Source organism: Macaca fascicularis, chromosome 6, assembly GCF_037993035.2.
Source record: "Macaca fascicularis isolate 582-1 chromosome 6, T2T-MFA8v1.1".
NCBI classification, from domain to species: Eukaryota; Metazoa; Chordata; class Mammalia; order Primates; family Cercopithecidae; genus Macaca; species Macaca fascicularis.
The window spans coordinates 156739120-156871577 of record NC_088380.1 but is presented as its reverse complement, the minus strand read 5'-3'; the positions used below and the strand labels follow the sequence as shown (position 1 = coordinate 156871577).

The following is a 132458-nucleotide window of genomic DNA, read 5'->3' as shown; positions in this document are numbered from 1 at the left end:
AAGGGTTAACTGACTCATTCAAGACCATAAAGGAAAAAGAATTGGATTTCTTTATGTCCTTCTCTGAGGACAGATCCTTTTGTTATAGCTGGGAAACATTAATGACTGAATTACTCTCCAAATGTAACAGATGATTATTTTATTTTATTTATTTATTTTTAGGTGAAGTCTTGCTCTGTCATCCAGGCTGGAGTGCAATGGCCTGATCTCGGCTCACTGCAACCTGACTCCTGGGTTCAAGCAATTCTCTGCCGCAGCCTCCTGAGTAGCTAGGATTACAGGCCTCTGCCACCATGCCCGGCTAATTTTTGTATTTTTAGTAGAGACGGGGTTTCACCATCTTGGCCAGGCTGGTCTTGAACTCCTGACCTCATGATCCACCTGCCTCAGCCTCCCAAAGTTCTGAGATTACAGGCATGAGCCACCACGCCCAGCCTAACAGATGATATTTTATTTTATTTATACATTTTTTTGAGACAGAGTCGCACTCTGTCATCCAGCCTGGAGTGCAGTGGCGTGATCTCAGCTCACTGCAACCTCTGCCTCGCAGATTCAAGCAATTTTCATGCCCCAGCCTCCTGAGTAGCTGGGACTACAGGTGTTCACTACCAAACCCAGCTGATTTTTGCTTTTTTAGTAGAGACAGGGTTTCACCATGTTGGCCAGGCTGGTCTCGAACTCCTGACCTCAGGTGATCCGCCCACCTCAGCCTCCCAAAATGCTAGGATTATAGGTGTGAGCCACTGAGCCTGGCCAACAGATGGTATTTTAAAACTCACTGGAGCCTAAATGTGTTTTAGTCAGAACCCTCCTTGCACTTAAATAATTTAAATACAGAGTAATGTAGTATTAGAGTAACAATTTATTAGCAGATAAAATAAATGAAACCTCTAAATCTCAACACACATACAGGATCTTACATAATAAACAGCATAAAACATAACCTTCTAGAAGAAAAGTATCTGCTATTAACCAACTCCCCCTTCTTTCCAGTAGGCTGCAATACATTCATAACTCATCCTCATCCCATAAGAGGGTTAAGCAATGATTTACATGGAATTACATCAAGGCACTTGCTTTAATTAAAAAATACAGGATAAAACATGTTCCTAAAAGTCATCAACCTTGAATAATTAAAGAAAAAACAGGCAGTATACTTTTTTGGTGAATAGACAAGACTGAGAATTTAAGTTCATTCACCTGTCACCCTGATATTGTCTTGGTTTGTATACAAAGTTGCAAAGAAGACAAAAAAAAGTAGTCTATTACATAGATCGGTATGTTCATATACACTCATTTCTGAGAAACAGAAGCCATGGCAACAACAGGACTCAAATCATAATTTTCCAACTGATTTGTGTTGAAAAGGCAAGGGCTGTTTGATCCCATGTATCTTATTATTTTAGGGATGGCGCATGAGACAAGGGAAAAGAACATCTCCAAAATAAGTTGATTAAAGTTTCAGTTGAAAGACCTTTTTGGCTTAAGCTGCTTATCTACAGACTTACAAACATAGTATCTACAATAAAGGCGTTTTAGTGTCCTTCATTATTCTAGTTTTTACACTTCAGTCCATTCTTTTCCAATTTTATAACACTAAGATAAAAAATACACACCAGAGAATCCACTATTTACTATAATGCTTATTTTACTTTTTGTGTTTAACATGTTTACTTTAAAATTTCAGTTGCAAAACTTTTTTTTAAGTCTTTATCAGGATAAAAATTACCTTATAAAAATAAATCTCCCCACCTCCAACATCTAAATTCTGCATCCCTGAAAGTTACTAAAAGTTTTTAAACCTTAAAAATTTACCTTTAACATATTTCAACAGTATTTTAATACATGGACTATAGTAACAAACCAGCTGGTATATTATTTTATCCTTTTCCATTATAATTTTCATTCTTGTAATTAGCACCCAAGTTAATGATTCCATTCAGGATTATCTAAACTGTTTTTACAAAAAAAAAAAAAACAACAAAAAAAACCCCCACAAATTAGGAGCCTAACAGCTTTCTATTTTTTTAATTTAAAAAACTGATTCTTTAAAATTTTTTTTTTTTTTTATTTTAGGCTCAAGGAAATTTCACTGCCAGTGAAATTTCACTCTTAATGCCACTCAATGATCTAACAGCTTCCTAAATCCAACTTCATTCTTTTTGCAGTTTAAGCCCAGTTTCAAATAAGGCATCACTAGAATGGATAAAGAAAACACTGAGATGGGGGAGAGACACATTAAAAAGCAGAAAAACTAAGCGAAATCTAAATCCTGTCAATTGGATGTTTACCATTTCCAGTGAAATCTTTCCCTGAATAGACCAGGGACATCACTGCCTCCTGCTCAGATCTCAGTCAAAGCTTCAACATGCTCCACAAAGCACCTCCCTAAGTACCCCAGTGTGTTCCCTGGGAGAGTTACTACACAGTCCATCTACTGGATTTAGTACCATAGTCCCAGCACTTGGCCCAGGGTCCTAGACTGCTGGCTGGGTCCTCAGAGGTATCTGAAGTAATGTCTACATTGATACAAAGAAACCTATGGCTCATCTGTAACAATACATAGAGAAACACAATTCATTAAGAACAATAAGGATCACAGAACTCCAAATGGATCGTTACAACTTCAAGACTCAATTTAAGTTACCAAGAAATGCACTGTAGCCCTTTTCTCACTTTTATATTCAGATCAGGGCTAACCCTAACATGTTCTTAAATGACCAATTACTAAGGAAATACCACAGCAGATAATTGCTGTTCTTGTTAAAACGTACTAGCAATTAGCATTAAAATAGTCTAATGAACTCATCTAACACCTGGACACATTTTTAAAGTTCATCATTTACCATATGTAAATTTGACAACAATTTTGACTTGCAATGTCTGCTGTTGTTTAAAAGCAAAGTCAGACTATCTAAATCTTGTTTTCTTTTGGTCCTACTTAAAAAAGAAATTAGACATCTATCAGTTTTATTCTATCAGAGGCACAGATAGTACTACAGTCACTCAGTTTAGAAGAAAGACACCATGCTCCAGAGTAGGTCAACCCAGGCTACCATGAGCTCCTCAGCCCTTTCAGCTTTGGTGAATCTGTGACCCTGTGACGCTCCCCTTCTAGAAAGAGAAATTTGTTCTATAAAGAGACCTTGTTCTCAGAGGTATGGCTCCTAATCCTTGTCTCCCTATTATTGTGTGGGGGCTAACCGGGGATTGGATCCTATTCAACTGGGTTCCTCTCTTTTCTGCCTCCACTGGTCAGATAATAGTCTTTTCAATGGTCTATTCTCTTCACTCCTCTACAATGTTTTCCTTAGTCTACCTGTGCACTGGCACACTCCAACCCTCTGGGTGTAACAACTTTAAAAATATATAAGGCTGTAAGAGTTCTAACCATCAAGAGTATACCACACTACATTTCAATTAAATGGTAACCATTTTATGATATTCAGAATTTTGTATATGTCAGTAATCACTGAGAAAATGCTTCATTTAGACTCTAAAGTTTAGAGTAAGCAAGATATTTTTGTATCAATATAGTGTTTAAAATAATGCCTCATGAACTAAAGTCCTAGCCTTTGGTCAAGAGAGCAAATGAAAACATTTTTTGTTTGAGACGGAGTCTCGCTCTGTCACCCAGGCTGGAGTGCAGTGACACAGTCTCGGCTTACTGCAACCTCTGCCTCCCGGGTTCAAGTGATTCTCCTGCCTCAGCCTACTGAGTAGCTGGGACTACAGGCACGTGCCACCACGCCCCGCTAATTTTTTGTATTTTTAGTAGAGACGGGGTTTCCCAGTGTTAGCCAAGATGGTCTCGAACTCCTGACTTCAGGTGATCCACCCACCTCAGCCTCCCAGCGTACTGGGATCACAGGCATGAGTCACTGTGCCTGGCCAAAAACGGTTTTTTTATTGGCAAATTAGGCTTTGGTTCCAGGTTTGATTCCTCTGAATATCAGCAACCAAAACATTTTTAACAATATCCAAATACAGGCAACCTCAACCCAAGTAGAGAGGATGAAATGTAAATTCTAGTGACATCTTAAATGTTTCTACAAATGGCTACCAAAAGCAGAATCTCTTGTTTGTCTGGATGGATGGGACAAGTACAAACCAGAACATAATTCAAGGATTCGCTAACTGCATACATAACGTTCCAGAACTGTTTACATCCACATATGGACAGAAATTGCTGGTAAAGGTCAAATCCTGTTATCCCTGCTTCTGAGGGATTTTCCAAAGTCTGGCTGGAATTATATTTTTTGCTGTGTTGGTGTTGGCTAATTAAAACGTCTTAAGCATGTATTCATTACTCTGTTACAGGGTATTAGACACCTTTAATAGTCTCAACTTAAGCCTGCCTTGGGAGAAGGGCAAGAGAGATTAAAAACAAGTAACTTGGCCAACTGCAGTGGCTCACACCTGTAATCCCAACACTCTGGGAGGCTGAGGCTGAAGGATTGCTTGAGCCTGAAGTTTGAGACCAGCCAGGGCAATACAGTGAGACCCCATCTCTAGAAAAAATTTAAAAAATTAGCAGTGTGTGGTGATTCATACCTATGGTTAAGATACTCAGGAGGCCAAAGTGGAAGGATCACTTGAGCCCAGGAGTTGGAAGCTTCAGTGAGCTATGATCACACTGCACTCTGGCCTGGATGACTGTCTCTTAAAAAAGAAAAAAGGAAAAAAATAAAGACTGACCAAGATACTGTGATTTTACTGCTATTATTCATAAGGTTGGATAGAAAGGGCAAATACTAGCTAAAAACAAACAAGCACAAATACAAGCAGCAATTAACATTTCTGGAATTCCAGACCCCAGTTCTAAAAGGATGTCAAAATTCAGGAAGTCTACATTTAATTATAACGTGAATCACCTATAAGACAGAAATCTAGACTTTCTACTGAGCGACTGCTTTGCTGTGATAATGGAAAGGTATTTTCCATGTCACCAAATGGGAGAGCTCTACCAACAGAAAAGCAACACTGGCAGCTTATGGAGCTAACAATAAAGCTAAGTTATATATATCTATATAGGATAATAGAGATATAAAATATATATGCATTTTAAATATACATATTAAACATGTACATACTTAATATTTATGTCTAAAAGCATCCCACTCCAACAGATGCCCTACACATAGGATTTGCTTCTCATAAATATTTAAAATTGTTTAGAATCTGGGAACAGATTGAAAAATGATTTTGTGCTTTTGCAGTTTGCTTTTTTTTTTTTTTTAAAAAGAGGGCTGTTTCATAAATTAGTTCCCTATTCCTAACTTTGGAGAGCCTGGTTTTTTCTTACCTTTCAAGGTCCAAATATAAAACTATAAACTTTCAATGTTGGACATTCTTGCTTTTTGAAAGGAAATTATTCAATTCATGACCTGTAGGCCAGCTATCATGAATAATACACCCATGGCACTTGGGTTTCATGAATGTGATCCTTCTAAATCCTCCTGCATAATAGCTTTAGGTGACTTGAAGAGTTAAAAGCTGTCATTGTCATCAATATTTACTGTACATCGAACTCATTTAAAATGCTGTTAGAAATTGCTGACTGACAAGATTGTCACTGACAAAATTACCAGTTTAGGAAAGATTCTGTGGGAAACAAACTAGAATAATTGAAAGCTAAAACAGAGCTTAATGGTAGAGAAATTCTCAGAAACAAGGACGGACAGTGATCACAGAAAAGACAAGGAGGGACTCCTATTGTTTTTCTGATTTTGAAGAGCTCTTTGTGCTTACCTATTTATCCTAAACAGAAAGGCATGATTAAAAATGTCCAGTGTATTACAAAGGGTATTTTGTCTAATGTCAGGCTGGCTCTCAGGATGTTACAAACCTGCCCAGGTGTTAGACTTCTGATGAGACTGTGCCTTAAGGACACGAATGGCACTTTCCTACTAAAAACTACTGCCATCTGGGGAGCAAAGACTGGGAATAGAGAACTACAAGAACAAACCTGTCTAGTTATGACTTTGTGATCCAGAAGCCTCTTGACCTATTGGTACTAGAGCAGGTGCAACATTCTTTTCCTCTTTCTCCACTGAGCCACATAAAGAAGTCTACAGCACTTCCAATGCAAATCCCAACTTCACCGCTTCATCTCTTGGAGAATGAAGAATCCAAATGTATAACCCCTAAAACAGGACAGTAATTAAGTTTTGGAGCTACTTTACAGTTCAATTCAATACATACTTATTGCATTCCAAGAACACTTCATATCTGCAAGAAAACCTGAAACCACATTTTCTTCTTTTTGACTCTGTCCAGCTACAAGCTCTGCCGCAGTGTGTATATACAAATGCCATTAGCTTCAAAGAAGGAATAATATCTAGCCACTTGGTTAAAATTTCAAGTGTGCAAAATTTTCCACTGTGGAACTGGGAAATGTTGGACATTTGAAATCTTAACCTATTGGCTAGACATTCTTCTATCTACTTTCTCAATTAAACACTACTAAGATTCAGACCATTGGGAACATATATTCCTTTCTGATTTTTAGATACTTCTGCAAAAGCCATCGCTTCATACACACTATAGAAGAGAAGGTTTTCTTCTTCCTTTTTGCAATATTCTCCCTTGGTTAGGGAATCCCTCACAGACGGATTGCACTGAGCCAGCAGAACCTGGATTCCAATGGCTTCATAATCTCTGCGAACTTCTTTTAGTGTGTGGATCCCTGCTGTATCTAAAAATTGAATTGCACTGCAGTCAATCACTATAGTATGCAGCTCCAAGGGATCATGGGAAAGTTGCACTGACATTTCATCCTGGATTCCACCAGGAGTCACTACTTCCTCTTTGATCTTTCTCTTTGCTGCCTTCTTCCAAGCCACCTTTATTAAGATTGGGTTGACAGTTTGTTTGTATAAAGCAGATTTAAAACATTCTTTGTTTATGTAATAGAGAGGGGCTACAAAGCGGAAAATCTTGATGCCTGGCTTAGTCTGAAGGTTCTTATAAGCAGACACGGATTCAAAGACCTCAGACTCTTCCACCAAGCCAAGCAATGAACTCTTTGGCTTCTGAGTGCGGAGGATGACACAAAACATAGAAAAACAAACCCCAACAAGTAGGCCTATTTCAGTACTTAGCAGTGCAGAGGAGAGCATAGTAACGAACCAGATAACTGTATCCATTCTACTAATATTCCACATTTTGGGTAGATCCCTAAATTTACGAAGGGCTCCCCGTAGATTTACAATTGTGATCACAGCAAGGACACTTTTTTGAAGGGAATAGAATAAAGGAGCTATTACTAGGAGGACCAACAAAAGAACCAGGGCTGTTACCACACCAGAAAGCTGAGTTTGGCAGCCTGTTGATTCTTTAACTAATGTCTTTGCAAGAGCTGCACTAGTAGTAAAACAGTGGAAGAAGGAAGGGATGATATTACAAAAGCCAATGGCATACATTTCCTGGTTTGCTCTGACCGTGTAACCATGTTTCTTGGCAAACATCTCAGAAAGTGATACAGTGATAGCAAAACCAATGATGGAAATAGCTATTGCATCTACAGCCACACTAGGAATTAGGTTCCATTCTGGTACTTTGGGTGGCATAAACCCAGTGGGAATATGTCCAGCAATACTAGAATTATAATTCTCATGTAGTTTTCCAAAATGAGAGGCTAATGTGGCTGCCACAACAACAACAAGTTCAATAGGAATCGGTGCCTTAAGCTTGGACTTGAAGTGTTCATTGAGTTCTTTGGTTGGCAAAAGAACCAAAAGGCACAAAAGGCTGGTGATAAGATCACAGAGATTGGTCTTATGGATGTTTCTGAAGACATGTATCCAGGTAGTGATGAGTGAGCCCACACCATTACTCCGAGGAAGGTTGAGCCCAAGGAGATACTTGGCCTGAGATGTAAGAATAGTGAAGGAGGCACCAGTGACAAATCCACTCAGCAAGGCATCTGAGAGGTAGACAGAAACAAAACCCACTTGAAAGAGGCCCATCGCTACCTGGAAGGAAGGATATAGAAATGTTAAATATAAATGGAAAAGAACTTTTAAAGTTTGTATTATCCTGATATTTCTTGCATGCAGACATATCATCAGAGCATCACAGAATGTCAGTGCTAGAATAAACACAATCATACATCAATCTTCTCATTTTACAAATACGAAAATTATGTTTAAAGGGCTAAGCAACTTGCCCAAGGTCACACTGTTACTTATTAGCCCAGGTGAGACAGGAACTTTAGATTTCTTTCTTTTCATACAATGTTTCTTAAACTTGAAAAGGTTCAGACCTCTTTTATTTTTATTTTTCATTTTTCCCATCACAAAGAACAGACTTCTTTTAAAAGAAAAACATTCTCAAGGATCCACAAGAAAACTTCAAATTGGAAAAAATTCTTCTAGTTAAGAAACCATGTATTTTCCTTAAATTATAAATCACTACTGTAAAAGTGAAGTCTTACTGCTTTCTTAGCCCCTTGGCTAAGAGCAAGTGTACAAGTGAAGTTTTAATTGGTAAAACAAAAAACCAGATTTACATCAAAATAGAATCACACTTTAGAAATTATTGTAGAATTATCTTTAACCTCATACTAAGAAACCATTCTCACGCAGTATATATGTACTTATGCCACACTGTCTCCCATATTAATAAAAATTCTAAAATTTTACTTCTTTATATTCTCCTCCATCTAATAAGTTTTCAGAATTGTTATGCCTTCCTCCTTCTTGGTAAGACATACTAACAAAAAGGCAAAAGTTGGCTGGGCGTGATGGCTCAGCATTGGGGGAGGCAGTGTTGAGAGGATCACTTGAGCCCAGGAGTTTGAGACCAACCTAGGTTGGTCATAGAGAGACCCTGTCTCTTTATAAATAAATGAGTAAATAATAAATAAGTAGACTCTGAGAAGCACAGCTCTTCTTCACACCATCTTCACTCTCCCTCCCCACTCACCTGATCTCCAACTAAAGTGAGCTACTCTTCCCCTCCTCTTGTTGGTTTGAAATGCCTGCATTAGAGAAGGTTTAATCCTGGCACTGACTCCTGGATGCCAAAGCCAGATTAGTGGATTCTATGGGAGACTCAAGAATTTGATTTCTTATCCTTTCTCCTGGCTGATAATATGAAACTGTGGTCCCCAACTTTTTTCCTCCCTCCCCAACATTCCAAGACAACCACTACCTTTAGTAAGAGTCACTCAATAGATCAGTAATTCTAATGGAAGGTAAGAGACATTTAGAATTTGAGGCTGGGTGTGGTGGCTCACACCTATAATCCCAGCACTTTGGGAGGCCAAGACAGGAGGATTGCTTGAGCTCAGGAGTTTGAAACTAGCCTGGGCAACATGGCAAAACCCTATCTCTCCAAAAAAAAAAAAAAAAAAAAAAAAAAAAAAAATTAGCCAGGCATGGTAGCATGTGCCTGTAGTCCTAGCTACTCAGGAGGTTGAGGTAGAAGGATTGCTTGAGCCAGGGAGGCGGAGGGTGCAGTGAACTAAGATAGTGCCACTGCACTCCAGCCTGGGTGACAAAGTGAGACCCTGTCTCCAGAAAAAAAAAAAAAAGTGAAAAACTCCTGCACTCTCAAACCCCATTTTGTTACCTACTTGCCTCACTGCTAATGCTGACTCTGCCAATAACCAGCCACAAATAATCTCAAGCAAAGCCAAGATTTTCTGACATGTAAAATTAAGGAGTTGTACTGGGTGGTGGAGGTCCAGTGAACCAGCCTTATGTTACCTGTGGAGTCAAGGTTAAGGTTTGAATTTTGCCTCTACCCTTCATACATCCTGAACTCTCAATAAATGGTAGCTTTAATTATTGTGATTCCTACGATCCCTTACAGATATGAGATTTCATGTACTAGACTACTTTTCTAGAAATAACCAATTGTTTCATTGCTCCTTACCTGATAAACTCCAGCCATAAATGTTACAGAGCTGCCAACCATAATTGCATAGCAACTTTTGTCACATATCCTCTCTGATGTGTGATTTAATAACATGCTCCCATTTGAAACCATTCCTAAGGAAGGAGCACTATGGGCATTGTCATAGCCAGCTTTCTGTAGCTCTCGGTCAACTGTCTCACCAATCATAAGGCACAGTACTCCAAAAATGCCCACAGAGATGTGACGGGAGGTACCCAAGAGGAAATAAATGATGCTGGCAAAAAAAGATGTGTACAGACCATAGACAGGTTCTTGGCCAGCCAGCAGGGAATAAGCAATGGACTGGGGCACCAATAATATGCCCACAATCAAGCCCGACATCACATCCCCTAAAATGTTTTTCTTTAGGTCGTATTTTGGGAGCCACTGCAAAATAGGAAGGAAACCTAAAATCATATTTTTGGCTTTGGCTGGACTGCACTGGCAATTCTTCTGCAGCTTTTTAATAACAAACTCCTTGAAGTTTGTATCTGATTTCTCTTGACACTCAATAAGGATCCTATGATAAGGTCTGCATTGATCATTGGTCTCAAATTGCTTGAAGTCAGTACTTGATTCCCTTTGAAGCTCCAGATGGATCCCAGATGGAGAACTGTCATTTCCTTCAGTTGAGTCTCTGGGTGAAAGGTCATGTTGCTCTTTACTTTCCGAAGACATTTCTGGAGATAGATGGTTCAGCTTCCTACACCAGAGAAAATGCCAGTGTAAATACCAGTGTTCATCAATAAAGTAATTCTCAGTGCTCACATAGACTAACAATTCTACTTGTCATTGCATGAGAGTTCAGAGGAATTCCGTTTTGGAATAGGTATCTTATGTCCCTTTTCTTTAATTGAGCCTCATTTGTCTTGGTTAGGGGGAAAAAAAAGACCAGAACCAGACCATAAATAGCCAAGTCAAAGCAAGTAACTGGCTGGGTACAGGACTTCCCAAGAGTATAAACCATTAAGGATTCTTCTCCATATATGCCTGGCTCCCCCTGACAGTTTTTCCTCCGGAAAAGATGTAAGGGCAGCCTGTCTCCTTTCCATACATATGCTACCAGTGGTCTTCTTCCCAGGTTTTTCACCTCCCAGGCAGACTGCAAAATAGGATCTGGTCTTAACCCCTACCTTAACCTTAACCCTGACCTACCAGTCCCTGAAACAAGGAAGATGGTCCTTTTTTATCTTTTGGTCCCTTTGTAAACAACCTGCTAAATGTTGAAAATAAATAGAAGAAAAAGTAGTTTGCAAGGTAAAGATAAATGTTTTTGGCAATAAAAAGAAACTAAGGCAGAATGCATTTGCATCTTTGAACAGTACTCCCTTGCTTGGTAGGAAAGAGGAGAGAAGTCGATATGAGGGTGCTGAATGTAAAGGGCATGAATAGGGTCAATGGGCCAAGTGTCTCATACATGCTGTAGAAGGTTTTGGTCTATTCCACTATGTTCTAGTATGGAGTCATCTGCCCTGTGGGCAGGGCCCACATTCATGCAAGATTCACTGTACTATTCTAAGTACACACTCTGAAACACAGGTTGAATAGAGAAATAATGTTGCCCTGCACTTCCACTGGGAGGCAATACAGGTGATCCTCCATCTCTGTGTCCTAGACTATAAAACTAATGCCATAAGATCTACCACTAGGAACTACAGGAAAACAAGGGAGGTAAGAATAGCCAAAAAGAGAGAAAGGACAACAACAAATAATAAGTCTAATAACCAGAGTAAGAGAAGAAAATGAACCAGGCTCTCAAAGGAGTAGAGCATAAATTGTTTACCAACTACTTCATGAATTAGTGCCTTTACATACACTGTTTACTTAGCTTAGAATGGCCATCTACCTCTTCGCCTGTCATGATCCTAATAATTTTTTTAAAACCCAGTTACAATGCTACCTTTTCTGAAAGCACTAACCCATCTCCCCTAGCCCAAACGAAATACTACACCCTCTGTGTCCCATAGCATGTTGCACCTCCATCATAGTACTAACCACACCCTTGTATTAGTGGAGTAGGAATCTCTCTAGCTCCTGGAGGAAAGACATGTTGTTCATCAGTGTAATCTGAATGTAATGTAGTAACACTGAGATAGCAGGCTTACAAAACATTTGAATGAATGAATGAACAAATGAACAAACATTTGTGACTGTGGCCAGATAGAGACAATTCTTTTTTTTTGAGATAGAGTTTCACTCTGTCGCCCAGGCTGGAGTGCAGTGGTGCTATCTTGGCTCACTGCCACCTCCGCCTCCTGGGTTCAAGCAATTCTCCTATCTCAGCATCCTGAGTAGCTGGGATTACAAGTACAAGCCACCACCCCTGGCTAATTTTTGCATTTTTAGTAGAGACAGGGTTTCACCATATTGGTCAGGCTAGTCTCAAACTCCTAACCTCAGGTGATCCACCGCCTCAGCCTCCCAAAGTGCTGGGAATACAGGCACGAGCCACTGTGCCCAGCTGAGACAATATATTTTAGATGAAGGACTCAGGAAGTTTCTTGTTTTGGAACTGACAGAAAAATGGGCCCTTGTGAGGTTCTATAAACCTAATGTTACAAACTGCCAAAATCCAGGACCTATGACTTATTCAAGAACACAAGATATGTAAAAGTAACCCATATTCATTTTGTTTAGGTTTAACAAGAGTAAATATTTTAATGGTCTTCTGAAGTAGATAAGGAAAGAAAGAATAGACTAAGGTGACCACTGGCCCCGAGAAAATCAATCAGGTTGATGGATACACCCAGCAGCTCTTTGCTCCACAATGCAACCAGTCTGCGACTTTCCTGTCATTTCCTGCTTTCTTGAGCTAGCTTGAGTGCACCAATGTCCTGTTTTGGAGAGCTCTTGGTGATTTCTGGGTCAAAAGGTTTACAAACTTAAGATATGCAAAAGACACATAAGAAAAAACTAATGGAATCCAAACCTTGCCCTATATGGCTGCTATCTGGGAAGAATATAGATAAAAATTAATACTAGAAAGTAAAACAAAGAAATGGAAACTGTAAGAGAAAAATCAAACAAGGAATGCTAAAAGTGAAAAACACAGTAACAGAGATGATGAATACCTCTGATAGGATCATTAGTAGACCTGAAAGCTAAAGAAAGAATCAATGAACTCAAAGACAGGTAAATAGAAATTACCTAAACTAAAACGCAGAAACAGTTTAAATAACAAAACAAAACAAAACAAAAAACCCCCAATATCAACAATGTAACATAACATCCAAGAGCTGTGGGACACATCAAAGTATCAAACATATGCATAATTAGTATACCAAAAGAGAGAGAATGGGCAGAAGAAATATTTCAAGATACAATGGCCAAGAAATTTCCAAAATTAATGAGAGACATCAAAATATAGATCCAAGTCACCTGAGGTCAGGAAGTTGACAACAGCCTGACCAACATGGTGAAACCCGGCCTCCACTAAAAATACAAAATTAGCCCGGCGTGGTGGCACACACCTGTAATCCCAGCTACTCGGGAGGCTGAGGCAGGAGAATCGTTGGAACCCAGGAACTGGAGGTTGCAGTGAGCCAAGATCATGCCATTGCACTCCAGTCTGGGCAACAAGAGGAAAACTCCTTCTTAAGAAAAAAAAAAAAAAGAAAAGAAAAAAAAAAAGGCCGGGTGCGGTGTCTCACGCCTGTAATCCCAACACTTTCGGAGCCCAAGGCAGGCGGATCACAAGGTCAAGAGATCAAGACCTTCCTGGCCAACATTGTGAAACCCTGTCTCTACTAAAAAAATACAAAAATGAGCTGGGCATGGTGGCGTGTGCCTGTTGTCCCAGCTACTCGGGAGGCTGAGGCAGGAGAATTGCCTGAACCAGGGAGGCAGAGGTTGCAGTGAGCCAAGATGGCACCACTGCACTCTAGCATGGCAACAAAGCAAGACTCCGTCTCAAAAAAAAAATTTATTTATATATATATATATATGTATGTGTATATATATATAATATATAACAAATATAATATATAATCTATCTCCAAGAATTTCAGAGAATTCCAAGAAGAGTAAATACAAAAACAAAAAGAAAACAAAAACCCTCACCTACACATATGACATTCAAGCTGCTGAAAACAAAGATAAAGAGAAAATCCTGAAGACAAAGAAAAAACATATATTACTTATACAGAAACAAAAATAAGAATTATAGCAGACTTCTTATTGGAAATCATGGAGGCCAGAACATGATGGAGTGGTATCTTTATATCACAGAAATATGTATCTTTTTTAGAAATAGGGTCTTAACCTGTCGCCCAGGCTGAAGTGCAGTGGCATGCAATTATGGCTCACTGTGGCCTTGAACTCCTGGGCTCAAGTGATTGTCCCACCTCAGCCTCCTGAGTAGCGAAGATTACAGGTGTGCACCACCACGCCTGGCTAATTTTTAAACTTTTTTTGTGGAGACATGGTCTTGCTACTGAGCTCCCCAGGCTGGTCCCCAAACTCTTAGCCTCAAGTGATCCTCCCACCCTGACCTCCCAAAGTGCTAGGATTACAGGTGTGAGCCACCCCGTCTGACCCCAGAAATATAACTTTTAACACAGAATTCTTTACCTAGAAAAAATATTTTAAAAGATAAGAGGCCAGGCTGATGGTGTGTGCCTGTGGCCCCAGCTACTTGGGAGGCTGAGATAGGAGGACTGCTTGAGCCTAAGAGGTTGAGGCTGCAATGAGCCATGGTCACACCACTGCACTTTAGCCTGGGTGACAGAGAGAGACTCTGTCATACGAAATAAAATAAAATAAAATAAAATATGAAAAAGAAATAAAAACTTTCTCAGATAAACACTGAGAGGATTTAAGGCCAGCCAACCAGCACCATATATATGTGGGCGGAAGGGGAGAGAGAAAGGAGGGGAGACAGGGAGAGAGACAGAGAGGGAGTGGGAAGGAGAAGAGGAGAGAGGGAGAAAGAGAGAAACAGGCAGAGAGACACACAGAGAGAGAGAGACAGTTTCAGGAAGGTTCTTCAGCCAAAAAGAATACACCAATCAGAAATTCAGTTCTACATAACGAAGTCCAGGAAATGGAACAAATGAAGATAAGGTAAAATTCATTTTTTCAATTAAAAAATTTTTAATTGCTCTAAAAGATAACTGTTTAAACCAAAAATGGGAATGTACTTTACAGCATATGCAAAATAAATGTGTGACAACAATCACACAGAATGAGAGGGGGAATTAGGAATTTTAAAGTTTTTTAAAAATTTTCTGATTATTATTTTTTAAATAGAGATGAGGTCTCACTATATATTGCCCAGGCTGGTCTCAAACTCCTGGGCTCAAGTGATCCTCCTACTTTGGTCTCCCAAAGTGCTGGGATTACAGACATGAGCCACCATGCCCAGCAAACTATAAGGTCTTACACTAGATATGAAATGGTATCTTATTTGAACATAGGCTCTGATTAAAGATGTACATTTAAACCTAAGAGTAACCACTACATTTTTTAAAAAGGTATAAATAATAATAGTGGAGATAAAATAGAATCATAAAAAACTCTCAACTCAAGAGAAAGTAAAGGAAGATAATACAAAAAAAAACAGATGGAACAAATGGAAAATAGCTAGTAAGATGGTAGAGTTTAATCCAAACATATCATATTAAATATGAATCGTCTAAACATGCTAATTAAAAGTGGAGACTGTCAGACAGGATTAAAAAATAAGACCCAAGTATATGCTGTCTACTTGAAACCCACTTTAAATATAAAGACATACATAGGTTAAAAGTGAAAGGACTGGCTCAATTTAGTAATTTATTCAGCCTATAAATGACAGAGCAAGGTAATAAATATGCATATTTTGGGATCCCAAGAATAGATCCTTTTTTAATATGGTACTATTCCTACCACCTATCTAATTAGCTTCTCTAATTTCAGATATTTCTGAACACCTTAAAATTCAGCTACTCTACACATTTCGGTTTCACCTAGCTGCTAAGCAAAGTGATCCAGTAATAATATCGACAATCTTGATCCCAACTCTCTGTCTCTCTACATTCATGGCCATGGTCCCTTCCCATCTCTAGCTCTTAGAAACTTACGTATTCACTCAGAAACAGTCAACAAGTAGAACTAATTCAGCCACCAGTCTGAACCCACAAAGTTCCATAATCATGCTTTGTTTTACCTCTGTATGTATGCTACAAACTCACTGCTAAATAAAACTAGAAGCTGCTGACTACTATGATTATGGCATCTAAGCAGGGGAGAAATCTGAAAGAGTTTAAGAATAGTTTGTTTAGACAGTTTTTAAGGGAGGAATGTATCTTAACCTGGGCTCTGAAGTCTAGGTCAGGTTTGTAAGGATGAGAGAAGACTTGGAATATGGGTGAGGGAGAAGAAAACACAAACAGCAATAGTTCTAATGTTGGAGGAACAGAATCAGAAATGAGAATGTTATGTTTAAAATGGAGAATGGGGAAGCGTCCAAGATGGCCGAATAGGAACAGCTCCAGTCTACAGCTCCCAGCTTGAGCGACGCAGAAGACGGGTGATTTCTGCATTTCCAACTGAGCTTTGAAGAGGGTAGTGGTTCTCCCAGCATGGAGTCTGAAATCTGAGAACAGACAGACTGCCTCCTCAAGTGGGTCTCTGACCCCCAAGTAGCCCAACTGGGGGGCACCTCACAGTAGTGGCTGACTGACACCTCACATGGCCGGGTGCCCCTTTGAGACGAAGCTTCCAGAGGAACGATTAGGCAGCAACATTTGCTGTTCTGCAATATTTGCTGTTCTGCAGCCTCTGCTGGTGACACCCAGGCAAACAGGGTCTTGAGTGACCTCCAGCAAACTTCAACAGACCTGCAGCTGAGGGTCCTGACTGTTAGAAGGAAAACTAACAAACAGAAAGGACATCCACACCAAAACCCCATCTGTACGTCACCATCATCAAAGACCAAAGGTAGATAAAACCACAAAGATGGGGAGAAACTAGAGCAGAAAAGCTGAAAATTCTAAAAATCAGAGCGCTTCTTCTCCTCCAAAGGAATGCAGCTCCTCGCCAGCAACACAGCAAAGATGGACGGAGAATGACTTTGATGAGTGGAGAGAAGAAAGCTTCAGACAATCAAACTTCTGCGAACTAAAGGAAGATGTTCAAACCCATCGCAAAGAAGCTAAAAACCTTGAAAAAAGATTAGACGAATGGCTAACTAGAATAACCAGTGTAGAGAAGTCCTTAAATGACCTGATAGAGATGAAAACCATGGCACAAGAACTACGTGACGCATGCACAAGCTTCAGTAGCCAATTCGATCAACTGGAAGAAAAGGTATCAGTGACTGAAGATCAAATGAGTGAAATGAAGCAAGAAGAGAAGTTTAGAGAAAAAAGAGTAAAAAGAAACGAACAAAGCCTCTAAGAAATATGTGAAAAGACCAAATCTACGTCTGATTGGTGTTCCTGAAAGTGACAGGGAGAATGGAACCAAGTTGGAAAACACTTGGCACGATATTATCCAGGAGAACTTCCCCAACCTAGCAAGGCAGACCAACATTCAAATTCAGGAAATACAGAGAACGCCACAAAGATACTCCTCAAGAAGAGCAATTCCAAGACACCTGATTGTCAGATTCACCAAAGTTGAAATGAAGGAAAAAATGTTAAGGGCAGCCAGAGAGAATGGTCAGGTTACCCACAAAGGGAAGCCCATCAGACTAACAGCAGATCTCTTGGCAGAAATGCTACAAGCCAGAAGACAGTGGGGGCCAATATTCAACATTCTTAAAGAAAAGAATTTTCAACCCAGAATTTCATATCCAGCCAAACTAAGCTTCATCAGTGAAGGAGAAATAAAATCCTTTACAGACAAGCAAATGCTGAGAGATTGTGTCACCACCAGGCCTACCTTACAAGAGCTCCTGAAGGAAGCACTAAACATGGAAAGGAACAACCGGTACCAGCCACTGCAAAAACATGCCAAATTGTAAAGACCATCGATACTAGGAAGAAACTGCATCAACTAACGAGCAAAACAACCAGCTAACATCATAATGATAGGATCAAGTTCACACATAACAATATTAACCTTAAATGTAAATGGGCTAAATGTTCCAATTAAAAGACACAGACTGGCAAACTGGATAAACAGTCAAGACCCATCAGTGTGCTGTATTCAGGAGACCCATCTCACATGCAGAGACACACATAGACTCAAAACAAAAGGATGGAGGAAGATCTACCAAGCAAGTGGAAAACAAACAAACAAAAAAAGCAGGGGTTGCCATCCTAGTCTCTGATAAAACAGACTTTAAACCAACAAAGATCAAAAGAGTTAAAGAAGGCCATTACATAATGGTAAAGGGATCAATTCAACAAGAGCTAACTATCCTAAATATATATGCACCCAATACAGGAGCAACCAGATTCATAAAGCAAATCCTTAGAGACCTACAAAAAGACTTAGATTCCCACACAATAATAATGGGAGAATTTAACACCCCACTGTCAACATTAGACAGATCAAAGAGATAGAAAGTTAACAAGGATATCTAGGAATTCAACTCAGCTCTGCACCAGGCGGACCTAATAGACTCTACAGAACTCTCCACCCCAAAGCAACAGAATATACATTCTTCTCAGCACCACATCGCACTTATTCCAAAATTGACCACATAGTTGGAAGTAAAGCACTCCTCAGCAAATGTAAAAGAACAGAAATTATAACAAACTGTCTCTCAGACCACAGTGCAATCAAACTAGAACTCAGGATTAAGAAACTCACTCAAGGCCGGGCGCGGTGGCTCAAGCCTGTAATCCCAGCACTTTGGGAGGCCAAGGCGGGTGGATCACGAGGTCAGGAGATCGAGACTATCCTGGCTAACATGGTGAAACCCCATCTCTACTAAAAATACAAAAAACTAGCCGGGCGTGGTGGCGGGCGCCTGTAGTCTCAGCTAATTGGGAGGCTGAGGCGGGAGAATGGCGTGAACCCGGGAGGCGGAGCTTGCAGTAAGCCGAGATCACGCCACTGCACTCTAGCCTGGGAGACACAGCAAGACTCCGTCTCAAAAAAAAAAAAAGAAACTCACTCAAAACCGCTCAACTACATGGAAAACTGAACAACCTGCTTCTGAATGACTACTGAGTACATAACGAAATGAAGGCAGAAATAAAGATGTTCTTTGAAACCAATGAGAACAAAGACATAACATACCAGAATCTCTGGGACACATTTAAAGCAGTGTGTAGAGGGAAATTTATAGCACTAAATGCCCACGATAGAAAGCAGGAAAGATCTAAAACTGACACCCTAACATCACAATTAAAAGAACTGAAGAAGCAAGAGCAAACACATTCAAAAGCTAGCAGAAGGCAAGAAATAACTAAGATCAGAGCAGAACTGAAGGAGATAGAGACACAAAAAAAGCCTTCAAAAAAATCAATGAATCTAGGAGCTGGTTTCTTGAAAAGATCAACAAAATTGATAGACTGCTAGCAAGACTAATAAAGAAGAAAAGAGAGAAGAATCAAATAGATGCAATAAAAAATGATAAAGGGGTTATCACCACTGATCCCACAGAAATACAAACTACCATCAGAGAATACTATAAACACCACTACACAAATAAACTAGAAAATCTAGAAGAAATGGATAAATTCCTGGACACATACACCCTCCCAAGACTAAGACAGGAAGAGGTTGAATCCCTAAATAGACCAATAACAGGCTCTGAAATTGAGGCAATAATTAATAGCCTACCAACCAAAAAACTCCAGGACCAGATGGATTCACAGCCGAATTCTACCAGAGGTACAAGGAGGAGTTGGTACCATTCCTTCTGAAACTATTCCAATCAATAGAAAAAGACGGAATCCTCCCTAACTCATTTTATGAGGCCAACATCATCCTGATACCAAAGCCTGGCAAAGACACAACAAAAAAAGAGAATTTTAGACGAATATCCCTGATGAACATCGATACAAAAATCCTCAATAAAATACTGCCAAACCGAACCCAGCAGCACATCAAAAAGCTTATCCACCATGATCAAGTGGGCTTCAGCCCTGGGATGCAAGGCTGGTTCAACATACACAAATCAATAAACGTAATCCATCATATAAACAGAACCAAAGACAAAACCCACATGATTCTCAATAGATGCAGAAAAGGCCTTCGACAAAATTCAACAGCCTTCACGCTAAAAACTATCAATAAATTAGGTATTGATGGGACGTATCTCAAAATAATAAGAGCTATTTATGACAAACCCACAGCCAATATCATACTGAATGGGCAAAAACTGGAAGTATTCCCTTTGAAAACTGGCACAAGACAGGGATGCCCTCTCTCACTACTCCTATTCAACACAGTGTTGGAAGTTCTGGCCAGGGCAATCAGGCAGGAGAAAGAAATAAAGGGTATTCAATTAGGAAAAGAAGAAGTCAAATTGTCCCTGTTTGCAGATGACATGATTGTATATTTAGAAAACCCCATCATCTCAGCTTAAAATCTCCTTAAGCTGATAAGCAACTTCAGCAAAGTCTCAGGATGCAAAATCAATGTGCAAAAATCACAAGCATTCCTATACACCAATAACAGACAAACAGAGAGCCAATCATGAGTGAACTCCCATTCACAACTGCTTCAAAGAGAATAAAATACCTAGGAATTCAACTTACAAGGGATGTGAAGGACCGCTTCAAGGAGAACTACAAACCACTGCTCAACGAAATAAAAGAGGACACAAACAAATGGAAGAACATTCCATGCTCATGGCTAGGAAGAATCAATATCGTGAAAATGCCCATACTGCCCAAGGTAATTTATAGATTCAATGCCATCCCCATCAAGCTACCAATGATTTTCTTCATAGAATTGGAAAAAACTACTTTAAAGTTCATATGGAACCAAAAAAGAGCCCGCATTGCCAAGACAATCCTAAGCCAAAAGAACCAAAGCTGGAGGCATCATGCTACCTGACTTCAAACTATATTACAAGGCTACAGTAACCAAAACAGCATGGTACTGGTACCAAAACAGAGATATAGACCAATGGAACAGAACAGAGCCCTCAGAAATAACACCACACATCTACAACCATCTGATCTTTGACAAACCTGACAAAAACAAGAAATGGGGAAAGGATTCTCTATTTAATAAATGGTGCTGGGAAAACTGGCTAGCCATATGTAGAAAGCTGAAACTGAATCCCTTCCTTATACCTTATACAAAAATTAATTCAAGATGGATTAAAGACTTAAATGTTAGACCTAAAACCATAAAAACCCTAGAAGAAAACCTAGGCAATACCATTCAGGACACAGGCATGGGCAATGACTTCATGACTAAAACACCAAAAGCAATGGCAACAAAAGCCAAAATTGAGAAATGGGATCTAATTAAACTAAAGAGCTTCTGCACAGCAAAAGAAACTACCATCAGAGTGAACAGGCAACCTACAGAATGGGAGAAAAGTTTTGCAATCTACCCATCTGCCAAAGGGCTAATACCCAGAACCTACAAAGAATGCAAACAAATTTACAAGAAAAAATCAAACAACCCCATCAAAAAGTGGGCGAAGGATATGAACAGACACTTCTCAAAAGAAGACATTTATGCAGCCAACAGACACATGAAAAAATGCTCATCATCACTGGCATCAGAAAAATGCAAATCAAAACCACAATGAGATACCATCTCACACCAGTTAGAATGGCGATCATTAAAAAGTCAGGCAACACAACAGGTGCTGGAGAGGATGTGGAGAAATAAGAACACTTTTACACTGTTGGTGGGACTGTAAACTAGTTCAACCATTGTGGAAGACAGTGTGGCAATTCTCAAGGATCTAGAACTAGAAACACCATTTGACCCAGCCATCCCATTACTGGGTATATACCCAAAGAATTATAAATCACGCTGCTATAAAGACACATGCACACGTATGTTTATTGCAGCACTATTCACAATAGCAAAGACTTGGAACCAATTCAAATGCCCACCAGTGATAGACTGGATTAAGAAAATGTGGCACATATACACCATGGAATACTATGCAGCCATAAAAAGGATGAGTTCATGTCCTTTGTAGGGACATGGATGAAACTGGAAACCATCATTCTTAGCAAACTATTGCAAGGACAGAAAACCAAACACCGCATGTTCTCACTCACAGTTGGGAATTGAACAATGAGAACACTGGGACACAGGAAGGGGAACATCACACACCAGGGCCTGTCATGGGCTGGTGGGATGGGGGAGGGATAGCATTAGGAGATATACCTAATGTAAAACGAGTTAATGGGTGCAGCACACCAACATGGCACATGTATACATATGTAACAAACCTGCACATTGTGCACATGTACCCTAGAACTTAAATTAAAAAACAAACAAATAAACAAAAAAAAAACAGAGAACGGTTATGGGAGATTTGTGGGAGAGGAGACTACAAACGTACCTGAGGGGGATTCTGGAGGGCCCTTTATGCTGGGTTAAGAAAGTTAGACTTAAACTGCATGAAATACATAGCCCCTGAAAGTTTTTGAGAAAGTCACTTTTTTTTTTTTTTTTTTTGAGACGGAGTCTCGCTCTGTCGCCCAGGCTGGAGTGCAGTGGCCGGATCTCAGCTCACTGCAAGCTCCGCCTCCCGGGTTAACGCCATTCTCCTGCCTCAGCCTCCCGAGTAGCTGGGACTACAGGCATCTGCCACCTCGCCCGGCTAGTTTTTTGTATTTTTTTTAGTAGAGACGGGGTTTCACCAGGTTAGCCAGGATGGTCTTGATCTCCTGACCTCGTGATCCGCCCATCTCGGCCTCCCAAAGTGCTGGGATTACAGGCTTGAGCCACCGCGCCCAGCCGAAAGTCACTTACTCTATCACTCATTTGGCAAGTAATTATATATCTTCTGGTCTGATGTTATATTATTTCATTCTCTTTGCACTAAAGCAATTAGTATTTTACCTGTCTTTTACGGATAAAAAATTGTTGAAAGTGGTTTTAGACAAACAAAACTAGGCCAGGCACAGTGGCTCACACCTGTAATCCCAGCACTTCGGGAGGCTGAGATGGGTAGATTGCTTGAGGCCAGGAGTTTGAGATCGGCCTGAGCAACATGATGAAAACCCATTTCTACTGAAAATAGAAAAGTCAGCCAGGCGTGGTGGCGCATGCCTGTAATCCCAGCTACTCAGCAGGCTGAGGCAGGAGAATCGCTTGAACCTAGGAGGTGGAGGCTGAAGTGAGCTAAGATCACGCCACTGCACTCCAGCCTGGGTGACAGAATGAGACCCTGTCTCAGAAAAAAAAAAGAAAAAGAAAACTAAACTATAAACAGGTATAACCAAGACAGATTCTCCATGTATATAGTACCATCTGATCCTCTAACTCACTGTTGTCAGACAAGTCCAGGGAAGATCACAGCACTATGAAGGCCCAGGGAGGCCAAGGAGCAAAGCCTTCTGTATTCCTCTCCATTTCATTCACTGATGCCTACAACCAGGATGGCACAGGCTACTTTCCAGGCCCTTGCCCTAGACTAAGAAATTAATACTGTGAGAGGACTGATCCTTTGGAGGAAAAGGATCCATGGGAGGAAAAGATAAGATGACTACTCATCAGAGGAAAACTCAGATCCATCTGTGTTAAATGGGCCTGCAACCCATACTTACTGCATGAATGTCCTTAAGTGTCAACAAGCCTTCTTCAGCTGGATTGGCTAACTTTTCTGTGTGAGCTCCTAGAGGTTGGGTACTGGTCTTCATTAAATTATAACATATTTTAAGCTCCTATTATACGCTAACCACTGTGCTAGACACAATGCATCAGAACCTAGACCCCAAACCTAGGTGTCAATCTTTATTTCCCCTATGCCATACTCCCATATATAATCCATCAGTAAGTCCTGTCTGCTGTGCCTTGAATAATATATCTATCCTCTCCCCACTGCCCAAACTATTTGTAATCCAATCACATCTCACTACTGTCCTACCATCCTCTCTCACCTGGAATATTCTAAGAGCCTACAAGATCTGAACACTGCCTCTCTTTTTGCCCTTATTTCCTACTGGCTTTTTTGCAGTTGCTGGAACATGCCAAGTTGATTCCATTATTAGGGTCACTGTACTTGCTCAAGTTGTCTTTGCCTAGAATAATCATTTCCCAGATCTATACAGGTATGTTCTCATCCTTCAGGTCTCAGCTTTTATTTTTCTTTTTTAGTGACAGGATCTCACTCTGTCACTCAGGCTAGAATGTCGTGGCATGGTCATAGCTCACTACAGCCTCAAACTCCTAGGCCCAAGCAATCCTCCCACCTCAGCCTCCCAAGTAGCTAGGGCTACAGGTACACACCATGATACCTGGCTAATTTATTTTATGTCTTTGTAGAGACACGGTCTTTCTATGTTTCCCAGGCTGGTCTCGAACTCCTGGTCTCAATCAGTTCTTCCACTTCTGCCTCCCAAAGTGCTGGGATGACAGGTGTGAGCCACCATGCCTGGCCTCAGTTTATATGTCAGCTCCTCACAGAAACCCTCCTTGACCATCCCAACCAGATAAAATAACACCTCCTTCCCAGCATCCTCTATATCCTTACCTGGCTTTATTTTCTTCATAGCACTTCAGACTTCTGAATTTATATTATTTACAAGCAAAACTATTACAGTCTTTCTCGTACTTATTATGTTTCCATTATCAAGAACAAGGCTTAGCACATATAGTAGAGGTTCAGTAAATCCTTGCTAAAATGAATAAGAACCCAATTTCTACCCACAATCAGTGGATCCAGACAGAGTTGAAACAGTAGTCTAGGTACTATAACAGAAAGGTTTAGAGTATTCTGAGAGTAGAGAATAGGCTGCAGGCCAGTGTGAAGTAGGCAGCTGCAACGTTAATAAAAAGGGAAAAGATAACTCAGTCAAGTCAAAGATCACAGTATAGTCCAAGACCCAGGAAAAACTCACACCAGGTTCCAGGGGCGAAGTTGTAGGAGATAAGGCTGGAGTCAAAGATTAGTTTTTACGTAATCCCAAGAAGTCACGAGTTCATCCTTTAAGCTACAGTTACCAAAGGCCTAACCTCCAAGACAGGATAGGGCAGGAGGTTTGCCATTTCAGTGGTACAATTAGATAAGAAGTGGTGCTTAAACGACATACACAGACAAATCTAAGATGAATTCTGAGGGACCACACAAAAGGAAGGATGATATATAGGAAGATGGAGAAGAAAATGGAAAGATAGGAAGCAGCAAAAAATCTGACTTTGGGTTTTTTAGATTTGAGATTTCTGTAATATGTCCAGATGGTATGTCCAGCAGGCAATTAGAAATGTGGTTCTCAAGTACAGGAGAGAAGCCAAAATTGGAAAAATAAATAGGGTGGAGGGAAAGGTATACAGTATCTCATTCTCGTCTGAATTCCATTTATATGTTCAATAAATGTTTGTTGAATATGTGCTTTATCTTCCTAACTAGATTAAAATTATTCCAGATGTTCTCCACTTTTTGTGTACTATCGTAATACCTAGCATAGAATTAGGCACATACAGGAAGTATCTAATAAATCATTTTTGATGGAAAGATTGGTTTTTATTTTAAAAAGTTATTTTAACGAAAAATTCTCCAAGAAGAATTAGCTTTGATTTTTGTTGGACAAAATTTTGATTTTTGTTTCTTTAAAAGACAATTGAGGCTGGGCGCAGTGGCTCATACCTGTAATCCCAGCACTTCGGGAGGCCAAGGTGGGTGAATCGCTTGAGGTCAGGAGTTCGAGACCAGCCTGGGCAACATGGCAAAACCCTGTCTCTACCAAAAATGCAAAAATTAGCTGGGTGTGGTGGTACGCACATGTGCACCTGTAATCCCAGCTACTCAGGAAGCTGAGGCACAAAGAATTGCTTGAACCCAGGAGGTGGAGGTTGCAGTGAGCCAAGATTGTGCCACTGCACTCCAGCCTGGGCAACAGAGCGAGAGTCCGTCTCAAAAAAAGGACAATTGAGGCCAGGCGCGATGGCTCACACCTGTAATCCCAACACTTTGGGAGGCCAAGGCAGGCGGATCACGAGATCAGGAGATCAAGACCATCCTGGCTAACATGATGAAACCCCGTCTCTACTAAAAATACAAAAAAAAAAAAAAATTAGCCAGGCGAGGTGGTGGGCGCCTGTAGTCCCAGCTGCTCTGGAGGCTGAGGCAGGCGAATGGCGTGAACCCGGGAGGCAGAGCTTGCAGTAAGCGGAGATCGCGCCACTGCACTCCAGCCTGGGTGACAAAGCAAGATTCTGTCTCAAAAAAAAAGAAGAAAAAAAGACAGTTGATACATATTGCTGGTAGAAATGTAAAACGGTGTTAACACTGTGAAACACAGTTTGGTGGTTCCTCAAAAAGTTAAACACAGCACTGCTATATGACCTAGGAATTCCGCTTATACTCAAAGGACTAAAAACTGTAACTCAAACAGATATTTGTATACTAATGTTCATAACAACACTATTTACAATAGTCAAAAGGTGAAAACAATCCAAGTGTCCATCAACAGATGAACAGATAAAGCATGGTATAACCATCAAATGGAATATTATTTGACTATTAAAAAGGAATTAAGTTCTGATACTCTTCATCTACAACACGTATGAACCTTAACACCATTATGTTAAGCAAAAGACAGACATGATGCAAACTAAAAAAAAAAAAAGAAAAGAAAAGAAAAAAGACCTGGATCTTAAAAAAAAAAAAAAAAGACACAAAAGGACAAGTATTGAATGATTCTACCTATACAAAATATCTAGAAAAGGCAAAGTGGGCCAGGCAGGGTGGCTCATGCTTATAATCCCAGCACTTTGGGAGGCTGGGGAAGGAGGATTGCTTAAGTCAAGGAGGTCAAGGTTGAAGTGAGCTATGATCATGCCACTGCACTCTAGTCCAGGTGACAGAACAACAACAATACAAACACACAGAGACAGAGAGAGAGAGAATAGGCATATTCATAAAGACAGAAGATAAGAGTTTACTGGGTACTGGGGGAAGTGGTGAGTTACTGGTTATAGAGTTTCAATTTCAAGTTTTGGAAATAAATAGTAGTAATGGTTACACACCATTATGCACATACTTCATGCCACTGCATCGTACACTGTATTAATATTAGATGGAGATTTCAGGGACAAAAACTTTACAAAATGCAAACTAATCAGTCCTCAAGTTCATTTCCTGACACCTCCACCAAAAGAAATACATTTAAAAAGTCTATACTAATTTCTAGTGACAGAAAGTAAATCAGTGGTTATTTTGGGATAGGAAGTAAGGAAGGGTAGGAGGGAGAGATTACAAAGGGGCATGAGGAGATTCTGGGGATTGATGGATATGTTCACTATCTCGATTGTGGTGACAGTTTTTAATATATACAGAGAGAGTACCTTTTAAATATGTACAGTTTATTGTATGTCAGTTACACTACAATAAAGCTATAAAAATAGCTTTTTAAAAAATAAGAATTTTTATCTGAAGGAGAAAACAGTAGCTTGAATATAACCTGTTACATAATTTTCTTTTTCTTTTCTTTAAGAGACACAGTCTCACTCTGTTGCTAAGACTGCAGTGCAGTGGCCATTGATAGGCGCGATCATAGTTCACTGCTGCCTTGAACTCCTGGCCTCAAGTGATTCCCCACTTCAGCTTCCAGGTTAGCTGGTATTACGGACACATACCGCTGTACCCAACTATGTCCTTTTGTTTTCAATTGCAGTTTCTATTTTAATTCCTAAGAAATCATCACTGAATATTCCCATACTCTGGATACGCAGCCTTGGGAAATGTATTTCTTACGTCCCCAAACACATACAACTAACTTTGGGAGGAAGTACCTAAGCAATGTTTTCTTTCTTTTTGTAATATTTTTCTAAAAACAGTTATATTTAGTCTTAAAATATGACAGCTTCATTGGATATATTTGATGACATATTAATCACATACAGGTTGAGTATCCCTAATCCAAAAATCCAAAATCCGAAATGCACCAAAATCCGAAACTTTTGAGCACCAACATGATGCTCAAAAGAAATGCTCACTGGAGCAATTTGGATTTCCAGATTAGAGATGCTCAACTAGTAAGTAGAAAGCAAATATTAAAAAAAAAAAAAAAAATCAGAAATCGGCAACACTGCCAGTGCCAAGCATTTCAGATAAGGGATACTCAACCTGTACTGGGATTTTCCTAAGAAACCTAGGCCATTTAAAACTGAACTTCACAACCTGTTGTGAATATGGTGTGGTATGCGTGTTTGTTTATGTGTGTTTAAGTAACTGCTTTTAACACATAACACAATCTAAAACCACAGGCAGTGAGAGTCAATAGAAAAATTAACCTGTTGTCAGGAGCCCACTCCAGGCAGTCATAACCCTCTGTCCCAACCATGAGATAGTTCAAACTAAATGATCAAATCATTAAGTGGCAGTTTTCTTGAATTACAGGTCTTTAGAGCTAGACAGAGATCAAGAAATCCAACTGCCATGATTTTTTGGTAAGAAATAAGGGTTCAGCTGGGTACCAGTGGTTTACAACTATAATCTCAGCACTTAGGAAGGCCAAGGCAGGCGGATCACTTGAGTTCAGGAGTCCAAGACCAGCCTGGCCCACATGGTGAAACTCCATCTTTACTAAACATCCAAAAATTAGCCAGGCATGGTAGCACATGCCTATAATCCCTCCTACTTGGGAGGCTGAGGCACGAGAATCACTTGAACCCAGGAGACAGAGGTTGCAGTGAGGTGAGATTGCGCCACTGCACTCTAGCCTAGGCGACAGACATGATTCTGCCTCAAAAAATAAAATAAAATAAAATAAAGGTTCGGATTAGTGAAATCGTTTGCTACTTAAAGGCAGAGATGGATCCAGAACCCAAGTATCCTGACTCCTAACCTTTTTCCTCTAATGGATTGCCTATGCCAGTCTCTGTAAGTGTATATACATCAGATAATTACAGGAAAACTAGAGTCAACCTAATAACAACTTAAAGATCTCAAGTTTCTGGAAAACCTGAAGTCTTAACATTGACCTGACATTAATGTGAACAAGTCAACAACCAAAGTCTCCTCTCTTATATGGAAAAATCTCAAACTAGGCTGGTAAGAACTACAGTGTAAGAAAAAAATATATATATATACACATATATATATTTCAATAAAAATAAACAAACTAGACTAGAATATGTAGTTTGGAAATAATTTTCCAGTACTTCACACGACTTTTCTTTTCTTTTTTTTTGTTTGAGATGGAGTCCACTCTGTTCCCTAGCCTGGAGTGCCATGGTGCGATCTCAGCTCACTGCAACCTCCACCTCCCAGGTTCAAGCGATTCTCCTGACTCAGCCTCCTGAGTAGCTGGGAATACAGGCACGTGCCACCACACCTGGCTAATTTTTTCTATTTTTAGTAGAGGCGGGGTTTCACCATGTTGGCCAGGCTGGTCTTTTTTTTTATTATTTTATTTTATTTTATTTTTTTATTTTATTTATTTTTTTTTTGAGACGGAGTCTCGCTGTGTCTCCCAGGCTGGAGTGCAGTGGCGTGATCTCGGCTCACTGCAAGCTCCGCCTCCCGGGTTCACGCCATTCTCCCGCCTCAGCCTCCCAAGTAGCTGAGACTACAGGCGCCCGCCACCACGCCCGGCTAGTTTTTTGTATTTTTAGTAGAGATGGGGTTTCACCATGTTAGCCAGGATAGTCTCGATCTCCTGACCTCGTGATCTACCCGCCTCGGACTCCCAAAGTGCTGGGATTACAGGCTTGAGCCACCGCGCCCGGCCCAGGCTGGTCTTGAACTCTGACCCCAAGTGATCCGCCCACCTTGGCCTCCCAAAGTGCTGGGATTACAGGCATGAGTCATCGCGCCTGGCCACATGCAGCTTGTAAGCAGGGGAATCATGACTTGAACCTATACTGTTACTTGATTGCTTATTTTGAAGCTGTTTTTAAATCTTCAGAAAAATTGAAAGAATGATACATGAAACACTTACACACTAACAATTCACCTATTTAGCAATTTTATAATTCATAAGATGTTAACACACTCTCTCTCCATACTTACATGGGTTTTGTTGTTGTTTCTGAACTATTTGAAAGTTGCAGACATAGTTCAGCCTTAAACACTTTATTAAACCTACATTTTTTTTTATTTTTTAAAACAGTTTTATTTTGAAATAACTGTAGACTTACAGAAAAGTTGCAAAAATAGTACACAGTTCCTGTATAATGGTCACTCAGTTTCCTCTAATATTGAACCTACATTTATTTTTTATTTTTTTGAGATGGGATCTCACTCTGTCACCCAGGCTGGAGTGCAGTGGCATGATCTTGGCTCACTGCAATCTCCATCTCCCAGGTTCAAGCAATCCTCCCACCTCAGCCTCCTGAGTAGCTGGGACCACAAGTGCATGCCACCATGCCCAGCTATTTTTTTGTATTTTTTGTAGAGACACGTTTTCACCATGTTGTCCAGGCTGACTTGAACTCCTGAGCTCAAGTGATCTGCCTGCCATGGCCTCCCAAATTGCTAGCATTACAGGCGTGAGCCACGGTGCCCATCCTGAACCTACATTTTTAAAGCACTATGCCTCTTCTTCAAAAGACGCATTCATTAGCAAGATGACGTCAACCATTTCGATATGCTCCCCAAAAACCTGCACTGGCTCCCTATCTCCTACCAAATATGGTCTAAAAACGTTGGTATAAGCTTCTATGAATGAGCCTGAAACCGCCACTGTCTTGCTTCCTCCCATGCAGCCCCAATGTTCCAATCACCAGTCCATGAAAATATTAAGCAGCCTTTGCCCTCAGGGCCTTTGCTCACGTTGCCCAGCCTCAAATGACACCTTATAAATTAGTCCCTTCCTAGATACAATATATAAAATAGAGGCCAGGCACAGTGGTTCATGTCTGTAATCCCAGTGCTTTGGGAGGCCAAGGCAGGAAGATCACTTTGAGGCCAGGAGTTTGAGGCCAGCCTGGGCAACATAGCAAGGCCTCATCTGTACCAGAAAAAAAAAAGTTAAACAAAAATATAAAATAGCAGGCCGGGTGCAGGGGCTCATGCCTGTAATCCCAGCACTTTGGGGGGCCAAGGCAGGTGGATCATCTGAGGCCAGGAGTTAGAGACCAGCCTGGCCAACATGGTGGAACCCCGTCTCTACTAAAAAACACAAAAAATTAGGCCAGGCGCGGTGACTCATGCTTGTAATCCCAGTACTTTGAGAGGTGGAGGTGGGCGGACCACAAGGTGAAGAGATTGAGATCATCCTGGCCAGCATGGTGAAACCTTATCTCTACTAAAAACAGAAAAATTAGCTGCACATGGTGGCACATGCCTGTGGTCCCAGCTACTTGGGAGGCTGAGGCAGGAGAATCGCTTGAACCCGGGAGGCAGAGGTTCCAGTGAGCCAAGATTGCGCCACTGCACTCCAACCTGGAGACACAGCGAGACTCCGTCTCAACAACAACAAAAAAGAAATACAAAAAATGAGCCAGGCATGGTGTCGTGTGCCTGTAATCCCAGCTACTGGGGAGGCTGACACAGCAGAATCACTTGAACCCAGGAGGCAGAGGTTGCAGTGAGCCAAGATCGCGCCACCGCACTCCAGCCTGGGCAACAAGAGTGAAACTCTGTCTCAATAAATAAATAAATAAATAAATAAATAAATAAATAAATATATATATATATATATATATATGCACCACTGCCATTACTGCCATTTCCATGTCTTCCTCCTGGGCCCAGCCCTGCCTTGCACTCCTATGCCCTTTGCTTTATTTTTCTCCATAGCTCTTCTCACCATTACATACTACACATTGTTAATTGTCTTTCTCATGAGGGCAGTGACTTGCTCTGTTTTGTTCAAAGCTGTATTCTCAGTGTCTTGAACATGTCTTGCACCTTATAAATGCTTGGCAAGTATCTGTTGAGTGAATTAGAATTTAACAGCTACATGATAAGGAAAAAGGAGTTACTTTCCCCATTCTCACTTAACTCTCCAACCCCACTCTTCTGCCCCCACATGCCAAAACCAAACTTACGTCAAGAAATTACAGCTTGTCAAGCATCTGCCTGGGGGTTTATGTTCTCTAAAAGCGTGATTATCCTTCTGTCAATCATGGGGAAAAAATAAAAAAAAAAAGTGTGGGCAGGGCACAGTGGCTCATGCCTGTAATCCCAGCACTTCAGGAGGCCAAGACAGGAGGATTGCTTGAGCTTAGGAATTTGAAACCTGACTGGGCAATGTGGTGAAACACCATCTGTACAAAAACTACAAAAACTAGCCAGGTATGGTAGCGTGCACCTGTGGTCCCAGCTACTCGGGAGGCTGAGGTGGAAGGATTGCTTGAACCCACAAAGTCAATGCTGCAGTGAGCCTAGATCGCGCCCCTGCACTTCTAGCCTGGATGACAAAGTGAGACCTGGTCTGCAAAACAAAAGTCAAATCAGAAATATATAAAAAGTGTAATTAATGTTTTTTTCCCCTCAAAAATTACCTCTAGCCCATAGTATGTTCATCTCTAGATCTTCCCCTAGGAGGCAACACATTACAGTACAATAATTTTCAAATACAGAGAGCTGTTAGCTTCTTAGGACCACCCCTGTAAATCCAGGATGAGATCCAGGGCTCCGCACCCTAGATGATGCTGAACCAGTGAGCTTAGGACCACACTTGGACAATCACTGGATATATTCTGGAAGTCAAACAGATCTCTGTTCAGATCCCAGCTATACTGTTCAGCAGTTATATGGCACTGGGTAAAACTTCACTTTACTCAGCATCAATTTCTGACCTGTAAAATGGGGTAACATTACCTAACTTGCTGGTTTGTAAGGCTAACACAACTACCTACCACAGTGCCTGGCACATAGCATTTACTCAATAAACAATAGCTATTAGTCTCTGTCCCTTGCTATCTCCTGCCTTGAGATTCCTGTTTGTTTTTAAAGGGTTCATTCCTTTCCAACAGCTTTGGCCCTCCATTTATTATTGATTCAATTTTCAAAAACAAAAAGTTCTGCTTAATTTAGTATTGCATATCATATTAGTTGTAGATTTCACATAAAGAACTGTTGGGGATAAGGAGAAAAAACAGGTTAACTAGAATGGGTGCCGGAAGGCAATTTAAGTTCTGAACGTTTCTAACTCACTGTGGTCCCCAATCTGTGCAGGGAAGGAGCCCAGCCTGATAGTCTATGAGTTTGGAGAGCTGGGTACAAGTCCTAGCTCTGCAAAAGACTTGCTGTGTAATTTTAGGCAAGGCTCTGGGCCCTCTCTGTCTTCTCAGTGTTTCCATCCATCCAGTGAAATAATTCCAACTTAGTGTATGAATCAGAAAGAACAAGTCCTGATTTTGCACTTAATCGGGTGTGTGATTTTTTTTTTTTTTCCTTGAGATGGAGTTTCGCTCTTGTTGCCTAGGCTGTAGTGCAATGGCACAACGCAACCTCCGCCCCCCAGGTTCAAGCGATTCTCCTGCCTCAGCTTCCTGAGTAGCTGGGATTACAGGCATGCACCACCACGTCCGGTTAATTTTGTATTTTTAGTAGAGATGGGGGTTTCTCCATGTTGGCCAGGCTGGTCTCGAACTTCCGACCTCAGGTGATCCGCCCGCCTCGGCCTCCCAACGTGCTGGGATTACAGGCGTGAGCCACCACGTAACCAAGATAACCAAGCCGTCTCGCCCGTCTCGGCCTGTTTCCCCATCTGTTCGAGGTGGTGGTGGCTCCTATCTCCCGGATCCCGATTCCAGATATCTAGGTTCGAGACGGATCAACGACGACTGGAAAAGCAGCGGAGTGCGTGGCACCCGGCGAGATATGCGGGATGGAGGGTGGGTGGGCAGCCGCCAGCCAGAGGGGCGGGCCCGGATCACAGGGGTGCAGCGCCACTCGCCCGGCCCCAGACCACCCGGGAAATAACCAGAAGCACGTCCCGCTCCACGGCGGCGACCCCTGATCTAGGATTCTACCGCGCGGGGACCCAGGCAGAATGACTCTGGCAGGGGCCCGCTGACCGCGTGGCGGCCACCACCGCTCCCTCCCTCTTCCCTAGTCCTCTTCCCTAGTCCGCTTCCCTATTCTCACCTCTCGGGGCCGGGCCGCCCCACACAACCAGGCGCCGCGGCACGCGTCTTCCACCGTTGCAGGACTGAGCTGGACACCGCGGCGCCGACAGAGCTAGACCTGCCCGTCCCTTTCCCCGCCCATCGCTCGGACTCCTGAGGAGGCGGGGCCCGGCTGGCGGGACCTACGGGCGTGGCGGGGACCGGCGAAGAGGTGCCGGATGCGGAGCCAGTGCAAACGCCCGCGGCCGAGGCCGTCACGTAGTTTTGCCGAACGAGCGACGCTACCACCAGCCAATAACTCCGCCCAGACCGGGGAGGGTGCCGCCCTCTGACTACTCTCCTCCTCGCGATTTGCTGCCCTGGACAGAAGAGCCCACACTTGCACGGATTCTTAGGGAGGTTCCGCCCCTTCCTTTGTGGCGTTGACTCTTCGGCTGAGAGAGCAAATGACCGGCCTCGGCGGCTAGCTTGTGGCCAGGGTGAAATAGCAGAAGAGGTGCGGAAGCACTCTGCCCATAGTTTTGAAGGGCTCAGCGTTTGCGATCGGCCACGTCTTTATCCAGTACTTCTTGGGACCCTGTTCCCTCCCACCCGCCTTTGTAGAAGGGGAAATTGAGTCCCCGAACGGGAAAAGGTCTCCTAGAATGTTAGAGGCTCTTGTCCCACTATAACTCATTTCCCATCAAAGATTCCAGTAACCAGAAGACTAAAATGTAAATTAAAAGGCCAGGCGCAGTGGCTCACGCTTGTAATCCCAGCACTTTGGGGGGCCGAGTAGGGAGGATCGCTTGAACCCAGGGGTAGACCAACCTGGGCAGTATAGCGGAACCTTGTCTCTATAAAAATTAAAATGTAAATTAAAATGTAATTGTAGTTTTTGCTAAAATCCTTAGTGGGTTTCATGGCATTTGTAGGTAAAATCAAACCCTCCCTATGCCCTCAAGTTACTGTGTGCTTCGGGCACTCATCTCTGCCCCCCTCCCTCGCTGATTTCCACCCATACTGGCCCCCTTTGCTCGCCACGCTTGTTCTCTTTAGGGACCTAAACATTGGTTCTGGCTAGTTGATTTCGGTCTCTCAGGTCTCACCCAAAACACCAGCCCTCTCCGCAGCGAGGCCGTCCCTGACCACCCTGTGTAAACTAGCCAGTCAGTCACATCCTTTCAGGTCATCTTGATTTAATGATCTGCCCCGAACTGGCCACTGTTGAGTATGTATTAATTTGTTTATTCCTCACCTTGTTTGTAGCTTGCACGGGCCCACCAGATGGGGGTGAAGGAGGGCCTGTGAAGGAAGCATGATAAACTTCCTTTCCTTCCCTTTCCGGTGAACGTCTTCACAGTCATTACTTATCTAGAGATGATCCCAGGTTTCTGTTACCCATCAGATTCAGAGTTTCCAAAAAGTCATCAGCTGTCTTGGGAATCAGAAGACGAACACCTGGGTTCTACTCCTGATGCTGCCCCTTGTGGCTGAGGACAAATCATTTCACCTCAATGGACATCGATGTTTTCACCTTTCAAAGGGTAGTTAATGCCCTAGCACCCAGAGTCCTGGAGAGGGTCAGGTAAGGCAATCAGTGTGAAGTCCTTTGTTTAAGCCCTATAGATTGCACAACAAGCAGAATAACAGTTTCTGGATGTTTATCATGTGCCTGTGCAGAACTCTTCACATTCATTATATAAGTTAATCCTCACAACAGCTTTAGAGGAGGTACTATAGTATGATTCTTGTGTTTTTGGAGAAGAAATGAGACTCAGAGATGTTAGGTGATCTGCCCAACGTCCCATAGTTAATAAGTGACGGTAGCATGATTTTAACACAGTCATATCTGACTGCAAAGCCCACTCTCAACCACTACCCTCCCTGTGCTATGCAAATGCAAGAATCCACTCCCATCCTTGCAGGTAAAATTTATTTATTTATTTATTCATTTATGTATTTGTTTTCTTGTCTATTTTGGGAAGCCAGGATCTTGCATATAACAGACACCAATAAAGATTGGCCAAATTTGGCCAGGCGTGGTGGCTCATGCCTGTAAGCCACTTGAGCTCAGGAGTTAGAGACCAGCCTGGACAACACGGGGAAACCCCATCTCTACCAAAAAATAGAAAAAAGTAGCCAGGCGTGGTAGCATGTGCCTGTAGTCCCAGCTGCTCAGGAGGCTGGGGTGGGAGGACAGCTTGAGCCCTGTAGGCAGAGGTTGCAGTGAGCCGAGATCGTGCAACTGCACTCCAGCCTGGGTGACAGGTGAGATCCCATCTCAAAAACAAACAAACAAACAAACAAACAAAAAACACTAGACCTGTCAAATTTAATACTGCCTATCATTCTTTGATTTTATTTCATACATACTCATCTGCATTACAGATGAAGAAATTGGGGCTCAGAATATTATTACTTACCAAGTTTATTCAGCTAACAAGTGGTGGATTTTGAGATGTGACGGAGGTGGATTTTTGACCTGGGAGCTGTGACATGCCAGCACCCAAGAACATGTAGCTGTAGCCTGGGGCCTGGAGAAGCTGCTAGTAAAGAAACTTTAGGTTGGCCATTGGTGCCTCTCTGCCTCGTAGTTCAGCATCCCTGGCTGCTGTTTACTGTTGTGGTCCCTCCCTGCCCTCCACACACACATCCCAAGGGGCTCTATGGAGCCAGACTTTGGTCTGCCATGCTACCTTCCCTTCACTGATGTTCCAGCGCTCCACAGCGGGAATCAAAGGCAGGGGGTGGAGGGGTGGGTGGGGGGAACAATAACTAAAACCCTGCTACTGGAAAGCTGGCCAATAATTAGCTTCTCCTTGATGACATCACGTCAGCAGCACTTGGATCTCTTTACCCCTAGCCTGGGCATTTTTTCCCTTCTGTTGGTCTCAGGGTTCATAGAGGTGACTGGCAGCCGGAGGGCCACATTTTATAGCCATTACCCTTCCCAAACAGCTTTTCCAAAGTGTAACTAATGATGTATGCAGTGGGGTCATGGTGGGCCAGCAAAGAGATCATTTCGGGTTGGGGCCACTTCAGGATTTACCTCCTCAGCACTTCCTGACCACCTACTCTTCCCAGGTGGGACAAGTCACTTCCTCTGAGGCCCTAGTGGACCTTGAACTCCCACTGGACTCCCACGATTCAATGAGCTATTCCTAGTGTGCTATTCAGGCTTCATTTTCACTGCTATAAGTGTCTTTTTTTTTTTTTTTTTTTTTTTTTTTGAGACAGGGTCTTGCTCTGTCACCCAGGCTGGAGTGCAGTGGCGCAATTATAGATCCCTGTAACCTCGAACTCCCGGGCTCAAGTGATCCTCCCGCCTTAGCCTCCTGAGTAGTTAGAACCACGGCCAAACGCCACCACACCCAGCTAATTTTTTAATTTTTGTAGAAATGGGGGTCTCCGTATGTTGCCCAGCCTGGTCTCAAACTCCTGGCCTCAAGTTATCCTCCTGCCTTGGCCTCCCAAAGTATTGGGATTATAGGCATGAGCCACCATGCCTGGGCCATTTTACTTTTTTACAAAACGTTTTGTAAAATGTTAGCTCCGATTGTTCTTGGAAATAGGTAACACAAAGTAAACAAATTAAAAAGGTCAAGGGTTTACAGTAAAAAGTAAATCTTCCTCATAGCCAATTCTTACCCCAGTGTACCTTTCTAGAGGCAAACACAGCACCCGTTTTCCTGTGTTGCTTTCCAGGTTTATTCTATACCAGCAGTTCTCAGTTCTGTACAAGGTCAGGAGTTCGTGACCAACCTGGCCAACATGGTGAAACCCTGTCTCTACTAAAAATACAAAAAATTAGCCAGGCGTGGCGGTGGGTGCCTGTAATCTCAGCTACTCGGGCGGCTGAGGCAGGAGAATCGCTTGAACCCAGGAGGTGGAGGTTGCAGTGAGCAGAGACTGCACCATTGTACTTGAGCCTGGGCAACAAGAGCGAAACTACGTCTCAAAAAAAAAAAAAAAAAAAGAGTCTCTTGGGGAACTTTTAAAAAAATGGTAATGTTTAGGTCCCACCACCAGATCTAATTTTATTGGTGTTGAGTGGACTCAGACATTGATAGCTTTTAAAAGCCTGCCATGCAGCCATGAAAAAGAACAAAATCATGTCCTTTGCAGCAATATGGGTGGAGCCGAAGGCAATTATCCTAAGCAAAATAACTCAGAAACAGAAAACCAAACACACATGTTCTCACTTATAAGTGGGAACTAAACAATGGGTACACATGGTCATAAAGATGGAAATTACAGACACTGGAGACTCCAAAAGAGGAGCACGAGGGTTGAAAAATTACCTGTCAGGGCTGGGTGCAGTGGCTCATGCCTGTAATCCCAGCACTTTGGGAGGCCAAGGCGGGTGGATCACCTGATGTCAAGAGTTTGAGACCAGCCTGGCCAACACGGTGAAACCTCGACTCTACTAAAAACACAAAAATTAGCCAGGCATGGTGACAGCCACCTGTAATCCCAGCTACTCAGGAGGCCGAGGCAGGAAAATCACTTGAACCCAAGGGGTAGAGGTTACAGTGAGCCCAGATCGTGCCACTTCACTCCAGTCTGGGCTAAAGAGCGAAACTCTGTCTCAAAAAAAAAGAGAAAGAAACCTAAAAATTGCCTGTTGGGTACAATGTTCACCGTTTGGGTATTTGGGTATTGGGTACGCTAGAAACTCAATTCCCTCCAGTATGTATATACCCATGTAACAAACAAGCACATGTACACCCTGAATCTAAAATAAAAATAAATTTTAGAAATAAAAAATTAAAAAAGCTCCCCAGGATATTCTTTTTTTCTTTTTCCTTTTTTTTTGAAACAGGGTCTCACTCTGTTGCCCACGCTGGAGTACAGTGGTACAATCATGGCTCACCACAGCCTCAACTGCCCCAGGCTCAGGTGACCTTTTCACCTCAGCTTCCCAAGTAACTGGGACTACAAGCACGTGCCACCACACCTGGATAATTTTTGTATTTTTTATAGAGATGGAGTCTTGCTGTGTTGCCCAGATTGCCCTTGAACTCCTGATCTCAAGCGATCCTCTCACCTTGTCCTCCCAAAGTATTGGGATTACAGGTGTGAGCCACTGCTCCCAGCCCCACTAGAGATTCTAAGCACACCTGGGGTTGGCAAACCACAATTATATGCATATATAAGACTCTCTCTATATATTTTTTAAACAAGAGGGGCATAGAATTCATACCATTCTGTTCCTTTTAAAAAATTATGTGTTGAAGATTACTTTATATCAGTGCATACAGAACTGCTTTCTGTCTATTGCTGAATAAATTACTCCAAAAGGTAGAAGCTTAAAGCAACAATAATCTTTTTATTTTTTTCTCAGTTTCTGTGGGTCAGGAATTTGGCAAAGAGTTGCAGGGTGGTTCTGGCTTGGGATCTCTCAGAGAGATGCAGTGTGACTGTAGATAGTGGCTAGAGTTGGGACAGAATCAGGGCTAGAGCAGCTGACTGCCATCTGGACAGCTCTTTCCTCCTTCATACAGTTGCAGGGCTTCTCCTTATGTCTCTCTGCAGGGGCTAGTTTAGGCTTTCTCACACAGTTTCAGGGCAGTTTGTGATTAAATGCTAGGTGAAGGCTTCAAGAGCCAGTGTCCCAGCAGTAACAAGGATGCTGCATAACCTTTTAGGATCTAGCCTCAAAAGTCACAGAGAGAGAGAGAGTGCAGTCGCTCACGCTTGTAATCCTAGCGCTTTGGGAGGCTGAGGCAAGAGGATAGCTTGAGGCCAGTGTGGACAACATAGCAAGACCTGGTCTCTACAAAAAATTTTAAAAATTTAGCCAGGGGTGGTTGTGTGCATCTGTGGTCCCAGCTACTCGGGAGGCTGAAGTGGGAGAATCCCTTGAGCCCAAGAGTTCGGGGCTGCAGTGAGCTATAAACATGCCATTGCATTCCAACTTGGGCAACAGAAGGAGACCTTGCCAAACGACAACCAAAACAAAAGCCACAAAGCTTCACCTCCATTGCAGTCTGTTGGTTAAAAGTCATAAAAGCCTGCCTGATTTTAACGGGAGGGGAATAGACCTCAAGTCTCAATGGGCAAAGTGTCCGAGTTGCATGATAAGAAAGGGATGTGGGACGGGAAATATTGGCCACAGCAGCCGCATGGTATTCCATTGTTTGCGTGTATCATCAATTATCTAAGCATTGACAGACGTGTTGTTTTTAGTCTTTTAATATTACAAACAGTGCTCTGAATGTTGACAGTTTTCCTCTGCCCTCTCTCACCCAATCCCTAGAGGGGGCTTGGCCCTCCATGACCATTTATCTGTCAGAGCCACTGTGGCAGGGCAGAAAGCCACCATGCCCAGGCTCAAGAAAGCAACTATCTATTCCTGCTGTTGACTTTGGAGGGAAATTAGGCTGAATTGCTTCAGAGGGAGAGAGAATGGAAGGCCAGATAGTCGAGAAGAAAGATTTTTGAGAGCCTTCCCCAAAATGCAGACAGGGTCTGGGCTTTGCAGGAGCCCAGAAAAGAACCCAGGCCACTCTCTGCCCTGGAGAGTGGGGACAGCCTCCTATGAGGGTGGCTGTTAGTGCCCCGGGAGGCTGGAGCCTGGAAGTGGGAGGTCCCAGCCATAGCAAGGACCCCCAATGCCTGGCTAAGAGCAAAACTGCTGGCCTTTCCGGGGCCACGCCAGCTTAGATGAGGGGTGTATTTGTGGTGGCAAAGCAGACTAAAGGTAAGTTGGCTTTTATGAGGCTGGAGTAAGGCCAATAAACCTTCACATGACCCTGGAGTGGGACATCGGTCACAATAATAATTGAGATTGAATATCCTGCCAGCACTGTGGGGGAGGGGCTTAGAGCATATAAAATTTGATTTGGTCTGGTTGAACCCTGACTGAAAAAAGATAAAATTAAAATAAAAAATTGAAATAAAATTTGATTTGGAGAAAGAAAAGTAATGTGACTCTTACACTCAGGGTGAGGGAGTACAAATCACTCTTGTTATAAATATTTAGATACAGAAAGCGATCTGTTATTTGACATTTCACAGCAACCACAAGCCCCACCATTCAGATCTGTTCTTTCAGATACATGGGCTAAGAGCTGTGGGAGATGGTCATTCAAAACGAAACATGATCTTTGCGTCAAAATATTGACTTTCCTATTATTTCCTTATTTAAATTCAGATTTCTGGATAGCCAGGACAAGATCTTAAAGGATTACCTTTTTCTGTCTTTCTGGTCAAGTTTTTGATTAAGAAGATTTAAAAAAAAAAATCAAGCAAGTGGGCAAAGATTTAACTACACAAATGTTCATATAAAAAATGAACAGTCAAAATAACCAACAGTTGAAAATATGTTAAATAAATTACAGTACAGCCTCCCTATGGAAGTCTGTGAGGCCATAAAAAAATCACTTGATAAAAGAATATTTAATAGCACAGATGTTTACATATATTTTATTTTTATTATTATTATTATATTTTATTTTTTTGAGACAAAGTTTTGCTCTTGTTGCCCAGGCTGAAGTGCAGTGGCGCAATCTCGACTCACTGCAACTCAGCTTCCTGGGTTCAAGCGATTCTCCTGCCTCAGTCTCCTGAGTTGCTGGGATTACAGGTGCCTACCACCATGCCTGGCTAATTTTTGTATTTTTAGTAGAGATGGGGTTTCACCATATTGATCAGCCTGGTCTCAAACTCCTGACCTCGTGATCCACCCACCTCGGCCTCCCAAAGTGCTGGGATTACATAGGTGAGCCACTGCACCTGGCCTATTTACGTGTTTTTTAAACAAACAAAATATGTGTTGCAAAACCACAGTTGTGTTTTTTAAATTACATGATTGGGAAAAAAGGATATATATTAAAATGTTTCTCTTGGTTGTAACCATTATATTCCTGTTTTGTTTACTTGTATTTTCTCAATTATCTGCAACACAAAGATATATTTCTTTATTTAAAAAAAAATTTTGGCTTGCCAGGCGTGGTGGCTCACGCCTGTAATCCCAGCACTTTGGGAGGCCGAGGCGGGTGGATCACGAGGTCAGGAGATCAAGACCATCCTGGCCAACATGGTGAAACCCCGTCTCTAATAAAAGTACACAAATTAGTTGGGCGTGGTGGTGCACACCTGTAGTCCTAGCTACTCAGGAGGCTGAGGCAGGAGAATCGCTTGAACCCAGGAGGCAGAGGTTGCAGGGAGCCGAGAGTGCGCCACGGGACTCCAGCCTGGCGACAGAGCGAGACTCCGTCTCAAAAAATAAAAAGATGTGGCTTAAAAATAATAGGCAAATATATATATCTATATCGCTTCTTCTTTTTACCAAATATCACTGCCTCATACTTAGCTTACATTATCATTATTAATAGCATAATTGATTGAGAGCCGGCCATCAACCAGGTTCAATATACATACTGCTTCTTCTTCCCACAACAGCTCTATAAAATAAGTATCATTGTTTCCCACAATTTGCAAATGAGAAAATGAAGACCAGAGAGTAAATAATGTGTCTAACGTCAAAATTATAAATTGTGGGAAAAGCTGTCTCTGATTCCAATGCCTAAGCATACCTTCCTGCCTGTTGCCTTTTTTTTCTTTTCTTTTTTTTGAGACAAGGTCTTGCTGTGTTGCCAAGGCTGGCCTCAACCTCAACTCCTGGGCCCCAGAAATCCTCCCATCTCAGCCTCCTAAGTAGCTGGGATTACAGACATGCCATATCATGCCCAGCCTAGCTGTTGCCTTTCTGTGACTATTGCCAAACAGTAGGTTTTCAGGACCTAATTTTACCTGACCTTTTCAGGACTGCCCAAAGTTCCCAATTCTTTTTGAGTATAGATTCCTTTCGTAATCTGGCTTTTAAAAAAGGGCATAAGGTTAAAATGCACATAAGGATGAACTTTTTCATGGCTCATCTGCGGACCCAGATTAGATCCTTAAGGTAAAACAAAGAGAACTTCAAAGATTAGCCAAGCGTCAGGGACACAGACCCAATGGGTCCCACGTAGCCAAATAAAATCACTTAATCAACAGGTGACCAGAAAATGCAGAATTGACATCAACTCTAGATCAAGGGTAAGCACAAATGAGATGTGGGAGTGTGCTAAGGTTAAGTATAGAATGAGGGTGGAGACCGACAAGGCTGTTCAGGCAGTTCTAAGGGCCGGTTCACAAGGGAAACAGTCTTCCCTTCTGTGGCTTCCCAGAGAAGGTAGGGTTTGGAAAGCCAGAAGCAGAAAGGCTTCCATTAGGAAATGCAGGCTAAATTGACATTTAAGTCCAGCGAAATGTCCAGAATGGGGACACTTAGTGCCTCCGGGATGTCCTACAGAGGCTCTAGGACACACAGATCACACAAGCTTGCACCATTCTTTCTCAAGCCCCCTCTCCTAGTCAGCCAGCGTGGCTTCCACATTCTACTTCTTGCTTCTAACCCTCTCATTTCTCTCCGTTCTTTTGCCTCCTATCTTGGGCCAGGTCCTCATTACTCCAGGAATATTGCAACAACCTCCTTATTAACTCGCTAGCCCCAGATTCATCTTCTTATATAAATATCGATATTTGATTCCTCTTTGCCACGTTCTCTGCTCTCATACCTTCAATGACAGGGAGCTCACTACCTATGAGGTAATCCAGTTAGTCCTTGGTAGTGACAATAACTAGTAATGATTGAATACCTATGATTAAATTGAGCAGTATGAAATTGTCATTTGTGTAGAATAAAAATAATCATTGGCAGTTTTATATGGTTTAACTTAATATTCATCAGGTGCATAGCTTTGCATTATATTTACTATATTATCTCATTTAATCTCCAAACAACCATGTCAAATAATTCTAATTTTACAGACAAGCAGAGTGAGGTCCAGGAGAAATTAACTAATTTACACAGATAGCAAATAACAGGCCCAGACTCAGCCCCAGGTCTAACTCTCAAGCTCTACGTCATAAGCACTCTGGGTACTGTCTTCTTATAACAACCTGTATGTCTCATCTGCTGGCTAGTCCTGCTTTCTGAATCCTTCCTGAACAAACTGGCACTCTCCCTCACCTCCAACAGCCTTTCAGAGCTTCCTCCCAATTGAATACCCCCAGTTCCTTTACCATAGCTATTTGCAGTAGTGATGAATGGCCTGTGGAGATCTTTACACCCCACACTAGAATTTGTGGTGGCCACTCATATGCTGACCAGCCTGTTCACATTCTAGTAGGTCCTGAATTTCAGAGTGCTATTCTTTCCAAAAAGAGAACTTGCAAAACATCTCTCCTTGATCCATTTGATTCCTTACTTGGTCCTGTTTCTTTTCTTTATTCCCTCCTCTTTACCTCCAAACTTGCAGTCTTTTTTTTTTTCTTTTGTTTGTTTGTTTGTTTGTTTGTTTTGAGATGACATCTTGCTCTGTCGCCCAGGCTGGAGTGCAGTGGCTCAATCTCGGCTCACTGCAGCCTCTGCCTCCAGGGTTCAAGCAATTCTCCCATCTCAGCCTCCCGGGTAGCTGGGATTACAGGCACACGCAATCTTGCCTGGCTATTTTTTGCAATTTTAATAAAGACTGGGTTTCGCCATGTTGACCAGGCTGGTTTGCAACTCCTGACCTCAAGTGATCCACCTGCCCCATCCTCCCAAAATGCTGGGATTACAGGTATGAGCCACCATGCCTGGCCCAACTTGCAATCTTAAAATCACCTGTGGACCCAGCAATTCTGCTCCTGGATATATACCCAAGAGAAATGAAAACATATGTCCACACAAAGACTTGTACAAGAATGTTCATAATAGCCAAAAAGTGGAAACAACCCAAATGTCCATCAAGTGATGAATGGCTAAACAAAATAGGGTATATCTATGCGATGCAACATTATTCAGCCATAAAAAGGAATTATACTTTTCATTCAAAAAGGAATGATACATTTCAGCAGAGCATGGTGACACAAAGGAATAAAATACTGATACATGCTGCAACATGTATGAACCTTGAAAACATTACGCTAAGTGAAAGAAATCACACAAAAGGCTACATATTATATAAATCCATTCATATGAATGTCCAGAATAGGCAAACCCATAGACAGAGAAACTGGATTAGGGGTCACCAGGGGAGAGTGGAAGAAGAAAGCTTGGACTGATTGCTAATAGGTGTGAGGTTTCTTGTGGGGTTGATGCGAATTTTCTGGAATTAGTGGTGATGGCTGTACAACACAGCAATTACGGTGGCCTCCCTCACTCAAAACTGACATGGGGTCCTGGAACTGGGAGTATTAAAGATAAATTGTTCAACTCCTTTGTTTTGTTGATAGGGAAATCAAAGCCTTGAGAGAGGATGGGACTTTATCAAAGTTACAGAATGAGTCATTGGCATTGCTGGACCTAAAATCTCATATTCCTCTTTCTAGTAGTATGTGCTCTATTTTAAACTAGATTACATAAAACATCTCCCCTAACTCTACTTGTATCCCCTTTTGCCAGTAAAAGAAGCTTCAGATTTCCAGTTTCTTCCCTGACATCTGAAATCAGGTCCATTTCATAGGTTAGTGTTAGGTGTTAGGTGACTCACTCCAAATACCAACTTATTTGTACCCACCCAAGAATTAGACTGAAGTTTTTCAACAGCCTTGCCTTCCTCATTCTGGCATGTTGAAAAATGAGATAAAAGTAGATTTTTTGGCAAACTGTTGCTTATATTTCTAACCAGAACTTGGTGGTTCTGGTGGGCATGCTATGGAAAAGGACCTGTGCTGAGCTCTTTGGGAAATCTCTTTTTAGAGACAGGGTCTCTCTGTCGCTCAAGCTGGAAGGCAGTGGCATGATCATAGCTCACTGCAGCCTAAAACTCCTAGCTTCAAGTGATCCTCCAGCCTTAGCTTCCTGAGTAGTTGGAATTACCGGCATGAGCCATCATGCCTGGCTCTAGGAGACATTTTAAAATGGGTCAGGTTTTACCCCTATAATTCAAGGAGTTTGTCCTTGATGAAAGTACAGGTGTGCCGAAATAACACCACCTGAAATGTAGAAAATCCCCTTAGAATGGAAGGAAACCAATAGTTTGGGAGTTGTAAGTAGAAAAAGAGTCTGGTTGGTACATCAAAGAAGAATTGACAGAAGTAATGACATTCGGACAGGGTAGTAAGGGACAGGTGGAGGGCACAGCAAGAATGAAGAGGCAAAAGCAAAAAAGAATGAAAACATTAGGGTAAAACTTGGAGTATGTGTAGAGAAATTGTGAAAAACAAAGTAAGACGTGTTGGGGACAAATTCTAGAGAGCTATTAATGCCAGGATTAAGAAAAAGTGTTTAATCTACTAGGCAACAGGATGTTGTTGAGGGGTGGGTTAATGGTTTGGGACAGGCACTGTCATTCACGCTGGTAAAGCCTTGGAGATAATTTTTTTTTTTAAATTTATCAAATTCCTTAGACAGCTGCATACTCTTTGGACCTGGAATTTCACTTCTAGGTATTTTCTACTAAGAAATATAAGGATGTTCATTACAACATTGTTTCTAATATTAGGAAATTAGAAACAACCTAAATATCTAACTATGGGATAATAGTTCTCAACTGAGGTGATTTGGAAATTTCTGGAGATATTTTTGGTTGTTATAACTTGAGGCGGTATTATTGGTATCTAGTGATAGAAATGAGAGTAAACATCCTGCAACATACAGGACAGCCTCTCACAACAAAGAATTACTGGACCCAAAATGTTGACAGTGTCAAGGTTGAGAAACCTGGCTGCGGAGGGTAGTACTATGGTATTCTGGTACCTCCATGCAGTGAAATGCTTTGCAATCATTAAAATGAATGGGACAGACTGGGCATAGTGGCTCATGCCTGTAATCCCAGCACTTTGGGAGTCTGAGGCAGGTGGACCAGTCCAGGAGTTCAAGACCAGCTTGGGCAACATAGTGAGACCCCTATCTCCAGGAAAAATACAAAAATTAGCTGAGCATGCTAATGCACACCTTCAGTCCCAGCTACTCAGGAGGCTGAGGTAGGAGGATCACTTACGTCTCAGAGGTGGATGTTGCAGTGAACTGAGATCACACCACTGCATTCTAGCCTGACTGACAGAGTGAGACCCTGTCTTAAAAAAAAAAAAAAAAAAAAAAAAAAAAAGGAAATACCTTTGAAAGATTTTCATGATATAGAGTTCATAGCCCTGTCACCCTGAATGTGTCTGATGTCTCCTAATCTTGGTAGCTAAGCAGGATTGGGCTGGTTATTATTTGATAGGAGACCACTAGCTAACTTCCAACTTCTGGGCTCAAGTAATTTTCCCGCCTCAGCCTCTTGAATACTATAGGTATAGCCCAACTCATGTGGATCTTCTATTTCAATTAAATCCTGACATTTTCTACCTGGAGATAGCCTCAGATTCCATAGGTTGAGAGCTCAGTCCCACAAGACTGTTCCCCTGTGCCTCACCTTTGGGCCTGCAGAATTTCTGACCAGCCAGTTTCAAGTTGGGGTTCCCATGACACCCTTTATGGGTTCAATTAATTACCAGAGTGGCTCACAGAACTCAAGGAAATTTACTTACCTTTACTGGCTTATTATAAAGGATATCACAAAGGATACAGATGAAGACAGGCATAGGGCGAGGTGTCAGGGAAGGGACTCTGGGCTTGCATGGTCCCTGGGCTTGCCACCCTCTAAGAACCTCCATGTGTTCAGCTCTCCAGAAGCTCATCCGAACCCTGTCCTTTTGGGTTTTTGTGGAGGCTTCATTACACAGGCAAGATTGATTAAACCATTGGCCACTGATGATCAACGAAAGCTTCAGGCCCTTTTCCCCTTCCCAGAGGTTGGAGGGTGGGCTGAAAGTCCCACCCTCTAATTGGGGCTTAGTCTTTCAGTGACCAGCCCCTCAGCCTGAAGCTACCTAGGGATTGCCAGGCACCGGCCAATCATTAGTATACAAAAATACATCACTTTGGAGATTCTAAGGATTTTAGAAATTGCATTATCTGGAAATGGTGTCAAAGACTAAATGCACATATCACAATATCACAATACTGAATACCAAGGATGTGTCGGGCATCCTTGCAAGGCCTAGGGAATCAACCCTGACAGATCCCTGCCCTCATGAAGCTCACAGTATAATGGAAGGACAGACAATAGCACAAGGAAACAAAAACAAACATGATAATTGCTGATAGTAATAAATGTAATAGAAAAAATAAGTAGGCTGATACGACCGGCAGAAACCGGGGAGAGGGTATTTGGGGGCTACTTGGGATGAGATAACTAGAGATGACCTGCATGGCCTGAAATCTGGAAGTTAAGAAGGAGAAGGCGTGCAGAGAGCTGAGAAAGTGCATTGGGTTAGAGAGTTCCAGTTCTTTCTTATGGGAGTGTCTGGAAAGTTTGGCTGCTACACAGGCTGCCAGATTGTGGGGTGGGCACTTGTGCAGAGTGCTGGATGAGTGCAGTGCCCCGAGAATTTTTTACACTTTCCAATAAAGGAGGCAATCTGCTTTCCAGTAAAGGTCATTTATGAAGTTCAAAGTGCTAGCAGCTATCTATAATTATGCATTCCACATGGTTCACAACATAGAGCTGCCAGGCTCTAGTGGATGTAGTCATGGAAGCTAAAGTAAGTTTCATCCAGAGAGAAAAGTGCTCTGTCTCCTTCCTAGTGGGCAGGAGGGGCATTAATGAGGATTCTGGTATTTCAAGATTCACTGGAGTTGACAGAACATGGACCATTGTGTGTATTTCTTTCCTTCCTTTTCTTTTTTTCTTTTTTCTTTTTGAGACAGAGTCTAGCTCTGTCACCCAGGCTGGAGTACAACGGCACGATTTTGGCTCACTGCAACATTTGCCTCCTGGGTTCAAGCTATTCTCTTGCCTCAAGCTCCTGCTTAGCTGGGATTACAGGCAGTGCCACCATACCCTGCTAATTTTTGTATTTTTAGTAGAGATGGGGTTTCACCCGGTTGCCCAGGCTGGTCTCAAATTCCTGACCTCAGGTGATCCACCCGCCTTGGCCTCCCAAAGTGCTGGGATTACCGGCATGAGCCACTGCACCCAGCCCATTGTATGTATTTCTGACAGACAACCCAAGAAATTACAGGTTGAAACCAGACAAAAACACATTAAAGCACCAAGAGAAAGATGGAGTGGGTTGAAGGAAAACAGATTTTTAAAGTTAAGGCTCTGTGAAATGGGTAGCGTTAACTAGAGGTTAAAAACAAAATGTTAACTAAAGGTTACCTCTGAGTAACAGGATTATGGGTGATTTTAATTATTTTCTTCGTGTATGTTCAACAGTGAATGTAATATGTATTACTTTTGGAATAAAGGAAAAACTGAAAGGTGTGTTGTTTTATAAGGGCCCTTAGGTCTCTAAAATTAGAGTCATTAAAATCTAAAGCTGATAAAAACTTTAGTGCAAAGATTGTGACATGGGAGACTACACGTACCAGATCCATAATGTACATGAGGACAGCAGGCAGAGGGGCCCTGCATATTGAAAGCCCACATGGGAGAGGCCCTTGGGAAGGGGAGTGGAAGGATGAGGGAAGGGGTCAGGGGATGCAGAGGCTGGTAGGCAGTCATGTCTCAGCTTCAGTCATTCCTGCCATGGGGAAATGTGGACAGAGAAGCCAAACAAATCTCCTAAGCAGTAAATGTCAGTCTTCTGTGTCAGATATTTAAGAAAATTAACAAAGGTCGGAGAAGACACACCTATAGCAAGTAGATTGTCCCTGTGCTGCCTTTTTGCAACCTCTGCTTTGGCGGTGCTCCAGCCCACCTCCTGCTCTGTGCAGACATCTCTTCTTTGCTCTTCCTAGACCAAGGTGAAAGAAAACTCTCACCTTCTCCCATCCGGCCCCGCAGCATCTGGAACACACTGATCCTCATAATCCTTGTTCTTGAGAAATATTAATGACTTAATCTCTCAAGCTTGCTCCCGCTTCTGTGTGGGCCATCACAGTATGTTTTGCAGACAAGACCCAGAGAAGTCCAGACTGGACTTGTGGTAGACCGCCAAACTGCCCTTGGAAGACCTCCATCCCAGTCCTTCTACAGTGTAGCCCGTGGGATTCCCAGTCATGGGCGAGGTGACAGCAGAGGAGGTGGAGAAATTCCTGGACTCGAATATCGGCTTTGCCAAACAGTACTACAACCTCCACTACCGAGCCAAGGTTATCTCCGACCTCCTTGGGGCCAAGGAGGCCGCCGTGGACTTCAGCAACTACCACTCCCCGAGCAGCGTGGAGGAGAGTGAAATCATCTTTGATCTCCTGCGGGACTTTCAGGAGAATTTACAGACAGAAAAATGCATCTTCAACGTCATGAAGAAGCTGTGCTTCCTCCTGCAGGCAGACCGCATGAGCCTGTTCATGTACAGGACCCGCAACGGCATCGCGGAGCTGGCCACCCGGCTTTTCAATGTCCACAAGGATGCTGTCCTCGAAGACTGCCTGGTGATGCCCGACCAGGAGATCGTCTTCCCTTTGGACATGGGCGTCGTGGGCCATGTCGCACACTCTAAGAAGATTGCTAACGTCCCCAACACAGAAGAGGTACTCTCTTCCCCATGAGAGAGAGGGCATGGGGCATTATTTCCATGGAGTTCTGGGGTACAAGTGGGGTGGGGGGCTACTGGCCACCAAGACAAGGCTGGTGACAACATGGTGCTTCTCTTTATTTATTTACATATTTACTCATAATTCTTTATTTTGAAAAAAATTTTCAAACTTAACAGAAAAATTTGAAATACTACAAAGAACTGTTGTCTTTCATCCAAATTTATCATTCATTAGCATCTTGCCACATTTGCTTTCTCTCTCCATTTTCTCTGACCCATTTGGGGGAAGGTTACAGACATCATGCCCTTTTGTCTGTAAGTACTGGCGATGCTCCCATTATTGCACTGTGGATACGTAAGAAATGTCTCTGTTCTGGAAATACACAGTACATCCACAGTACTTCCACACAGTACTTCCACAGTACCTCCACAGTACTTCCACACAGTACCTCCACAGTACTTCCACTCAGAACTTCCACAGAACTTCCACAGTACTTCCACACAGTACTTCCACAGTATCTCCACAGTGCTTCCACCAGTACCTCCACAGTACTTCCACACAGTACCTCCACAGTACCTCCACAGTACTTCTGCTCAGTACTTCCACACAGTACTTCCACACTACCTCCACAGTACTTCCACACAGTACCTCCACAGTATTTCCACAGTACTTCCACACAGTACTTCCACACTACGTCCACAGTACTTCCACACAGTACCTCCACAGCACTTCCACAGTACTTCCATAGTACCTCCACAGTACTTTCACAGTACTTCCACAGTACTTTCAGAACAAGGACATTTCTTACCTATCCACAGTACAATGATGGAGTCATAGAAATGTAATGTGGATACGACACCATTATCTGCTGGGAGTAGTAGCATGTGCCTGTAGTCCCATCTACTCGGAGCGCTGAGGCAGGAGAATCACTTGAGCCCAGGAGTTTGAGACCAGTTTGTGCAACACAGAGAGACTCCTGTCTCTACAAAAAATGAAAAAATTAGCTGAGCGTGGTGGTGCACACCTGTGGTCAGCCTCAACATGGTGACTTCCCAGGAGTGAGGGACCACCAGGCTGCCTAAGGTGGGGTGAACCAGCCCAGGTCAGAAAAGGAGCAGGTCAAACTCCCATGCTGGTTAGTAGTGGGATTGCACCTATGAATAGACACTGCACTTCAGCCTGGGCAATATAGCAAGAACCTGTCTTAAAGAAGAAGAAAACATGAAAAAAGGCTGGGTGTGGTGGCTCACACCTGTAATCCCAGCACTTTGGGAGGCTGAGGTGGGAAGATCACTTGAGCCCAGAAGTTTGAGACCAGCCTGGGCAACATAGGGAGGTCCCTGTCTTTACAAAAAATAAAAAAACCAGCTGGGTGTGGTGGTGCACACCTGTGGTCCCATCTACTCGGGAGGCTGAGATGGGAGCATCACTTGATCCCAGGAGGTTAAGGCTGCAGTGAGCCATAATTGCGCCACTGCACTCCAGCCTGGGTGACAGAGTGTGACCCTGTCAAGAAAAGGAAAGGAAAGGAAAAGAAAGGCAAGGCAAGACAAGGCAAGGCAAAAGGCAAGGCAAGGAAAGACAAAGAAAGGAAAGCTACCATCCAATCGGCTGGATGAAAAGGAAAAAAGAAAACAATTGCTAAAAAGTAAAGAAAAAAGATGCAACACCATGATCTAATAAACAGTTCATATTCAATTTCTGTCAGTTGTCTCAGACATGTAGCACTGTCTTTTGAGTCTCCTTGAATCTCAGACAGTTCCTCAGTCTGTCTTTGTTTCCACGGCGCTGACATTTTTGAAGGATACAGGTACAAACCAAATCTTTTGCAGAACTGTTCTTTCATTTGGGCTCGTCTGATACTTCTTTGGGATTAGATGCAGGTCACGCATTTCTGGCAGGAGCACCACAGAGGTGATGTGTTTTCCTTTGTGCTTTACATGCGGAGGCATAATGGCTGTCTGTCCCATTACTGGAAATGTAAACACTGATACTTGGTTAAACACTTGGCTCTTTCTTCCAGGATCCACTGTTCCCTGAGGTTCTACTGGCAGTTCTGGCAAAGACTTCTTTGATCACCTTGGGCAAATCACTCCCCCTTTCTGGACGCTGGCTTTTAAAGGCAGTAATGCAGTTATCCACATAGCCCTCTGCCCAGGCCAACTCCTACTCGTCCTTCAGAAAAAGTCATTTCCTCAGGGAGGCCCTTTCTAATCCCCCTGTTATAGCCCCCTCCCTAAGCCATTTCTCATAATAAGCCCTGGAGGTCAGGGACCAGGTCTGCCTTGTCCACCAGGCATTTACTCCAGGACCCAGCACAGTGTCTGGCACAAAGCATGTGCTCGGTAAGCACTTGGTGTAAAAGATTCACAATCAAGTCATTATGCAATAATTTCTTTAACACTGTCTCACCCAAAAGAATGTTTGTCCCACTGTGGCCGGGCCCATGCAGGTCTCATTCAGCCCTGCACTGGCCAAACCAGGAACTGTGTTCCAGCATGTCCAAAATCCAGCCCTTGGACATGGTGTGATTTTGTGCTCATTTTACCTCTGGCGTTACTTCAGATTAAGTGTCTTAAGGTTAAAAATAGGAGAGGAAGGGGGCTTCAGGGACTGTCTTATCCAACTGCCTTATTTAATAGACAAAGAAACTGAACTCAGGAGAGCATGGCAGAGGCTTGCCGACGCTCCACATGGCATGAATGCAAGAATTCAAACAGGTCAGCCCGGCACGGTGGCTCACACCTATAATCCCAGTGCTTTGAGAGGCCGAGGCAGGCAGATCACTTGAGGTCAGGAGTTTGAGACCAGCCTGGCCAACATGGTGAAATCCCATCTCTACTAAAAATACAAAAATTAGCTGGGCCTGGTGATGCATGCCTATAATCCCAGCTACTTGGGAGGCTGAGGCAGGAGAATCACTTGAACCTGGGAGGTGGAGGTTGCAGTGAGCCGAGACCGCACCATTGCACTCGAGGGCAACAAGAGTGAAACTCCGTCTCAAAAAAAAAAAAAAAAGAATCTGAAGAGGTATCTTTTGGTCTTGGGCTCCTTGGTGAGGCCAGACTTGTGCCTCTGTGGAAAGCACACCCGGTGGGCTCCCGAATGGGCGCATGGCTCCCATCGTCTCCTCTTGGGCATCCAGGGGCCAGGCAATGGTTCTCCACTCAGGAGATTTTCTGGAGGACTCATCCAACTGGACTGGAGTCTATTCTCCCTTCAACTCTTCTGACTGTAATTGTAGCCAACAGGGATTGCCTCACTCATTTCCCCTCATAACAATCTATGTCATCACTGTCATTATCCCTGTTTCACAGATGATGAAACAGAAACCCAGAAAGTTTTGGTAACTTGCTCAGGATTATACAGATAGAAAGTGGCAGACTCTGGCTAGTCCAAGTACACAGGTGTTTATAACTAATTGATCACAGCCAGTTATAGATTTCTGTGTTCCCCCTCCACTCCTACTGCTTCACACCACTAGCTTAAACAAAGAAAAAAAGGAAAGAAAAAAAAAAGTGGCAGACTGGGAATGATTTGAACCCAGGCACTCTGACCTTGAGCTCACACTCTTGGTTCAGCCAGGGAGTCGTCGTAGAGCCTTAATTCCTCTTAATTGCTCTGCTATTCTGTACTGCCTCCTCCTCTATAAAATGAGGGCATTGCACTGGGTATTTCAGCAAGGTCATTGGATCATGTAGCAGAGAGTTAAGATCTTATGCTTTGAGGTCAGATCTGGATGTGAACCAGGACTCTGTCACTTTCTAAGAATGTGGCCTTGGCAAATCGTTTAGCTTGACTGGGTTTATTTCCTATTTTATAAAATGGGGAAATATTAGCTACCCCACAGCATTGTTGTAAAAATTAAACGAATGGATTATTTCTCATTAGCAGTGTTCTCGGCACACCGTAATGGCTCCTATTGGCAGCTCCTGTTCCTTGTTACTATTACAACTATTTTGCTGCTGCTGCTGTTGTTGTTAAGGATCTATTCTAAGTGATGGATATGTTGTACCAGGTTTGGGTGGAATTTGGAGAAGAATCCAGTCTTGCCCTTCTGGAGCTTTCAAGTTTAGATTCTGTCTGTGGGAAAACAGAGAACATAGATGCTGAGAGCTTCTGTATACCCTAGTGTTAAGGGATTGAGGATTCAGGATGTTTTTCTGATTCTAGAAGATCCTGACTTAACAGTTTGTGGAGCCTCTGTGCTAAGGGACGGCCTGTTGCTTTCTGTTCATCCCTCAGAGTTTACTCAGGAAACCACACCTCACCTTCCCTGGAAACTTTTGGGGCCTGAGTCAGTCTCCCTGGCCAGTGACTTGGGCCTGTGGGTGAAGTCTGTCCAGGCCAGTCATCCCTGCATACACAGTATTTGCATGTGTTTACTTCAGGAAATCTTACTCAATTCACGGCCCTGGGCAGAATGCAACCTTGGGCCCCAGTGGCAGAATGCAGCCTTGGTCACCAAACAGTGATTGGGGCTGGGTGAAGAAGGAAAAGGAAGGTGGTGTAGACAGTGGTCTAGAATCTTTCTGAACCACCAAAAAGTGATACTCTCAGCCGTCAGCACCCTCCAAAAACCTGGGAAATGGTTGCAATCGCTGCATTGTTGAAACGCGAAATCACAAAGGTAGTTCTTTTGGGCTGTAATGAACTTCCCCACCCTCTCCAAATTCCTACTTACCTTGGGAATTGCCTCAGGAAGACTTGCCAGAGGACTGCCAGAAAAAAATATAAGATGCCCAGTAAAGTTTGCATTTTAGATAAACAAAGAATAATATTTTAGTTAAAGAAGGTCCTGTGCAATATTTTGGACACAGTTACACTAAAACATTATTTGTAGTTTATCTGAAATTCAAATTTCATTGGGAAGGCCCACTTGCCTTTCAATATTTACTTGTATATCAATCCTTTCCCCTTTCTCCTAGCAGGAAAACCCATGAGGCCTGTCTGTCCCTGTCTATCTTATTCACCACTGGCCCCTGGCACCTAGTCCAGTGTCTCGGACAGAATGCGTACTTACAATAGTTTATTGAGTGAGTGGATGACTAAACGTCAGCCCTTGGCCAGCACTTCCTGTGGCTGATAAATTCCATTTCTGAAGGCTGTACCTGAGATGACCGTCATTTGTAGACCCTCTCACATTTGTTGTCTGCCCCTGCTTTCCTTCATTTCCCATGAGACCTGGGACCCAGCATGCTAGAACAGGAAAAAAAAAAAAAAGAAACAAACCTCAAAGAGGATCTTATTCAATACTCTGACTTCACCAAAGGGGAAATTGAGGCTCAGAGGGTTTTCAACTACTGACAATGTGCTGAGTGGCCCTTGAAGCCACTCATAGGACAATTTTATCCTTATCTGGGCTTCCAGGGTGGTCTGCTTCACACGCTTTGAGTCGTGGGCTCATGTTTTACATGACATTCCACTATACCATGAGAACCCAGTGAGAACAACCTCATCTTACAGGTCTTTGCACATACAATGCCTGGCATAGTCAGTGCTCAATGAATATGAATGAATCAATCTGTCAATCAGTGAGTCAATGAATAAGTCAATGAATAAATAAGTGGAGCAGCTGTGCCACATACCAGCAAGGGAGTTGTCTATAAAATGGGAAAGGTGGCAGTTCTATTTGGCAGGGCTGATGTGAGAGTTAATGAGATAATATATGTAAGATGTCTGGCTCTGAGCCTCATCATTATTACTTAATAAACAGTAGGTCTCCTCATGAGACGCAGCAGAGCTTGGCACTGTGAATGTTTGCAAAGGGGAAATGAGGAATCTGAGAATAAGAAGTGGTGTTGCATTGCACTTAAAATCCAAACTCAGCCAGGTGCAGGCTCACACCTGTAATCCCAGCACTTTGGGAGACCAAGGTGGGAGGATCACTTGAGCCCAGGTGTTCAGGACTACCCTGGGCAACACAGCAAAATCCTAGCATTACAAAAATTACAAAAATTAGTCGGGCATGGTGGCATGCCCCTGTAGTTTCAGCTTCTCTGGAGGCTGAAGTGGGAGGATGACTTGAGCCCAGGAGGTTGAGGCTGCAGTGAGCCATGATGGCGCCACTGCACTCCAGCCTGGATGGCAGAGCAAGACTCTGTCTCAAATAAGTGAATACATAAAAATGAAATCTAAATTCTTTCCCATGGCCGCCGAGGCCCTGCTGGATCTGGTCCCTGCCTGCCTGTCTAACTTCCTTGCCCTCTGCTTTCCTTCTCCCTCTCTATGCTTTAGTTACACTGATTTTCTTTCTGTTACTCACCAGGGCCGGCCTCATTCCCATCTCCTGGCCTTTGCATGCTCCGTGCTTAGAATGCACTTCATATAACTGGGTCCCTTGATCCTTCAGCTCTTAGCTCAGCATTACATCTTCAGAGAAGTCTCCCTGCCCACCAGCCTGCTATTCCTTTTATCACTCTCTACAGCACCATCCAGTCCATTTCCTTCAAAGCAGTTGTCTCAAGCTGCAGGAAGAATGCCTAGTTGTTTACTTGCTTTTTTTTGTCTCCCCATTTGAATGTAAGCTTAACCAGGGCAAGAAACTCATTCTTCTTGTTCATTGCTGTAGTTTCAGGGTCTGGAAAGAGTGCCTAGCATATAGAAGGCACTCTGATCATGCTAACTGAATGGATGAATCACTTTGGGCTTTCGCTAGCTCAGCCTCTGATTCTGGGCTTTAAAATAAATATAGGTCGGTGCAAACTTTTAATAGTTTGAGCTAAATGGCTTCTAAGTCTCCTCTGCATTTGATAATCTGAGGTTCTGTGACACGGTTGTTTAGAACACTTTATATGCTAAATATATAAGGATGACAATGATCATGTAAATGCCAGTCAATTGGCAGTTGAAGTACTCATGAGGGGAGTTCCAGGACTGAGGACCCAGTGGGAATGAGCTTTCTGGTGGATTTAGTAGCATCTGCCTTGGATGCAGGTGAGGCCCCAAGTATTTGCTTTTCCTGATAGAAGTGAACGTTGGGAAAGTAAAATGACTTCATGAAATGAATCTGAGCATACCTCACCTAGACATGTGCTCAGGAACTCATCACTTCTTGACTAATGCCTTTTTAGAGATTTTGCTTAATCCTCAAATGTTAATTCAAGTGCAGCACTATAAGCTTCTCTTAATTCCTTTACCCTTCACCTGGTTTGAAACAGCTTCACTGATAATAATGCTGTTGACTATTTATTTAATCCCATTCCAACTAGAGGAAATCTACAGATGCAGAGCATTATGCTCTGAATTCCTTCCTTCCTTCCTTCCTTCCTTCCTTCCTTCCTTCCTTCCTTCCTTCGTTTTTTAGAGACAGGGTCTTGCTCTGTCACCCAGGGTAAAGTGCAATGGTACAATCATAGCTCACTGCAGCCTCCAACTCCTGGGCTCAAGCAATCCTCCTGCCTCAGCTTCCTAAGTAGCTGGAACTACAGGCGCATGTCACCACATCTGGCTAATTTTTTTGAGTTTTAGTAGATACAAGATATTGCTATGTTGCCCAGGCTGGTCTTGGACTACTGAACTCAAGCAATACTCCCACCTTGGCCTTCCAAAGTGTGAGATTATGGGTGTAAACCACCACACCCGGCCCAGACTTAGTTTTAGAGAACTTCTGTGAATTGGCTCTATGAAATACATTTCCACTCAGAACAGCATGAGCTGTGCAGGTTTGGGCTGGCCTGTGTCCCAAGCAATGCTGACAGTCCCAAGACCTCACAGTGCTACCAATAAACAGAAAGGCAGATTCTTGTAAATTTAAGAGAACAATTCAAGCTCTGTCTTTTCATCCTGACCACATGGTCCACCACAGCCTATACTGGCTTCTCTGGGCTGCATTAGGGGAGGGTTATGGAGGTGTGTGCTCCTCTATACACCCAGAGCTTCAAGCCAATCCCTTGTGACCTATATTACTATTATTGATTTTTCTGTGAGCTGGCCTGAACCTTAGTCACCCATATCCCCAGTGCTTGACATAAGGCCTGACACATAGTGGGGCTTCTACCAAGACTTGTAGAATGGGGATATCCACTGAACTGGCTGTGTGGTGCTAGAACTGGATTGTTTAAAAAGCTGAAAACAACAAATTCTTTTGTTCAATGACCTGGGCCCAAGTCTAACCCTATCCAGGCTTCTCTAAGAGGCAGCAGGGCTGAGGGCAGGTTCTGGAGTTACACATACACACACGCACACATTCTACACACATGACATTAACCTTCTTGAGTTACAGATACCCCTTCTGTAAGATGGGGTACTAACGGTACTTATCTCATAGCTTATTGCGAAGATAAAAGTAAGATGATGCAGGTAAAATGCCATGCACACTGCCTGCTAGCAACTGTCATTGTACTTCCTGAAGTCTTTCCTTGGCTTCCTCTTAGCTCTCCCCTGGGTTTTTATTCTGGGCTTAATTGTAATCACCTCAAGAAAGCCTTCTCTAACCCTCCTTCTCCAGGCAAAGTCGGTCCCCCACTCCCATCCCTGGCACTAACGCTACTTTGCACACATCTCCTCTATAGCCCTCAGTGGATTGCATCTCAGACTTTCTTCTTCTACTGGATTTTGGAAGCTTCCATGACAGATATCATCTCTGATTGCCCTGCCCCTGTTGAAGAGGAATAGATGGAAGCACCTTCATTCCCTTGTCAACAGGGGCTTTGGGCTGTTCCATTGTTCTTGCTCTTCATTTGCCTGTCCGTGCTTATCTCTGCCTTCCTTTAGGATGAGCATTTCTGTGATTTTGTGGACATCCTCACAGAGTACAAGACCAAGAACATCTTGGCTTCCCCTATAATGAATGGGAAGGATGTGGTGGCCATAATCATGGCTGTGAATAAAGTGGATGGATCCCACTTCACCAAGAGAGATGAAGAGGTAAGAATGCTTCAGAGACTGAGGATAGCCATACTAGCACATTCTCCTAGCCTATGAAGTCCCCTGAAATTTGCTGTTTGGCCTGGCCTCAGTTTTCCCATCTGTAAGACAGGGAATTCACCTGATATTCTCTGAGGGAGGCAGGATAAAATAATAGTTAACACATTGGGCTTTGGAGTCAGGAATAGAGGGGTATTTGTTCTGGCTCTGCCAATATCTAGCTGTTTGCATTGTGCAAGTTATTTAACTTCTTGGAACTTTGGTTTTCTTATTTGTAAAATGTGGATAATTTTTCAGTATCAACCTCATAGGGAACTTATCAATAAATAGTAGCTATTTTTCATGAATACTCTCCCATCAACATCAACATTCTACATTCGGTGAGTTTTACACTTGTGCAACATCTTATGAGTCTGCATTCTAGGATCCATCTGCCCAAATTGTCTCTGATGAAGCTTTGAAAATATTCAGATATTTGCTGGTGGTAAAAGTAGCCAGAGGATGGATTTCTTCTTCTCATCTGCCTGCCCACGTGCTGTTTGATTTTTAGATTCTTCTCAAGTACCTCAATTTTGCAAATCTAATCATGAAAGTATACCACCTGAGTTACCTGCACAACTGTGAAACTCGACGTGGCCAGGTAAGGGGCTTGGGCCAAAGGAATGGACTTGACACATCCTTTCCCTGAAGCATTGATGTGGTCAGGACTGGCAGGCAGATGGGAATGAAGGTGCCTGGGAAGCATTATACAATCTCTGGCCAGCATCACGAGTGTTACAAGGTAATGGCTGTCTGTAAAGCTGTATACCAGAGTGGTTATATGCACAAGCTTCAAGTCAGATGGCTTTGATCTGAATCCCTGCTCAACCACTGACTAGCTCTAAGACCCTAAACGAGTCACTTAATCTTTCTTTTTTTTTTTTGAGATGGAGTCTCCCTCTGTCGCCCAGGTTGGAGTGCAGTGGCTGGATTTCAGGTCACTGCAAGCTCCGCCTCCCGGGTTTACGCCATTCTCCTGCCTCAGCCTCCTGAGTAGCTGGGACTACAGGCGCCCACCACCGAGCCCGGCTAGTTTTTTTTTTTTTTTTCGTATTTTTAGTAGAGATGGGGTTTCACCGTGTTAGCCAGGATGGTCTCGATCTCCTGACCTCGTGATCCGCCTGTCTCGGCCTCCCAAAGTGCTGGGATTACAGGCTTGAGCCACCGCGCCCAGCCCACTTAATCTTTCTATGCTTCAGTCTCCCCATTTGAAAAATAGGGATGATTATGGTGCCACCCTCCAAAGGTTGCCATCAATAGTAAATGAGATAATGCATATAGGACAATAGTGCTCAATTGAAGTTCCTTATTATTTTTATTAAAAACCTATGAGATAAATGAAAGGGAAACAGTTGGACCCAATGTAAAGCAGCCAGTTACTTCACCTCTCTGAGCCTCAGTTTCTTTATCTACAAATGGAAGATAATTGGACTGGGCATGGTGGCTCATGCCTGTAGTTCCAGCACTTTGGGAGGCCAAGGCAGGAAGATTGCTTGAGCCCAGAAGTTCGAGACCAGCTGGGGCAACATAGTGAGACCCCCATCTCTATTTTTAAAATAAAAATTTTAAAAAAATGCATGATAATGGGCTGGGTAAGGTGGCTCATGCCTATAATCCCAGAACTTTGGGAGGCTGAAGTAGGAGGATTGCTTGAGGCCAGAAGTGAAAACTCATTTCTACAAAAAATTTAAAGATTATCTGCGTGCACCTGTAGTCCCAGCTACTAGGGAGGCTGAGATGGGAGAATTGCCTGAGCCTGAGAGTTGGAGGTTACAGTGAGCTATGATTGTACTACTGTACTCCAGCCTGGATGACAGAGTAAGACTGTCCCTAAAAAATAAATAAATAAATAAATAAACTTAAAAAAAATCTAAAAGTAAAAATGGAGGAGTTAACCTGTCTATTTCTCCAAATTATTATGAAGATTAAGTGAAATAAACTCTACAGAACTTCACAGAATTTTTGTTATTCTCCAGCTAAGTGAGCTACTACTTTGCACCTCAAAATCTATGAATATATTTCCGTATTTTTTCAGATACTGCTGTGGTCTGGGAGTAAAGTCTTTGAAGAACTTACGGACATCGAACGACAGTTCCACAAAGCCCTGTACACAGTCCGTGCTTTCCTCAACTGTGACAGATACTCTGTGGGTCTCTTAGACATGACCAAGCAGAAGGTGAGAAAACTGCAGCAACAGACATTTCCAAGAAAAGATTAAACAGGCACTGACTGACGGCTAGAGTCTTGGCACACATTCAATTGCACAGGGAAGAGGCTGGGTGAATTGGGATGGTTGTAGAAAGTTTTACATAGGTCTGTACTGAGGAGAGGAGTGTCAGCCTTTAAAGGGGAAAAGTCAATCTAGGACACAGGTGAGCGAAAACAATCTGTATTTTCCTTAGTCATTTGGAAAGAAAAAAAAAGTGTACATGAAAAGAAACTGATGAGGTGATGAAGGTCAGTGATAAAGAAGTTTCAATGCGGGTTGAGAGTCAAGGAGAAAGTTGCCAACGTCAGGGATTCTCAAAAAATGTCCTGAAAGTTGCGTGTAAACTTTGCTGCAATTTATCTATTACAGAGCTCACCCAGGCAATTAAGTGGAGGCAGACGCCAACATCTGGTCCCTCACATGCTCAGGGGCCAGATTTGTGGCAGAGACAGCAGCTAAGGGGGCAGAGTTCAATGCAGCTCCCAGAGATGTTTTTTAGATACATTTCCCCAAACAACTTCCTTATTCCTCTTTGTTTAGTTGTTTCTGCCCTATGAGGCTAATTATTTTCTGCCTTGAAACAGAGTTTCCAAGTTATCTATGCTTATTATCTCCTATCCTGAAAACCCAAGGATTTCAGTCAGTGTTACTTTGTACGCCTTGTCATGCTGAGGTGCCCAGGCCAATGCAGACTCTCCAAACATATTGGATCGAGTGAATACATGGATCACAGAATCTTGGATATAGTCCAGAGGCTCCCAAACTTGACAATTCATCAGAATCTTCTGATGAGCTGAGTAAAAAAATTGCTGGACAACATTTTCTGATAGTCTGCCATTTTTTACTTAATGTTTTACAAATGTCTTTCCATGTCAGCACATATGAATTCTTTTTAATAAGCCTTTATATTGAAACATAGGCCTGGCACAGTGGCTCACACCTGTAATCCCAGGACCTTAGGAGGTTGAGGTGGGAGGATGGCTTGAGGCCAGGAAGTTCGAGTCCAGCTTGGGCAACATAGTGAGACCTGTCTCTACAAAAAATAAAATAAAAATAAAAAAAGAAGGATAACATAGACACAGAAAAGGAACATTAATTATAACTGCGGATATAATAGTTCAATGAGTGAACATTCCCATGAAACCACCACCAAAATTAAGGAACTGAACACGACAAACAGCACCTCAGCAGCCTCCTTCATACCTTCTTCGGTACCTCCCACAGCCTCCTCCTGAAAGGTTACCACCATCTGACCTTTCATACCATATTGGTTTTGCCTTTTTGAGGTTCATATACATGGAATCCTACAATACAATGCAAGGGCACTCTATAATGTTCACACAATGACAAAATTGCCCAACGACACACACATTTCCCGGAGCATATCCCCATCATAAGTGACGCATGGCTGTATTCTCCCACTCGGTGCTTCCGTTCTCTCTCTCTTTTTTTTTTTTTTTTTTTGGAGACAGAGTTTCGCTTTTGTAACCAGGTGGATCACCTGAGATTGGGAGTTCGAAACCAGCCTGATCAACATGGAGAAACCCCGTCTCCGCTAAAAATACAAAATTAGGCTGGGCGTGGTAGCACATGCTTGTAATCCCAGCTACTCAGGAGGCTGAGGCAGGAGAATCGCTTGAACCTGGGAGGCAGAGTCTGCGGTGAGCCGAGGTTGCACCATTGCATTCCAGCCTGGGCAACTAAAGCGAAACTCCATCTCAAAAAAAAAAAAAAGAAAAGAAATTTAATAATCTATTTCTTATTAATTTGTAGGAGTGCTTTATATATGATAGGGATTATGTATCTGTCACATATACTGCAAACATTTTTCCCTGTCTGTGAATTATATTTTAACTTTGTTTATAACATCTTTCATCAGACAGAAAATTTAAATTTTCTCTTTATAGCTTCTGAGTTTTGAGTTTTATTTAGGAAAGATTTTTCTACCCCCAACATTAAAGATAATCTGAAATAATCTCCTCTATTACTCTTAGTATTTTTATAGTTTTAATATAGTTTAATCTTTCATTGATTTTTAAGTTAGGTATGTGTATGGTGTGAGATGGGGTAACTTTTGTGTTTTTCCCTGTATTTTTCCACTTAAAGAGTAGTGTGGGCTGTGAGGGAGATCCAGCTGTGACATCGGTGACACCATTGATTGCCAGTGTTGATTTGGCTGATCTGGCTGGCTAGGTGGGTGTCCCTTTCCTTTCTCACTGCTCCATGCGTGTTCCTGTCTTTGCACTCAGTCAAAGACGGTGACCTTCCCCGACAGAGGAGGGTTGTTCTTGGGTAAGAGTATATGAGTAGCCATGCTCTTCTGCTAGAACATTCAAACAAGCTCTTAAGAATAGGGAGAGGCCAGGTGCAGGGGCATGCACCTGTCCCAGCTACTCAGGAGGCAGAAGTGGGAGGATGGCTTGAGCCCAGGAGTTCAAGGCTGCAATGAGCCATGATCATACCATTGCACTCCAACCTGCTGGGTGACAGGGTGAGATCCCATCAATTTAAAAAAAAAAAAAAAAGGAGTGAGAAAATATATACTTTAAGAAAAAAACAAAAAACGGAATCTTGCTCTGTCACCAAGGCTGGAGTGCAATGGTGAGATCTCGGCTCACTGCAACTTCTGCCTCCCAGGTTCAAGTGATTCTCCTGCCTCAGCCTCCCAAGTAGCTGGGATTACAGGCACATGCCACCATGCCTGACTAATTTTTGTATTTTTCAGTAGACACAGGATATCACCTTGTTGGCCAGGCTGGTCTTGAACTCCTGACCTCAAGCGATCCACTCGTCTCAGCCTCCCAAAGCGCTGGAATTATAGGCGTGAGCCACTGTGCCCGGCTGAGGAAGTATACTATTTTAAAGTACCATCATTTTGATAAGTCGCATCATCAGATACCAGATGTTCATATACATGGGTCCCACTTTTCTGGGATTTTGTTTGTTTGTTTGCTTCTTGATTTTTTTTTTTTTTTGAAATGGAGTCTTGCTCTGTCACCCATGCTGGAGTGTAGTGGCGCGATCTCGGCTCACTGCAACCTCTGCCTCCTGGGTTCAAGCCATTATCGTGCCTCAGCCTCCCAAGCAGCTGAGACTACAGGCACGTGCCACCACGCCCAGCTAATATTTGTACTTTTGCTAGAGACAGGGTTTCACCATGTTGGCCAGGCTGGTCTTGAGCTCCAGACCTCAGGTAGTCCACTGGGCTTGGCCTCCCAAAGTGCTGGGATTACAGGTGTGAGCCACCAAACCCAGCCTGTAGCTCCTTAAGTGATTCTGTACTGTTGGGCCACATATTGGTTTTAGGGAACCTCTGATTCTAGTGAAACCATTTATCTGATTTAAAAAAAATTCTAGAGACAGGGTCTCACTATGTTGCCCAGGCTGGTCTCAAACTCCTGGACTCAAGCCATCCTCCCACCTTGGCCTCCCAAAATGTTGGGATTATAGGCATAAGCCACCATGGCCAGCCTCATCTGATTTTGGCATACCCTTGATTCATAAATATCTTGCCAAATATTGCTAAGCCCAACAACATGCCCTTTGTTTCTCCTTCAGGAAGTGGCAAATGAATGGACTCATACAAATGAATGATTACTTTTTGATTAAAATAATTTCTGGCTGGTCTGAGTGGTGTTTGCACCTAATTAATCACAACCCGTTACAGATTTCTTTGTTCCTTCTCCACTCCCACTGCTTCACTTGACTAGCCTAAAAAATAAAAAACAGAAAAAAAGGAAGATTTTAAAAATGTTTTTTAAAAAAGATTTTTGTGTAATTGAATTCAAAAGACTCCATTTTGAAGTTACCATTCACAGTTTGCAGCAGGATTTGGTCTCAGGCTTAGGCCACTGTGTGCTATAGTGATCTGTTCTCTGTTTATTTTAAACTGCCTGCCTGTCAAATGGGAAAACTACTTTTACGCAAAAATACTCTGAGCTGGGGGAGGTGATACATACCTGTAGTCCCAGCTATTTGGGAGTCTGAGGCAGGAAGGTTGTTTAAGCATAAGAGTTCGAGACCAGCCTGGCAACGTAGTGAGATCTCATCTCAAAACAAAACAAAAAAACAAAAAAAAGAGAGTATCGAACTTCGTCATCCTCAAAACATTAAACAATTTTGTAATTAGAAGTGGCCTATGAGGCTGGGCACAGTGCTTCACACCTGTACTCCTCACACTTTGAAAGCCTGAGTCAGGAGGATCAATTGAGCCCAGGCATTCAAGAGCAGCCTGGGCAATGTAGTGAGACCCTGTCTCTACAAAAAAATTCAAAAATTAGCTGGCTCTAGTGGCACATGCCTGTAGTCGTAGCTACTTGGGAGGCTGAGGAAGGAGGATTGCTTGAGTCCAGAAGGTTGAGGCTACAGTAAACCAGGCTTGCACCATTGCCCTCCAGCTTGGGTGACAGGACAGAACAAGACCCTGTCTCCAAAAAAAAAAAAAAAAAAAAAAAAGAAAAAAGGAAAAGAAAAGAAAAAGTGTGAGATGATGATAGCAAGAATGAATAAAAATAAAAATAAGTGATCTAGGCCACCTACACTCTAAGAACCTGCCCCTCAGGTAGTTAAGATTTTACTTGAGCTATTGGCATTATGAAAAAAGTCATTAAAGCTGTTGATTTGTGCACTTTAAATGGACAAATTATCAGATGATGTGGGAACTATATATCAATTAACCTGTTAAGAAAGAAAGGAAGAAAGTGCAGAGGGAGGAAGGGATGGAAGGAAGAAGGGAGAAGTCATAGATACGTCCAGCTTGCCGTATAACCCCTTGTTTGACAACTTCTCCTTGGGACAATCTTCTCCTTGGATCCACTCAGTGTTTGGCCCACATGAGGTGTCAGGCCAATATATTTATTCTTCTTCTGGGCTCCTCTAGCATTTATCCTCTCCTTCCAGCACTGTTTTGGTTCTTGCCTCATTTACCTCACTATTCATTATCTTCTTCATGAGACAATCAGTTCTTCCAGGATACAAACTGTGCCTTATCCACCTGTGTATAACTAGCGGTCAGCAGGTTGTGAGGCTCAGGTAGGGCCTGGTTATATTTTTGCCTAGAATTAAAGTTGTTTTCTAAATTTTCACCTAGAATTAAATTTCTTCCTGTTGCTGGCAGTCTAGAAAAAGAGCTCAACTGGGGAGAAGGACAAAAACATGGACTCTGCATTTCATGTGGCTTCCCTTCTGCTTCTCTGGATGATATTAGAATAAACAAACCATGGCAAACATGTTCAAATGAGAGAAACGAGGAGGGCTTGGCATCCTACCCACAGTAACCCAGTGCTAACAGATCAAGGTTTATCCCTGGATAGTAACAGATGAATGAACAGAAAAGGCACTGGAGGATAGAAGCTCCTCTGTCAGGCCCAGACTTGACCCCGCACAAGCTTTGTTGCTCTATGTGCAAAGGAAGCCATGAGGAAGTAGTGGGGAAGAGCCTGTGTGGTTCTCAGTTGGCATCTCATGAGGCTGCATGACCGTGCAGCTCCTTTTCTGGCTCATTTTCCTCTTCCTTCTGCCTGTGTCTTGGCCGCTTTTATTTATGTTATGTTATGTTACGTTATGTTACGTTACGTTACGTTATGTAATGTATTTATTTGAGACAGGGTCTCACTCTGTCATTCAGGCTGGAGTGCAGTGGCGCAATCTCAGCTCACTGCAACCTCCCCGTCCCGGGTTCAAGTGATTCTCCTGCCTCAGCCTCCTGAGAAGCTGGGATTACAGGCACACACCACCACACCCGGCTAATTTTTGTATTTTTGGTAGAGACAGGGTTTTGCTGTGTTGCTCAGGCTGGTGTCAAACTCCTGGGCTCAAGTGATCCACCCGCCTCAGCCTCGCAAAGTGCTAGGATTATAGGTGTGAGCCACCGCGCCTGGCCTTGGACACTTTTAGACAAAAAAATTCAACAGAGTTTATTTGAGCAAAGAACGACTCATGAATTGGGCAACCCTCAAAACCAGAAGAGGTTCAAAGAGCTCTGCTGCATGGCATGGCCAGTGAGCTTTCATAGCTGAACATGGAAGCAAAGTATAGAAATAACATGATCAGTAACAATAGGGCATTTGCCTGTTTTAGGCATGGCCTGATCATTTGGGCTGCCTGTGATTGGTTGAAACTCCACCATTTGTTACAATAATATACTCCTAAGTTGGGTTTTGGTTTGTTTGTCTACTGAGGTTGCAGGTTGTTTTGTAGGAACTCAAATTATTACAGAGAAACTGGAAAAACAGAGATAGCCTCAGGCTAAGGCACCTGTGTATTTTGCTTTAGCAGCCACTTATCTTACAGGTGTCAGCCGTTCTTACTGGATCCCAGATATAGGTCTATTGTCCATATTTGGCATCATTTTTTTCTTTATTATTTGTGAAAAATTATTTTTTCCTGATTACAAAAGCAATAAAGTTTATTATGAAAAATTTCTAAATAAATTATAGTCTGACTCCAATCACTCAGAGAAAAATCACTTGTTAATACTTTGTTGTGGGCCAGGCATGGTGGCTGATGGCTGTAATCCCAGCACTTTGGGAGGCTGAGGCAGGCGGATCACCTGAGGTCAGGAGTTCGAGACCATCCTGGCCAACATGGTGAAACCCCATCTCTACTAAAAATACAAAAATTAGCCAGATGTGGTGGCACACACCTGTAATCCCAGCTACTTGGGAGGCTGAGCCAGGAGAATCGGCTGAACCCGGGAGGTGGAGGTTGCAGTGAGCTGAGATGGAGCCACTGCACTCCAGCCTGGGCAACAGAGTGAGATCCTGTCTCCAAAATAATAATAATAATAATAATTTGTTGTAAATGTATTCACAACATTTTCTATGTGTAACTGAACATTAGGGTCACATGATATATTCTTTTTGGCCTCTCACGTTTTTCACTCATCAGTGTATCATCATCAATGTATCATCTTTTCAATCAGTACACACACATCTGTAACATCATTGTTAATAGATGTACCATAATTGATTTAATAAGTCTTATCTCGTTGGGCACTTAGATGGTCTCTAATTTTTTACCACTATAAATGATACTGCTTGGGACATTGTTTTAGCTAAACCTTTCAGCACATATTAGCATGGTCTTAAGGTAAATTTCTTAGCCATAAAGACCCTACTTTCCCTCTCATGTCCAATAACACTGACGGTGCCCCAGTTCAGCTCCTGTGTATTTGGCTAATGACTAGGCAGGCCCAGTTCATCAATATTTTGAAGGGCAAATGTGACTATTTTCCAACTGTAGTGAGTCTTACTGCCTTTCCAAGTTTAGGTTTCACTGAGTTCTTCTCACTTTCTAAATTTCAGTGTTAGCTGACTCATATAGGTGGGACTTCTTAATCTCCTTTCCTTGATCTCTTTTCAAAACATGTAATTATTGTTTTTTTCATTCCTAGGAATTTTTTGATGTGTGGCCGGTTCTGATGGGTGAAGTTCCACCTTACTCTGGTCCCAGGACTCCAGATGGAAGAGTACGTTCTCTCTGGCCTTTTCAGTGTGATCTGATGTTTAATATATTTCCAATGCAAGGCACAGTAAACCCTGTTGAAGAATTTTTTTTTAGCAGATAGGTATTTGTCTTTGTGTTGGGTTGTCTCCCTTGAAGTTAGAATAATCCCTCATGTTCAATAGCAGACAGGTGCTAAAAGTAAAATAAAACAACAGAGAGAAAAAAAGTAAAAAACAGCAACAATTCCTCCTAATTGTCATGCCCTAACATCCCTAACATGTGCAAAGTGGCCTGCCTGCCTTCCTTCCTTCCTTCCTTCCTTCCTTCCTTCCTTCCTTCCTTCCTTCCTTTCCTTCATTCCTTCCTCCTTCCTTCCTCCTTCTTTCCTTCCTCCTTCCTTCCTTCTTCCTTCCTTCCCTTCATTCCTTCCTCCTTCTTTCCTCCTTCCTTCCTTCCTCCTTCCTTCCTTCTTCCCTCCTTCCCTCCTTCCTTCCTTTTTCTTTCTTTCTTTCTAAGCACTATACTAACAAGAAGCAAAGTGTTTAATATCTTATTGGAGTTTCACAGTAACCTTGTGGGGTAGACCAAGCAGGGACCAACATACTCATTCCACAGCTGTGGAAAGAAACCCAGAAAGGTCGAGCAACCTACTCAAGGCTTCACCTTGCAGGAATTTAGAGTTATAGACAATATGAGCTTAGAAAACCCTCATTTCTAGTCTATAATGTACAAATTGGTAGCCAGAAAGCCAAATCCAGCTGATAGATATACTTGCTTGGCTACATAGGTTTTTTACATATTTCTTCTATTTTCTTTCTTTTTTCCTTCCTTCCTTCCTTCCTTCCTTCCTTCCTTCCTTCCTTCCTTCCTTCCTTCCTTCCTCCTTCCTTCCTTCCTTCCTTCCTCTCTCTCTCTATCTCTCTCTCTCTCTTTTTCTCTCAGATAGGGTCTTGGTATGTTGCCTAGTCTGGTCTTGACCTCCTAGTGCTCAAGTGATCCTCCTTTCTTGGCTCCCCAAAGTGCTGGGAAATTGGCGGCTAACCCTTAAAAATCAAAGTCTTTCCCATAAATATCTGAATTCTCAGTTTCTTTTGAAAAGGTGGATGATTAATCAAAACTGGACCCACAATCCAACAGGGCAAATTTGACTGGGGCTAGTAGCAGCTACCTCCTTGGGATGTGGCCTGAGCTCTCTAGTTTGCCACAGTCCCCACCACTCTCTCTTTTTGAGACAGAGTTTTGCTCTTGTCACCCAGGCTTGAGTGTAATGGCACGATCTCGGCTCACTGCAACCTCCGCCTCCCGGTTCAAGTGATTCTCCTGCCTCAGCCTCCCGAGTAGCTGGGATTACAGGCACCTGCCACCATACCTGGCTAATTTTTGTATTTTTAGTAGAGACACGGTTTTGCCCATTGGCCAGGCTGGTCTTGAACTCCTGACCTCAAGTGATCACCCACTTCATCCTCCCAAAGTGCTGAGATTATAGGTGTGAGCCACCGCGCCCGGCCCCCACCACTCTCTTTTATGTACGTCTGTGCCCTGCTTTCATTTTTTCTTTTAATCAGACCTCTCTAGGCATTTAAGATTATGATCTCTAGTCTCATCCAATTGCAGCATTTTATTTTGTTTTTATTTTTATTTTTTATAGAGATGAGGTCTTGCTATATTGCCCAGGCTGGTCTTGAACTCCTGGCCTCAAGTGATCCTCCTGTCTTGGGCTCCCAAAGTGCTGGGATTACAAGCATGAGCCATGGCACCCGGCCTAAATTAGGCCCTTTAACATTCCCTCTTCCTTCTAACATCCCTCTCACAATTAATCTGCCACATTCACTTGGAAATACAGCTTTCGTCTGAATTTCAACCAATTAATGTTCCCAAATCTTAGGTCAAAAGCCTCACAATGTCAGCTACATCTTGCTTCATCTCCTTTTAAAAATAAAATAGTGTGTGTATGTTTTAAGTATTTAAAAGTTATACGGGCTAAATAGACTTCATGGAAAAAAAAATAGCAGTCTTTTAAAAAGTGGTATATTTCCATGGGTATTTGTGGCTCTTTCAAAGCCCCTTGTGTCAGCTGCTCAGGTAGAAGGAAACAAAGGTACTTTTGATGGCTCAGTTTTGACTTTCCAGAGGCTGGTGAATTTGTACATGAATATGGCTTTAAAGACTTTGACTGAGCTACAGTGTGTGGAAAAAGCCTAGTTACCCAAAGTACACGGATCTTTTTGTTACTTTTGGGAAAGAAAATTGATTCTCCTGTGGGATTCCAAAAAAATGTCCATTTCTTTTTTTGAGATGGACTCTCACTCTGTTGCCCAGGCTGCAATGCAGTGGCATGATCTCAGCTCACTGCAACCTCCGCCTCCTGGGCTCAAGCAACTCTCCTGCCTCAGATTCCCGAGTAGCTGGGATTACCGGCGCCCCACCATCGTGCCTGGCTAATTTTTGTATTTTTAGTACAGATGAGGTTTCACCATGTTGGCCAGGCTGGTCTCAGACTCCTGACCTCAAGTGATCTGCCCGCCTCTGCCTCCCAAAGTTCTGGGATTACCGGCATGAGCTGCTGTGCCCAGCCTAAAAATGTCCATTTCTAACCTTTCTAAAGACTCTCGTGGGAAACCCTGGGTAGGACAGCAGCGAGGCCCAGGAAGCCCTGAGCCTGCCGGGAGTACAGTGGGCAGCACAGGCCCAAGGACAGGTGGCCCTAGGGGAAGACAAAGATGTCAATAAGGTCCTGGAACTCTGCCTTCTCCCCCTCCCAGGCAGAAACTTATCTCCTAGGATATAATGCAGCCACCTTTGCTTTCTAGAACTGCTTATAAGGTACAACTTGACTATTTAAATTTTTTTTTTTAGACGGAGTCTCACTCTGTCGCCCAGGCTGGAGTGCAGTGGCTGGATCTCAGATCACTGAAAGCTCCGCCTCCCGGGTTTACGCCATTCTCCTGCCTCAGCCTCGCGAGTAGCTGTGACTACAGGCGCCCACCACCTCACCTGGCTAGTTTTTGTATTTTTTAGTAGACACGGGGTTTCATCGTGTTAGCCAGGATGGTCTCGATCTCCTGACCTCGTGATCCACCCGCCTCGGCCTCCCAAAGTGCTGGGATTACAGGCTTGAGCCACTGCGCCCGGCCTAAAAATATTTTTAAGAAAGTTTGTTTTGCCAGGTGCAGTGGTTCATGCCTATAATCCCAGAACTTTGGGAGGCTGAGGCAGAAGGATCACTTAAGGCCAGGAGTTCAAGACCAGCCTAGACAACAAAGTGAGACCTTGTCTCTAACTGAAAAAAAAAAAAAAAAATAGTAGCCGAGCATGGTGACGTGTGCCTGTATTACCAGCTACTTGGGAGGCTGAGATAGGAGGATTGCTTAAGCCTGGGAAACTGAGGCTCCAGTGAGCCAAGATTGTGCCACTGCCCTGCAGCCTGGGTGACAGAATGAGATCCTGTCTCAAAAAAAGTAATAAATAAAATAAAGCAAAGTAAAAAATATAAAAAAAGAAAATTTGCTTGTATGTTGAAAAAGCAATATATGAGCACAGTGAAAAGTTCACTCCGTAAGAAATCAAACACCCCTTTCCTCCTGGTCAGCCTCCGTGAAGCAGCTGCTGTTAGCAAACTCTCTTGGCAGGAATGTTTATGTATATCCAGATATTCACGGAGAAGTACACATATTCTACCACCACCACTCTGCACTAAAGTTATGATTCTATTTTGTGCCTTGCTCTTTTTACTTAACTGAATATTTTGTCATCTTTCCCTATCAGCACAGGCACAGCAATCTCACTCTGGAAACATGTGGTATCCACTGTACAACTATTCGCCTAATAAGAGACGTCACATCATCTCCAGACTTTTTAAAGCAGTCTAGCTAAGACCCCTGGATGGGGCAAACAATGCTTTTACCCACATTTGGGAGTATATCTCTAGGATCCATTACCATATGTGGGTCAAAGAATATGTCTGTTTTGATCTTTGAGAGATATTGCTAACTAATCATAACCTTAAAATCATAGCTGGGAGGGTATGGATTATCTAATACAATTTTCTTTTTCCCCCATTGTCCTTAGAACCTTAGAGTTCCATAGTAGTTGCCTTGACCAGGGGTTAATGGAAAAGGAAGAGGGCAGGAAAGGGAGTAAGAGAGAACAAAGCTGCAGGGCCTCTATCTATATACCCGGCCCTGATTCCATTAAGACAGTTTTATATGATTAGTTTCCATCGTTTGCTTGGGGGAAAGAGAGCTGCTACTTAACAGCCGCAACAAACACATACCACCTATCTAATTTTACAGCCAGAGAAACTGAGGCCCAGAGAACACACATAGTAGGACCGAAACTAGAACAGGAATCCTCACTCTAGGTCTAGCCTCGGCTCCATTCTATTTATCGTGTTTCAGGGTTCATCTAGTCTCCTCTTGGATGCTTCCTATTTTAGGGAGCTCACCACCCCTGGGGGTAGCCTATGCCATTGGAGCGGTTTCAGCTTCTGTCTTTTGTTTAACCAGAGCTTGCCTCCTGGAAGTATTCAGTCAGTGCAGCTGCCGCCAATGCTAGGCTTTGAGCAGCAGAGCCTCTCCCTTATGAGTTGGAAGGTGACCATTGCCGATTGCCCGTCAACCAAACAGACCTTCAGACATCTTTAACTGATTCAGGAATTTCTCTTTGTGGAGGTTCTCAGTCAGAAGGCTTGGGGTGGAGCCCAGGTATCTGCATTGAAATCTCTACGGAGGTACTTCTCAAAATACCTGTAGTAAAGTAACAGTTTAGTTTTCCTTTTAAAAAAATTTCCAATTTTGTGTGTGTGTGTGTGTGTGAAAAACACACTCAAGAAAGGGGAGTGCAGGCATACTCAAGAGAGTGAGTCATGCCTCCAATATGTTTTGATTGCTACTTTTAAAAATATGACAAAATGTATTCCTAGAAAAACAAAATTGTGTAAAGACAGACAAAATATAAACCTTGGATCATGCCACTGCACTTGTGCTCCAGCCTGGGTGACAGAGCAAGACTCCATCACACACACACACACACGCACACACACACACACAAAAAAAATATATATATACACATATATATGCCCCTTCCCCTTTTGTTCAATTAAACAGACCTCATCTAACTCAGTCAAATTGTTACAAAACTTCCTAAATGACTCTCAGTCTCTGTTTTTATCTTCTCCTGGAATAGTAAAGAGTTCGCAGACTGGCACCCGTCCACGGATTACACCCTGAGCAGCCCTGTTCAAGGTGACAGTGATGCAGACAGTAAAACACTAAGCTGTTAACCTTAGGTGACATAGAGGAAAAGCACTGAGCTGAGAATTAAGGACCCAGGTTCTGATTTTGGTTCACTGTCTTGCTACAAGTGAGTCCTTTCCTCTGTCTGTGTCTCAGCTTTCTCATTTGTGAAATAGTTGCTCGTCACACTTGGGCACACAGAGGACCTAAGAAAAAGGTAATAGAATTTCCCCTGGAGAGCTAGGGGAATGGAGCCACATGCCAACATCCAATTGTATGCTAGAGAGTAATGCAATTGAAGAGCTCTACTTTAAGGGAATAGGAATTTTAACAATGCAAGGAGGTAGGAGGGATGGAAGAGGCAGAGAGTTAGTTTGGAGGCGTGAAGCATGATTGAGAAGGTAGGTCTGAAGTGACGACACAGCCAAGAGAACAGCTGAGTGGTAGGCATGAAGGAGAAATGGGGCCATGACCATAGAGCAGGAAGGATGGCTGATTGGCTGTGATTTTAAATGGGATGGGAACCTCCTGACCACTTTCCCATCTCCCTAGATTCTGGCAGCCGTCTTTATCTCTTTCTTCTTGCACTTATTAAAGTCAAAATTAAAACGCAGAGATGAATCTCTAAATTGAATGTTTTCGGGCAAAGGAAGACTTGCAATGTAGGGCATACACGCAGACTAAGTAGTCTTCAGTATGTCCAAAGAACAGAGAGAAAGTGAAGGTTTTATAAAAAAGAGAAATGAGGTCGGGCATGGTGGCTCATGCCTGTCATTCCCAGTGCTTTGGGAAGCCAAGGCAGGAGGATCACATGAGCCCAGGAATCCGCGGCTACAGTGAGCACCCCCATGACTGCGCCACTGCACTCCAACCTGGGTGACAGAGCAAGACCCTGTGTCTAAAAGAAAAAAGAGAAATAGTACATGTTGCCCTCTGAGAAAGTTCATTGACACCAGTAAGGGTCTAGGGAGCTGGCAAGTTTTGACTGATGAGTAATGGCAGTGGGTAAAATTAGTCTTAGATTGCAGCAGGTTGTTTCAGCAACTATCAGATAAAACTGGTTTTCGAGTTACAGCAGGTAGTGTAAGCAGCCAGGCATGCAGATAAGTACATTCTGGGAACAATGCTGTGTCCTGAGTACTTTTTTGCCCCCTGGCTTCTCAACTCTCTTTTAATTGGGTATGACAAAAATGTCCCAATTTGTATGATCAACTTGCACCCACTCAACCTCCAGATCCTCTTAGAGAATTTCCTATCCCTCTTCCCAGCCTCAGATCCCAGGCCTCTGCCTGGCCACTGTGAGCTGGCTCCAAGGTGGAGCACGCTGAATCCTGAGAGTCAGAGAGGACAGGGAGCACCAGAAGACAGCCCAGGCACATCCTTGGAGGGAGCTTATGGCCAGGCTTGGCGATCACTGAAAACCATGGGGCAAAATATGTACAACTACTATATATCAATAAAAACATTAATTTATTAAAACAACAACAAAAACCACGGGGCATATGACGGTAAAGAACGAAGTCTGTTTTAGGGACATACTCCTGTTGAACTTCTAACTGACTCTTAAAGGTATAATTTTTTGGCTGGGCGTGGTGGCTCACACCCGTAATCCCCAGCACTTTGGGAGGCTGAGGTGGGCAGATCATGCGGTCAGGAGTTCAAACCCTGTCTCTGCTAAAAATACAAAAATTATCCAGGCATGGTGGTGCATGCCTGTAGTCCCATTTACTCGGGAGGCTGAGGCAGAAGAATTGCTTGAACCCAGGAGGTGGAGGTTGCAGTGAGCTGAGATCATGCCATTGCACTCCAGCCTGGGCGACAAAGCAAAACTCTGTCTCAAAAAACAAACAAACAAACAAAAACTATAATTTTTCTCTCTTTTGCCAGGAAATTAACTTTTACAAGGTCATTGACTACATCCTGCATGGCAAAGAAGACATCAAAGTAATCCCGTAAGTTTCACCTGTCAAAAGACAAAATTACAATAAATTAGCTTAAAGATCTCAATTAGCTTTATTGGCGATTCTAGAATTGGGCAACACTTCATTCCATAAAATACATAAGTGTTCTGATAAGGTTGACTTTATAGACAGAGAAGGGCTGAAGAAAGCCAAGCAAACATCAAAGAACATGTTAGTCATTTTTAAGATACTTTTCTTATAAGGTGGGAGAGGGAGATAGAATAATAGAAAAATAACTGATTAATATCAGGTTACTGCTGCCTTTTTGTGTGTGTGTAAGGATTAAAGCAGAGGAACTTCATTATCATGCTTGTTAAAGACTGGAACAGGTCTTTTTGGGAAATTGGCTTTTACCTCTCTCCTAATCGCTAAGAGGATCAGAAACAACTTAGTTTAGGTTTGATGAGGTGGAACGTTATCATGGGTGACTCCACGCTGGTTTTTAGTTTGGTTTATTGGAGCTTAGTTCAGAGCTTCGTCCAAAACAAGGGCCTCCTAGAGTTTTTATTTTAACACATCTCAAAACATGGAAAACTGCAGGTACATTATCAACTTCCAAAAGATACTCATTCCAAGATCAACACTGACCAAATCCAACGAGACCCCATAGTTGATTAGAGGCAGGGAGAGTGGGAAGGAGGCAGTGTAAGACGGTAGAGAGACTCAGAGGGTGAGCAGTGAGGCCCAAGAAAGAGGAAGACTTGACCAGAGCGGTGATGAGGGCTACGGTGGACCAGATTGTGAGTCAGTTGCTCTGAGTCCCAGTCTCACAGCCAGTGCCAGTAAGTGGTTTGTCTGGACCTTAGAGTCCGATGTATGGAATAAGACTGGGATGAAATCAGGGATTTTCAATGGTGCTACTCTTCTGGTAAGTGAAGGAGGCAAAGCAAAAGCAGGAAGCTGCAAAGGAACTGACTCAGCCCTCACGGAAAGCCTATTCTCAATGTCCCCTCATGTGTGACCGAGGAGGACAATGAAAAGAAAAGGAAAGAATGCTCTCAGTCCTGCGTCTAGGTAGCTGGGACTCTATGACCATTCGAAGATTTGAACAGTTGCAAACTTTTAAAATATAGGCTTACACTTTTTTGGTTAGTAGACCTTTCTTAAAAACCTGATTACCTTCTTCTCTGAATCCTCTCCATGTGCTAAAAGCCACATCCATGGTTCTGTCTTGAGACATAGCCCTCTTTCTCAACTTAATTGTAGAGGCCTTGAGGCTGTAATTCGGTTGGTGGGAGAGCCACACCTTTAGTCTTATCCCCCACAGCAATTTTGTCCCACTAAAGGGATTTACTGCATGCTAACTTAATCCTCAAAGAGTGGGTGTGATACGCCATGCTGATTCAGTTTGGTCACCAGACCAAACCGTAATAATCCCATCACCCAGATAAACAAGTTCTCAGAGTTATTTGTTATTGGTGAGGATGAGAAGTTGCCTCAAGTTCCTCAATTTCTAGATTATCTCTATTCTTTCATTCCTGCCTGCATAAGGACTGATTACCTTATTCTATTCTCTTCTTCTTTTTTTTTTTTTTTTTAAGATGGAGTCTCACTCTGTCTTCCAGGCTGGAGTGCAGCAGCCCAATCTTGGCTCACTACAACTTCCTCCTCCTGGGTTCAAGCGATTCTCCTGCCTCAGCCTCCCAAGTAGCTGGGATTACAGGTGTGCGCCACCATGCCCAGCTAATTTGTGTATTTTTAGTACAAATGGGGGTTTCACCATGCTGGTCAGGCTGGTCTCAAATTCCTGACCTCAAGTGATTCACCCACCTTGGCCTCCCAAAGTGCTGGAATTACTGGCGTGAGCCCCAGCACCCAGCCTGATACCCTTATTCTCTCCTAAAGCTCATCTCTCTTTTTTTTTCCCACCTTATCAAAAACATACTCTTCAACAATTCTGTTTCCTAGTCCCTTTTCTAGCTTCTAGAGCCACAATCTTATTAACTCACTATCTGTCTCTTAAATGGTCACAGGTTGCAATTCTCTGTTTGTCTCTGCTTGACCAGCATCACATCCTACTAGCCTCTGATAACACTCATCTTGCTGCCTACCACCCAGTCCCTAACCTATGTCTCTCATTTTAGGGTTTTTATTATGGCAGCACCCTGTTTCTAACACAAATCGTTGTTTCAGCCAAGATAGGCCAGGCTCTGCTTTCGTAACAAGACCTTGAGACCTGAGTGTTATAAACAACTAAAATTTATTTCACCATCCCACTATGTGTGCATTGCCAGCTAGCGAGTGTGGTTGGAGGTATGGTATGTGGATTGTAGTCAGGTAGGAGCCGAGGCTAATAAAGCAGCCGCCATTTTGAACTTTGCAAGATAGAATAACCTTGCCATAGAGAAGAGAAGAAAAATACACACTGGCTCTTAAAATCTCCATCTGGAGGTGACACATAGCACTTATACTCACATTTTATGGGCACAGCTAGTTACATGGCCACACATTACTTGAGTGGTTAGGAAACGCAGTCTGACTTTGTGCCCAGGATAGACAGCCAGAATGTCTGTAAACATCCAGAATGGCTGTCACAGTATATGCCATCCACACTAATAGAGGGGAAAATCGAATAGTAAATAAATGACTAATCAAACCAAAGGAAGGCAAAATAAAAGTTCAGGAAGAACATAGGTGCTGGATGTGGATGCACTGTCTGTAGCCCCAGCTAATCAGGAGGCTGAGGCAGGAGGATTATTTGAGCCTAGGAGTTTGAGGCTGCAGTGAGCTATGACTGCACCTGTGAATAGCCACTGTACTCCAGCCTGGGCAACATAGTGAGACCCTTTCACTAAAAAAGAGAGAGAGAAAGAAGGAGAGAAGAGCATAGAGCAGGTAGGAAAATAAAATGTACATATCAAGGTGAAATTCAAATTCAAATATATCAATTACTTGAATTAATTAATTAATTAATTTAGTGTGTTAGTGTTTTATAGAGACAGGGTCTCACTATGTTGCCAGGTTGGTCTCAAACTTCTGGGTTCAAGCGATCCTCTCACCTCTACCTCCCAAAGTGCTGGGATTACAGGCATTAGCCACCATGCCTAGCCAATAATTTTTTTTTTTTTTGTAATAGAGATGGGGTCTCACCATGTTGCCCAGGCTCTCCTCTTCAAACTCCTGAGCTCGAGCAGTCCTTCTACCTTAGCCTCCCAAAGTGCTGGGATTATAGGCATGAGCTGATGCACTGGCCAATAATTTTTTTTTTTTTTTTGAGGCGGAGTCTCGCTCTGTCGCCCAAGCTGGAGTGCGGTGGCCGGATCTCAGCTCACTGCAAGCTCTGCCTCCCGGGTTTATGCCATTCTCCTGCCTCAGCCTCCCGAGTTGGGACTACAGGCGCCCACCACCTCGCCCGGCTAGTTTTTTGTATTTTTTAGTAGAGACGGGGTTTCACTGTGTTAGCCAGGATGGTCTCGATCTCCTGACCTCGTGATCCGCCCGTCTCGGCCTCCCAAAGTGCTGGGATTACAGGCTTGAGCCACCGCGCCCGGCCAATAATTTTTAAAAATATAAATCAACTAGATGTTCCAGTTAAATGACAAAGATTGCCAGCCTGGATAAGAAAGAAATACATTACCTTTCATTGATTCTAAGATGCAGTTTTCTACTTTTTGACATTTCTGAAATAGAATTGTGCGATTGTTGTTAGCCATGGCAGACATGATGCAGTTGTTATTGCCTAGGTGTGAACTTGGTCATAACCACAGTCAAAAGACAAAGTTACAATCAATTTTGTCTAAAAATCTCAATTGGTTTTATTTGAGATTCTAGAATTGGGCAATGATTTATTGCGTAAAATAGAGTAAATGTTCCAATGAGTTGAGCAGAAGGGGTTGGTTTTATAGGAACAAAGAACAAAAAGCAGATTGGTCATTTTAAAGCTAGTTTTCTTGTAAGGCAGGACAGGGAAACAGGACAATAGAAAAATAACTGAGAAGTAGAAATCAAGCTATTTCAGGCTACCTTTGTGTGTGTGTAAGGACTGAAGCAGAGGAAACTTCATTATCATGCCAATTGAAACTGGCTTGTTGCTGGGCACAGTGGCTCACACCTATAATCCCAGCAATTTGGGAGGCTGAGGTGGGCAGATCCCTTGAGCTCAGCACTTTGAGACCAGCCTGGGCAATATGGCAAGACCCCATCTCCACAAAAAAGTACAAAAATTAGTCAGGCGTGGTGGTGCACACTTGTGGTCCCAACTGCTCAGGAGGCTGAGGCAGGAGGATCACTTGAGCCAGGGAGGTGGAGGCTACATTGAGCCACGATTGCATCACTTCACACAGGGGACAGAGTGAGACCCTGTCTCAAAAAAAAAAAAAGAAAGAAAGAAAGAAAGAAAGAAACTGGCTTAACTGGCTTGTTTGGAAAATTGGCTTTTGTTTCTCCTGTTTTCTCAGAAGGTCAGATAACAATTTAGTGTGTTTAGTGACTTGGAACTTTGATGTAGGTGACTTCATTTTAATTTTTAGTTTGATCTATTAGGGCCCCTATTACAGGAGTTTAGTCAAAAACAATGGTGTCCTGTAATTTTCATTTCACACCATTCATATCATTGTAAGTATAGTTAATGCTGAGCAACCATTGCTGGTTGCTATTCACATTGAATTCAATTGCCATGCAAAATAATTTCAAAGAGAGATTATGCTATGATTCAGCATTGAAATGAAAAATTGTCCTAACTGGCACAAAATGACAGAAAAAAATGTGAGATACGATAAAAAAAAATCTGTATCTAAAAGAACAATGTTGATCTGAATAAAGTAAAAATTACAAGTGATAAGCATTATAGACTACATTATAGATTAATTGGCAGCATTTAATCTTTCTCTGCACATACAAAAGTCAACAATGATTACTTCCAAGATATGATGAAAAATCCTATATCCTGTTTACAGGGGACTAATCTGAAAGAGAATACAGAGAGGTTGAACATTAAAGATTGAAAAAAGACACACCATGCAAATGCTAATCAAAAGAAAACTTGTATAACCATGTTAACATCATATAGAAATAGACATATCAAAGAACATTAGTAGAGATAAAGAGTCACTTAATGATAAAGGGGTTGATCTACCTCAGTATTACAGGAAGATATTACTATTCTAAATTTGCAAGCACATCATAACATGACCTCAAACAATATAAAGCAAAAACTAACAGAAATACAAGGAGATATAGACGAATCTATGTTTGATAATTGACTTAAGGAGCAACTAAAATCAACAAACAGAATATAGAATATTTGAATAATCCAATTAATGAATTTAACCTAATAAATATAAAGAGAACACTGCTCTAAGCCAGTAACAATAAGCTAATTAGGAAATTCTCATATGCTTGGGAACTAAGAAATATCCTTCTGAAAAAATAAAAGGAATATACTTCCAAACAACCTATAGATAAAATAATCAATTAATGGAAATTAGAAAATATTCTGAGCTGAAAGATAATGAAAATATAACATATTAAAGCCTCTATAAAAAATAAAAAACCTGTGTGATGCAGTGAAATTGTGCTTAATGTAAAAATTTACAGCCTTAAATGCACATATTTAAATTTTAAAAGGCTGAAAAAGTAACAAGCTATGTATCCATCCGTATCAGTCAGGGTCTTAACTGAAAATAGGTGTCACATTCAAATCAGGATAATTCTGTGAGGGTTTATTTACAGAGGGACAAATTGCAAAGGTGGGGGTGGAATGAAGGGAACCATAAGAGAATGTGCTATTAGTTGGGGAGCTACTACCACTTCTGGCCCCAAAAGGAAATTTCCATAATCTGGAATGAAAAAGAGTCTTGTAGAGCAAACCACCTTGAGAGAAGCATTGACCTTCAGTCAAGGAACATAGCCAGCTCAAAGCAGCCTTGTCAGTGGTTGTCCTGTCTCTACAAAAATATTTTTAAAATTAGCTGGATGTAGCCGGGCGCGGTGGCTCAAGCCTGTAATCCCAGCACTTTGGGAGGCCGAGACGGGCGGATCACGAGGTCAGGAGATAGAGACCATCCTGGCTAGCACGGTGAAACCCCGTCTCTACTAAAAAATACAAAAAACTAGCCGGGCGAAGTGGCGGGTGCCTGTAGTCCCAGCTACTCAGGAGGCTGAGGCAGGAGAATGGCGTGAACCCAGGAGGCAGAGCTTGCAGTGAGCTGAGATCCGGCCACTGCACTCTAGCCTGGGTGACAGAGCAAGACTCCGTCTCAAAAAAAAAAAAAAAAAAAAAAAAAAAAAATTAGCTGGATGTGATGGCACATGCCTGCAGGCCTACATGTGAGGCTGAGGTGGGAGAATTGCTTGAGCCCAGGAGGTTGAGGCTGCAGTAAGCCAGGTTTGCCCCCCTGCACTCCAGCCTGGGTGACAGAGTGAGACCCTGTCTCAAACAAAACAAAAAACCTAGCCAGGTGGTGGCACATGCCTGTAATCCCAGCTACTTGGGAGACTGAAGTGGGAGGATTGCTTAAGACCAGGAATTCAAGAACAGCCTGGACAACATAGTAAGACCCTGTCTTGAAAAAAAGAATAAGAGGAAAAAAATTAAAAGTGAAACTTACAAAATCAAGAAGAAATATAACACCAAAACAGTTTTATTACAATACAATATTTATTACAATAAAATAAATAAAAACCTTCTCGCAAAGATACCCCAGACCCAGATTTTTTTCACAGGTGAATTCTACTTAGTGGTTTTTATTCATTTATTTATATTTTTTAGAGATGGAGTCTCCCTATATTGCCCAGGCTGGCTTTGGACTCCTGGTTTCCAGTGATCCTCCCACTTCAGCCTCCCCACTAGCTGGGGCTACAGGCACACACCACTGCCTGAGTTCTAATTAATATTTAAGGAAGAAATAAAAATCTCATACGATTATTGTATGATAACAGGCAAAGAAGTGGCTAGTATAAGCTATATGCCAAAACCCAACAGAAAGGAAAGTTCTGAGTATGCTCCCTTACGGACACAGATGTAAATATCCTAAATATAATTCTAGCAAATAATGGACATAGATGTAAATATTCTAAATAAAATTCTAGCAAATAATGAGTAACAATATATAAAAGATTGCACATCATTACCCAGATGGATTTATTCCAGGAATGCAGACTTGGTTTAATGTTAGAAAAATCAACCTATATAATTTGCCATTAAGAGAAAAATGACATAATCATCATTATAGAGGAAAATTTTCTTAATCTTCTAAAGAGAATTTTAGGCCAGGTGCGATAGCTTACACCAGCCTCACACTTTGGAAGGCTGAGGCAGGTGGATCACCTGAGCTCAGGAGTTTGAGACCAGCCTGGGAATATATCCATGGAACAGAACAAAGAGCCGGAAACAGACTTACACATATACAGGCACTTCATTTGTGACAAAGGTGCCATTTTAAAGCAATGGAAGAACGAATGATCTTTCAAATAAATTATGCTTGTATAAATGGGTACCAACATGGAAAAAAAAGAAATGTGATTTCTCCCTCAAAAGTAAATTACACAGCCGGGCACGGTGGCTCACGCCTGTAATCCCAACACACCTGTAATCCCACCCGAGGCGGGTGGATCACCTGAGATCAGGAGTTCGAGGCCAGCCTGGCCAACATGGTGAAACTTCATCTCTACTAAAAATACAAAAATTAGCCAGGCATTGTGGCAGGCACCTGTAATCCCAGCTACTCGGGAGGCTGAGGCAGGAGAATCACTTAAACCCAGGAGGCAGAGGTTGCATGCAGTGAGATGAGATCGCGCCATTACACTCCAGCCTGGGTAACAGAGCAAGACTCTGTCTCAAAAACAAAACAACAAAGAAGTAAATTACACAAATATAAATTCTAGGTGAATTAGGGGTCCAAATATAAAAGGTCAAACTGTAACACTTTTAGAAGATAATATAAAAGAGCTTTATGATCTTTGGGTAAAAAATTTATAAATAAGACTTCAGAAACAAATAAAAATATTGATATATTTGACCACATTAAGAACAAAAACTTCTATTTATATCAAAATATACCATTTGGGAGTGTATTAGTTTATCTATTTCTACGTAACATATTGTCCCAAAAGTTAGTGACTTAAAACATCAATAATAATTTATTATCTCTCTTTATTGTTGTTATTATTTTGAGATGGAGTTTTGCTCTTGTCATCCAGGCTGGAGTGCAATGGCATGATCTTGGCTCACTGCAACCTCTGCCTCCTGGTTTCAGGTGATTCTCCTGCCTCAGCCTCCCCAGTAGCTGGGAATATAGAAATCTACCATCATGCCCGGTTAATTTTTGTAATTTTTTTTAGTAGAGATGGGATTTCACCATGTTGGCCAAGCTGGACTCAAACTCCCAACCTTAGGTTACCTGCCTTCCTCAGCCTCCTAAAGTGCTGGGATTACAGTTGTGAGCCACTATACCCGGCTTCTCTTTATTATTTATTATTCTGTGGGTCAGAAATTCAAGGGTGGCTTGACTGGGTAGTTTTTTGTTTTTCGTGTTTTTTTTTGAGATGGAGTTTCACTCTAGTTACCCAGGCTGGAGTGCAATGGCATGATCTCAGCTCACCGCAACCTCTGCCACCTGGGTTCAAGAGATTCTCCTGACTCAGCCTCCCAAGTAACTGGGATTACAAGCATGCGCCACCATGCCCAGCTAATTTTGTATTTTTAGTAGAGACGGGATTTCTCCATGTTGGTCAGGCTGGTCTCGAACTCCTGACCTCAGGTGATCTGCCTGCCTTGGCCCCAAAGTGCTGGGATTACAGGCGTGAGCCACTGTGCCCACCAACTGGGCAGTTTTAGCTTGGGGTAGCTCATGAGGTTGAAGTCAAATATGAGTGTGGGCTGCAGTCATCTGAAGGCTCTCCCGGAATCGGAGGATCTGCTTACTAAATAACTTACTCAGATGGCTGGCAAGTTGATGCTGGCTGTTGGCAGGAGGCCTCAGTTCCTTTTCATATAGGCCTCTATAACGGGCTGCTTGAGTTACTTCGTGGCATGGTGGCTGACTTCCCCAGAGCAAGCAGGTGAAAGCTACAATGCCTTTCATAATCTAGTTTCAAAATAACACATTCATCTCCACCATATTCTTTTGGTCACTGAGACCAGCTTTGATTCATCGTTGGAGGGGACTATACAAGGAAGTGAGAATCACTGAGGGTCATCTAGGAGGCTGGTTACTATAAAGAGTAAAAAGGCAAATCATGATACAAGAAAATGTATTTATAGCACAAATAACTGACAAAGGCTCGTATCAAAAATGTATATAGGGCCAGGCGCAGTGGCTCATGCCTGTAATTCCAGTGCTTTGGGAGACCTAGGTAGGAGGATCACTTTAGTCCAGGAATTTGAGACCAGCCTGGGCAACACAGTAAGACTCCCCATCTCTATGGTACAGCCTGACAGGTTCTTCTTGCCCGCTGCCCAGAAAAGACAATACACTGAGAACAGCAAGAGTTGCAGCAGAGAAAGAGTTTAATTATTTTAAGGCAGTTGAGCAAAAGAACCAGAGATATTTCTCAAATCTACCTCCCTGAGAATTTGGAGGCCAGGGTTTTTCAAGGATAGTTTGGTGGGCAGGGGGCTAGGGAATGGGAAATACTGGTTGGTTGGGCTGAGGATAAAATCACAGGGGATTGAAACTGTCTTCTTGCAGTGAGTCAGTTCCTAGGTGAGGTCACAAGACCAGTTGAATCTGGCTACTGCGTTCCAGCCTGAGTGACAGAGTGAGCCCTGTCTCTTAAAAAAAAAAAAAAAAAAAAAAAGAACATACGAAGAACTCCTACAAATCAATAAAAAGGAAACACTATTGAAAAATGAGCAAAAGTAAATTTAAAAGTAACTTTAAAAAATGAGTAAAAGACATGAACAGAGGAACTTTACAAAAAATGCAAATGACAAATACATTTATGGAAGGTACTCCATTTTATTAATTTTGTAGAGAAATATGAAAGAAAAGTACGATGAGATACCATTAGACCTCACCACAAGGACTATCATGCAAAAGTCTGAAAATACTAAGTACTGACAGAGATGGAGAACAAAGGAAACTTTGTACCACTGAGTTATGGGTCCAGGTAGAGTCAGTCAGTAGCCAGAATGCGAAAGTATAAAAAATATCTCAAAGACCAATCATAGGTTGTACAATAGTGATGTTATCTGTAGGAGGGGAAGTTATAAATCATGTGATCCCCAGCCACATAACTCCTGAGCAGTAAGGAATTATAGAAAACCAGCTAGGGAACAATGGCTGGTTATTGTTTAACTACACTTACATCTTAGCAGAATTCAGGCCCCTCCCATAACCCTAACCTTGTGGCCTTTCATTAGCCTTACAAAGGCAGTTTTAGTCCCCAGAGGGGGTCAATTTTGGGAAGGGACTATTATCATCTTTGCTTCAATGTTAAATTATAAACTAAATTCTCCCCATAGTTGGCTTGGTCTATGCCCAGGAATGAGTAAGGGCAGTTAGCTTGTAAAGTTAGAAGCAAGATGGAATCTTGTGAGGTTAGATTTCTCTGTTATAATTTTTGCAGACAGTTCCATCTATGAAAAAAATTTTTAATCAGCTGAGCATGGTGGTTTGTGCCTGAAGTCCCAGCTAAGTGAGCAGCTGAGGTAGAAGGATTACTTGAGCCCAGGAGTTCAAGTTTAAGCTAGGATCATGCTCCTGCATTCCAGCCTGAGTGACAGAGTAAGGCCCTGTCTCAAAAAAAAAAAAAAAAAAAAAAGAGAGAGAGAGAGAACACATAAAGAATTCCTATGAATCAATAAGAAGGAAACACTATAGAAAAATGGGTAAAAGTAATTTTTTAAAATGAGTAAAAGACATGAACATTAATTTTGTAGAGAAATATGAAAGAAAACTATGATGAGATACCATTAGACCTCACCAGAAGTACTATCATTTAAAAGTCTGAAAATACTAAGTATTGACAGAGATGGAGAACAAAGGAAACTCTAATGGACCACTGATGGGAGTGTAAATTGGTACAATCATTTTAGAAAACAGTTTGGCCTCATCTAGTAAAGTTGAAGATACAAACATCTTATGACCCAGTACTTCTACTCCTAGGAATATACCATGTAGCACTGAGAGCACATATACACCAATGTTGACATCAGCACTGTTTATATTATCCCCTAACTGGAAGGATAGGGGATGTCCACCAACAGTTGAATGGATAACTTGTGCTACAGTAGTATAGGGAACACTGTAAGTCAATGAAATGAGTGAATTACAGCAACGTGACAAAGAAGACAGACAAAATAATATACATTGTATGGTTCCATCTAAATGAAGTTGAAAAACAGGCAAAAGTAAACTAACAAGTACAGGAAACATGCTTAGGAGGTAAAACTCTACAAAAAAACAACAATGCAATTTAGCATAATTTCAGAATAATGGTTACCTCTGGGTTTAGGGAGAAGGTTATGATTGCGGGGGAAAGTCAAGGGCTTCCAAGGAGCTGACAATGCTGTTCTTGATGTCTATGTGGTTTTATAAATGTTCATTTTCTAATGATTGCTGAGGTTTTTAATGCGTGTTTATGTGTGTGTTTTTTTCTCACAACAAACAAGCAAAAATAATAATACAAAAAATTATAGTATTGTGAGGGATAAGTATATATAAAGCACTTAGCTTAGTGCTTAGTACATGGTAGGAATTCTCCATAGATGAATTTTTTCATTCCCTACATAGTTTTAGTAGCTTCTAACTTTATGAGGGAAGTGATGGTATTTGTTTCTGCTCAGCAGCAAATAACAATCTGTAGAATGAATGCTGTCTCTTTTCTCGGACAGTGAAACTTGGTGGGCAGTCAGTAAAATGTTATATTCGCCACCCTTTTCTCCATGTCTAGATTTGGACATGAAGATGGTTGGCCAACATTTTGGGTTTGGTCAGGTGTAGTGAATGTAAGCAGTTGCTGAGAGCCACCTGAGAGCAGGGGGAGAGCAAAGGCCCACATTTTAGTCTTCAGTCCAGCAATCCCCGCACTGAGAGTCACCATTTGTCTTTGGCCTTCACAGGAATCCACCTCCTGACCATTGGGCTTTAGTAAGCGGTCTTCCCACTTATGTTGCCCAGAATGGCCTGGTAAGTAATGTAACTTTGAAGGGAGAGAGTTTTGGATCAGGTGGAAGAAAGAGTGGAAGGATTTTAGATCAAGAAGAGAGTGGAAAAGATGATGGCAAGTGTGGATCTCTAAAAGCCTGATTCTCTTGTTTCTCTCAATTCAGTTGGCAATTGGTCTAAATGAATGAACAGATAATTGACATTTGAGGAAATATCAAATACATAGATAAATAATCCTTAGGTAGAAAGGTGCAGTCTTGGCCAGGCACAGTGGCTCAGGCCTATAATCCCAGAACTTTGGGGGGCCAAGGCGGGTGGATCACCTGAGGTCAGGAGCTCGAGACCAGCCTGGCCAACATGGCAAAACTCCATCTCTACTAAAAATATAAAAATTTGGCCAGGTGTGGTGGCTCACGCCTGTAATCCCAGCACTTTGGGAGGCCGAGGCAGGCGGATCACGAGGTCAGGAGATCGAGACCATCCTGGCTAACACGGTGAAACCCCGTCTCTACTAAAAATGCAAAAAATTAGCCTGGCGTGGCGGCGGGTGCCTGTAGTCCCACCTACTCGGGAGGCTGAGGCAGGAGAATGGCATGAACCTGGGAGGCGGAACTTGCAGTGAGCCAAGATCTTGCCACTGCACTCCAGCCTGGGCGACTGAGCAAGACTCCGTCTCAAAAAAAAAAAAAAAAAAAAAATATATATATATATATATATATATAAAAATTTGCTGGGCATGTGGCGGGTGCCTGTAATCCCACCTACTCGGGAGGCTGAGGCAGGAGAATCACTTGAACCTGGGAGGCAGAGGTTGCAGTGAGCCGAGATCACGCCATTGCACTCTAGCTTGGGCAACAGAGAGAGGCTCCATCTCAAAAAATAATAATAATAAATAAAATGAAATAAATATGTCTTAGGCAGGCGGGGTCATAAAAGGAGGTTCCAGGTGGAAGGAAGAACATGGGCAAACAACATGGGCATGGAGGCCTGCAGCAGTGTGCTGTATGTGGTTAAGTGTGGCTGGAGTATTAGATTTGAGACAGGAAGACGGCAAAAGATGAAGCTCAAGAGGGAGGAAGGGGTTAAATTATAGCAGGCCTTGGATGCCTTGTCTAAAAGGTGGACTTTTTTTTTTTTTTTTTGACAGTGTCTTGCTCTGTTGCCCAGGCTGGACTGCAGTGGTGAGAACTTGGCTCACTGCAACCTCTGCCTCCTGGGCTCAAGCGATTGTCATGCCCCAGCCACCTGAATAGCTGTGATTACAGGCGTGTACCATCACGCCCAGCTAATTTTTGTATTTTTAGCAGAGAAGGGATTTTGCCATGTTAGCCAGGCTGGTTTCGAACACCTGGTTTCAAGTGATCCACCCGCCTCAGCCTCCCAAAGTGCTGGGATTATAGGAGTAAACCACCATGCTCATCCTTAAAAGGTGGGATTTTAATCTACAGGTGGCAGGTAGACAAGCAGGAGATTCACATAGTCGATTTTCATTTTAGAAAGATAACTCTGGCAGGGCATGGTGACTCATGCCTGCAATCCCAACACTTCGGGAGGCCGAGGCAGGAGGATCACTTGAGTCCAGGAGTTTGAGACCAGCTTGGGCAACATACCAAGACTCCGTCTCTACAAAAAATTTAAAGATTAGCCAGGCGTGGTGGTGCACGCCCACAGTCCCAGCTACTCAAGAGGCTGAGACAGGAGTATCCCTTGATCCCAGGAGTTCCAGACTGCAGTGAGGTATGATCACGCCACTGCATTCCAGCCTGGGCAACAGAGGGAGACCCTGTCTCTAAAAGAAAAAAATAAAAAGAAAGAAAGAAAAGAAAGATGACTCTAGCAGCTTCCTGGAAAATGGATCTGAAGGACTAGGACCGCAGGCAAAGTAACCAGAGCACATTCAAGTAAGAGGTGATGAGAATCTCAGCAAAGGCAGGTGGAATAAAGAACACTATCATTCTTGCTAACAGCTGCTGGGTGCTTATCGTGAGTCAGGCACTACCTAAATTTAATACTCACAACAACTTTGACAGAGGCAAGAACACAAGAAGGGGACAAGGGGTCAGGTCCAATATTGAGAGGGTGAAGCTGGCAGGGCTTTGTGATTGGCTGTAGGCAGAGAGTGGGGAAGAGAGGAGTCAAGGCTAATTTCAGGCTTCTAGACTGGATGAATAGTGCTGTCATCACGCTTGGATGTAAAATGATGAAGTCAGTTTCAGACAAGGTAAAACTGACATTTTTTAGAAGCAGATGTCCAGCAGGTAGATGAAGAGACAATTCTGATGCTGTGGAGAGAGAAGAGTGTTGGAAGCAGAGATCTGGAAGATATCAGGACCAGATGGTGTTTGAAATTATGAGTGTGGAGGAAGGCACCTAGGGAGAGGGAGACAGGCAGCGGACCCAGGGTGCAATCATGGAGGGTGTCAGCATCTACAGAGTGGGTGGAGAAAGAGGAGCGTGTGATAGAGAAACAGAAGGAAGGTTCAGAGGTGTTTGGAGACCCAAGAGAGGGCAGTGTCATGGAAACCAAGAAAGTGGAAAGTTTCAACAGGGAGAGATGATGACATGCAGCAGAGTGAACTGGTAAGATAAGAACTGAAAACCCTCATTGGGTTTGGCACTGAAGAGGTTATTGGCGGCCCCAATGAAAATGGATTTGGTGGTGAGGTGGAAGCAGAACCAGCATGTGGTTTGCTGAGTAGTGGGTGGGTAACGAGAAGGTAAAGAATGCAAAAGAAAAGAGGAGAATGCCTGAGTGGTTGCTATGGGGACCATGATGGATGCAGGAAGGATTTCATTTTCAAGCATGAGAGAGACACCAGCATGCTCACAGATGGAGAGGAAAGAGGCCTCCAAGAGCTCTGCCATCAGGAGACAATGATGGCAACTGATAGAGTTGGTCAAAGGAGAGGTCAGAAGGCTGATGCAGTGAGCGGGCAGTCCTCGGACAGGAGCAGGTACAGCTCGCTCTCTGAGACCACAGACAGCCCACTCCTGTGTTGTCAGGCAGGGTCTCTGTGAGCCAAGTAGTACGTTTGTGAGAATTAGTAGGCAGCATTTCTCAAAGGATGATTAAAGGAAGGTCAAGGTCATGGTGCTGCAAGCAGATCACAGGCTGGATTTCAGCTCCCAGTTGCCCCTCAGCCTGATGCCCGTGTGCAGTTCACACATTACACAACCGTACACAGTGGCCTCACAGTGCCCTGTAAGTGTCATCTGATCCCTTACCAGTAGGGTAAACTGGTCCGACTTTCAGGAGAGGAATCTAGCAATATAGAACCGGAGCTACAACACCTTTCATTTATTATTCTACTTTGGGATTTATAATCCAGGGAAAAACCCCTACCTGCCCAAACAAAACAGAACCCAAATGTAGTTGAGTCAAATATAGTTGGAGTAGCATATTTTATTTTATTATTTTATTTTATTGAGACTGGGTCTCACTCTGTAGCCCAGGCTGGAGTGCAGTGGCATGATCTCGGCTCACTGCAACCTCCGCCTCCCAGGTTCAAGTGATTCTCCCACCTCAACCTCCAGAGTAGCTGGGACTACAGGCACGCGCCACCACTGCTGGTTAATTTTTGTATTTTTAGTAGAGACAGGGTTTCACCACATTGGCCGGGCTGGTATTTATTAACTTAAAGACCTTGGATACAACCCAAATAAGCAAGAAAGGGGGAACAACAACATGGGATACCCTCCAGTTACTAGTAATGACAAGTTGTAGCCTTAACTTTTTCAAAGCTTAGAAATTATTCAAGAGTGGAGCAAATCATAAAAAGTAATGTTTATAAGGTGACTTTTCTGTCTAGTAGCCTCAGTTAATAATTCCAAACCGTCTCGACTATGTCTACTTGATGAAAAGAATGTGAATGCCTTGGGCAAGAACATGGTGTTCCTGAAAATAGTATACAGTGCTTCGCTGGGTACTGTCTCAGGCCTAATCACACCTTCATTATTCCCCTTCACGGCTCTCAGATTTGCAACATCATGAATGCGCCTGCGGAGGACTTTTTTGCATTTCAGGTAAGTCATTTTTTATTTGCTGTCTTAGTCATATGATTTTTTTTTCTTCCCCCAAAAGCATTAGAATACATTAGAATCCACCTACTCTGCTGGGAAGCAGCCTCAAAAAAGTGAAAATATGACAGGATAAAAGTCCTGTGCCAATGGAAATGGGGACAGAGTTAACTGGGTAATTTCCAAGGTCCTATTCAGTTTTAACATTTGCACCCTTTGCTTTCTGGCCTCAGGATCTATTTTTCCCGCCACAAGATATACAAGATATACAATATATAGTATACAAAAGCTCCAAAGTTTCAGGATCATATTCAGACATTAAAGTTGTATTTCAATAAATATAATCAAAATGCTACTTTGCCAGGTGTTTTGTTGTTGTTGTTGTTTTCTTTTGTTTTTTTTAGAGAGGGTCTCACCCTGTTGCCCAGGCTGGAGTGTAGTGGTGCAACCATAGCTCATTGCAGCCTCAACCTCGTGGGCTCAAGCAAAGCTCCTGCCTCAGCCTGCCAATTAGCTAGACTACAGGTGTGCACCACTGTGCCTGACTGGCCTCAGCACCTTTGCTTATGCCGTTCTCTATCATCTCCTGCTCAAATCCTGTTCTACCATGTCCTGTTGAAATCCTCTCTGCCCTTCAATGACAACCTCAAACGCTACAACCTCTATTAAGTTTTATTATGATTCCTCTGGCTGAATATCATTTCTCTCTCCTTGGAATTTTTATGGAATATTGTTTAATATTCCTTTTGATTTTTTTTTTTCTTTTTTGGAGACAGAATCTCGCTCTGTCACTCAGGCTGCAGTGCAATGGCGCCATCTTGGTTCACTGCAACCTCCACCTCCTGGGTTCAAGCAATTCTCCTGCTTCAGCCTTCCAAGTAGCTGAGATTACAGGTGCCCGCCAGCACGCCCGGCTAATTTTTTGTATTTTTCGTAGAGACAGGGTCTCGCCATGTTGACCAAATTGGTCTCAAACTCCTGACCACAGGTGATCCACTCACCTTGGCCTCCCAAAGTGCTGGGATTACAGGCATGAGCTACCACACCTGACCTTTCATTTGATTTTGTCTTTTTTTTTTTTTTTTGTAAACAAATGTTTCATGGAAGATATCTTCTGCAAAGGCACTGGCAAAATGCTAACACTTGCTACAGTGGTGGGCCAGACAGGGGTAGTCTTTGTCTCCATGAAGCTCATGATTGCATGGGGAAAGAGACACCGAGCCATGATTAGGAGAAGGGCAGGGGGGAGAGGAGGGGCATTGCAGGAGGTTCTGGCTTAATCTGGGAGGAATCAAGACATATGTCCCCAAAACTTATGTTTGGGCAGTAGAGAGAGGAGAGAAGATTGTAGGAAAGAGATGGCTTATTGGAAGGAACTAGAATAAGTCAACAAATCTGAGTGAGAAATTGAGGGGGAGACTGGCACGAGAAGATTCTAGAGAGGTGGACAGAGGCCAGATCCCACAGGACCTGGAAAGGCACACCAAGGAACTTGTGTCTGCTATGTATTTTCCTTATGTCATCTTTTATTATCCTTGCCTCTGTGTTAGACTAATTCCTCTTAGTGAAATGTGACTTCCTTTAGTCAAGATTGGGTCTTATCTTTCTTGATATCCTCAGCTCTAGGGGCCCTGTCAATATTGATTTGGTTTAGCATGCTAGACTAAACAAATAAAAGAAAAACAAATCATTATCAATCAGGAAATAATTCAGAAGGAAATAAAAATGACTCAGAAAAGTCAGAATTATTTTTTTCTCCTTCAAGAACATTATGAAAAAGCTTAGAGAGAAAATAGTTCCAAAGTTAAAATTGCACTTCATGTGTTGTGATTTTGACCACATCAATGCAACAAGCCGAAGACTTGCTAAGAGTTGCTAACCTGACCACAACCACAGCAGAACGTGGTATTTACTCAAGCCATCCACTTGATTGCAGTTTAACTACACTAGTGAAGCAAATTTAATCTTGTTTTTAGATTCTGGTCTTCCTCCTCCAACTCATCCTCCACAAAGTAGTCTGAATAATGTTGTTTTTTGTTTGCTTGCTTGTTTTTGTTTTTGTTTTTTTGAGATGGTGTTTCGCTCTTATTGCCGAGGCTGGAGTGCAGTGGCATGATCTCAGCTCACCACAACCTCTGCCTCTCAGGTTCAAGCGCTTCTCTTGCTTCAGCCTCCCGAGTAGCTGGGATTACAGGTGTACACCCCCATTCCTGGCTAATTTTTTATTTTTAGTAGAGATGGGGTTTCTCCATGTTGGTCAGGCTGGTCTTGAACTCCTGACCTCAGGTGATCTGCCTGCCTTGGCCTCCCAAGGTGCTGGGATTACAGGCGTGAATCACTGCGCCTGGCCCCTGAATAATGTTTTTAAGAAACATAGGTTGGGCCAAGCGCGATGGCTCACACTTGTAATCCCAACACTTTGAGAGACTGAGGCGGGCAGATTACCTGAGGTCAGTGGTTTAAGACCAGCCTGGTCAACACGGTGAAACTCCATCTCTACTAAAAATACAAAAATTAGCAGAGCGTGGTAGTGGGCACCTGTAATCCCAGCTACTCGGGAGGCTGAGACAGGAGAATCACTTGAAACCAGGAAGCAGAGGTTGCAGCGAGCCGAGATAGTGCCACTATACTCCAGCCTGGGTGACAGAGCAAAATTCCATCTCAACAAAAAACAAAACACGTAGGTTAAATCAGTGACTTCTTTGCTTAAAAATCTTTAATGGTGTCCCCTTTCATTTTCAACAAAATCTGTCTTTTCATCATGGCCTTCAAAGGGAAGGGATTCCATGAAAGTTAGGTAGAGTGCTAGGGGCAGCCAGGTCTGAGTTCAATACAACTCTGTGCTCTTCGGGCAGTGTTCTCCATCCTTTTGGAGACACTCTTTCACCAGGTGCTGAGACAGCTGTTTTGCTTTCCAGTGTTATTTAAATAATAACAATTATCATCTCACCATGTTAAGGATCTTGAAACTTCAGGATTGGAAGACTCACCTACTCCAGGAAGCCTTCCTTGACTTCCTTTTCTCCTCTGGCTCCCATAGTTCCATAACGGTAACTCTCTTAGAGAACTTCCCACACTGCGGTGTAATTGCTGGTTTACCTTACAGATTATGAGCAACCTGAGGACAAGATCTGTGCCTTGGCTTCCCCAGTTTCTAGCTCAGTTTCTTGCCCATTCTAAATGTTTGATGAACCAATGGATTTTATATACACACACACACACACACACACACACACACACACACACACACACACATATATATATATTTTTTCAAGATGGAGTCTCTGTCTGTTGCCCAGACCGGAGTGCAGTGGTACGATCTCAGCTCACTGCAACCTCTGCCTCCTGAGTTCAAGCGATTCTCCCATCTCAGCCTCCCAAGTAACTGGGATTAGAGGAGCATGCCACCACATCCAGCTAATTGGCTAATTTTTGTATTTTTAGTAGAGACAGGGTCTTACCATGTTCTCCAGGCTGGTCTCAAACTCCTGACATCAAGTGATCCACCTGCCTTGACTTCCCAAAGTGCTGGGATTATAGGTGTGAGCCGCCATGCCTGGCCTCACCAAAGGCGTCTTATAATTGATCAAGAACTTCGTTTGTTCAGTGAGGCACATATTCTTTCCATTCCAGGAGAGAAAATGAAGTGTTAAAAGTAACATAGGAAGTCAGGGCAAGAGGCAAAATGTGCAGGTTATATCTAGGTTGTTAATTCAAAGTTACAAGAATCATAGCATTGCCCTTTTATGCCAGTCCCCTGCCACTACCTCCCATATCTGAAGGAGAAACATTACCTCTCTGGGCTGTTCTGCACATCAGTACATCCCCGTAACATACTGCCTGACACACTGGGCCTGACATCTGAGGGGTGAACACATCAGTACATCCCCGTAACATACTGCCTGACACACACTGGGCCTGACATCTGAGGGGTGAACACATCAGTACATCCCCGTAACATACTGCCTGACACACACTGGGCCTGACATCTGAGGGGTGAACACATCAGTACATCCCCGTAACATACTGCCTGACACACACTGGGCCTGACATCTGAGAGGTGAACACAAAATGGCTACTTGACTTAAGGAATTCCAACCAGATGGGTTATTTCTCGTGGTAGTTGTTGGTAATTAAACTCATGCAAAATCCAACAAACTCCATCGTCTTGCCACCTCCTCTCAGCCAATCAGGGTCATGATGTAGTGTGTCATGATGTAGTGTGAAATCTATCATCATTGCCTCTGTGGCCTGGAACATGAGGAAATCTAATCTATTCCTTCTCTTGTAGAAAGAGCCTCTGGATGAGTCTGGATGGATGATTAAAAATGTGCTTTCAATGCCGATTGTGAACAAGAAGGAAGAAATTGTTGGAGTGGCCACATTTTACAATCGTAAAGATGGGAAGCCCTTTGATGAAATGGATGAGACGCTCATGGAGGTATGGCTTGCTAGGAGGCCTTTTGCTGCTGGGATTCAGAGTCAGCTTGCTGGGGGAGGCTGGAGGGGGCTGGATGTCACTGGTCTATCACATGGGGCAGCATGGTTGCTATAATCCTGATTCAGCCTCATCAACCACTTTCTTCACTCTCACTTCTGTACTGCACTGATGTGCTGTCCGAGAAATCCACATTTCCTTTTTAAAAAATTTAATCAAGCTGGGCAAGGTGGCTCATGTCTGTAATCCCAGCACTTTGGGAGGTTGAGGCAGATGAATCACTTGAGACCAGGAATTCAAGACCAGCCTGGCCAACAGGGCAATATCCTATTTCTACAAAAAGTTAAAAAAAGATTAGCCAGGCATGGTAGTGCATACCTGTGGTCCTAGTTACGCAGGAGACTGAAGCAAGAGGATCACTTGAGCCCAAGAGGTTAAAGCTGCAGCGAGCCGTGATTGTGCCATTGCACTCCATCCTGGGTGACAGAGCAAGACCCTGTCTCAAAAAAAAAAAAAAAAAAAAAAAAATTAACAAACTTTACTTTTTAGAGTAGTTTTAGGTTCTTACCAAAATTGAGCAAAAAGTACAGAGTTCCTGTATATCCCCTATCCCCACATATGCAAAAACACATTCTCTTTTTGTGAAGTTATTACACATAAGAATGGTGCTTTATGTATGTTAGTGCTTTGCTTACATTGTGGTCACATCCATTCCTTTATCTTAGCCTTATAAGAACTCTGCAAGGTGGGCAGCACACAGTTTATCAAACCCACTTTATAGCTGAGAAAACAGAGGCCTAGAGACTCTTGCTATGAGTTTTAGAGGCGAGATTAAACTTAGGTGTTCTGTCTCTGATTCCTCCTTTCTTTCTTTTTCAGTCTTTGGCTCAGTTTCTGGGCTGGTCTGTCTTAAATCCTGACACCTATGAGTCCATGAATAAACTTGAAAATAGGAAGGATATTTTCCAGGACATAGTAAAATATCATGTGAAGTGTGACAATGAAGAAATTCAGAAAATCTTGGTGGGTAATGTTCTTTACTTGTTTCTACTCTAATACAGACTGCGTCTCAGAGATGTGGCCAGATTAAGGCAAAACTTGCAACTCCATGAGAGCATAGCCTGGGTGTGGGTTTGTGCACGGTTGTATCCTTCCTGCCTAGCACAGGGATGCAGCAGCCCTCAACATTTAATGAATGAATACATTAATGAATGAATGAATGAATGAATGAATGAATGAATGGATGGATGGATGGATGGATGAATGAGTGCATAAGCAGATGAGTGCCTGAGAGTGGTACATAATGACTGCACTGTGTGACCTGGGGACAGCTATTCCTTGCAGAAACACCTCATTCTTGGGGTCAGATGTTGGCTTGACAGCTCTAGAAACTCCATTTTTTACTGTGCTCAGGAATGAGGTGGTACTGGAGACAGAGTCAACCAGCCATAGCCCCTACTCTGAGAGGAAGCTTTATCTGGAAGACCAGTGGACAATTACCAGTTTCTCAGAGCCTCCCTCCTGTGGGGTCAGCTCACTTAAAAGACCCTATTAAGCTGGGTGCAGTGGCTTACACCTATAATCTCAGCACTTTGGGAGGCCAAAGTGGTCAGATTGCTTGAGCCCAGGAGTTTGAGACCAGCCTGGGCAACATGGTGAGACACTGTCTCTACCAAAAAAAAAAAACCCACAAAAATTAGTCAGGCATGGTGGTGCGTGCCTGTAGTCCCAGCTACTCAGGAGGCTGAGGTGGGAGGATCACCTGAGCCCATGGAGGTTGAAGGCTGCAGTGAGCCGTGATTGCCCCACCGCACTTCAGCCTGGCTGACAGAGTGAGATCAGAAAAAAAAGAAAAAAAGAAAAAAGAAAGACAGGCTAATGTTTTTAGAGGGCATTTCTTAAGCTGGGAAGATACCACAACAAATTTGATCATTTCATTTCAATAACTGGTAAATTCAGAGGAGAAAACATCCAGTTTGAATAAATTGCCTCATGATTTGCTTGACTCAGTCCGCAGTTTCAGCCAAAGAATGAGTATGTGCAACCTATCGGGCACAACCTCAATGAACCAGTTACAAGTTGACAGATTTTGCTCTGAGTCAAGAAGTCAGGAGCAAGTAACGGGGTCCAGTTCCCCCTCCTTTGGCACATGGGGACATAGGCCCAGAGAGAGAAGGAACTTGCCTCAAGTTACACAGCAAATGAGAGGAAGAACCAGGACTATGGCCAAGGCCTCCTTACTCCCTGTCAGTAATAATAACAATAAAACTATCAACAACAACATTAATTTATGTTAGTGCTTACTATGCGCCAAGCACTGTGCTAAGTGTTTTATATGGATTATTTAATTTTACATATGTTACTTAAGAATGACTTTGCACAATTGAATTTTAATTCACCAGTTACGTATGTTTATTATCCTCAATTTACAGATGAGGAAACTGCAGATCAGAAGCATTAATAACACTGCTAGTAAGAGGTAGAGCTCGAATTTGAATGCAGGTCTGTATGGCTCTAAAGTCCAGGACCTTGTGCATCAATGAATGTTAAGTGGAATCCTCTTTGCGCTGGTGGTTCTGTTGCAAGGACTTTGGAGGAAGGAGATAAATGGGAATGGAAACGCGGAGGCATGTTGTAACCTATTTTTTTTTCCCCTGCCATTTTGGGTCCTGGCAGAAAACCAGAGAGGTGTATGGGAAGGAGCCATGGGAATGTGAGGAAGAGGAGCTGGCTGAGATCCTGGTGAGCTGAACCGGGGCAGCACAAGGCCTGATGCATAACAAGTGCAAGGTGCTCCTGAGCACGCAGGGGTGTCTCTTTGCAAAGCCTGTTCCCCATCACTCTATTCTGATCCTTCCAGCAGACCCAGGATAGGGACAGGGCTGGACAGGAGGTGGGCACCCAGAAACACTTCATGTTTCCTCATCGCTTGACTCTATTCTTTACACAGCAAGCAGAGCTGCCAGATGCAGAGAAATATGAAATTAATAAATTTCACTTCAGTGACTTGCCCCTAACAGAACTGGAGCTGGTGAAATGTGGAATACAGATGTATTATGAGCTCAAAGTGGTGGATAAATTTCACATTCCACAAGAGGTGAGGTCAAAACAAACATCTTCGATTTCCCTTTTTTATTTTCTTACTTGCTTGCTTTAAAAAACAAAACAAAACAAACTCAATCTGTAAACTACCTTAAAAAGAATCTACCCTCAGCATTTAGGATTTAAAGAATTAGTCATGTTGCACAGATGAGTCATTTATAAGAAAAGAGACGCGCTGTTCTCTGTGTCCTGTGAAGTGTGATGTTTTGGGTGCATTGATTTCTTGCAGTGGGTTCTGAGATACTAAGCTCTGAAGGCTGAGAATAGACGTACTGCAAAAAATGGGTCCTATAGTTAAATGAGGGCAGAAAATGTGGGCTAAACCAATTTAAACAGGGCTCATTCCCTGCAGGATTCCTTACTAAGCTTTGCTGTGAGTCTAGGGGCATGGGGGACCGGAGAGAAGGTGTGTATGGAAGGCAGTGGGATATGGTGTGAAGAATTTCCTGAACTTGTTTGATTTTGATTAAAGCAGTGGTTCTCAAAGTGTTGCCCCAGACCACATCCACACCACCTAAGAACTTACCAGAAATTCACATTCTTCTCTTTCTTTCTCTCTCTCTCCCTCTCTTCCCTCTCCTCTCTCTCTCTCTCTCTCACACACACACACACACAGACACACACACACACTCTCCCAGCTCTGATAAATCAGAAGCTGTGTTAACAAGTCCTCCAAGTGAGTCTAATGCACATGCAAGTTTGAGAACCAGTGGATAAAAGAGTCCTTTTGTTTTTTTTTTCCCGGTAGAGCCCCTGTTAGCTTCTCCAAGGACAGTTGCTCTCCAGGGCACAGTTTGGAAATCACTGATGAAGCTCAGTCAGAGGAATGACGCATGCTCAGCTTGTTTCCTAACAACAAAACAACAACATCTTCTTAGTGTTGAGCAGTTTGCAAAGTACTTTCACAGCATAATTGCATTTATTACAAGTTCTCACCTCCTGGCCCAATGATGGGGTTGGAGGACCTTGAGCCTCAAAAGAGAGGGCCATGGGCTATGCTTTCTTCATGTTTTTGTTATTCCAACCCTCATGAGACCATTTCAGGTGTGTCCTGCCTCACTGATGTGCATGTGTTCACAGGCCCTGGTGCGGTTCATGTACTCCCTGAGTAAGGGCTACCGCAAGATCACCTACCACAACTGGCGGCACGGTTTCAACGTGGGACAGACCATGTTCTCCCTGCTGGTGGTATGGTGGGGCTGGTGGGGCTGGTAGGGTGGGCTTGCATCACACTAGACAATCTCATGCAGACTTTACATGGTAGCAATAGCATTGTTCTTCTTTCTCTATTTGTTGCCTTTTAAGAATGACATGAAAGCAGTACAAGTTTAGTGTAAAAGGATTCCAAGAATAGAGATGCATATAAAACAAAAAGTGAAAGAAAGCTGCAAGCTACCCCCAACCTCAGTCTGTTTATTTGGGGGTAACCATGTCACAGGTATAAAAATAGTTCAACAGGGCCGGGTGCGGTGGCTCACGCCTGTAATCCCAGCACTTTGGGAGGCCGAGGCTGGTGGATCACGAGGTCAGGAGTTCAAGACCAGCCTGGCCAAGATGGTGAAACCCCATCTCTACTAAAAATACAAAAATTAGCCAGGCGTGGTGGCAGGCGCCTATAATCCCAGCTACTTGGGAGGCTGAGGCAGGAGAATCACTTGAACCCGGGAGGCAGAGGTTGCAGTGAGCTAAGATCAGGTTACTGCACTCCAGCCTGGCAATAGAGTGAGACTCTGTCTCAAAAAAAAAGAAAAAAAAAAAAAATCAACAGTTCAATTGGTCATTGGTTATAGTCTTTGTTTGGGGCATAATGACAATTAGGAACATATTTCATTTTTCAATGGCCTCATATAAAGAGGTATCCATTTCTGTAGTTAGCCTGGCAGTGCAAGTCATAGTAATCTGGAAATCCACTTAAAAAAATAAAGATTAGAAAACCTTGGAATAGAAAAGTTTGCCATTCACCATTCAAGATGCCTGCAAACCACCTGTTAGCTGCTCCCATAAACACAACGTGTGTTCTTTTCCCCAGAGAAATTTTCTGAAATTTCTTTAAATTGTGGCAGTGTTTAGAGAAACAGCAGTATCAGCCACCTTTTAAATTAAGCTTTCTGTGGTATTAAAATCAGAGAAAAGGTAAGTGCAACATTCGGTTTTGTTCAGCCCCATATGCAAGCCCCAACAAGGACAAAGAGGAGGTCTAAAGCTGCATCATGTTCCTTTAGGTATTTCCATGAATCTTCTCATCCACTTTTTAGAGAGTTGCTTCTACCTGTCTGAACCCTGGGAGGCCTGATTGACTATAAAATCGAAGATTTCCCTCTAATGTATAATTAGCTTTAAATTCCCTATTACTGGTACTTACTGGTACCTCTCTACCAGCAAGAGTGAGCCCCCAGGAGCACCACTGGAAACTTTCCTCATAGACGCTAACTTATCTTCATCTATTTTGAGGTCGGTAGTAATTCTGGTTATCGATTGCTTTGGCCTCTGATTGCACGAGTTATTATGGGAACTTTCAGGGAAAGCTATTTGGGAGCAGGAGTGAGCCTGGCCAAATAATAAGTTCTGAACCATCAGGGAGACAGAACAGAGTAAACCAAACCCAATATAAGCCCTTGGGGACTGGAAAAGAGGCCACTTAGTGGTGCTTGAACAGAGTTCAGTTAAGTTTGTCCACTCATAAGTCTGCATAGCTCCTGAACAGGGTCCAGTGGTACACTTACTTTTTTGTGGTCCCTTCATAGCATCCTGTAAGGTTGCCTCCCAAGGGACTGTGATGTGGTGGTGCATGCCACCAGGCCAAGCTAACTTTTTGTACTTTTAATAGAGATGATATTTCACCATATTGCCCAGGCTGGTCTCGAACTCCTGACCTGAAGTGATCCACCTGCCTCAGTCTTCCAGAGTGCTGGGATTACAGGCATGAGCCACCGCACCCAGCCCAAAATAAGATCATTTAGCCCAGTGTGGTGGCATGCACCAGTAGTCCCAGCTACTCAGGAGGCTGAGGTGGGAGGATCGCTTGAGCCCAGGAGGTCCAAACTGCAGTGAGTTGTGATTGCACCACTGCACTCTAGCCTGGGTGACAAAGCAAGACTCTGTTTCAAAAAAAAAAAAAAAAATTAAATAAATAAATAAATAATAAATAAAAATATAGTAAGTTAAATACTTATAGAAAGACCTTAGCTCTTTTAATAAAGAAAACTCAGTTTTCTTAAGTGATCAAAAACCTAATAAAGACAACTTGGAGTACAGGAAATCAATTTGGTAAAGCACAGAATCTTTGTTTCCTAGGCCAATTACCTAAAATATAAATTTCCTATTAAAAGCAGACCAATACTCAAAGAAAATATGTTGTTTTAAAAGAGAGGTCCAAGTTCTAGTTTTGCATCAGTGTACTGTTGACATTAATGTTTAAGACAGCATTAATTTCAAAATTTCAGAAAAACTCACAAATAATTTTCTTCTAATCTTAGCCAGCTTAATCACACATACAATTACTTTCACAAGATTTATCCTCCACAAGCCTTCTACAACTTTCTTATCCATTCAGCTTTTGTCTTGTAGTTTTTCCTCTTCTCATTTTGGAGCAACCAGTTATCCTACTTTAGGACAAAAAAAATTTTTTCCCCTTAACAAAATAAAACATGCTCATATCTTATAGCTTTTTCTGACCAAAAGTACTTTTTGCCCTCTTATATAATTGCTTATAGAATTGTTTCCATTATTGTTTTATTCATAATATATTTTTAATTATTACTATATTATAAATAACATTTTAATTGTGTTAAGAATTCTAAATAATAAAGAAATATATATTAATATATGTTAATATAGCCTTATATTAATTAGAATTCTTAACCCTTAGTGACCTTTATTTCTAGTGAACACTAGGAAGCAAGCAAAAATTGTGAACTGTCTGTCACGCCAGCAATCTGTAGATCAATAGTCTGTGAATAATAATTTCTGGAAGCATGTACTTTCCCATAGTACAATCTGTCACTGTGGCACAGAACATGTTTAGTAACAGTCTCAAATATTTTTAGTCTCTTGGTAATAAGAAATTGTAGAGGAGTCTACATTTAATCTCTATCCTCTTAGAATTTTTTTTCTTTTGAGACATAGTCTTGCTCTGTCACATAGGCTGGAGTGCAGTGCTGAGAACACACGACTCACTGCAGCCTCGGCCTCCTGGGCTCAAGCGATCCTCCCACCTCAGCCTCCCAAATGTTAGGTTTTGAAGGGAAGGTGAGGGTTAAAGAAAGACACACACACACAGAAAGAGGGTGGCTCAACAGCAAATGCAGGCTTTACGCCCAGCATAAAACCTACAGAAGCGGGAACCGGCCTAATGCCAGAGCCCACCGCTGCTTACAGGCTGGGGGTACTTATAGGTATGGGCGGGAGGGGTCCGGGCAGTTTGGCTTGTTGCCTGGCAGGCTATTGATAAGATGTTCTCATGATGAGGCGGTTTTGCCCTTGGCCTGGTGGGATGCCATTGTGGTGTTTCTTGGACTTTTGCCCAGCAAGATATGATAGGAATGTTTCTTTAGTTGAGCCTTTGTCTGCCTTGTGGTCAGGTGGTTAGGAAGGATGTTTCTCCCGACCCAAACCCCCGTGAAATGTTTCACTTTGACCAAGGTCTGCAAAATAATGGGGAGCTTACAAAATGACGCAGTTGGGCCTAACACCAAGTAGCTGAGACCACAGGTGCGTGCCACCATGCCCAGCTAAATTTTTAGTTTTGTAGAGACAGGGTCTGGCTATGCTGTCTAGGCTGATCTTGAATTCTTAGGCTCAAATGGTCCTCCTACCTCAGCCTCCCAAAGTGCTGCCATGTGTGACCTGCCATGCCTGGCCCTATCTTATTTTTTGTTTCTTTCATCTTGACTATTCTATGCACCTCATATAAGTGAAATCATACAGTATTCGTCCTTTTGTGTCTGGCGTATTTCACTTAGCATAATGTTTTTAAGGCTTATCCATGATACAATTTTAAGGCTGCATAATATTCTATTGTTGGACTTGGAAGTCTTTTCAATCTTTCACGATTACAGTGTCACAATACCCTTGGATGGACTTTTTTTGTGTGTGTATTTGTGTTCATATTTTTGGCTCAGAGGGTTTGGAGACCTTTGTGTTTTATTTAAAATTATTTCACCATCCAGATCATGATGCAAATCTCTGCCCTTCCTCATCCTCGTCCCTTCTCCCTTGGCTGAAATGCTCAGGCCAGAGTAGGTGCTAGGGCCCGGAAGCAGGAATTCTGACCAGGCTACCATAGAGGGTGACAAGAACACCACTTAGAGTGATTGCTTTCTTAGAGTCAGCATCAGCTCTCCAGAGTGCTTTCCCACATTTTGTTTCAACACCCAGCATCAACAAGGAGTTAAGTGTCTGGCAGAATCCCAGGGAAGGGTTCCTCCAGGCTGTGCTTAAACCAGTAGACCACGTTTGGAAGATTTGCTTTACCAGCCTGGTCATGTTCAGAAATTCTCCAAATCCTAAAACCTGACATCTACAAGTTTCTTAAAACTCATCTAATCCTTGACCCTCAGTATGCAGATTGGGCTACTGAGGTTCAAAGGGAGCTGAGACCAGCTAAAGTCAACTCAGAAATAGGGTGACCAGTTGTTCCCATTTACCTGGAACTTTCCCCATTCTAGCACTGAAAGTCCCATGTCCAAAAAACCCCTCAGCCCTGGGAAATCCTCCAGTCAGCCTCTGGAGCCAGGATACAGCCAAGATCAGACCCATGAGTTTTTAGTTCTGGGCCCTTCTTCTCACACCCGCCTTTTCAGCTCTGCTTCCAGCCCCTACACAAAAGGAATGATTTGCACTCTGATTGCCCTTCCAGACAGGAAAGCTGAAGCGCTACTTCACAGACCTGGAGGCCCTGGCCATGGTCACTGCTGCTTTCTGCCATGACATTGACCACAGAGGCACCAACAACCTCTACCAGATGAAGTGAGTCAGCTTCCCTCCTCACCCCCAGCCCTCCGGATTCATTAGCCAGCTCTGTGTGGCCCCCAGGCAGACTCACTGGCCAACAGGGAAGCCTTGTGGTCCACAGCTTCCCACTGCCTTCTGCCCTTGGGACCTGGGTCTCCTCCTGTAGCAGCCAGAATAACGATCCCCCAAAGATGTCCAGATCTCAAATCCCTGAGCTGGGGAGTATGTTGCCTTACATTCAAAAGGGACTGTGCAGATGTGATTAAGTCGAGGATTTTGAGATATAGGGATTATTCATTCAAGTGGGCCCCGTGTAGTCCCAAGAGTCCTTATAAGAGGGAAGCAGGAGGTCAGAGAGGAGAGAGGACGCTACCCTGCTGGCTTTGAAGATGGAGGCATCGCCTGCAAACAAGGAATGCATGTGGCCTCTAGAAGCTCAAAAGAGCAAGGAAATGGATTGTCCTCTGGAGCCTCCAGAAAGAAAGCAGCCCTAAGGACCCATTTCAGACTCCATACAGAGCTGTAAAATAATAAATTTTATTGTTTTAAGCCATTAAATTTGTGGCAGTTTGTTATAGCAGCTGTAGAAAACAAATGCACTAAACTCCTTTATTCGTCTCCTTCCCTGTCCTACCTGCTGCACTAATTTGTGCCAAGACGTTAATAACCAGTAATGGTTCATTCACTCATCTCATATTTATAATGCTTCGAATATAATGTGGTAGGCTCTATGCTAAGCAAAGGAGGTGCTCTCATGAGCAAAACAGCTCCTGTCCTCACAGAGCTTATATTTCAGACAGCCCACGAAGCATAGTTCTTGGACCTGATCTCATTGGATCCTCACAACCACCCACTGGGCTAGGCAGAGCAGGGGCTAATGTTATCCCTACTTACAGATGAGAAAACTGAGTCTCCGTTCAGGGCCCATGGCCTGTAAGTCATTAACAAGCTCTGAATTCATGCTGCTCTGAGTCCTCTCAATACTTCCATGCTGCTCTGGGGCCAGATATTGGGTTTACATTTTACATTTTGAGAATCTAAATACTTAGCGCAGTGTGTGGCACATAGTAAGTGCTCAACAAGTGTTTATTGAATACAGAAATGAATAAACATACGGCTTGCGGAAATTCAGTGGTTTCCTTCAGACTTGGATCTGAAGAATCAGGGCTAGATGATCTTGAAGCATGGCCCAATGCTAATGCCCCTAAAATCCCTTATGGCATTGTGTGCGTTTGTGGTTTTTTCTGGGGGAACAGGTCTATGCTATTTAGTAGATTCTCTAATGAGTTCGTGACCCAAAAGGAACTTGGAATCACTTGTGGAGAAGGCTAAAGACTGAGTCAGGAGACTTGATGTTTAGTCCTAATTTTCTATTGTCCACTCCATATTGATTCTCTCTCTTTCTCATTCAGATCCCAGAACCCACTGGCCAAGCTCCATGGGTCCTCCATCTTGGAAAGACACCACTTGGAGTTTGGCAAAACACTGCTCAGAGACGAGGTAGGATGAGGGCCAAGGATGCACTGCCCACAGGGCCTGGGTCAGAGGCTCCATTTCACAAGGAGCCTGCGTGTGCCCAAGGAGCATGCTTTCCATTGGCCTGGGCTGCCTCTGCCATCATCTGGGATAGCCATTGGTAGTTGGGTGGCTTTACTGCCAGCATCAATCCTCTCCCATCTTGCCTCTGCTTTTTTCTTTAGAGCCTGAATATCTTTCAAAACCTCAATCGCCGACAGCATGAGCATGCCATCCATATGATGGACATTGCAATCATTGCCACAGACCTCGCCCTGTATTTCAAGTTGGTATTTCTTCTCATTCTAATAGTAAAAGTAACAATGATTATATGTGTGTATATATATGTGTATATATATTATATGTGTGTATATATGTGTGTGTGTGTGTGAATATATATATATATAGAGAGAGAGAGAGAGAGAGAGATTTTTTTTTTTAGGGACAGGATCTCACTCTGTTGCCCAGGCTAGAGTGCAGTGGCACCATCACAGCTCACTGCCTCCTGGGTTCAAGGGATCCTCCCACCTCAGCCTCCTGAGTGGCTGGGACCACAGGAATACCACCACTCCCGGATAATTTTTTAATTTGCTGTAAAGATGGGTTCTCACTATGTTACCCAGGCTGATCTCAAACTCCTGGGCCCAAGCCATCCTTCTGCCTCAACCTCCCAAAGTATTGGGATTACAGGCATGAGCCACTGCACCCAGCAACAATGATTATAATAATAACAAACATCATAGTTCCAATTAATTTAGCATATACTATGTGTCAGGCACAACACGTGTGTTATGGACACATTGATTCTTGCTACAACTCTATGAGTTAGATATTATTACCCCCATTGTACAGATGGGAACACCAGGATTCAGGACAAAAGATTTGCTAAGATTAGATAACAAATCAGTGTCAGAGACTTAGGTTAAACCTAGGTCTTCACTCCCAGGCCTTGGTTCTTTCAACCTTGTTTTGTGAATTTTGTTGATTTAATAAGCCTCCATCTGAATCAGCCAATGTTAGCAGCTCAGGTGTTGCCTTATTCTAAGATTTGCTCCCTTTACTAAGACTGATGTGTTTTGTAGGAAGAGGACGATGTTCCAAAAGATCGTGGATCAGTCTAAGACATACGAGAGTGAACAGGAGTGGACACAGTACATGATGCTGGAGCAGACACGGAAGGAAATCGTTATGTGAGTTGGGATGGGGTTAAAACCTGATCCTCTTAGGCTTAGGATCATGAGGCGAGACGTTGCAGTGACAGCTCTTGCTGCCCTCAACAAGCCTTGGGACTATTTCATTTTGGAGGCTTCAACATATGAAAAAATGAAGTTTTTAAAATTCCAACTGCACAAGCTATATGTTTAATCTTTATTTTAGCACTAAAAATGCAAGACAGTATATTATTATTTTATTTATCTGAATACAAAAATATGTTATTTGAAGTAGCTCAATCATACTATCTAAGATTTGGATGATAAACTGATATAACTTTCAAGTTTTTGATACAACAGAAATCACTATACCAATTAAGGGGTTTTTGTTTTGTTTTGTTTTGTTTGTTTTGAGATGGAGTCTCTCTCTGTCACCCAGGCGGGAGTGTAGTGGTACGATCTCAGCTCACTGCAACTTCCGCCTCCCAGGTTCAAGCGATTCTCCTGCCTCAGCCTCCTTAGTAGCTAGGATTACAGGCACCCACCACCACGCCCAGCTAATTTTTGTATTTTTAGTCAAGACCAGGTTTTGCCATGTTGCCCAGGCTGGTTTCAAACTCTCGACCTCAAGTGATCCACCCACCTCTGTGTCTCTCAAAGTGCTGGGATTATAGGTGTGAGCCATCAGGCCCTGCCCCAATTAAAGTTTGAGTGATACTTAATGTGTCATTCAAAACACATAGGCTTAATTTTTAACATATTCCTTTACATAGGACAATATCCTCCAATATAGCTGTGCTAGTCACAAATTGGTTATGGTTGGTATGAAATTCATATTGCATAGTCTGGCATGGTTGATAATGGGACTCAAATTTAAGTTGTCTAGTGAACGTCTTTTTTCAGTTTTCTCAATGTGCTTCCATGATTCACCTCAATTGACAATGGAGTGAGAAGGGTAAATTTGAGGCCTTTTACGAATATGTGGCCCAAGCCAAATGGTCCCCTGGCTCCTCTGTGATGGGTCCAGGGCATTGAAGGCAATGGTCAAGAAAAGTTGCAGGGGAGACAATGCCTGACTAGTTGCCTAGGAAGCATTGGGTTATTTGTTTATCCCCAAATGCTTCTGTGGAAATGAGGCTTGATTAAGTCACAAGCATTGCAAGTGTCTGCAACAGAGAAGAGGAGACCACTGACACAGGCTCCAGAAAGAGGTGGGCGGCAGCCATTGCCACTCCTTCAGCCCTGCAGTTATCCAACCAGGCCTCCTACAAAGGTCCCCTGATTCTGGGAGCAGTGCAATCTGCTTTCGCTGAACAAGGGGACATGCTCAGCCCACGGTTACTCATAGACTGACCAGGAACTGCCCCCCCTGGACATTTCATTTATTTATTTATTTATTTATTTTTGGGATAGGGTCTTGCTCTATTACCCAGGCTGGAGTGCAGTGGCAGTCAGGGCTCACTGCAACCTCAACCTTCCAGGCTCAAGCAATCCCCCCACCTCAACCTCCTTAGTAGTTGGGACTATAGGCACACTACACCCGGCTAATTTTTGTATTTTTGGTAGAAACAGGTTTTGCCATGTTGCCTAGGCTGGTCTTGAATTCCTGAGCTTAAGCGATCCACCCACCTTGGCCTCCCAAAGTGCTGGGATTACAAGTGTGAGCCACCACATCCAGCCACATTTATTTATTTATAATTTCAACTTTTATTACACATTGAAGGATGCATGGGCAGGTTTGTTACATGGGTATGTTGTGTGACACTGAGGTTTGGGGTATAAGCGATCCCATCACCCAGGTAGTGAGCATAGCACTCAGTAGGTGTTTTTTTTTTTTAGTCCACACTCTCCTCTGTCTCCCATCTGGTAGTCCCCAGTGTCTGTTGTTGCCATCTTTGTGTCCATGTATACTTAATGTTTATCTCACACCTATAAGTAAGAATATGCAGTATTTGGTTTTCCATTCTTGTGTTAATTCGCTTAAGATAATGGCCTCCAACATCATCCATGTTGCTGCAAAGGCCATGATTTTGTTCTTTTTTATGGCCGTGTAGTATTCCATGGTGTATATGTAACACATTTTCTTTATCCAATCCACTGTTGATAGCACCTAGATTGATTCCATGTTTTGCTATTGTGAATAGTGCTGTGATGAACATGTAAGGGCATGTGTCTTTTTGGTAGAACTCTTTGTTTTCTTTTGGATACATACTCAGTAATGAGATGATGGGTTGAATGGTAATTCTACTTTAAGTTCTTTGAGAAATCTCCAAACTGGTTTCCATGGTGGCTGAACTAGTTTACATTCTCACCAGCAGTGCATAAACATTCCTTTTTCTCCACAGCCTTACCAGCATCTGTTATGTTTTGACTTTTTCTTTTCTTTTCTTTTTTCTGAGACGGCGTCTCACTCTGTCACTCAGGTTGAAGTACAGCAGCACGATCTTGGCTCACTGCAACCTCCACCTCCTTGGTTCAACCTATTCTCGTGCCTCAGCCTCCAGAGTAGTTGGGACTACAGACACCCACCACCATGCCCAGCTAAATTTTTTTTGTATTTTTTGGTAGAGACGGGTTTTTACCATGTTGACTAGGTTGGTCTCAAACTCCTGACCTCAAGTGATCTGCCTGCGTCAGCCTTCCAAAGTACTCAGACTTCTTTTGACTTTTTAATAATTGCCATTCTGACTGGTGCCAGATGGTATCTCATTATGGTTATCTGTTTATTGACTTCTGCTTTTTCTTTTCTTTTTTTGAGATGGAGTCTCACTCTGTCGCCCAGGCTGGAGTGCAATGGCACAATCTCAGCTCACTGCAACTTCCACTTCCCGAGTTCAAGGGCTTCTCCTGCCTCAGCCTCCTGAGTAGCTGGGATTACAGGCATGCGACACCACACCTGGCTAATTTTTGTGTTTTTAGTAGAGACAGGGTTTTGTCATGTTGGTCTGGCTGGTCTCAAACTCCTGACCTCGTGATTCGCCCGCCTCGGCCTCCCTAAGTGCTGGGATTAGAGGCATGAGCCACTGCGCCTAGCTGACTTCTGTTTTTTCCTAACGTTTTTCTTTTTTTGACTTCCATAGCTGGACATTTCAAAATGGCTCAGCAGAAGGACTAAATAGTTGAAAAGAACACCCTGCTATTGGATAGGGGGACTTGATATTAGAAAGTTGTCTATTCTCCTTAATTAATTATTCATTTATGGGTGATTCCAAAACAAACAAACAAACAAACAAAAATACCCTGCTTTATTCTGGGGGAATTAGGAAGCTGATTGAAAAATTCTTACGAGAAATGAGTACGCAAGAATAAACAGAAAAAGAAAACAGATAAAAAAGAATAGTCAGAAAATTCTGACATAGAAAGTAATAATGGTGACCAGCAGAACTAAAGGCAGTTCTGTCCTAGGCAGAAGTCGCTCAGATCAATGGGATGATCTTAAGGATTATGTCTGTGCCCAAAGTGGGTTTTGTACCAGTGGAGAAAGGTACAAGTTCATCAGCGGTGTTGGGACAATGGGATGGCCACAAAGTGAGCTCTCTAGCTTATTCCTTATACCAAAATAAATTCTAGATGTAATAAAAAATTTTAAATAACCAGGGAAAGAAAAGAGAGCATGAAAAAAGCCTGGAAGAATTAAGAAGAGGCCGGGCGTGGTGGCTCACGCCTGTAATCCCAGCACTTTGGGAGGCCGAGGCGGGTGCATCATGAGTCAGGAGATCGAGACCACTCTGGCTAACATGGTGAAACACCATCTCTACTAAAAAAAATACAAAAACTAGCTGGGCGTAGTGGCGGGCGCCTGTAGTCCCAGCTACTTGGGAGGCTGAGGCAGGAGAATGGCGCGACCCCGGGAGGCGGAGCTTGTAGTGAGCCGTGATTGCACCACTACACTCCAGCCTGGGCGACAGAGCAAGACTCCGTCTCAAAAAAAAAGAATTAAGGAGAATAATTTCAGAGCAAGCTTTTCAAAATGTGACATGAGGCCGGGCACAGTGGCTCATGCCTGTAATCCCAACATTTTGAGAGGCCGAGGCAGGCAGATCACCTGAGGTCTGGAGTTGGAGACCAGCCTGGCCAACATGGTGAAATGCTATCTGTACTAAAAATACAAAAATCAGCTAAGCGAGGAGTGGGACTCCATCTCAAGATAAATAAATAAATAAAACAAAATAAAATAAAAATAAATAAAATATGACATGACAATCATAAAAGTCATAAAATTAGATGGAGAAATCTGATTATGAAAAATTAAGGATTTCTGTACAACACACAAAAACACGTAGTCTAAGTAGGAAAGTAAGTGATAAGCTGGGGGGAATATTTGCATCACTTCTAAGAGAAAAAGAGCTAATTTCCTCAGTAAATAAGGTGTTAAATCGATTCCAGGAAAAGGCTAATCCAATAGCAAATGGGCAAAAGGCACAAACCGACAGTTCCCAGAAAAGTTACAGTGCGATATAAACCTATGAAAAGACGGTGATTATAAAACTACAATGAGATATAATTGTTAACTCCTGTTGTCAAAGATGAAAACATTTGCTACCATTCCGCGTTGGGCAGGGTGAGGGAAAGGGCCACCTCGTTCCACATGTGGGAGTGCAAAGAGGCTCAGTCTTTGCGTAGGGCGATTTGGCGGCACCTATCAAAGCTGTAAGCGCTCGTACCCTTTGACCCAGCAATCCCACTTCCAGGATTTCCCCTCTGGATATTCTCCCACATGTGCACAAAGCGTATGTACAGAGTTATTTGTTGCAGAATTGTTTGTAACACAAACAAGATTGAAAACAATCGAAATACCTAGCAATGGGGAACCAGGCTAAATAAACGATAACACTTTCATACAATGGAATGTCTTACAGATTTACAAAGAAATGACATCAAGTGAAAGGTATTATGTTTAATTTTAAAAGAAAAAAAAGCCAGGAGCAGGATCTCAATCATTGTCAAAGTCAAGGTGACCTTATTTAGGTATCTTCAGCTGACGACACACATACCCCTCTGGGAACTCATGTCCTTCCAACATGTATATCAGCATGGATAGCCTTAAGGGAATCAGTGTTTGCTTTCGTAGTATTAATCTTCCTGAGAAAGAAGCAGACCAGTAGGCACAGCATTCTCTCATTCTTCCCCACCTTACAAAATAAAGGCAAACTCCGTTCTTTCTTGACTCTTCCTGCAGTGTGTTGTCCTAGAGACAAAAACCTCTGGGCAGCCAAACAGAGGGACTATTTGAAATATAGTCATGCCTGGGTATACTCAGGGGATCGGCTCCAGGACCCCCTAGTATACCAAAATTGGTACAAACTCAAGTCCTGCAGTAGCTCTGAAAACCCCCTGGATGTGAAGAGTCGGAACCCCCTATACATGGGTTTTGCATCCTGCAATCCATGTTCAGCTGAAAAAAATTCATGTGTAAGTGGACCTGCGTAGTTCAAACCCATGTTGTTCAAGAATCCCCCATACTGGTGTTGTCACAGCCTCTTATAATTAAGGCATTATAAATCTAAGGAAGGGGCCGGGCCCAGTGGCCATGTCTGTAATCCCAGCCCTTTGGGAGGCCAAGGCGGGTGGATCACTTGAGGTCAGGAGTTCGAGACCAGCCTAGTCAACATGGCAAGTCTCCATTTCTACTAAAAATACAAAAATTAGCCAGGCATCATGGTGCGTGCCTGTAATCCCAGCTACTCAGGAGGCTGTGGCAGGAGAATTGCTTGAACCTGGGAGGCAGAGGTTGCAGTGAGCTAAGATCACACCACTGCACTCCAGCCTGGGTGACAGAGCGAGACTCTTTTTTAAATTTTTGTAGAGATGAATAAAGGTCTCACTCTGTTGCCCAGGCTGATCTTAAACTCCTGGGTTCAAGCCATTCTTACACCTCAGCCTCCCAAAGTGCTGGAATTACAGGCATGAACCACTGGACCCAGACTATCTGTTCAAGAGTTTTTACAACTTTAATTGCCAGGCACTCCCCCTGAACCCCACCCCCATTCCCAGCCAGTGGGTGGGATTGTACAGGGGGGCAGCAGGTGAGGGATTTTTCATTTAAACATCTTACTTCTTTCAGAGAATGTATCACTGTTCAGGGACCATGACACTAGGGCAAAGGCACATCAGCAATAAGTACTGAAGATGGCAGCAACTGATTTAATCCACACCACTGTCTTCTTTCTATCATCTGTCTTTACAATTTTTTTTCTTTCTTTTTTATTTGGTCATAGTCTCTCAACAGAATCATATGATCTATCTATCTATCTATCATCTGTCTGTCTATCTATCTATCTATCTATCTATCTATCTATCTATCTATCATCTATCATCATCTATCTATCTGTCTGTCTAGTCTACCTACATACCCTCCATGTACCTTTACCTTTCTTAGAATTAAAAATAAAAGATAAGTTGGATGTATTATAACATGCTTATTTAAATTTAAAAATAGGAACTGGGCATGTTAGGGAGGCTGAGACGGGCAGATTGCCTGAGCTCAGAAGTTCAAGACCAGCCTGGGGAACATGGTGAAACCCCATCTCTATTAAAATACAAAACAATTAGCCAGGCATGGTGACTTGCACCTGTAATCCCAGCTACTCTGGAAGCTGAGGCACGAGAATCACTTGAACCTGGGAGGCGGAAGTTGCAGTGAGCCGATATGCAACCACCACACTCCAGCCTGGGCGACAGAGTAAGACTCTGTCTTGGAAAATTTAGATTATCCAGGTATGGTGGTGCATGCTACTTGGGAGGCTGACGTGGGAGGATCACTTGAGCCCAGGAGTTTCAGACTACAGCTAGCTATGATCATGCCACTGCACTGCCCTCCAGCCTGGGCAACAGAGAGAGACTCTGGTTAAAAAAAAAAAAAAAAAAAGAGGAAAAATGGGCAAAAAAATGCTGAATCCTACTTCAGTCTAGTAACAAGAAATAGTCATTCATTAACCAATACTTTTTTAAAAATCCCATCCTATCTTGTTAATAGATGAATTCAAAAAAAGATACTTTGAGTGTTTAATCGTTATTTGTAAAAATAGTAGTATATTTTGTTATTTAATTGTGTACTAATAACTTAATCCAAAAGAAAATTTTTCAACACTTAGAGGCTTATTGTTAAAGAAAAATTTTTAATTATATAATTTAAATAAATGGATATAATTGGTTGCAGGTAATTATGAAAATTGATCAATGAAAGACTTTCAAGCATATATGTAGTATACACACACACACACATATACAGAAACACATATGCATATACATGTACACATATACCCACAATATTAGGATAACATTCTATGGAGAAGTCAAGTGGAAATAGAGGTTTACAGAGACAAGGAAAGATGTAAAACTCTAGACTCTTAAAAGAAAAGCTTGCTTATGTGCTTTTATCATGGGTAAAAAATGACGTAACAAATTTATTTTAAAAAGTCAGTATGGCCAGGCACAGTGGCCACATGTGTAATCCCAGCACTTTGCAAAGCTGAGGCGGGAGGATGGCTTGAGCTCAGGGGTTTGAGGCCAGCCTCGGCAACATAGCGAGACCTTGTCTCTATAAAAAATAAAAATTTCCGGCCGGGCGCGGTGGCTCAAGCCTGTAATCCCAGCACTCTGGGAGGCCGAGGCGGGCGGATCACGAGGTCAGGAGATCGAGACCATCCTGGCTAACACGGTGAAACCCCGTCTCTACTAAAACAAATACAAAAAACTAGCTGGGCGAGGTGGCGGGCGCCTGTAGTCCCCGCTATTCGGGAGGCTGAGGCAGGAGAATGGCGTAAACCCGGGAGGCGGAGCTTGCAGTGAGCTGAGATCCGGCCACTGCACTCCAGCCCGGGCGACAGAGCGAGACTCCGTCTCAAAAAAAAATAAAAATAAAAATAAAATAAAATAAATAAATAAAAATAAAAATAAAAATTTCCCTGAGTATGATGGCACGCACCTGCGGTCCCAACTACTTGGGAGGCTGAGATGGAAGGATTGCTGGAGCCCGAGAGGTTGAGGCTGCGGTGAGCCCTGATGGTGCCACTGTACTCCAGCCTAGGCAACAGAGTGAGATCCTGTCTCAAAAAAAAAAAAAATAAAAAGTCAGTATGTGTAATGTACTATAAATTAGATCCTTTGAAAATATCAAACTTATGATGTAATAGCTTAAGATGTCAACTTAAAAATGTGTAAGAAGGTAGCACTTTTCAAAATTCTTTAGGTAGGGATTTAACAAAAAACGTTGGGAGACCTGTAATGCAGCATTTCTCAATCTTAGCCCTGTTGACATTTGGGGCTGGCAACCCTGTTCTGGAACTATCCTGCACCTTGTGGGATGCACGACTAGACACCAGGAGCACCCCCACCCCTCCCCAGGTGTGACAATCAAAAATGTCTCCAGACATTGCCAAATATCCCCTGCGCAAAAATTGGCCCAAGCTGTTTGCTATAAAGCCATCTCGGGGCCCATTGCTTAGGTATATAATTAGAACTTCTTCACACCTGAGTAGCATGTAGCTGTTGCACACTTGGGGCTTTGGTATCAGACAGCCTGGGTTCAAGTCTCAGCTCTTTCACTTATTGGTGGTGTGGCCTTGAGCAGGTGACTTACTCCCTCACCTCAGTTTCCTCATCTGCTTAAGGAGGATCATGGCAGTGCCTGCTTTGTGGACCATGATGGGGGCTGAGCTGGAGTATGTGGAATGTAGTGCAGTAGGTAGTGGTGTTCGGTGCTTCCTGTGGTATAAGAAGACATATACATTTGGCCTTTGTTCCTGGTTCCTGACAGAGATCCTAAAACCCTTGGAATTTCCTGAGTGATAAGAGTGTCTTTTGTTCTGATGGGATGACTCTTGGCAGGACCCTAGACAGCTTCAGGCTGGGGGCTGGTCACCAGAAAGATCAAGCCTTCATTTAAAGCTTGGAACTTTCAGCCCCATCCCCAACCTCCAGGAAGGGAAGAGGCTGGAGATTAATTGCCAGTGGATAATGATTTAATCAATCATACTTCTGTGATTAAAAACAAGAAAAAACAAAAAACACACACAGACACAAAAACAAAACATAACAAAAAATGCCATAAAAACCTCTAAACAGCAGTGTTTAGAGAGCTTCTGGTTTGGTAAATACTTCGAGGTGGTGGGGGGCTGGCATGCATTCCCCCTCCCATAACTTCCTCTATCCATCACATTCATTTGGCTATTTCTGAGATGCATCCTTTACAATAAACCAGAAAATGTCAGTAAAGTGTTTCCCTGAGATTTGTGAGCTCATCTAGCAAATTACTGAACCTCAACGCAGGGACACATTTCAACTTTGTTGCCAGGTCAGACAGAAGGGTAGGTAACTGGGGGACCCCATACTTGTGGCTGGCCTCTGAAGTGAGGCAGTCTTGTGGGGCTGAACCCTTAAACCTGTCGGGTCTGATGCTAACTATAGGAATTTAGTATCAGAGTTGAAATGAATTGTAAGACAGTCAATTGGTGTCAGGATTGGTTGTTGTGAGGAAAATCCTAATACTCCCTTCGTGTGTTTTGATTATCTTGGAGTGCTTATGTCCACGGGCTTCCTGTGGTTGGAGGCCCACACCAATTGACTTTGACTTTTTTTTTTTTTTTTTTTTTGAGACAGGGTCTTTCTCTGTTGCTCAGACTGGAGTGCAGTGGCACGATCATAGCGCACCGTAGCCTCAACCTCCCAGGCTCAAGTGATTCTCCTGCCTCAGCCTCCTGAGTAGCTAGGACTACTTCAGTAATTTTACTCTAGGGCCAAGATGTTATAGAAACTCTAGAGCGAGGGCGTGACTTCCTTTTCTTCATCAAACTCTTGACATTTCCGCTTAACTCCAGATTTTGCTTCTGACAGTCTGACCAAACCATGAGTTGGAAAGGCTCACAGATCCTCTGGTACTGTGGTGTTTGTGCACGGCTTGTGAGCTAAGAATGGCTATTATATTTATAAACGGTTGGGGGAAAAAAATCAACAGAATAATATTTCATGGTCAGGCGTGGTGGCTCACATCTGTAATCTCAGCACTTTGGGAGGCCAAGGCAGGCGGATCACTTGAGGCCAGGAGTTTGAGACCAACCTAGTCAATATGATGAAACCTGTCTCTAGTGAAAATACTAAAATTAGCTGGGTGTGGTGACACACACCTGTAATCTCAGCTACTCAGGAGGCTGAGGCAGGAGAATCGTTTGAACTCCAGAGGTAGAGGTTGTAGTGAGCCTAAATCGTGCCACTGCACTCCAGCCTGAGGAACAGAGTGAGACTCTTGTTTCAAAAAGGAAAAAAAAAAAAAAGAGTATCTCATGACAAATGAAAATCATAAGACATTCAAATTCCAGTCTCTGTAAATAAAACTGTATTCTTTTACAGATGGCCACATTCTGACTTTCATGAGTCCTAGGCACTTTTGTCTTTGTGCCTCCTTCCTCCCTAAAAGTAAATAAGTAAATACAAATTATATTTTATGATTGTGTTGGTATGAAGACAAATATAATCCAGGCTGAATTCATTCTTACATATTCAGTCCTATTGTGTCCTTTTTTTCCTGCTGATCTTGAAAGAAATTAAAATATTTTCATGGGCTCTGGAGAATATCATGGGCCCTCAGTGCTCTGCTGAATGGACGAGCTGACTCTGCTTATCCATGCTATTATCTATGGCTGCTCTCACATCGCAGTGGTAGAGCTCAGTCTTTGCAATAGGGACTATGTGGGCTGTTAAACCTCAAATATTTACTGTCTGGCTCTTTACAGAAAGAGTTTGCCAATTCCTGGTCTAGTGTTTTACCAATGAGGAAAGTGAGGCCCAGAGAGACAACGCGACTTAGCTGGTGTCACACGGGCATTTGTGGAGCAACAAGGCCTTGGACTCAGCCACACCAGCCCTTGCCTGCACACCTACCACTTTCTTAGGCTCCTCCAAGACTTTCCCCAGCAGGATCTCCTGCCGTACCCTCCAGATAGATGTAATTCCAGGGAGGGTCTGAGTAAGTGTCCTGAAAGGGCTGGCTAAGAGGAAGGCTGGAATGCGTTTCCTGAAAGTTGGCCAGGAGTCAGGAAGAACAGCCACTGAAACTCACAGCCAAGGAGCCAAATGTTTCAGGAAGAAACATTTGCCTTGGGGATGGTCCAGGTGGATAAGAGCTCAGCTTGCTTTTAAGAGCTCTACACACGAGGGTGAGCCAGAACAGGAACGAGATGAATGCAGGTGCTGATAATGAAGATGACGACACTGGGTGCATTTACAAAAGCATCTTATGTGATCATCACAGTTAGTCTCAGAAAGGATATATTACATTGACCCATAGGAAACTGCTGAATTTTAACTGATTTGGACTAACAAAATCAGAATTTCATAGGATCCAACTTAATATGAATATCTCATTTTACAAATGAACAGACCGGGACTCAAAGACATGAAGTCGCTTGCCCTGGACACAGCAAGTGAGGAGAAGATGGAAGGTCTAATTCAGCTCTGTCTGATTCCAAAGCCCTGCATGGAATTTTGCACTGCTGTCCTATTGAACTCTATCCCCTCCTCTTGACAATTCGTCTGCTGAGAGCATAAGGTTCACATTTCTGAGCACACAATATTTTTGTGGCATACTCTTGCTTCTTTCTGCATTATAATCATGTTGCCCTTTATTCTATTCCATCCTGACACATCTCTCTTCCTCACTTTGCATGTCTAATCTGTCCCCAAATGCTGCTGAGTTGACTTCCTAAGTGCCATATCTCTCTGGACACTTCTCTTTATTGCCATCTCCATCTCTTGCCCAGATCCTGCAGTGGCTTCCTAACTGGGTTCCCTGTGTATGCTCCTGTCCCTCCTACACTGAAGCCACAGTGATTTCTGTGAAATACAAATGTGACCACGTCACCCTTCTGTTCTAACTCCCGTCACTTCTCCTGTTGCTCATAGCATGAAGACCATCCCCTTGCCACGGTGCCTGGGCTCTGTGTAGGCTGCCCCTGCTGCTCTGTGGAACTTCTCTTACCAGGTCTCCCACCTGCTCCCTGAGCTCCCCCTACCTTTAAGCTCTTTGCGCCAGGCTTCCTTCTACCAGGGCCTGCACACTAGATGTCCTTCTGCCTGGAATGTGTTTCTCCCACTCCCTTCTTTAGCAAGTAAATGGTTACACATCCTACAGTTATCAGCTGGAGGGGCGCTCTCTCAGGGAAGTCCTCCCTGACCTCCCAGACCTTGGTGAGCTTCTCTTTCTCATATTATCTCCAAGAATGAAAGTCCTTTCCTTCAGAGCAGTCGTTTGTTTACGTGTTAACCTGCATGTGTGGGATAACTGTGCAATTCTCCAGCACATCTGCAAGATCTCTGAGAGCACAGACCATGTGAGCCCAGCCTCTTCCTGGCTTGCAGAGGCCGCTTTCCCTGTGTGTTCTTCCATGGTGATGAAGGCCATGACCCCATGATGGGGGCTGCACCCTTATGAACTCATCTAAACCTCATCACCCCACAAAGGCCCTGTCATCTAATAGCATCATATTAGGGGTTAGGGCTTCCACATATAAGACTGGGAAGAGACAAACATTCTGTCCATTAAAGAGGGCTCCTATGTACCCCCCTCAAGGCCTTTGCTCCATTGTCACCTGTTATATGGCGCCTGGGCTGAGCTAGTCACCTTTACTTTTGTTTTCTTTTTCCTTCTTTCTTTCTTTCTTTCTTTCTTTCTTTCTTTCTTTCTTTCTTTCTTTCTTTCTTTCTTTCTTTCTTTCTTTCTTTCTTTCTCTTTCTTCTTCCTTCTTTCCTTCTTTTCTTTCTTTATTCTCTTCTTTCTTTCTCTCTTTCTTTCTCCTTCCTTCCTTCCTTTCTTCTTTCTTTCTCTCTTTCTTTCTCCTTCCTTCCTTCCTTCCTTCCTTCCTTCCTTCCTTCCTTTCTTCTTTTTTTTTTTCCCCCACCTTGGACCTTTTTCTGCCATTCTACTTAGCATATTGTGATGACAGGTTTTTTTTGCCCTGTGTTCCTTAAGTGACTGTGAGCTCCCTGAAGTCCCCTCTGGATCCCCCGTGCCCAGCACAGCACCCGGGACCCCAGTGCATATAAGGGGGAGGTGCTGAAGTGAATGTGAAGCTTCATCTTTAGGGCACAGGGCTCGAATTGACTTTTCTGGCACCTCGGTGTCCTTCCTTCATCCCATGCACACAGCAAATCTCTGTCTATAAAATTCTTAGGTGTGTTTCTGCAACCACTGGGAGTGTTTTTCACATGATCCCTCCAGCTAAGGGAAGTAAGCATCCAGTGCCCTCCTGAAGCCACCAGGCAGCCAGTGACTCTTGTATGCATAGCTGAGCATGTATTTGCTCAACCTATCTGACATTGTAACATGTCCACAGCACTTATTAAAGCATGGGGCATGTATTCTGAGGTTATTATAAAGCATAAAGGTGTCTCTAAGAAATGTATGCACTTCTGAAAGCTTACTTAAAGACTTATTTGAATTTTTGAGAGTTTACATAGTTTAAAATGTGCAGTGGCATGATCATAGCTCACTGTGGCCTCAAACTCCTGGGCTCAAGCGATCCCCTCACCTCAGCCTCCCAACGTGCTGGGACTACGGGCACATGCCACCACGCCTGGCTAATTTGTGTATTTTTCATAGGGACAGGGTCTCGCTATTTTGCACAGGTTAAGCTTGAACTTCTGGCCTCAAGTGATTCTCCTTCCTCAGCCTCTGAAAGTGCCAGGATTACAAGTGTGAGCCACTGTGCCAGGCCCATAACTAAAGATTTTATTTAAACTTGTTAATATTTCATGAGTAACTCTTACAGCCTCACAGACCGGCTTATAGAAAATATGCCCCATACAGCTGATTAATTATAAAATTATCCAAGCAGCAAGTTAGGTTCAGAGCCCCAGCCTTCTCTCACCCCTCACTCTCCCCGGCTCCTGCCCGTTGGTCTCACCCTGCCACAGGCAGTCGTTGCTGCAGGCCAGCTCTTCTGCCCTCCTGTTGAATTACTGCAGCAACCCATCCCCCTCCATCCTGCTCTTTTCTTCCTTCTCCATCCTACAAGTCTTGCCAACTGCCTTCCTGCAGCACAGCTATGAAGAGGTCACAATTGGGCCTTCGACCTTCAGCTGCTCCCCATTGCTTACTGGATACAGTCTGCACTCCCTGGCGTGAAATTTAGGGCCCATGCCATGTGGCCCTGGATTACCAGGATTACCTGCCTTAAAATGTTTTCTCAAATCCACCCCCCTTGCTCCTTCCTCTTGCTCCAATTCTTTGTCTGTGTCCCCTTCCTTTCTGTTTTCTGTTGTACCCACCTATGTAATAATACCTGCCTTGCCTTTCTATGAGTGGGACACTCCCTTAAGAGTTTACCTTTGAACCCTTTCTACCTACCCACACCCCTTCCTTTTCTTTTTTTTTAGATTGAGTCTCGATCTATCACCCAGGCTAGAGTGCAGTGACATGATCTCAGCTCACTGCAACCTCTGCCTCCCGAGTTCAAGCGATTCTCCTGCCTCAGCCTCACAAGTAACTGAGATCACAGGTGCATGCACCATGCCCAGCTAATTTTTGTATTTTTAGTAGAGATGGTTTCACCATGTTGGCCAGGCTGGTCTCGAACTCCTGATCACAAATGATCCGCCCACCTCAGCCGCCCAAAGGGCTGGGATTACTGGCGTGAGCCACGGCACCTGGCCCTTTCCACTCCTTAATGCAAGGCCTCTTTGCTACAGCTGTTCACAGTTCTCTCTACACTATACATTTTCTTTTTTCTTTTTTTACCTTTTAAATTTTGTGTGTGAGAGTTTCTGCCAGATGAGGAAATGGCCTAGAAGAGAAAGAAATCTCTTAGTATTAAACAAAACTCCTAAATCAGAAAAGCTAACTGACTGATAGAAAAAAGGAGCATATTGCCTCCAATGGAGCAAAAAGTGATTCTTGAGGGAGGAGAGCAAATCTTAGCTATTACAGTGGCCTGTGGTTCTCCAAACAGATGGACGGCATATCTGCGGTATTAAAAGCTCCTGGTGGGGTAATTACTGAAAAAGTATCTAAAAAGGCTCTTTGGCAGTTGGGGCAGGGAACAATGATGAGAAAAAAGGTTGAGAAACACTTCTCTACAGTAGACAAGACTGAAGGGACTCTGAAGATGTGATGAGATTTAAATGAAATTGATGTTTGGACAGTCCCTGGAACAGTGCTTGATACATAAGAAAACCCAGTACATGTTCCTTATGCACATACCATGTTCAGACACAATACTTAGATTTCTCCATCCACCATCTCATTTAATCTTACACCTGTTTTGTGAGTAAAGTGCGATTATCATTACAGACAGGGAAATGGAGGCTCAGCGAGGTGGGGGTAGTTGCCCAGTGTCCAATCTCTGATCACTGACAGAGGCAGGATCTAACGCTGTCTGATTTCAAAGCCCAATCCCTAGATGCAATGGGTGTGAGCCCTTTCCTCACAACGAGACAAAGTCACCTACTAGTGGGGGTGGAGAAAGGTGAGAGAGATGGAATTAACCAGTACATGAAGTCTTAAATGGCCCCGGACTGATAGAGGGTGTCTTGTGTGCCCAGGGCCATGATGATGACCGCCTGTGATCTCTCAGCCATCACCAAACCCTGGGAGGTGCAGAGCCAGGTATGAACTCCTGTTGACCCGAGAGGAGGGGCATCCCAGTACTGGGAGCAGCAGGTCATGAGGCTTGGGCTCTCTCAGCCCAGCTCCAGAACCAGCTCACCTGTGTTCCATCCTCCCTTACCAAGACATGGGAATCACTTTACGTCTCTCCAGTGATGACAGCAAAGCGAGGGTGGCAGGGTTTAACCTTTTGGTTGAGTTGGAATTGCAAGTGGGGTGGGAGCAGGGGTAGGGGATTGGGCTGGGGCTTTGACTCTGCGTGTGTGAGGGTCTGTCTGTTGCAGGTAGCTCTGCTGGTGGCTGCCGAATTCTGGGAACAAGGTGACCTGGAGCGCACGGTACTGCAACAGAATCCCATTGTGAGTAGATAGCGGATGTCAGCCTGATGTTAGGCGTGTGTGCTCCATCCTGACCTAGATGTGACCTTGCCATGATGGAGAGATGTGTGACTTTACCACAAAGATGACCTTTTCCTAATGCAGTGGTTCTCAAAATGTGGTCTCCAGGCCACTGTCAACCTCATTGCTTGAGAACATGTTAGGGATGTATATTCACAAGCCTCACCCTAGGTGTACCCAACCAGAAGCTCTGCAGGTGGGGCTCTGCAATGAGTGCTCTAACTAGTAAGCCCTCCTAAAGTTTGGGAAATGTGTCCTTAGCTCACTCAACTGCAGAGCTTGGCAAGCGGACTCCAACACTTAGATTGCCCTTTCAATTCCACAGGTCTAGAAGTCCATCCGCCTCCCCTGACCCTAATCTAACAGCACAGAGTGAGCAAGCTGTGCACCTATCAACATTGAAAGTTAACTTGGCTGAGACAGTCAGCCAGCTTTCCATGGAGATGGAGAGATGGGGAGATGGGGAGATGGGAAGAGCAACCAAAGTTTCCCTGAAGTCCCTGAAGGCAAAGCTGGGAAGCAGAGCAGGGTTTGCAAAGGATGGGTTAAAGAGAGAGACATTTTGGGGACAAACCATTGACATCTGGATAGGCTAAACCTGTGAGAGTGTGCTAAGGATGCAGGGGCCACCATGGCAGGCTTAGGCAGGAGCCGAGGGAGAGTGGAAGGCTGGGAGGAGCAGGTCCTGTCGTGAAGGAACACGTGAAGGGCCCCATGGGCTTTGTCGTTCTCTCTCTCTCTCTCTCTCTCTCTCTCTCTCTGTAATATTTTCAAATATAATGAGAATAGTCAGTGAATTCTAGTGCCCATCAGCCACAGCCAACAATTTGTAGCAGTCTGCCATTCTTGTTGTATCTATTCCATCCAGTGCATTTTTTTGCTTTTGGTTGCAGTATTTTAAAGTAAATCTCAGACTCTATATCTCTTCCATAAATACTTTGGCACATATCTCTATGAGACAGGAGTGTAATATGGACAAACCATAAACACAACCACAATACCATTAACAATCACAAAATTCATATACTCAGTATCATCTAATCCCCAATTTCTGTTCATTTTTCTTGATTAAGAAACAGAGTTCAGTTGATTTGTTCAGATCAGGATCTAATCAAGGAGCATACTGCCTCTGGTTTTAATGTCTCTTAAGTCTCTTTTAATCTGTAGCAGGCCCTGCCACCCCTCCCACCCTCTGGCCTTTTTCTGGTATGCCGTTTATTTGCTGAAGACAGTGGGTCTTGTTTTTGTGCAGTTTCCCACATTCTGGATTTCGGTGGTTGCACCCTCATGGTGCTCTTTAACATGTTTCTCTATTCTCCTATCTCCTGCAAAATGCTCATCAGGTCAGGAAACATGATGAGTTTACAGTTTGATTTTAGTAAGAATGCTTCATAGATAGGGTGGGTTTCTCTTACTGTCCAGTGCAGTTAACTCTTTCTCCCCTATGACAGCCCATGATGGACAGAAACAAAGCAGATGAACTCCCTAAGCTTCAAGTCGGCTTCATTGACTTTGTTTGCACCTTCGTCTACAAGGTAGGCCCTTGGCTTCCTCACACTCAAAAACATGTATTTGATAAACCTGGGATTTCCAGACAACATCGGGAATAATAAGCCCTAGCAGGTGACCAGTGGGTGATACTTTACAAAGCGCTTCTCATCTCTAATGGGGCATTTGATTCTCAGGACAGCTCTGTGGATCTTATGTGATTGCAGCTCTAGACTCCAGCCTGGGGCACATCCTAGTTGCTTAATACATAGCTGTGGGGCAAATGACTAAGCATAGATTCAGAGAGAGGAAGGGGAAACACAGCAGACATATGTCCTTCTAACTTCCCTAGCTGGTGGAAACATTATAGGCCAAAAGTAATTGTGAAAAGATAATCTGGATTTTCTCTTTGAGCTCTTGTTCAAAGTTAGTCTCCTTGAGAAACTCACTGCTCCCAACTTTCTGTTATCTGTGCCACCATCCACCTCTCACTTTTAATTTTTATTTTGGCCATGTTACACATGAGAAGACAGAAGTCAGAGATGCAAAATGACAGTGCCAGTGTCACTGGACTCAGCCATAAGGCAGGATTTAGTCCAGATCTCTTTATGCTGTGTGAGTGCAGCCCTTCTGCTAGGAAGAAGTCAAATTTTCTAAAAGGCAACAAGAGCATCTGAGATATAACTCAGAATAACTGGGGTGCTCTAACCCACAGGGCACAGTGGCTGGTGCTTGCCACCATCATCAGTAATATTTCTTTTTTTTCATTGAGGACATGTGTTTTTTGCTGGCGTTTTTTTTTTTTTTTTTTTTTTTTTTTTTTTTGAGACAGGGTCTCCCTCTGTCACCCAGGCTGGAGTGCAGTGGCACCATCATGGCTTACAGCAGCCTTGACCTCCCAGGCCCAAATGATCCTCCCACCTCAGTCTTCTGAGTAGCTGGGACCACAGGTGCACACCACCACATCCAGCTAATTTTTTTTTTTTTTTTTTTTTTTTTGAGACAGAGTCTCACTCTGTCACCCAGGTTGGAGTGCAGTGGTCTCACTCACTGCAATCTCTACCTCACTGCAACCTCTACCTCCTGGGTTCAAGCAATTCTCCTGCCTCAGCCTCCCAAGCAGCTGGGACTACAGGCACGTGCCACCACACCCGGCTAATTTTTGTATTTTTAGTAGAGACGGGGTTTTGCCTTGTTGGCCAGGCCGGTCTCAAACTCCTGGCCTCAAGCAATCCACCCACCTCAGCCTCCCAAAGTGCTGGGATTACAGGTGTGAGCCATGGTGCCCGGCTGAGGGAATGAGTTTTAATCATCAGGAATATTATTAAATAAGGGAGACGGAGCTAAGTGCTTTATGTACGTTATCAAAATCACACTGTGGGGTAGGTATTATTACTATCCTGATTTCATGGCTGAAGGTGAGCTCTGGTAGTGACCCACCCAAGGTCACATAGTTTGTGGCAGAGCCTGGACCAGAACCCAGGCATCTCCGAACAGTTGGCTCTGGCTGGCATTTCGCAGTGGGCCCTGGATTTGCTGTTCTTACATTGGGCAAATCCACTCCATCAATCTGCATCTCAATTTCCTTACCTGAAGATGTAGAAGTGATGAATGTTATTTTCCTACCTCACAGGAATTTGAGGACCAGAGGAGATAAATTGCTTCATAAACTGTAATGTGCCGTGCTCAAAGAGCTGTAAGAGCCTTTAAGAATCATCTTCTCGGTGGCTCATGCCTATAATCCCAGCACTTTGGGAGGCCAAGGCAGGGGGATCATTTGAGGTCAGGAGTTCAAGACCAGCCTGACCAACATGGTGAAACCCCATCTCTACTAAATACCAAAAAAAAAAAAAAAAAAAAAATTAGCTGGGTGTGGTAGCGCATGCCTGTAATCCCAGCTACTTGGGAGGCTGAGGCAGGAGAATCACTTGAACCCAGGAGGCAGAGGGTGCAGTGAGCCAAGATTGCGCCACTGAACTACAGCCTGATCAACAGAGTGAAACTCAGTCTCAAAAAAAAAAAAAAAAAAAAAAAGATTTATCTTCTCAACATCCCATTTCACTCAGAAAGTATTTACTGAGTATCCTTGTGTCCCATACCTTGTGCTAGGCCAGGGCCACCCCAGGCAACAAGGCAGCCAATATCCCTGCCCTCTCCAGGTTCTCAGCCTTTCAGGGAGACAAGCAAAGGGAGTCATGACAAGGAAGCAAGGTGTGGTAAGAGAGGGCTTTGGGAGCTTCCAATGGGGGACTCCATTTACCTAGGGGGCCAGAAGAGGCTTCTTGGAGAAAGTGATATGTAATTGGAGGCCGCAAGGAAGAAAAGGGGAGGTTAGAGTGTTCCAGCAAAGTGAACAGCTTGGGTTGAGCATGGTAGCTCACGCCTGTAATCCCAGCACTTTGAGAAGCCAAGGCAGGAGGATCACTTGAGGCCAGGAGTTTGAGACCAGCCTGGGCAACATAGGGAGACCCTGTGTCTACAAAAATAAAAAATTACCTGTGTGTGGTGGCAGGCGCCTCTAGTCCCAGCTACTTGGGAGGCTGGGGTGGGAGGATGGCTTGAGCCCAGGAGTTTGAGGCTGCAGTGAGCTGTGATTGTGTCACTGCACTCCAGCCTGGACAACAGTGAGGCCCTATCTTGGAAAGAAAAAAAAAAAAAAAAAGAGCAGCTTGTGTGAGGCTCACAGAATGGAGGACACACTCTAGGAACTAAGAGATTTGGATTGCTTGGAGAATGCAAGATGGTCAGGGGCAGGAGGACACTGGGTCATGGAGTTAGGGGTTTTCACTTCATCCTGAAGGACAGGGGTGCCACAGGAGGAGCACAGGCTGGTATGGACCAGAGGTCCTGCAGTATCAGCATAGTGACGGGAGGCCCCGCGGCATCAGCATGGTGACGGGAGGCCCCGTGGCATCAGCGTGGTGCCGGGAGGCCTGCTACCCTGAAGCAGCTCATTCCAGTGTTGGGCATTTCCAGCTGTGCCACCCGCTTGAGCCCCGACCCTGGGGCCTGGCTCTTGTGCCAGAGGCACATACTCTGTCTTCCAGGAATTCTCCCGTTTCCACAAGGAGATCACCCCAATGTTGGACGGGATCACCAACAATCGCAAAGAGTGGAAGGCGCTTGCTGACGAGTATGACGCCAAGATGAAGGTGCAGGAGGAGGAGAAGCAGAAACAGCAGTCAGCCAAGCCAGGTTTGTGGAAGCGGGAAGCAGGGACTCCCACCACCCACTCCCTGGGCACTCGGTGTCTGCTTCTGGCCTCAGAGCCTCATACACGGAGTCTCATTCAGGCCTCCTGATGGCCAGTATTGTCCCCATTCTGTGTGTGAGAGCACCGAGGCTGGAAGAGACCAAGTCACACAGTAAGAGGCAGAGCCTGGTCCCCAAGATTGAGGCTGAGGAAAGCTCCAGGCCTCCCAGCAAGTGCCCCCTCAAGCAACATAGCACAGACTCTGATTTTTGGGCTGTGGACTTATGTCCCTACCCTGGGGCAAAGGAGAAGATATATAATTCTTGGTTGGAAGGAATTTTATTTTTATTTTTATTTTTTTTGAGCCGGAGTCTCACTCTGTCGCCCAGGCTAGAGAGCAGTGGCACAATCTCCACTCACTGCAACCTCCACCTCCCAGGTTCAAGGAATTTTTCCGCCTCAGCTTCGTGAGTAGCTGGGATTACAGGCACCCAGCACCACGCCTGGCTAATTTCTGTATTTTTAGTAGAGATGGGGTTTCACCATGTTGGCCAGGCTGGTCTTAAACTCCTGACCTCAGGTGATCCACCTGCCTCGGCCTCCCAAAGTGATGGGATTACAGGCATGAGCCACTGCGTCCGGCCTTGGAAGGAATTTGAGGCCCTATTTCCAGCCTTCTGTCTGATGTTTGAGTCCTATCTGTACCATCATGAGTTTATGCTTGCATACCACCAGTGACAGAGGCCTCACTACCTTATATGACATCCTTATTCAGTACCACTATTAGAAAGGTCTACCTTGAACTCAAATTGTTCTCCTTGTTGAAGCTTCCACTTAGCGGTCATGGTTCTGCCTTCAGAATCAAATGGGATTTGTTTGTTCTAACTCTTTACTACTGACAGCACTGCCCCTCCCCCAAGTCATTTCTTTTACTGGTTGTGTGATCTGTTTCCTCACAGGACATGGCATCTCGTCCCTGCCTCACCCTGACTGCCCTCCTTCGCACACCCATCCCTCTTCACCCATGGCTCTTACACATGGAAAATATCAGGGCCTCAGCTCTGCTCTGAGCAGTGTGGGTTGATTCTAAATGGGCAGCTGCAAACGTAGGGGCCACTTAGAGTTTTGCAGTTTATGCTGTGCACAACTCCAGGGAGCATCCTGTACATCACAGATGTGTATAGCTATTTTGATTTTCCAGAAAAATGGCAGTGAGATATCCTGGGAAATAAGTGCATTTTTCTAATTTGTACAAATTGTCTTTTGGGCAAGTAGTAGGTCAGTGCAAATTTGTGGCCTTCAGATAAAAAAATACAGATTTGGCTTACATTTTTTTCTCCTTCTTTTTTTCCTTATAGCTAGAGAATCAGTAGCAACATTTTTTTAAATGTGATTTTTTTGGCCACATTTTAAAATTGGAATATTTAAGATTAAAAAAATCCAGATTTACAGCCTTTCCTTCTTTCTTTTTTGGAGATAGAGTCTTGCTTTGTTGCCCAGGCTAGAGTGCAGTGGTGTGATCATAGTTCACTGCAGCCTCAAATTCCTGGCCTCAAGCGATCCTCCCACCTCAGCTTCCCTAGCAGCTGGGACTTCAGGTGTATGCAACCATGCCCGGCCAATTTTTTTTTTTTTTTTTTTTGTAGAAACCAGGTCTTGCTATGTTGCCCAGGTTGACCTCCAACTCCTGGGCTCAAGTGATTCTCCTGCCTTAGCCTCCTGAAGTCTTGGGATTACAGGCGTGAGCCACTGTGCCTGGCTCAGCTTTTCTTTCTAAAAGAGTAAAAGGGTAAGATCTGGCCACACCAGTCTATCATTTTTACATGACAACAATTGGCTGAACCTGAGTGACAATTGCCCCTTTGGATGAGACAGAGGTTGTCTCTAGTTTGTCAGTGTTCACCACTCCCCAGGTCTCCCAGACGCTCGTGCCAAGTACTGGTTCTCCCTTGTCATCATCCTCGTGCTGCTATTTTTCTTAGAGAAAAGTTCTCAGTTTCTGTGATTCTCCTCACACCTGGTTTGTCTTCTGCATCTGTTGGTCGCTGAAAGCTTTTGAGTTTGCAACTCTTGGTCCAAATTAGGTCAAAGGGGAAGCCCACGGCAGCCTCTTGTCACCTGGTGTGTTCTTTTTCCTGTTTCATTGCAGCAGCCGCAGGAAATCAGCTGGGGGGAAACCCCAGCCCAGGGGGTGCAACTACATCCAAGTCCTGCTGCATCCAGTAACACCACCGAGGATCTGCTGGCCGGACGGCACCACCCTTTCCTGGGAAGACGTGACTCAAGCCAGTGGAAGACCACCCACCCTGAGAAGTCAAAGAGTCATAGGATTTCAAAACTGATACAGAATTTCGCTTCCAGGAGTGTTCAATCTTTTGGCTTCCCTGGGCCACATTGGGAGAAGAATTGTCTTGGGTTGTGCATAAAATACACTAACACTAATGATAGCTGCTGAAATTAAAAAAAAAAAAAATCACACACACAAAAAATCTTATAACGTTTCAAGAAAGTTTATGAATTTGTGTTGGGCTGCACTGAAAGCCATCCTGGGCCGCCTGTGGCCCACAGGCCATGGGTTGAACAAGCTTGGCTTATACCTTATCCAGTGGTTTTTAAACATTCTTTTAGTCTTGAGAACTGCCTATTGAGCTAAAACCAGTATTCTAGCTTTCACAGACATTAATTAAACATTTAATTAATGCCAGATGCACTGGCTTGCTTAGGATCATTTTTGTTCTTATACTTTCATTTAATGTATTGTAAAAATTCTCAAGCATTTTCAAAAGTAGAGAATTGTACATTGAATCCCCACATACCCATCACCCAGATTCCAGTATCAAGATTTTGCTACATGTATTTCATCTGTCCTTTTTATGTTTCCTTTTCAATTTTTTTTCTTACCTGAAGTGTTTAATGGCAAATCCTGGCTAGGCGTGGTGGCTCGCACCTGTAATCCCAGCACTTCAGGAGGCTGAGGCAGGCAGATTGCGTGAGCCCAGGAGTTTGAGACCAGCCTGGGTAAAATGGCAAAACCCTGTCTCTACAAAAAATACAAAAATTAGCCAGGTGTGGTGGCGCTCACTTGTAGTCTCAGCTACTCAGGAGGCAGAGGTGAGAAGATCCCGTGAGCCCAGAAGGCGGAGGTTGCAGTGAGCTGCGATCATGCTACTGCACTCCAGCTTGGGTGACCGAGCGAGACTCTGACTCAAAAAAAAAAAAAAAAAAAGGCAAATCCCAAACTTATCATTTCACACCTCTACTAAGTCATCTTTAAAGAAATAAGGATGTTTTCTAACATAGCCGCATCACTGGCCCATGCAACCGATGCCTGCCTAATACCCAGCTGTGATGTATGCTTTGATGGG

The 132458-nt window shown here is 43.2% G+C and overlaps 2 protein-coding genes and 2 long non-coding RNA genes across 5 annotated transcripts; 2 read left to right on the top strand and 2 right to left on the bottom strand.

Moving 5' to 3' along the window:
• Nucleotides 1–844: 844 nt before the first annotated feature.
• Nucleotides 845–34033, bottom strand: SLC26A2 (solute carrier family 26 member 2). Its single transcript, XM_005558232.4, has 3 exons — nt 33968–34033; nt 9883–10606; nt 845–7976 (listed from the first exon to the last, which is right to left on the bottom strand). The coding sequence occupies exons 2-3, from the start codon at nt 10579–10581 to the stop codon at nt 6456–6458; spliced, it is 2220 nt and encodes a 739-aa protein (XP_005558289.1). The 5' UTR covers nt 10582–10606; nt 33968–34033; the 3' UTR covers nt 845–6455.
• A 15799-nt stretch (nt 34034–49832) lies between these two features.
• PDE6A (phosphodiesterase 6A) lies at nt 49833–132151 on the top strand. Of its 2 annotated transcripts, XM_015452122.4 has the most exons (22): nt 49833–50428; nt 59150–59302; nt 59853–59942; nt 61377–61517; nt 68944–69018; nt 76118–76182; nt 88196–88262; nt 92217–92264; nt 96550–96699; nt 97576–97719; nt 99373–99438; nt 99647–99793; nt 100879–100986; nt 105656–105765; nt 107163–107250; nt 107451–107551; nt 108348–108455; nt 123951–124014; nt 124299–124373; nt 125864–125947; nt 128948–129095; nt 131243–132151. In XM_015452122.4, exons 1-22 carry the CDS (start codon nt 49955–49957, stop codon nt 131317–131319), a joined length of 2583 nt encoding a protein of 860 aa, XP_015307608.1. In that variant the 5' UTR covers nt 49833–49954; the 3' UTR covers nt 131320–132151. The 2 variants fall into 2 exon arrangements, with proteins under 2 accessions (XP_015307608.1, XP_073850673.1); XM_073994572.1 differs by lacking the exons at nt 49833–50428; nt 59150–59302; nt 59853–59942; nt 61377–61517; nt 88196–88262 and having other exon boundaries at nt 68975–69018.
• LOC135971449 (uncharacterized) lies at nt 82417–83085 on the bottom strand. The gene is made up of 2 exons (XR_010587675.2): nt 82965–83085; nt 82417–82615 (listed from the first exon to the last, which is right to left on the bottom strand). It is a non-coding gene; the product is annotated as an uncharacterized lncRNA (long non-coding RNA).
• On the top strand, nt 108776–118642 carry LOC135971451 (uncharacterized). Its single transcript, XR_010587677.2, has 2 exons — nt 108776–108905; nt 118574–118642. It is a non-coding gene; the product is annotated as an uncharacterized lncRNA (long non-coding RNA).
• Nucleotides 132152–132458: the final 307 nt, after the last annotated feature.

What these genes read in the sequence shown, in the direction of transcription:
- PDE6A (XM_015452122.4), top strand. Translation starts at nt 49,955, where the DNA reads ATGGGCGAGGTGACAGCAGAGGAGGTGGAGAAATTCCTGGACTCGAAT. An exon ending in GTGAAACTCGACGTGGCCAG is followed by an intron (nt 59,943 to 61,376) that starts GTAAGGGGCTTG and finishes GTATTTTTTCAG; the next exon opens with ATACTGCTGTGGTCTGGGAG. An exon ending in TACTGCAACAGAATCCCATT is followed by an intron (nt 124,374 to 125,863) that starts GTGAGTAGATAG and finishes CCCCTATGACAG; the next exon opens with CCCATGATGGACAGAAACAA.
- SLC26A2 (XM_005558232.4), bottom strand. Translation starts at nt 10,581, where the DNA reads ATGTCTTCGGAAAGTAAAGAGCAACATGACCTTTCACCCAGAGACTCA. An exon ending in TTATGGCTGGAGTTTATCAG is followed by an intron (nt 7,977 to 9,882) that starts GTAAGGAGCAAT and finishes CCTTCCTTCCAG; the next exon opens with GTAGCGATGGGCCTCTTTCA.